The sequence below is a fragment of the Pristiophorus japonicus genome, chromosome 2 (assembly GCF_044704955.1).
Source record: "Pristiophorus japonicus isolate sPriJap1 chromosome 2, sPriJap1.hap1, whole genome shotgun sequence".
NCBI lineage: Eukaryota > Metazoa > Chordata > Chondrichthyes > Pristiophoridae > Pristiophorus > Pristiophorus japonicus.
In genome coordinates, this window is record NC_091978.1 from 75,018,380 (window position 1) to 75,162,558 (window position 144,179).

Consider the following 144,179-nt stretch of genomic DNA (forward strand, 5'->3'; position numbering starts at 1 on the left):
TTCTCATAATGTGTTATAAATCAAGATCTTCACGTTAGTGGAAGTGGAATCTTATGCACCTCAAACAGTCAGGGCAGAGTTTCATATTAGACTCACTGGGGACAACACAACTAGTGGCACAACACATTGGTACTCTAACTTGCTGCACCTCAGAGATGGAATGAAGATTTGTGTGCATAATTCCCTACTTAAATTGGTGGATAAGAGTTGCCTTTTCTGATAACTGTAAACTAACTAACAGAATGCAGATGTAGCATTGCTATATTTTACCAAGTACAAATCCAAAGATGAGATGTGATTTAGTTCTGAAATTTGTTTCACTCATGATGGAAATTCAACAGCTCCATCCATCATCGGCAGTCCCTCGGAATCGAGGAAGACTTGCTTCCACTCCTGAAGTGAGTTCTTTGGTGGCTGAACAGTCCAATACGAGAGCCACAGACTCGGTCACAAGTGGGACAGATAGTCGTTGAGGGAAGGGGTGGGTGGGACAGGTTTGCCGCACACTCTTTCCACTGCCTGCGCTTGATTTCTGCATGCTCTCGGCATTAAGACTCATGGAGCTCAGCGCCCTCTTGGATGCATTTCCTCCACTTAGGGCGATCTTGGGCTAGGGACTCCCAGGTGTCAGCGGGGATGTCGCACTTTATCAGGGAGGCTTTGAGGGTGTCCTTGTAGCGTTTCCGCTGCCCTCCTTTGGCCCACCAACAGCTACTTGCACTTTACAAAGACCATTCAATTATGATGGGGTATGATTGCTGAAGGTTCTGCTGCAAGCAATACACCAGAGTCAGCAGAACAAAGAATATTCGCTGAGATTGCAAAGGTAGGAAGGAGTAAGACCATTAGGGAAATTGAAAACAAGGATGAGGATTTAAAAAAATGATTAATGGAGAATGGAAATTATTGGGGGATAGGGTATAAACAGCAGAGTTCTAGACAAGTTCAAGTGAATGTCAGGTAAAATGTGGGAGGAAAACAAGAAAAGTGGGACCAGCTGAAGTGCTCAAGCAGAGAGCTGGCACAGACTCGACGGGCCAAAAGAGCCTTCTTGTAACCATTCTATGATTCTATGAAAGTGTTGCAGAGAAATCAAACCGTCTGGTGACAAAGATATGGATGAGGATTTTGGCAGTGGAGGGGTGATTTAGATGGGTGATGAACTGTCAAGACTCAGCCAAAGTGAGATCCATGATGGTAAAGTGCATGTATTGTACTGCTCAATGAGTTTTCTTCATTGTTCCTGAAAAGAGTGTAGTAATATTAACTAATTAAAAAAATTCACCTCACTAAGCCGTTTTTAGAAATAGCTGCTTGTCCTAAAATGGGTGGTGATGGGAATTATCATTCTAAGTCTATTTTCGCTCTTGGTGGACTTCAGAGTTAAGAAATCTAGGAATAGCTTTCAGTCGGCCTCAGCGCCGGCCCGGCCGCAGCCCATTTTCACCCGAACTTGAGGGAGGCGGGAGCGCACGCACGCACGCGTCTGCGCTTCCGCCGCGCTGATTGGTGCTCTTGTGGCCGAGGGCGGGACATATTGGAAAGACTTGAGCTCCGATAGGCGGGGTCGGGGTGTCAGTCAAGGGAGGGGCGTGGCCAGCAAACCGTTGGCGAAGGAGAAGTGGCAGCTGGTTAAATAGCGGCGACTGGCCGAACTGCGTGCTCAACGGACTCGCCGCTGTGTCCGAGCGTCTCCGTGTGGTGGTTCGCCGCTGTCAGGCTTGGAAATCGGGGTGTTGGTTGGCGGCCATGAAGCTGGCGCTGTGCAGCGCAGTCGTCCTGGTGACAGTGGCCGGGCTGGGGTTCTGGATGTTCGGCGCGTGGATGGCCGGCAAACAGCACGTGTTCGACCGCGAGGAGCTGGCCCAGCTGGCGCGCCAGTACTCGGGTATGTCACCAGGCTGCTGAGCTACACAGTATTTGTGTATGCAGTGTGCCACCGCAGCCTCTGCGGCAGCGCCGAGTGCCGTGTGCTTGCTGCAGTGTGTGTGTGTGGTGTGTGTGTGTGATGGTGGTGGTGGTGGTGACAGTGACAGAGTGCTGAAGAAAATAAATATTTGCATTTATATAGCGCATTTCACGACCACCGGACGTCCCAAAGCGCTTTACAGCCGATGAAGTACTTAAAAAAAAATGTAGTCACTGGTGAAATGCAGGAAACATGATCGCTAACTTGCGCACAGCAAGTTTCCACAAACAGCAATATGATCATGACCAGATAATCTGTTTCTTAAAATTATAGAAATTTACAGCACGAACCACCCTTTCAGGCAAACCCCCACCACCCTCTGGATGAAAACATTTCACCTCAAATCCCCTCTAAATCTCCTATCAATCACTTTAAATCTATGCCCCCTGGTTGTTGACCCCTCTGCTAAGGGGAATAGGTCCTTCCTATCCATTCTATCTCGGCCCCTCATAATTTTATACACCTCAATAAGGTTGACCCTCATCCTCCTCTGTTCTAAAAAAAACAACCCCAGCCTATCCAATCTTTCCTCATAGCTAGAATTCTCCAGTCCAGCCAACATCCTTGTAAGTCTCCTCAGTACCCTCTCTAGTGCAATCACATCTTCTCTGTAATATGACCAGAACTGCACACAGTACTCTAGCTGTGGCCCAATTAGTGTTATACAGTTCAAGCATAACTTCCCTGCTCTTGTATTCTATGCCTCAGCTAATAGGCAAGTATTCCATATGTCTTCTTAACCACCTTATCTACCTGGCCTACTACCTTCAGTGATCTATAGACATGCACTCCAAGGTCCCTTTGTTCCTCTACACTTCTCAGTGTCCTACCATTTATTGTGTATTCCTTTTGTCTTGTTAACCCTCCCCAAATGCATTACCTCACATTTCTCTGGATTGAATTCCATTTACCACTGTTCTGCCCACCTGACCAGTTCATTGATATCTTATTGCAGTTTACAGCTTTCTTCTTCTTTATCAACTACACAGCCAATTTTTCTATCACCTGCAAACTTCTTAATCATATCCCCTACATTCAAGTCTAAATAATTGATATACCACAAAAAGCAAGGGACCTAGTACTGAGCCCTGCAGAACCCCACTGGAAACAGCCTTCCAGTCACAAAAACACCTGTCGACCATTACCCTTTGCTTCCTGCCTCTGAACCAATTTTGGATCCAACTTGCCACTTTGCCTTGAATCCCATGGACTTTTACTTTCATGACCAATCTGCCATGTGGGACCTTATGCTAAAATCACTACACCAAACACATTACCCTCATCGACCCGCCTTGTTACCACCTCAAAAACTTCAATCAAGTTAGTCAGTCAGAAATTACCTTCCCTTAACAAATCGATGCCGACTGTCCTTGATTAATCCGTGTCTTTGTAAATGAAGATTTATCCTGTCCCTCAGACTTTTTTCCAATAATTTTCCACTGAGGTTAGGCTGACTGGCCTGTAATTACTCGGTCTATCCCTTTCTCCCTTTTTAAACAAAAGTACAATGTTAACAGTCCTTCAGCACCACACCTGTAGCCAGAGAGGATTGAAAAATGATGGTTAGAGCCTCTGCTATTTCCTCTCTTGCTTCTCAACTGCCTGGGATACATTTCATCTGGGCCTGGGGATTTATCCATTTTCAAAAATCCTAAACCCTTAATACTTCTCCTCTCATTCTGCTTATTTCACACTCTTCCTCCCTGATTGCAATGTCTGCATCACCCCCCTCTTTTGTGAAAACCAATGCAAAGTATTCATTAAGAACTGTACCCACGTCTTCTGCCTCCACACAGATTTCCTTTTATGGTCTTTAATAGGCCTTACTCTTTAGTTATCCTCTTGCTCTTAATGTATTTATAAAACATCTTTGGGTTTTCCTTGATTTTCCTCGCCAAAAATATTTCATGCTCTCTCTTGATGTTGATTAAGGGATAAACTTTGACCGAGACACCAGGGATATCGCTCCTCTTCTTTGAAATATTGGGGGTGCATTCCCGGTACAACCTTTGGTGTGAAGCTGATTCACTCCACAGACAGGAAGTGTAAATTCAAAAGGTTGGAACCAATCAGAAACCAGTGCAAAGGGCAGCCAGAGCAGTTTCCCACCCAAGAGAGTAAACGAGCATGGTGGATAGAGGTGTACCGATGGATGTGGTGTATTTAGATTTCCAAAAGGCATTCGATAAGGTGCCACACAAAAGGTTACTGCAGAAGATAAAGGTACGCGGAGTCAGAGAACATAAGAATTAGGAACAGGAGTAGACCATCTAGCCCCTCGAGCCTGCTCTGCCATTCAACACGATCATGGCTGATCTGGCCATGGACTCAGCTCCACTTACCCGCCCGCTCCCCATAACCCTTAATAACTCAGAGAATTGTGAACCTGTGGAATTCTCCACCACAAAGTTGTTGAGGCCAATTCGTTAGATATGTTCAAAAGGGAGTTAGATGTGGCCCTTTATGGCTAAAGGGATCAAGGGAATGGAGAGAAAGCAGGAATGGGGTACTAAAGTTACATGATCAGCCATGATCATATTGAATGGTTGTGCAGGCTCGAAGGGCCGAATGGCCTACTCCTGCACCTATTTTCTATGTTTCCATGTAGTGGATCTTGAGTCTGCATTTGGGACCAGACATGAGTCAGGAGTGAAGTGAGACTCGCTCCAGATCAGGAGCTAACTTTGTGTTTAAACCACAATTTTACTATCGGGTGTCAGCAGGGATGTTGTACTTTATCAAGGAGGCTTTGAGGGTGTCCTTGAAACATTTCCTCTGCTCACCTGGGGCTCGCTTGCCATGTAGGGGTTCAGAGCAGAGCGCTAGCTTTGGGAGTCTTGTGTCGGGCATGCGGACAATGTGACCCACCCAATGGAGCTCGTCGAGTGTGGTCAGTGTTTCGATGTTGGCCTGATTGAGAACACTGACGTTGGTGTGTCTATCCTCCCAGAGGATTTGCAGGATCTTGCTGAGACATCGTTGGTGGTATTTCTCCAGCGATTTGAGGTATTAGCGTACTGAAACGTGAGCAGTGCTGATGTGTAATGGATAGGTGTCCAGTGTCATTTACCAGCAAATGTTTATATCATAGCTTTAAGATAACTCATCCAAGATACTTTTTTAAAGGAGAAGAGATCAAAAATGCTCCTGGGAGGTTTTACTATGTTAAAGGCACTATAGAAATGCAAGTTGTTATTGTTTTGATAAACTTGAGTCGGACAGTTTCTCACATGGTTAAGTTTGAGTGAATCGCTGGGAGGAAACGGGAGTCTGTGGCAAGGAAACCTAGCGCTGGATTTTGCTGTGAAAATAATCGTGAAGCTAATAGTGCACACTTGTGCAGCAACTTCCAGCAAGTGCACTTGCATAGTTAAATGCAGAAGTTACTGTCCGATATTCACTCTCTGTTCCTGATTTAACATTGAATTCACTATTTTAACTTGCATTTCCTGGTTCAGACTCTGCTGTTCATTAACAATTCTTCAATCTAATTGGTTAAGGAAATGCACAGTTGCTTGCTCTATTCACACAGGTGCCGGGTGCCCTGTAGAGGTGCTGTACTGTTTGAATATTTGACTGACAGCAACTTGCTATGCAAAAGGCCATAGAAAGTCTATTGGCAAGTGCAAGTCTAGTGAATGGTCAAAACAAAGTTAAACCCAATGCTTTTACGGTGAGGACAGGAAAGCATAGTTTCAGTCTTCTAGATATGAAACTGCAAAAAAAGACTCTGCCACCAAGTCACTTACAACGGTTGACCGCACCGTCCTTCTCTGGTACCTCTTCTCCCTCGTCCAGCTGGTTGGGACTGCCCTTGTCTGGTTCCATTCCTATCTATTCATTATTAACAGTGGATTAATAGCAGAATTAATGCCTGCAATGCCTTCTCTTCCTGCCCAGTTGCCTCGGGAGTCCCACAAGGATCACTCCCTCCTATTTCTCATCTACATGTTGCCCCCTTGGCGATATCATCCGAAAGCCCAGCTTCCTCCAACTAAATATTGTGATGACTGAAGCCATTGTCTTCAGTCCCCATCACAAACTCCAATCCCTGGGTACCAACTACTCCTTGGTCACTGTCTTGAGGCTGAACCAGACCGTTCGCAACCTTGGCTTCCTAAATGACCCCGAGGTGAACTTCCACCACACATCCGCTCCATTACCATGACCGCCTGCTTCCACATCCATACCATCGCCCGAATCCACCCCTTCCTCAGCTCATCTGCTGTTGAAACTCTCATCCATGCCATTTTAGGGTTTAGACTTGACCATTTTAATGCTCTCCTGGCTGGCCATCATCTTCCACCCTCCATAAACTTGAACTGATCCGAAACTCTGCTGCCTGTATCCCAACTCGCACCAAGTCCCATCACATCCCTTCATGGCATATAAACATAATGGCATGGCAAGATAAATATAAAATATAAATTGTCTATCCTATTTTTAGTTGTCTCTCTGCAAATAGTATTTTATTCAAACCATCCTGATTTGTAAAGGATCTGAGGGACATGATTTGGGTTTGCAGTAATAAAACAACTGGGTAATACTGATTGTCTTAACTCGCACCAAATACTGGTCACCCATTATAACAACAACAACTTGTACTTATATAGTGCCTTTAACGTAGTGAAACATCCCAAGGCACTTCACAGGATAATTATGAGATATAAATTTGACACTGAGCCACATAAATAGAAATTAACGCAGGTGACCAAAAGCTTGGTAAAGAGGTATGTTTTAAGGAGCGTCTTGAAGGAAGAAAGAGAAGTGGAGAGGTTTAGGCAGGGAGTTCCAGAGCTTGGGGCCTAGGTAACAGAAGGCAGGGCCACTAATGGTTGAGCGATTTATAATCAGGGATGCTCAAGGGGGCAGAAATAGAGGAGCGCAGACATCTTGTGGGGGTGGGGGGGGTGGAAAAGAGATTAGAGATGGGGAGGGACGAGGCCACGGAGGGATTTGAAAATAAGGATGAGAATTTTGAAATCGAGGCGTTGCTTAACAGGAAGCCAATATAGGTCAGCGAGCACAGGGGTGAGCCCCTGCAAGTTAAGACACGGGCAGCTGAGTATTGGATCACCTCCTAGTTTACGTAGGGTAGAATGTGGGAGGCCAGCCAGGAGTGCATTGGACTAGTCAAGTCTAGAAGTAACAAAGGCATGGATGAGGGTTTCAGCAGCGGATGAGCTGAGGCAAGGGTGGAGATGGGCGATGTTACGGAGATGGAAATAGTCGGTCTTAGTTATGCTGCGGACATGTGGTCAAAAGCTCACTTCAGGGTCAAATATGACACCAAGGTTGCGAACCGTCTGGTTCAGCCTCAGACAGAAGTTGAGGAGAGGGATGGAGTCAGTAAATAGGGAACGGAGTTTGTGGGTGGAGACTGAAAACAATGGCTTCGGTCTTCCCAATATTCAATTGGAGAAAATTAGTATAGTATTAGGCAATCCATTGTATTGAGGATGACCTGCTTCCACACCAAAAATAGATGAGTTCACAGGTGTTTCAATGAGGGACCTGACATTTGAGGTCCCGAACTACATACGGAAGGGTGGAAGATGCCTGTGCATGGATTCTTTTAACGTGGGGTAGGCGTTGCACAGCAGCCACCACATGGGCTTGACAGAGCTAGGTCTTGATCCAGTGGCAACGGTTAACCAAGATGACTGGAGACCAAACTCTGCTGCATGGACCTAGTGCGCACGCATGCTCCTACTATCCACAGATCACAGTCTGGGTTGGCCCGTGCTGCCCCTGGGCCCTTGCCTCCTCTGGGCTCTGGGCCCCGGGCCCTCCCCACTCCTGGGACACCAACGAGTTCACAAGTGATTGCAGAGTTTGGATTCTGCTGTTATTGCTGCTGTTATTCACATCCTTCTGAACTGTTTGTTTCTGCTGATAACCCTTCAACTAGGCTGGAGTTTATTAATATTTTGGTATTTCAAATAACAGTGCTGATACTTGATGTCTCCAAGATAAGAGGAGACTAATTGATGTCCTGTTTCTGACTGCTCCATTTTTTATCGGGGCAGAGGAACGATGAGAGATCAGGGCCCAGGAGGAGAAAATTACCCCTGTGCATGTTGACCTATATTGGATCCCGGTGCTAAAGCACCTCCATTTTAAAATTCTCATCCTTGTTTTTAAATCCTTCTGTGGCCTTGCCTTACCTATCTCTATAACTGCCTACAACCCTCAGATCTCTGCTCCTCCAGTTCTGGCTTCTTGCGCATTCCCGATTTGAATTCCTTCATCATTGATTACTGAGCCTTCAGCTGCCTGGGCCTAAGGCTCTGGAATTCCCTCCCCAAATCTCTCTACCTCTCGCTCCTCCTTTTAAGACGCTCCTTAAAACTTGGCTCTTTGACCAAGTTTTTGGTCATCTTCTTTAATCTGCCTATTTCGTTTGGTGTCAAATTTTGTTAATGCTCCTTTGAAGCGCCTTGTGATGTTTTACTATATTTAAGGCGCTATATAAATGCCAGTTGTTTTGTTACTTCCAGTTCACCCTGACACTGTGTGACCTGCTTCCAAGTTTTTGGCACTCCTACTGTGCATCTCCTAAAGACAGCACAAGAAGATTGCTAATTCATTAAGGGACCAACATTCTAGTACTCTGTTGAATCGCACGTTTGATGCTGCCATCATGTCCAGCCCCTATATTGGTCTTACACATTTTCTATTTTGCATCAATTTGTATCTCTTAGCATTTTCCATAGGAACAACGCAAATAACCTTTTCAATAATAGTATGGTGTATGGCCAATGTTAAATCTATTTTATTTGTAGTGTATCAAGGGGTTTAATTTATGGCTGATGCAGTTTCTGTGTTGAGAACAAATATCAACTGATTAGAAATTTAAATAGTATTTTGGAAGTGAACATTGTCTACTTTATTCCCATTAAACAAAAGAATCACATTTAGTCTGTAGAGCATTGAAGAAATTGTACAAGTGATGTTGCATACCAAATGGCCAATTACAATCTAAATATTTGAGCCAACTATCAAGATGCAAATTAGTTTTCAATTCATTTTCTCTACTCGCTGTTAATTCATTCATTAGGACTGGACTGGAGTGGAGGTTTTGTTGGCTAAAGCACTGTTTTATACTGGAAATCTGGCATCCGAGAATATAAATGGTTGCCTTACTGTCTATCCTATTCTTAGTTGTCTCTCTGCAAATAGTATTTTATTCAAACCATCCTGATTTGCAAAGGATCTGAGGGACATGATTTAGGATTGCAGTAATAAAACAACTGGGTAACGCTGACTGTCTAATTCGCACTAAGACTCTTTCACCCATAGCCCTGTGCTTGATGATCTACAATGGCTCCCAGTTAAACAATGCCTGGATTTTAAAATTCTCACCCTTGTTTTCAAATCTCTCTTTGACCATGGACCTCCCTATCTCTAATCTCCTCGCCCGCCCCCCCCCAACCCCCCCGAGATATCTGCGTTCCTCTAATTCTGGCCTCTTGAGCATCTCTGATTATAATCCCTGTTGGTGGCTGTGCCTTCAGCTGCCTAGGCCCTAAGCTCTGGAATTCCCTCTCTAAACCTCTCCGCCCTTTAGCTCCTTTTCCTCCTTTAAAACGCACCTTAAAAACCTATCTCTTTGCCCAAGTTTTTGGTCATCTGCCCTAATTTCTCCTCATGTGCCTCAGTGTCAAACTTTGTCTGATAATTAGTCCTGTGACGTGCCTTGGGACATTTTACTATGTTTAAAGGCACTATATAAATACAGATTGTTATAAAGGTTGACTGCTCCATTTAGCTATATAGTATGTTTAATGTTCCCATTATGGTTCGTACTTTTCACAGCTATTCCAGTAGAAACCTTATGTGGAATATCATATGATTGGGGGCTGCTAGAAACAGACTACGAGACGTGGTCAATCTCTTACCTAACTTTTACATGGAGAATAAAATTAATGTGGAAATGCAGGTTCACAATTATAACCAATTTTTCATTGATAAGGCTAGAGTTTCTTATCAAGTTTCACAGACCACATCCTAAAGTGGTTCACATACAATAAATATAGTGACTTATGCAGGCAAATGAGCAGACAATTTATGCACAGCAAAACCCCACAAATAGCAATGAGATGAATAATCAATTAATTTATATTTGATTATGCTAGAAAGAATGAAAGCCAGGAACCAGCATTTCTTTGGATAGTGCCATGGGAGCTTTAAATGTCTACCAGAACCACGAACAGGCAGACAGGTTATAACTTTCATTTATATAGCACCTTTAATAAGTAAAATTTCCCAAAGTACGTAGCAGAGAGAATACAAATGCTGAGCCTTAAGAATTGGGGGAGGTTACCAAAGATACAGTAAGAGAGACTTAATATTTAGCATGTATAGTTAACATCTTCAACAACACAGCATCCCCCTCAGAATCTTGTGTTTCAATGAGATCATCTCTCATTCTTCTAAATTCCAGAGCATGTAGGCCCAATCTACTCAATCTCCCCTCATAGGATAATGAGTGTAGATGAGCATGCCAGGAGTACTTAAAAAATGATCCCACAATCAACGGATCAGATCAAAGCTCTGCAGTTCTGCCACATCTAGTCATGAATGGTGGTGGACCGTTAAATAATTGACGGGAGGAGGAGGCTCCAGGAATATCCCCATCCTCATGATGGCAGAGCCCAGCACGTGAGTGCAAAAGGCAAGGCTGCAGCATTTGCAACCATCTTCAGCCAGAAGTGCCAAGTGAATGATCCATATCGACCTCCTCATGAGGTCCCCACCATCACAGAAGCCAGCCTTCAGTCATTTGTTTCACTCCACATGATTTCAGGGCTGAGCGCACTGGATACAACAAAAGCTATGGGCCCTGACAACATCCCGGCTGTCGTGCTGAAGACTTGAGGTCCAGGACTAGCCATCCCCAGAGGCAAGCTGTTCCAGTACAGCTACAACACTGGCATTTACCCAACAATGTGGAAAAGTGCCCGGGTATGTCCTGTTCTCAAAAAGAAAGACAAATCCAAACCGGCCGACCGCCCCATCAGTCTACTCTCAATCATCAACAAAGTGATGGAAGGTGTCATCGACACTGCTGTCAAATGGCACTTACTCACCAATAGCCTGCTCACCAACACCCATTTTTTGTTCCGCCAGGACCACTCGGCTCCAGACCTCATTACAGCCTTGGTCCAAATTTGGACAAAAGAGCTGAATTCCAGAGGTGAGGTGAAGGTGACTGCCCCTGACAACATCAAGGCAGCATTTGACCGAGTGTGGCATCAAGGAGCCCTAGTTATACTGAAGTCAATGGGAATCAGGAGGGGGTTTAACCTCTCCACTGGCTGGAGTCACACCGGGACCAAAGGAAGGTCAATCATCACAGCCTCGGGACATCACTGCAGGGGTTCCTCAGGGCAGTGTCGTAAGCCCAACCATCTTCAGCTACTTCATCAATGACCTTCCCTCCATCATAAGGTCAGAAGTGGGGGATGTTCGCTGATGACTGCACAGTGTTCAGTGCAATTCACAACTCCTCAGATAATGAAGCAGTCCATGCCCGCATGCAGCAAGACTTGGACAACATTCAGGCTTGGGCTGGTAAGTGGCAGGTAACATTCATGCCACACAAGTGCCAGGCAATGACTATTTCCAAAAAGCGAAAAGTCTAACCACCGCCCCTTGACATTCAATGGCATTATCATCGCTGAAACCCCCACCATCAACATCCTGGGGGTCACCATTGACCAGAAACTTAACTGGACCATCCGTATAAATACTGTGGCAACAAGAGCAAGTCAGAGGCTGGGTATTCTGCGGTGAGTGTCTCACCTCCTAACTCCCCAAAGCCTTTCCATCATCTAAAGGCATAAGTCAGGAGTGTGATGGAATATTCTCCACTTGCCTGGATGAGTGCAGCTCCAACAACACTCAAGAAGCTCAACACCATCCAGGAGAAAGCAGCCCGCTTGATTGACACCCCATCCACTACCTTAAGCATTCACTCTCTCCACCACCGGAGCACCGTGGCTGCAGTGTGTACCATCTACAAGATGCACTGCAGCAACTCGCCAAGGCTTCTTCGGCAGCACTTCCCAAACCCGTGACCCCTACCATCTAGAAGGACTAGGGCAGCAGGCGCATGGGAACGCCATCACCTGCAAGTTCCTCTCCAAGTTACACCATCCTGAATTGGAAGTATATTGCCGTTCGTTCATCGTCGCTGGGTCAAAATCCTGGAACTCCCTCCGTAACAGCACTGTGGGAGTACCTTCACCACAAGGACTGCGGTGGTTCAAGAAGGTGGCTCACCACCACCTTCTCAAGGGCTCAATTAGGGACGGGTAATAAATGCTGGCCTTGCCAGTAACGCCCATATCCCATGAACAAATTTTTTCTTTTAACACTCATCCCAGGGATCAATCTAGTGAACCTTTGCTACATTGCCTCTAAGGCAAGTATATCCTTCCTTTCAATAAGGAAACCAAAACTGCACAGCACTCCAGGTGTGGTCTCACCAGAGCCCTGTACAATTGAAGCAAGACTTCCTTATTCTTGTACTCCAACCCTCTATCAATAAAGGTCAACATGCCATTTGCCTTCCTAATTGCTTGCAGTACCTGCATGCCAACTCCCTGTGTTTCTTGTACTAGAATACCCAAATCTTTCTGAATATCAACATTTAATGGTTTATCATTATTTAAAAGAGAAACTATTAAATGTTAGTGACCTTGGCCCCAAGTTTCGACATGATTTGCTCCTGATTTTTAGGAGCAACTGGTGTAGAACGGAGTATCTTAGAAATCGGAATTCTCCACATTTAGTTTTCTGCAGTTCTAGTCAGGTAGAGCAGTTTCACTTTGGAACTGAATTTTTTTTTCAAAAGGGGACGTGTCCGGCCACTGATGCCTGATTTGAAAGTTTCCACAGTGAAAACGTACTCCAAACTAACTTAGAATGGAGCAAGTGAAGATTTTTGTACGCTTGAAAAAACCTTGTCTACACTTTAAAAAATCAGGCGCAGGTTACAAATTAGGCGTCGGGAACGAGGTGGCGGGTGGTGGGGGGGGGGGAGGGAAGTCATTAAATTCTACAATCAATCCTTAGTTATACTTGTACAAATATTATACAAATAAATTCAACCTGAATAAAAATTTATAAGCAAAGCAAAGATTAAATAAACCATGTTCCTACCTGTGTGAAAGTGCTTCAGGCAGGCCTTTCAGGCAGCGGTGTGGCGTCGGTCTCGGGGACAGGCAGCAAGCAGCCTTGGTGCTGAGCTTCAGTGCTTGAGGCAGCGGTGTGGCGTCGGTCTCGACGGCAGGGGCAGGCAGCAAGCAGCCTTGGTGCTTGAGGCAGGCCTTCATTCCCCGCGAAGATGCAGCACCTGGACGGACTTGAGGCCATTCGGCCATGGGATTGCAGCGGCGTCCGTGGCTGGCCGGGAGCCGAAGAAAGAACAGCAGCAGCCTTCGAGCTGTGAGGGGGACTGACTGAGGCCATTTGGACAGGGAGAGGCAGCCACATCGACATCTTTATATTTAAATTTGCAGAATGGGTGCAGCACATATTATGCAATGGTTTGCTTCCTCATGCAAGAAATTCTTTGTTCTTGGTGGCAGTTGATCCATTGCAAAGTTGAATTGGCACTTTTATTTCTTCAAACACACAGTCCTTTATCTGCAGGCACCGGTTCTGCAAGTTTAGTAGTGAAAAGCTGAACTCACTGATTTCAGCAGGTGATTTATTCAGCAGTGCTGCTAAAAGCACTCCCTCACACACAGAAATATCAAGAAAATTAAAATGCAAGCCTTTGCAGGGGTCCAATAAACAAATCTTCACTTTTTCTGCAGCACTTTTAAAAATGGCCGAGTGCCAATGTTTACTTCAGACTGCGCGAACGCTCCAATGCGCACGCGCAGGGTTGCCGGCACCTAGAAGCCTCATTTAAATTGTACCCGCCCCCTCCTACTTACAAAATCGGCGCGAGTGGTAGGCTCCACCCCCTGTGCGCCGCGCCAAGCAGACATTGAGCTCGAGAATACCGCGTTTTTTTTTCAGGCGCTGTTTTCGGCACGAAAAACAGGCGCCCAGCTCTGAGGGGCGCCTTTTTCGCCACATGTGGAAACTTGGGGCCCTTGAAACTATCAGCTTGTCTTTAAAAACCTGACCACTTCACTAATGTCCTTTTGAAGGAAGGAAACCTGTTCTTAACCGGTTTGTGCTCGATTACTCCAGTCCCTCATCGTGGTTGACTGTTAACTACCCTCTGAAATGGTCCACTTAGTTGTATCAAACTGCTAGCTGTCCAGATGAAGATCGACCACCACTGTCTCAGCAGTCTAGAGAATCTGCATTGTACCCTCTGCAAAGTCTCAATATCTCTTCTATAGTGTGGAGCCCACTGCTGCACACAGTATTCTAACTGATGTATAATTCAGGTTTTATATAGGTTCAACATTACGTCTTGACTTTTATATTCTATACTTGTGATAAAACATAGAATTCTGTGAGCATTTCTTAGTGCTTTTTCACCCTGAGGTGTTGCTGGAATTTAACATGTTATGTGCACCTGGAATCCTATATCCCTCCGCTTACCCACAGCACCGAACCTCCTTCCATTCTGAGCATTTTTTTAAACTAAATTACATCATTCATGCTTACTGATATTGAATTCCATCTGGGCAATATTCCATAGCAATTTCATCTGGTTATTTAAAGAATTAAATGTACTTCCTATTTTGGAATAATCTGGAGATGTCAACACCACTCCCTTTAGGCCATCATCACTTGGACTGTAGCGGTTCAAGAAAGCAGTCTGCCATTACCATTTCTGCCCAACTCTCATTGTCCTGTCAGTCTGCCGTTGTCAACATTGCCCACATCCTGAGAGCAAATATTTTTTTAAATGCCCTCTTGAATTCAGAATTCAACTGTTACTTTTGTTATATATATTTTTTGTCTTGTGTTGTTCTGAGGCCTTTATTTTGTCTCTAGATCATCCCTATTGTGCCTTCTCCAACCAAGTAATCCTTAGTTTTTCATCTTAATGATTATCTGCATATTATTTCACTACCAGACCACACTGGCAACCTAACAATTGCTACTTAACAACTTTTACTACACTACACCATGGATTATAATAGAAAGTTACAACAATCAACAAAGGTACTTCACTGTGTGACCAATAATTGATCTCTGATTGGGTAGAACAAGTAATAAAAATTTGAATAACTAATCGCGTGAACATTTAAGCAGCACACAATTTGCTGCTTATGTACAATGTATTACATCGCCTGCACATATCCACCTTACGAGCTGTATTCACTGTTTACAATAGCATAATGTAAGTAACTGGAAGTGATAATTGCTTTACTGAAAGACATTTATTAAAGGCATTTAATATTTTGATTCCCAGTAATATAAAATGATGCTATATTTCAGGTCTTAATCACGAGCAGGCGTTCACAAAGGTTGTGGTTGAGTTGAGGAAAAAGTACCCCGGTCACATACTTCCAGATGAGGACCTAAAGTGGATCTTCGTGAACGCTGGTGGTTGGATGGGTTCCATGTGCCTTTTGCATGCATCCTTAACTGAATATGTGTTGCTTTTTGGAACAGCAATGGACACTGGAGGACACTCGGGTACAGTATAATTGTTCACTGCATCGCATTATATTAAACTTTTAAAGATTTGCAAGTTGACAATTCTACAATAAAGGGAAACTAATATTGGGTTTCTAGTTTGTGTTCCCCTGTTATGAGTATTTATTTTAAGGAAAATTCCCCGTATTAAAAAATCGTAAAACAAACTGAAAAACTGTTAAGCCGCAGTGAAATAAAAGATGCAAGAAATAAAATAGGTTTGTGTATAAACTGGGAATATAGAAGTTACAAATATTCTCTTGCTGCCAAACGACTCTGACAAAATAATGATTGCCTTCGAAACTGATTTTATGGTTTCAGTGGTTCTAATGAAGTAGCACTCGGTAAAATAATGGGACAAAAGGCGGACAAGTACCCTGGACCTGATGGCTTACATCCTAGGGCCTTAAAAAAAAGTGGCTGCAGAGATAGTGGATGCATTGGTTGTAATCTACCAAAATTCCCTGGATTCTGGGGAGGTCCCAGCAGATTGGAAAACTGCAAATGTAACTCCCCTATTTAAACAAAAAGGAGGTAGACAAAAAGCAGGAAACTATAGACCAATTAGCCTAACCTCTGTCGTTGGGAAAATGCTGGAGTCCACTATTAAGGAAGCAGTAGCGGGACATTTGGAAAAACATAATTCAATCAAGCAGAGTCAGCATGGTTTTATGAAAGGGAAATCACGTTTGACAAATTTGCTGGAGTTCACCTCAGTGATTTTTCCGGTGGTTCCCACTTCCAGCCAGCTGCTGCAGAACCCTCCTAAGTGTGTCATCAAAGTGCACACCACCGATCTCTCACCCCGAAGCAAAATTTACCTCAAAACTTTGTAGCCACTGCGAGGTGCCCCCAACTGTTTTTTCTGTCTGTGCACTGTGCTTAATAGAAACATAGAAAATAGGTGTAGGAGTAGGCCATTCAGCCCTTCTAGCCTGCACCGCCATTCAATGAGTTCATGGCTGAACATGCAACTTCAGTACCCCATTCCTGCTTTCTCGCCATACCCCTTGATCCCCCGAGTAGTAAGGACTTCATCTAACTCCCTTTTGAATATATTTAGTGAATTGGCCTCAACTACTTTCTGTGGTAGAGAATTCCACAGGTTCACCACTCTCTGGGTGAAGAAGTTTCTCCTCATCTCGGTCCTAAATGGCTTACCCCTTATCCTTAGACTGTGACCCCTGGTTCTGGACTTCCCCAACATTGGGAACATTCTTCCTGCATCGAACCTGTCTAAACCCGTCAGAATTTTAAACGTTTTCAATGAGGTCCCCTCTCATTCTTCTGAACTCCAGTGGATACAAGCCCAGTTGATCCAGTCTTTCTTGATAGGTCAGTCCCACCATCCCGGGAATCAGTCTGGTGAATCTTCGCTGCACTCCCTCAATAGCAAGAATGTCCTTCCTCAAGTTAGGAGACCAAAACTGTACACAATACTCCAGATGTGGCCTCACCAAGGCCCTGTACAACTGTAGCAACACCTCCCTGCCCCTGCACTCAAATCCCCTCGCTATGAAGGCCAACATGCCATTTGCTTTCTTAACCGCCTGCATGCCAACCTTCAATGACTGATGTACCATGACACCCAGGTCTCGTTGCACCTCCCCTTTTCCTAATCTGTCACCATTCAGATAATAGTCTGTCTCTCTGTTTTTACCACCAAAGTGGATAACCTCACATTTATCCACATTATACTTCATCTGCTATGCATTTGCCCACTCACCTAACCTATCCAAGTCACTCTGCAGCCTCATAGCATCCTCCTTGCAGCTCACACTGCCACCCAACTTAGTGTCATCCGCAAATTTGGAGATACTACATTTAATCCCCTCGTCTAAATCATTAATGTACAATGTAAACAGCTGGAGCCCCAGCACAGAACCTTGCGGTACCCCACTAGTCACTGCCTGCCATTCTGAAAAGTACCCATTTACTCCTACTCTTTGCTTCCTGTCTGACAACCAGTTCTCAATCCACGTCAGCACACTACCCCCAATCCCATGTGCTTTAACTTTGCACATTAATCTCTTGTGTGGGACCTTGTCGAAAACCTTCTGAAGGTCCAAATATACCACATCAACTGGTTCTCCTTTGTCCATTTTACAGGAAACATCCTCAAAGAATTCCAGAAGATTTGTCAAGCATGATTTCCCTTTCACAAATCCATGCTGACTTGGACCTATCATGTCACCATTTTCCAAATGCGCTGCTATGACATCCTTAATAATTGATTCCATCATTTTACCCACTACTGAGGTCAGGCTGACCGGTCTATAATTCTCTGTTTTCTCTCTCCCTCCTTTTTTTAAAAAGTGGGGTTACATTGGCTACCCTCCACTCGATAGGAACTGATCCAGAGTCAATGGAATGTTGGAAAATGACTGTCAATGCATCAGCTATTTCCAAGGCCACCTCCTTAAGTACTCTGGGATGCAGTCCATCAGGCCCTGGAGATTTATCGGCCTTCAATCCCATCAATTTCCCCAACACAATTTCCCGACTAATAAGGATTTCCCTCAGTTCCTCCTCCTTACTAGACCCTCTGACCCCTTTTATATCCAGAAGGTTGTTTGTGTCCTCCTTGGTGAATACCGAACCAAAGTACTTGTTCAATTGGTCTGCCATTTCTTTGTTCCCCGTTATGACTTCCCCTGATTCTGACTGCAGGGGACCTACCTTTGTCTTTACTAACCTTTTTCTCTTTACATACCTATAGAAACTTTTGCAATCCGCCTTAATGTTCCCTGCAAGCTTCTTCTCGTACTCCATTTTCCCTGCCCTAATCAAACCCTTTGTCCTCCTCTGCTGAGTTCTAAATTTCTCCCAGTCCCCGGGTTCGCTGCTATTTCTGACCAATTTGTATGCCACATCCTTGGCTTTAATACTATCCCTGATTTCCCTAGATAGCCACGGTTGAGCCACCTTCCCTTTTTTATTTTTACGCCAGACAGGAATGTACAATTGTTGTAGTTCATCCATGCGGTCTTTAAATGTCTGCCATTGCCCATCCACAGTCAACCCCTTAAGTATCATTCGCCAATCTATCCTAGCCAATTCACGCCTCATACCTTCAAAGTTACCCTTCTTTAAGTTCTGGACCATGGTCTCTGAATTAACTGTATCATTCTCCATCCTAATGCAGAATTCCACCATATTATGGTCACTCTTCCCCAAGGGGCCTCGCACAATGAGATTGCTAATTAATCCTCTCTCATTACACAACACCCAGTCTAAGATGGCCTCCCCCCGAGTTGGTTCCTCGACATATTGGTCGAGAAAACCATCCCTTATGCACTCCAGGAAATCCTCCTCCACCGTATTGCTTCCAGTTTGGCTAGCCCAATCTATGTGCATATTAAAGTCACCCATTATAACTGCTGCACCTTTATTGCATGCACTCCTAATTTCCTGTTTGATGCCCTCCCCAACATCACTACTACTGTTTGGAGGTCTGTACACAACTCCCACTAACGTTTTTTGCCCTTTGGTGTTCTGCAGCTCTACCCATATAGATTCCACATCATCCAAGCTAATGTCTTTCCTAACTATTGCATTAATCTCCTCTTTTTAACCAGCAATGCTACCCCACCTCCTTTTCCTTTTATTCTATCCTTCCTGAATGTTGAATACCCCTGGATGTTGAGTTCCCAGCCCTGATCATCCTGGAGCCATGTCTCCGTAATCCCAATCACATCATATTTGTTAACATCTATTTGCACAGTTAATTCATCCACCTTATTGCGGATACTCCTTGCATTAAGACACAAAGCCTTCAGGCTTGTTTTTTTAACACCCTTCGTCCTTTTAGAATTTTGCTGTACAGTGGCCCTTTTTGTTCTTTGCCTTGGGTTTCTCTGCCCTCTACTTTTCCTCATCTCCTTTCTGTCTTTTGCTTTTGCCTCCTTTTTGTCTCCCTCTGTCTCCCTGCATTGGTTCCCATTCCCCTGCCATATTAGTTTAACTCCTCCCCAACAGCACTAGCAAACACTCCCCCTAGGACATTGGTTCCGGTCCTGCCCAGGTGCAGACCGTCCGGTTTGTACTGGTCCCACCTCCCCCAGAACCGGTTCCAATGCCCCAGGAATTTGAATCCCTCCCTGCTGCACCACTGCTCAAGCCACGTATTCATCTGCGCTATCCTGCGATTCCTACTCTGACTAGCACGTGGCACTGGTAGCAATCCCGAGATTACTACTTTTGAGGTCCTACTTTTTAATTTAGCTCCTAGCTCCTTAAATTCGTTTTGTAGGACCTCATCCCTTTTTTTACCTATGTCATTGGTACCAATGTGCACCACAACAACTGGCTGTTCTCCCTCCCTTTTCAGAATGCCCTGCATCCGCTCCGAGACATCCTTGACCTTTGCACCAGGGAGGCAACATACCATCCTGGAGCCTCGGTTGCGGCCCCAGAAATGCCTATCAATTCCCCTTACAATTGAATCCCCTTTCACTATCGCTCTCCCACTCTTTTTCCTGCCCTCCTGTGCAGCAGAGCCAGCCATGGCGCCATGAACTTGGCTGCTGCTGCCCTCCCCTGATGAGTGATCCCCCCCCCAACAGTACTCAAAGCGGTGTATCTGTTTTGCAGGGGGATGACCACAGGGGACCCCTGCACTACCTTCCTTGCACTGCTCATCCTGCTGGTCTTCCATTCCCTATCTGGCTGTGGACCATTCTCCTGCGGTAAGAGCAACTCACTACACGTGCTACTGACGTAATTCTCAGCATCGTGGATGCTCCAGAGTGAATCCACCCTCAGCTCCAACTCCGCAATGCGGACCGTCAGTAGCTCGAGGCGGATACACTTCCCGTACACGTAGTCGTCAGGGACACCGGAAGTGTCCCTGAGTTCCCACATAGTACAGGAGGAGCATAACACCCGACCGAGCTCTCCTGCCATGACTTAACCCTTAGATACACTTAAATACACTTAAATTGGCAACACAATGTTAAAAGTTACTGACTAATATAAAAAAGAAAAAGAAAAACTACTCGCCAATCACTTACCCCCTAGGCTATGACGTCACCTTTCTGTTTCTTTCTACTTCTTTTTTGCTTTCTCCCTGTAGCTGCACCGGCACGCCTCTCGCGGCCTTTTGTCGGCCTCTGCTGATTCCCGGACTCACGGCTCAGCGACCACGAACTCCCGCTGCCTCTCGCGGCCTTTTGTAGGCCTCTGCTGATCCCCGGACTCACGGCTCAGCGACCACGAACTCCCGCTGCGCCTCGTGGCATTTTGTCGGCCTCTGCTGATCCCCGGACTCACGGCTCAGCGACCACGAACTCCCGCTGTCTCTCGCGGCCTTTCGTAGGCCTCTGTTGATCCCCGGTGTGGCTGCCATTAAAGTGGAGGGCACACTGCCGCGGCCACCGTCTTTTTGTCAGTCAACTGCCAGGTCGGTCTGCCAATTATGCCCCCGGGCTTGGCAGGGCTGTCAACAGGCTGGCTCGCACCCACTCTTGGGTGCCAGACTGCTGGCCTGGTGGCCCAGTGGACCTAGCTAAAAGACTCGCAGTGGCTCTCTCCTTTTCGTGAAGGGAAGATACGTGGTGACGTGCCAGCATGATGATGTCATTAGCTCTACGCTGATGACTGACAGTGGTAGACAGTGCACCTGCCCCACTTCCGTCCCTCTTATGACCGATCTTGTGCTCTCCGCCCCCATTATGACCGACTTCCAGCCTGCTTGGGGAAAAAAAAGACAGCTGAATTTTGTGCAAGAGGTCACCGCATCCACCGTGGTGGTGAGAACACATCAAACATGGTAGGAGCGCCCCATTTCCAGCGGGGGTGAATTTCGGCCCCTCTGTGTCTCAACTCGCACGTGAATAAGGCTCCATGGGCAAGATTCCAGAGGATGTCTGTATAACCATATTAGCAAGTGGCAATGCATTCAGGGACAAAATTGTCAAATAAAGGAAGGTATAGGGCAAAAAAAAAAGTGGTTAAAATTACACGAGCACAGTGACCTTCTGTGCTGTAAGTGCTATCTCTTCAACTGGAGCTGTCCACTCTAATCCTTTTTCTTGCCCTTTCTCTTCCAAATACTGTCTTTTTAACTGATAAATCTCTGCTTGCTTCATCACTGCTGATAAAGCATATCTGCACACTCAGTGTTCAAATTCTTGGAACATCTACATTAAATGTGCAATATAAATGCAAGTTGTATTTTCACACTAGATGTTGCTGTTCTCCACCCTTCACGGTTCTCTGCACTGAACTGCATCTGTATTGATCTCCCAGTCCCTGCCCTGCTAAGCTGTATTTCCTTCTGCAGTTTCTTGTGCCGATGTCCACATTTGTTGATGTGAATGGAAGCAGAGTTTCCAGTACAGATCCTTGAGGCACACAACTACTCACATTCCATTAATCTTAAAAATAATTTGCCTCTATTTCTTGCTTTCTGTCATTTAGCCATCTCTCTATGCAGCTACATTCCCTTTAATACTATGTGCCTTCATTTTCATTACAAGTTTCTTGTGTGACAACATTTATCAAACCTCTTCTGAAAATATATATATGTCTAACAGCTAATGCATTCCTGTCATCTATTGACTGCAATTTTTAGTACAATCCACCCTTTTTTCTAAATTCATTACTGAATGTTTCTGATTAGTTCATGCTTTCATAGAATCATCGAATGGTTACTGCACAGTAGGAGGCCATTTGGCACGTCAAGCCCGTGCCGGCTCTCTGCAAGAGCACTTCAGCTAGTCCTACTTCCCCACCCTTTCCCTGTAGCCCGGGGGAAAAAAAAACTTCCATCAGGTACTTGTTCAATTCTCTTTTGAAAGCCACAATTGAATATGCATTCACCATTCTTCAGGTTGTGCATTCCCGATCCTAACCACTTGCTTCATTTAATAAAAAAAAATTCCTCATGTCACCTTTGGTTCTTCTGCCAATCACCTTAAATCTGTGTTCACTGGTTCTCAATCCTTCTACCAATGGGAACAGTTTCTCTCTATCCACTTTGTCTGGACCCCTCATGATTTTGAACACCTATCAAATCTTCTCTGCTCTAAGGAGAACAACCCGAGCTTCTCCAGTCTATCCATTTAACCGAAGTCCCTCATCCCTAGAACCATCCTTGTAAATATTTTCTGCATCCTTCCTAAAATGCAGTGCCCAGAATTGGACACAATACTCCAGTTGAGGTCGGACCAGTGTTTTATAAAAGATCATAACAGCTTCCTTGCTTTTGTACTCTCTGCCTCTATTTATGAAGCCCACGATCCTGTATGCTTTTCTAACCACTTTCTCAACCTGTCCTGCCACCTTCAATGATTTGTGCACATATACCCCCAAGTTTCTCTCTTCATGCACCCCTTTAGAATTGTACCCTTTAGTTTATATTGCCTCTTTGTTCTTCCTACCAAAATGTATCACTTTGCACTTTCCTGCATTTAAATTTCATCTGCCATGTGTCTACCCATTTCATCAGCCTGTTTATGTCCTCTTGAAGTCTATACTATCCTCCTCACTGTTCACTATACTTCCAAGTTTTGTGCCCTGTATACCCAAGTCCAAGTCATTAATATACATCAAGAAAAGCAGTGATCCTAGTACCAACCCCTGGAGAACACCACTGTGTACCTTCCTCCAGTCCAAAAAACAACCGTTCACTGCTACTCTGTTTCCTGTCACTTAGCCAATTTCGTATCCATAATAGTAATAACTTATTTATATAGCGCCTTTAACATAGTCCCAAGGCACTGTACAACAGTGTTACAAGACAAAACAGATAAATTTGACACCGAGCCACAAAAGAAGAAATTAAGGCAGAGTACAGTGTACAGTTTTGGTCTCCGTATTTAAGGAAGGATATACTTGCATTGGAGACTGTTCAGAGAAGGTTCACTAGGTTGTTTCCAGAGATGAGGAGGTTGACTTATGAGGATAGGTTGAGTAGGTTGGGCCCATACACATTGGAGTTCAGAAGAATGAGAGGTGATCTTATTGAAACATAAAGATAATGAGGGGGCTCGACAAGGTGGATGCAGAGAGGATATTTCCACTCATGCGGGAAACTAAAACTAGGGGACATAGTCATAGAATAAGGGGCCACCCATTTAAAACTGAGATGAGGAGAAATTTCTTCTATTAGAGGGTTGTAAATCTATGGAATTCTCTGCCCCACAGAGCTGTGGAGGCTGGGTTATTGAATATATTTAAGGTGGAGATAGACAGATTTTTGAGTGATAAAGAAGTGGAGCTGAGACCATGATCAGATCAGCCATGATCTTATTGAATGGCGGAGCAGGCTCGAGGGGCCAAATGGCCTACTTCTGCTCCTATTTCTTATGTTCTTATGACCAAAAAGCTTGGTTAAAGAGGTAGGTTTTACGGAGCGTCTTAAAGGAGGTGGAGAGGTTGAGGGAGTGAGTTCCAGAGCTTTGGGCCCAAACAGCTGAAGGCACGGCCACCGATGGCTGAGCAGTTATAATGAGGGATGTTCATGCTGTATCCATGCTGCCGCTGTCCCTTTTATTCCATGGGCTTCAACTTTGCTGGCAAGCCTATTGCCTCATCAAAAAACTTTCTAAATATTCACTGATTTATTCCATATTATAGTCTAGGTGTTTGCCCAAACACACGAGGCGAATTGGTCTATAATTTCCTAGTTTATCCCTTTTGCCTTTTTTGAAAATTGGTATAATATTTGCGATGCTGCAGTCCTTTGGCATTATTCCCATTTTCTGAGATTTTTGGAAAATCAACATGTATCAACCCTCTCAGTATTCTGGAATGCAAATGATCACGGTCTGATGACCATTTAATTCTATTAACTTGTTAATGCAGTGAACTTTTGAATATTTCTACATTCTCCAAGTGGTTTAGTCTCTTCCTTGGCTGTCCTTTTACTTATGTGCTTATAAAAGCCCATTGCTCTGTTACATCAGGATTCACTCTCCGTTGCCAAAACCACCCATTACTCTAGCATCATCTGGAGAGCAAAGATAACCCCTAGCTTTTTTTCCACTACCAATCCTCTACTTAAACCCCTGTCCTCTATCACCTCCGACCATCATCTCTAGCAACAAGTGCGAGAAGCTCATGGACCTCTTCGTCACCAACTTGGAGGCCATTCACTCAGCTGCTTCTGCTATTTACCACTCCTGTGCCCTAGCCTCCTCCAAGCTCATCTCATCCACAAGATCCACCTCCTCCTTCCTTGACCTCATTCCCACTAAACTACTGACACCCAATTTCTGTATCTATCTCCACACATTAGCTGATATTGTAAATCATTGCTTCTTCTTGGGGACTGTCCTTTTTATAAACCACCATCATAAACCCACTCCTCAAAAAAGATTACTTTCAACCTCTCTGCTAGCAAACTATCTCCCCATCTCCAACTCCTTACTCTCAAGTTCTTGAATGTGCTTTTCACATTCACATCCATGGCCATTTCAACAACAACAGTTTGCCTTTTATCTAGCACCTTTTAACATAGCAGAATGTCCCAAGGCACTTCACAAGCATAATCAAACAAAAAATGGAGACCGAGCCAAAGAATAAGATAGTGGGAGAGGTGACCAAAAGTTTGGTCAAAGAAATTAGTTTTAACAAGGGTCTCCATGGTCAGCCGAAGGGGAGGGAGGTTTGCAAAACCGGCCAGAGTCAGGGAGTTGGAGTTTTAGGGCTGGAGAATGTTAGTTGAGGAGATGCGAAGCCATGGAGGGACTTAAACTCGATGATGGGAATTGTAAATTGGAGTTGCTGGGGGACAGGAACAGTTTAAGTCAGCAAGGACAGGGAGATAAGTGAATGGGACCGATGCGGGATAGGATTCTCCCTCTCCCACCCATCATCACACCATACAAGTTTTTGAATCCTTCCCCACTGCTTTTGGCATGGACTTTAGTACCAGCTCAGTTTAGGTGAAACCCATCCAGTGTGTCGAGCTTCCCTGCCCCAAAGCTAATCCTAATGTCGTTGCAATCCAACTGCCTCTCTTGTACACCACCTGTCTAGCCACAGATTGAAATGTCTAATCTATACCGTGCCCTAGTACATGGCACTGGGACCAATCCTGAGTTTCCTGGCAATCCATTTCCAATTACATAATTACTGTTGATGTAAGGAAACATTTTGTGGCATCTGATGTAAAATATATTCATATCTTTGAATCTGTTATATAATCGTGCATTTGAATGAACACTGGTGTAAAGCTAACCTTTGAGCTGAATCTTGTATACCTGGACACCAGTTCAGAGCTCCTCAAATTAGCTTGAATATACTTTGCTTTCAGAATTATGATTCAATTTGCCCTCTGAAGCTTTGTGTAACCACAGTATGAGGCTTTTTCCTGTTGGATATTTATTATATTTCACCTGAAGAAAGGGGTCAAGCACACACATGTGACATGTGAATTATTAAGGAAAGGAAAAGTCCTTTAAGCCCAGAAAACCCTTTTCCATAATAGTCTCATGGTCTGTTATTTGGGATCGTTGAGAAGAATTGCTCGCTGAAACCAATTGCACAACTATCCATCCCAATCCTCTGTTTAAGTTAATTTTATTTTCATACAACTCCACATGCAAAGCTAACTTAGAAGCCTAGATAGTCCCTGAAAATTGAGTATCGCCTAGTTCGAGGAGTTAACCTGTGGAATTCCCTACCGCAGAGAGTTGTTGAGGCCAGTTCATTGAATATATTCAAGAGGGAGTTAGATATGGCCCTTGCGGCTAAAGGGATCAAGGGGTATGGCGAGAAAGCAGGAAAGGGGTACTGAGGGAATGATCAGCCATGATCCTATTGAATGGTGGTGCAGACTCGAATGGCCTACTCCTGCACCTATTTTCTATGTTTCTATGTTAATACAGTTCAGTAATATTATGCAACCAGCTAGTTCCCCTCCATTGCCTTTATGATTAGGGATAATGAATCAAATAGAGAGAATCTATGAAGAACATTTGTAAAATTCATGATTAGTTTTGTGGTGCTGGATAGTTCTCAGAACTTTTATATATTTGTATTTATATACAAGATTTTTTAAATGTTGCATTTCATGTGGTTTTCAAATTTTAAATGGAGATGAGACTGCTTGTTTCATGCAGAGTTTTGCTTACACATGTATGCTAAATGGATTAAGATTATTTTTACCTGAAATTCTAGGTCGATACTGGGCTGAAGTGTCCGACACTATTATCTCAGGAACTTTTCAACAGTGGAAAGAAGGGACAACTAAAAGTGAAATATTTTATCCAGGTAGGTTTGTGTATTTGTATTTCAAGATATAGGGAAGTTCTTGTCTCCTTGCCACCATTCTACTTGCCCTGTCAGTACCCTGGTAATCCTTTCCTAACTGCAGATGTATTTTGCCTATGTCCAACATAAATTTTACTTTTTCTTCCAGCAGAGGTATGATGGGCTATATGGCCCCCTTTTGTGCTGTATCATTCTATGATTCTATATTCATTTGTAATAGGTCTAGAATCATAAAATAATACAGCACAAAAGGGGGCTATTTAGCCCATCGTTCCTGAGCCTACACTTTGAAAGAGCTATCCAATTAGTCCCACTCCCCTACTCTTCCCCACAGCTGTACAATTTTTTCCTTTTCAAGTACATATCCAATTCCTTTTTGAAAGTTGCAATTGAATCTGCTTCCACCATCCTTTCAGGCAGTGCATTCCAGATCGTGACAACTTGTGTTTTTAAAAAAAAAAAATTATTCTCTCATTCTCCTGATACTTTTGACAATTATCTTAACCAGGACAACAACAACTTGCATTTATATAGTTCCTTTTAATATAGTCAAACATCCCAAGGCGCTTCACGTGAGCTTATCGGACAAAATTTGACATTGAGCCAAGTAAAAAGATACTGGGACATGTGTTTGGTCAAACAGGTAGGATTTACAGCCGTCAATTGTAGAGCTATGAAAACGGGATGCACAAGAGTCCAGAATTGGAGAAGCGCAGATCTTGAGAGTTGTAGAACTGGAGGAGGTTGCAGAGAGGGAGGAAACAGATAGCGAAATGTATTTGTAGATTAGGGAGGTATCAAAAAGGCCAGAATATTAATCATGGGGATTTTAATTGTCCAGAATTTGTCAGAAAGTAGCAAGGAGGAATGTATTTTCTAAAGGCAGTAAAGGATTGTATTCTTAGTTATTAGTATTATTAGTTATTCTTAGTATCCCCTTGGAGATATCGTCAGAAAACATGGAGTCAGTTTCCACACGTACGCTGACAACACCAGCTCTACCTCTCCACCACTTCTCTCGACCCCTACCTTGTATCTAAATTGTCAGATTGCTTGTCTGACATCCAGTACTGGATGAGCAGAAATGTTATCCAATTAAATATTTGGAAGACCGAAGCCATTATCTTTGATCCCCAGTACAAACTGCGTTCCCGAACCACTGACTCCATCCCTCTCTCTAACATGAATCTGAGGGTGAACACGACTGTTTGCAACCTAGGTGTCATATTTGACCCTGAAATGAGTTTCCAGCCCCATATCTGCGGCATAACCAAAACCACCTTTTTCCCCCTCCATAACATTGCCAGCCTTCGTCCCTGCCTCAGCTCTTCTGCTGCTGAAACCCTCATTCATAGAAACATGGAAAATAGGTCCAGGAGTAGGCCATTCGGCCCTTCGAGCCTGCATCACCATTCAATAAGATCTGGCTGATCATTCACCTCAGTACCCCTTTCCTGCTTTCTCTCCATACCCCTTGATCCCTTGATTCATGCCTTTGTTACCTCTAGACTTGACCACTCCAACTCACTCCTGGCTGGCCTCCCACATTTTACATTACATAAACTTTGAGGTCATCTAAAACTCAGCAACCCATGTACTAATTCGCACCAAGTCATGATCACCCATCACACCTGCGTTTTCTGACCTACATTGGCTCCCGGTTAAACAATGCCTCGATTTCAAAATTCTCATCCTTGTTTACAAGTCACTCCATGGCCTTGTCCCTCCCTATCTCTAATCTTTTTCGGCCTCAACCCCACAAGGATGTCTGCGCTCCTCAAATTCTGCCCTCTTGAACATCCCTCATTATAACTGCTCAGACATCGGTGGCTGTGCCTTCAGGTATTTGGAAGCTCTGGAACTCCCTCTCTAAACCTCTCTGCCTCTCTACCTCTCTTTCCTTCTTTAAGACGCTGCTTAAAACCTACCTCTTTAAACAAGATTTTGGTGATCTACATTAATTTCTTCTTTTGTGGCTCAGTGTCAAATGTATCTGTTTTGTCTTGTAACACTATTGTGAAGCGCCTTGGGATGTTTTACTATGTTAAAGGTGCTTTATAAATAAAAGTTATTATTAGTTGCCAGGTGGTCTTCAACACTCCATTACAGTTAAAGGTTTTACTATTACACTCGGCATTGTACAACAGGAAGAATCACTTCCGCCAACAAATCCCCTCTCTCCAACTCAAAATGAATTTATTGGGAAAGGAACCTCCTGCAGTATTTCTGCAATATTCCTTGTGTACCATTTCTTATACTGTAATGTTGTTCCAGTTCTGGTTTGTAAAATACTGTAACTGGTTGAACACAGCTTTTTTTTAAAAACTTATTCCAATATTGTTAGCTCACTGATTCACCTGAAATTATTGGTTTTAACCAAAATGTAAATAAGTATCCCAACTTTGAGAAGAAAAATGTGGGTGGAAGAATGTGCTCCTAACAGGCACCAGCAGGGTGTTTAAACTATTAAACATTCCTCTACATCATACAGGAGATTTACTAGGATGCTGCCTGGAATGGAGAATCTTAGTTATGAGGACAGATTGGATAGGCTGGGTTTGTTCTCATTGGGTCAGAGGAGGTTGAGAGGAGACCTTATTGAGGTTTACAAAATATTGAGGGACCTGGATATAGTGGATAGTAAGAGCCTATTTCTATTGGTCTATTACAAAGGGGTATAGTTTTAAGGTGGTTGGTGGAAGATTTATAGGGGATTTGAGGGGGGGCTTCTTTACGCAGAGGGTTGTGAGGATCTGGAATTTGCTGCCTGGAAGAGTGGTGGATGCAGAAACCCTCACCACTTTTAAGAGATGGTTGGATGGGCACTTAAAGTGCAGTAACCTGCAGGACCTAGTGCTGGTAATTTGGGTTATACTGGATGATCTTTTGTTGGACGGCACAAATATAACGGTAAGTACTGCAGGGAATCGAATACGGCCAGGGTGATCTCCTGGACTAGTTTAGATTGCGTGGATGGGTCGGAGAGAACTTTTACCAGATATTTTTCTCCCTAAATTGGCCTGGGTTTTTAATCTGTTTTTGCCTCTCCCAGGAGATCACATGGCTCCGGTTGGGGTGAAGTGTAGAATGTTTCAGTAAAAGGGATGTCGTAGTTGTGTGAGGCAGACTGGTTTGGGATGGGTGCTCTTTGTCTTTCTGTCATTGCTCATAGGTTTATATGTAACCTTTAGGACTGCTGACCAAAGGCCAAAATGGCCTCCTGCGCTGTAAATTTCTATGTTTCTATAACCCTGACATGCATCCTAGGGTTTTAAAAGAAGTGGCTGCAGAGATAGTGGATGCATTGGTTGTAATCTACCAAAATTCCCTGGATTCTGAAGCGGTCCCAGCGGATTGGAAAACCGCAAATGTAACTCCCCTATTTTTTTAAAAAAAGGAGGCAGGCAGAAAGCAGGAAACTATAGACCAGTTAGCTTAACATCTGTCTTTGTGAAAATGCTGGAGTCCATTATTAAGGAAGAAGTAGCAGGGCATTTGGAAAAGTATAATAGTCAAGCAGAGTCCGCATGGTTTTATGAAAGGGAAATCATGTTTGACAAATTTACTGGAGATCTTTGAGGATGTAATGAGCAGGGTGGATAAGGGGGAACCAGTGGATGTGGTGTATTTGGATTTCCAGAAGGCATTCGATAAGGTGCCACATAAAAGGTTGACTGCACAAAATAAAAGTTCATGGGGTTGGGGGTAATATATTGGCATGGATAGAGGATTGGCTAACTAACAGAAAACAGAGAGTTGGGATAAATGGGTCATTTTCCGGTTGTCAAACAGTGACTAGTGGGGTGCTTATATTACAATCTATATTAATGATTTGGATGAAGGGACCAAGTGTAATGTAGCCAAGTTTGCTGATGATACAAAGATGGATGGGAAAGCAAGTTGTGAGGAGGACACAAAAAATCTGCAAAGGGATATAGGCAGGCTAAGTGGGCAAAATTTTGGCAGATGGAGTATAATGTGGGAAAGTGTGAGGTTATCCACTTTGCCAGAAAAAATAAAAAAGCAAATTATTATTTAAATGAAGAAAAATTACAAAATGCTGCAGTACAAAGGGACCTGGGGATCTTGTGCATGAAAAACAAAAAGTTAGTATGCAGGTACAGCAAGTAATCAGGAAGGCAAATGGAATCTTGGCCTTTATTACAAGGGGTATGGAGTATAAAAGCAGAGAAGTCCTGCTACAACTGTACAGGGTATTGGTGAGGCCACACCTAGACTACTGCATACAGTTTTGGTCTCCTTATGACGACATGCAGGCCGTGATGCTTACCAACGGATCCATCACAGACGAAATCCACGTCCAGACCGGGGTCCAACAGGGTGGTGTCATCGCCCAACCCCCTCTTCATTCTTCCTCGCTGCCATGCTCCACCTTACAGTCAACCAGCTCCCTGCTAGAGTGGAACTAAACTACAGAACCAATGGGAAGCTGTTCAACCTTTGCCGTCTCAGGTCCAGGACCATCCACCTCTTGTCGAGCTACAGTACGCGGACGCCGCCTGCGTCTGTGTACATAAAGGCTGAACTCCAGGACATAGTCGACGTATTTACGGAGGCGTACGAAAGCATGGGCCTTGCGCTAAACATCAGTAAGACAAAGGTCCTCACCGCACAGCACGGCCCCCCCAGTCATCAAGATTCATGGACCACTTCTCATTATCTCGGGAGCCTCCTATCAACAAGAGCAGGCATTGACGACGAGATCCAACACCGCCTCCAGTGCGCCAGTGCAGCCTTCAGCCGCCCGAGGAAAAGAGTGAAGACCAGGCCCTCAAAACTGCCACTAAGCTCATGGTCTACAGGGCTGTAATAATAACTGCCCTCCTGTATGGCTCAGAGACATGGATCATGTACAGTAGACACCTCAAGTCGCTGGAGAAATACCACCAACGGTGTCTCCGCAAGATCCTACAAATCTTCTGGGAGGACAGACACACGAACTTTGGCGTCCTCGACCAGGCCAACATCTCTAACATTGAAGCACTGACCACACTTGATCAACTCCGCTGGGCAGGCCACATAGTTCGCATGCCAGACACGAGACTCCCAAAGCAAGCTCTCTACTCGGAACTCCTTCATGGCAAATGAGCCAAAGGTGGGCAGCGGAAACGTTACAAGGACACCCTCAAAGCCTCCCTGATAAAGTGGGACATCCCCACTGACACCTGGGAGTCCCTGGCCATAGACTGCCCTAAGTGGAGGAAGTGCATCCGGGAGGACGCTGAGCAGCTCGAGTTTCGTCGCCGAGAGCATGCAGAAATCAAGTGCAGGCAGCGGAGAGAGCGTGCGGCAAACCACTCCTTCCCTCAACGACTATCTGTCCCACCTGTGATCGAGACTGGTTCTCATATTGGACTGTACAACCACCTAAGAACTCATGTTAAGAGTGGAAGCAAATCTTCCTCGATTCAGAGGGACTGCCTATGATGATGATGATGATTTAAGGAGGGATATACTTGCATTGGAGGCAGTTCAGAGTAGGTTCTCTCGGTTGATTCCTGAGATGAAGGGGTTGACTTATGAAGAAAGGTTGAGCTTATACTCATTGGAGTTCAGAAAAATGTGAGGTGATCTTATTGAGACATATAAGATAATGACAGGGCTTGACAAGGTAGATGCAGAGAGGATGTTTCCACTCATGGGGGAATCTGGAACTAGGGGGCATAGTTTTAGAATAAGGGGTCGTCCATTTAAAACTGAGGAGGAATTTCTTCTCAGTGGGCTGTAAATCTGTGGAATTCTCTGCCCCGGAGAGCTGTGGAGGCTGGGTCATTGAATATATTTAAGGTGGAGATGGACAGATTTTTGAGCAATTTAGGGAGTAAATGGTTACGGGGAGCGGGCAGGGATGAGTAGCTGAGTCCATGATCAGATCAGCCATGATCTTCTTGAATGGCTGCACAGGATCGAGGGGCGAAATAGCCTACTCCTGCTCCTATTTCTTATGTTCATAAGCAGAGGTGTCAATTTTTTAGATGTGGCGGCGTTATCCACAGCTCGGGCATTCGCAGGATTTCGGCTCCTTCCAGCTAAGTTGTCTACCTCTTAAAGTAGCTTACAAACATTTGAAACGGATGCTCTATGGGGTACCATAGTGTAGTGGTTATGTTACAGGCCTGGTAATACAGAAGCTGAGATTAATAATCCAGAGAACATGAGTTCAAATCCCACCGTGGCAGTTTGGGAATTTGAATTCCTCTTTTTAAAAAAGAAAATCTGAAAATTAAACAAAACTAGCATAAGTAAAAGTGACTCTGAAGCCGTTCGAATTGTCGTAAAAATCCAAGTGGTTCACTAATGTGCTTTTTATGGCAGGAAACTGCCAACTTTACCAATCTGACCTATATCCAACACAGACATGATGAGCTGAATGGTCTCTTTCTGTGCCATAAATTTCTACGATTCTGCGATTCCAGTCCCGCACCCACTTGGTTAACTCTTAACTGCCCTTTTATCGGCTACACGCAGTGGTTCAGGAAGACAGCCCATCACCACCTTCTCAGGACAGCTAGAGATGGGCAATAAATGGCAGGGATGCCTACAATAAATCATAAAGAAGGCATATCTACCAAGCACGCTTCATGTCCTCTGGATATTCCAAATCAGATCATCAAGTTCAGTTAATGTCAGTAATTAACTGTTATAAACAAATTTAATAGGAATATGGATTTAAACTTGGTAATTTTCACTTTCACCTTCTGGGCATAATCTGGCGGAACGGATCGCCCGCTCCTTGTAGTCAATGGGGTGAAAATCAGGCAGGTTGTACAATGGATGGGCAATCTGCCCATTGTAGCCCACAGACAAAAAACTTGGACACCCCTGATTTGGGGCATGATCAGTGTTAATTATACCAGCCAATTCATAAATTCCCCAATCTCTTGTTTCAAATGAAGAGACACACCAGAATTCCAAATGGGTTGAATGTTCACTTTTTGGATACCAGTTAAAGAACTCTGCTCAATCACGGTAAAATATGACCTGTTTTTTATTTCCACAGGTGACACTATAGTCCATTCTATAGGCGAGGCCACATCCATTCACTGGAGCGCCGGGACGTGGATGGTTGAATATGGTCGAGGCTTTATTCCATCCATGTTGGGGTTTGCACTGTCCGATACAATCTTCAGTACACAGGATTTTCTTACTCTTTACTATTCGATGTCCGTCTACGCAAAAGCACTGATTCTGGAAGCCAATACATACCTCGCAGGAGCTGGGTTCTTTTGAAGCTGGATGGGAGACCCTTTTGTAGTTTAACATTTTTATTGGTGTCTATTTGACATCAGTTTATATCACCTAACGGGGTTGAAAATGGTGTTCATGCTCATCAGTCCTGGAAATTTTATTTATTTCTTGTATGCTACAACAATTTTTCAGAAGTCCAATCTTTTCTGTACTCTAAATTGAGCATCACTTCAAGTATTGCATAAAAGACAAAATCAGAAGTACAGAATAATAGATCTTCGACTGTTTACATAATCTTACTTGTGGTATGGTGTCAATTTAGACATCAATGTATTGCTGAATCTCTTAGAATTAGTTTGGATGGTAAATTGAGAAGTCCAGGACTATGAACATGGGTTATTTTTCAACCCCTGTAGATTAGTCTTCAGCATGTTATTACTTTAATCTAAACCTATTGGTAAAAGACCTTCCTTTTTAGATTCAATCAGTCAACTAGATGTTTAATTCTGCAAATCCAAACCATTGAATCAGACAGATTTACACACATTTATTTCCAGCTTAGATTGTTAATGGGGTTTAATGTAATTTTGTGTGCTCATAACAGTGTACACAAACTCATTGCCGCAGTCATCAATTTTCCTAATCTGATTTGAATGTCCAGTTTTAATATTTTTATAAACTGAACAGTGTGACAGCTCGAGCGGTGATGAGGTGCATAATGTGAATGTCTTTGGGTGCGAATTTGATCAAAGCCACTTACTGTCGAAAAGACCACTAAGATCCGGACGATACTTTGGGCGGAAGTTTGGTGAAAAAAATAGGGGAAGAAATATCCAGCGAAAAGATTGGGCATTACACGGGGATTCTGGGCGGCAAATGCAATCCTTGACAAAGTAATGCCGAGACTGGAGTCGAGCCCAGGGAGGGGGGGGAACGCAAAAAAAATGTTCAACAAATAAAAAAACAAACCTTTCAAAGGATCCTTTCAAACAAAATTGCTGCAAAAGAATTTGCAGGTCTTCATACCTACCATCCAGGTAAGACCTGCTTCCATGCGCCGATCTTTTCTCCTGCAGGAGCGGAGGACCACTCGGATGAATCTTGGGCGGGAGAACTTTTTTCGACGTTGCACACCAGCGGATGCTCCCCAGCCATCCTTTCAAACTGCTGGCGTGAGGGCCTCCCCAATCTTGCACGGAGGGAGAGCGCCATTTCACTCCAACCTCTCGCCCATTTTGGTCGGCAAGTGGCATGCAAATGTGGCCCATCAGTTAAATCGGCCAGTTCCATGTAACTCCATGTTACTGTTCCCAGCTGGGCTGACCACTCACTAGGCCATGTTCCCATCTGGGAGTGAAAATCGACCCCTCGTATTTCTCCTCGTGTCAGTAAGAAAGCTGTTAAGGTGCAGGTTGGCAATGGTGCTAATTCGTCTCTTTTTTTATTTAGGTAGAGTTACATAAGAACATAAGAAATAGGAACAGGAGTAGGCCATACGGCCCCTCGAGCCTGCTCCGCTATTCAATAAGATCATGGCTGATTTGATCATGGACTCAGCTCCATTTCCCCGCCCATTCCCCATAACCCCTTATCCCCTTATCGTTTAAGAAACTGTCTATTTCTGTTTTAAATTTATTCAATGTCCCAGCTTCCACAGCTCTCTGAGGCAGCAAATTCCACAGATTTACAACCCTCCTGAGAAGAAATTTCTCCTCATCTCTGTTTTAAATGTGCGGCCCCTTATTCTAAGGTCGTGCCCTCTAATTCTAGTCTCCCCCATCAGTGAAAACATCCTCTCTGCATCCACCTTGTCAAGCCCCCTCATAATCTTATACGTTTTGATAAGATCACCTCATTCTTCTGAATTCCAATGAGTAGAGGCCCAACCTACGCAACCTTTCCTCATACGTCAACCCCCTCATCCCTGGAATCAACCTAGTGAACCGCCTCCAAAGCGAGTATATCCTATCCTTTCGTAAATATGGAAACCAAAACTGCACGCAGTGTTCCAGGCATGGCCTCACCAATACCTTATATAGCTGTAGCAAGCCTCCCCTGCTTTTATACTCCATCCCCTTTGCAATAAAGGCCAAGATACCCTTGGCCTTCCTGATCACTTGCTGTACCTGCATACTATCCTTTTGTTTTTCATGCACCAGTACCCCCAGGTCCTGCTGTACTGTGGCACTTTGCAATCTTTCTCCATTTTAAATAATAACTTGCTCTTTGATTTTTTTTTTCTGCCAAAGTGCATAACCGTACATTTTCCAACATTATGGGCCCAAGTTTCCACATGATTCGCGCCTGATTTTTAGGAGCAACTGGTGGAGAACGGACTATTTTAGAAATCGCAATTCTCCACATTTTTTTTCTGCAGTTCTAGTCAGGTAGAACAGTTCTAGTTTAGAACAGAATTTTTTCTTCAAAAGGGGGCGTGTCCGGCCACTGACGCCTGATTTGAAAGTTTCCACAGTGAAAATGTACTCCAAACTAAAGTAGAATGGCGCCAGTGAAGATTTTTGTAGAACTGAAAAAACCTGTTCTACACATTAAAAAATCAGGCGCAGGTTACAAATTAGGCGTCCAGAACGAGGTGGGGGGAAGGGAACTCATTAAATTCGACAATAAATCCTTATTTATACTTCTACAAATATTATACAAATAAATCCAACCTGAATAAACATTTATAAGCCACGAAAAGATTAAATAAACCATCTTCCTACCTGTGTGAAAGTGCTTCAGCCAGGGAGAATTCTGCAGCTGTTCATGCCGCTGAGAGAGGGGGGGAGAGAGAGAAGGGGAGAGGGAGGGGAGGGAGGGGAACAGGAGCGGGTGGGGGGGGGGGAGATCGGGTCTCGGGCGGGGGGGAGTGGGTCTCGGTCGGGGCGGGGTGGAGCGGGTCTCGGGGGTCGGGGCGGGGTGGGGAGAGCGGGTGGGGGGGGAGCGGGTTTCGGTCGGGGCGGGGGGGGAGCGGGTGTCGGGGGGGGGGAGCGGGGGTCGGGTCTGGTCGGCGGGGGGTGGGGGAGCAGGAGCTGGCCGTGGGAGGAGCCTCATTCACGCAGCCCCAGTGAGGCCATTCAGCCAGGGATAGGGGCTGCGTGCTTCGGGCCCCTCCCACACAGTTCGGTGCCTGGAGCTACTGCACTTGCGTGCCGACTGTAGCGCGCATGTGCAGAGGTCCCGGCACTGTTTTCAGCGCAGGGACCTGGCTCCGCCCCCCCCCACAGCTCGTGCCGGCTGCGCCGAGTGCCACAGGACCTGTAAGTCGGTGGAGAATACCGAAGATTTTTTTAGGCGCGAAAAACGGGCGCCCAGCTTGGAGGGGCGCCCGTTTTTTTTCTTGTGGAAACTTGGGCCCTATATTCCATCTGTCAAATTTTTGCCCACTCACTTAGCCTGTCTGTCTTTTTGCAGATTTTTTGTGCCCTTCTCACACATTGCTTTTCCTTCCATCTTTGTATCGTCAGCAAACTTGGCTACGTTACGCTCAATCCCTTTTTCCAAGTCATTAATATAGATTGTAAATAGTTGGCGTCCCAACACTGATCCCTGCGGCATCCCACTAGTTACTGGTTGCCAACCAGAGAATGAACCATTTATCCTGAATCTCTGTTCTCTGTTAGTTAGCCAATCCTCTATCCATGCTAATATATTACCCCCACCCAGTGAACTTTTATCTTGTGCAGTAACCTTTTATGTGGCACCTTGTCAAATGCTTTCTGGAAGTCCAAATACACCACATCCACTGGTTCCTCTTTATCCACCTTGTTCGTTACCTCCTCAAAGAACTCCAGAAAAATTTTCAAACATGACTTCCCCTTCATAAATCCATGCTGACTCTGCCTGACCCTGCTTTTTGTCTGCCTCCAATTAGTTGTTCTCTCAGCATTTTTTCTGCCAATAGCGAAAGAAAAGGATGGGCAAGCCATTCAGTAGATGAACATTTTGCATCGGATAATTGAGGAAATTGGTTGGTTAGTGGTATTACTACCAGCAAGAACAGTAGTAAATCTTTTATAACCCAGCCTGTGGAAAACTTGTAATGATCATGGTCTCTTACATGGATAAATGCAGGTTTTGCAGATGATGCGCTTATTTTTGCAAACTAAAATTCTTGTTTGTCCTGTGATATGTTGTGTTCCTGGTACAAACAGAGAAACCCTTTTGAGGGGATTCTCCATTTCTGTAAACCTGTTCACAATCTGTTTCTTAGCTTTAGGATAATTTCAGAATTTCACACAACTATCACAAACTTGAACTATTTTGTTTAGAAGGTAATATTGATCCCTTTTATATTTTGAGGTCAGCTTGGGAAAAAAGCCACTCTTGCAAGTTTGAATGTAAATATGCAAGTCTATTTCAAAAGTCATAGTATAAAATAATTCAATTTAAAAAAAAAAAAAACACATTTTACAGCCACAATGATGCTATACATCCGTCCACACACATTAGATCACATTTGATGGGATCGGCACTTGAAAACTACATGAAAAAACAAGCTAGCCCAAATGTGAACTTTATTGAGTGCTTATACTTTTCACCAAAAAAATGTTTGCTATCTCATTGAATAAGATAATACATTTGATTTCCTTTTGTTTCCTTTTTGCTTTTCAAGGGCATTCTTTCAGGCATTAAATTCACAAGTTAACTGAAAATTTGCCATCATTTACAAATATTATTGTGCTACTGGAGCCAATATGCATTTTGCAGTACAGTGGTTAGTATGAAAAGAAACAGCTAACTGTATTGTCCTTGAGCTCCTTTTAAGATTTGTAGTGTGATGTCCAGTCAGCATATTTGGATGCAAAGTATCTATGCTGATGTAGCTCCTTTAGTCATCAAAATTTAAAATATTTGCCAAGAAAATCTCTAACCAAATTATTTTTTCTAAAGTTAATTATCAACAGAGGTTATTGTTCCTTATTTGTCCTATTAGCTCCATCTTTGCCCCAGTTCAACTAGTAGATGGGAAAGCTTTTAAAAAATCCTTAAGATATATCTTCTGTTTTTTGGGATCAGTGTGTTCAAATTCATCTTCATGTAAACACACAAACTTGTGTCTAAAATATGCTGCTTCTGGTTTGGGGACAATTTAAAATAAAACTTCTCTTTATAGAATCCTCAGTACTGCATGCATGAACTTGGGATAAATATGTAAATTCAAATGTATATTTTGTTTTAATGAATGTGTTTTAAGTACAATATTATCTATTGATATACATTTGGACAAACACGGTGCATGGGTTGTGATGGTACGTGAGCATTTTTTTCAAGCACTGACTATTTTAGTTAACAAAAAATCATGGCTTAAACTGTTTGTATGAAATTAACTAATTTCACATGAAATTTATAACTGATCTCTGAAAAATTCTGGGCAAAGTGTTAATGTACACTTGACCTGCCGGCTGTCTTTTCTTTATCTGGTTTTTCTGTTTTGGTCAGCTTCACAAAGAAGCCCTCCTGCCTTCCTTTATTAATTCTACAAAAGGGTCACCACCCACAACCTGTTTCTGCTCTAAAAGATGCTGATTGGCGTGTTGCAGATTTCCTGCATTTTCTGTTTTTATTTTACTTTTGGATTAATTTTGACTGCTTTGCTGACACATTAGCTTAGATTTTTAGGTGGAGGTGGGATTGGTGCATGTGGGTGGTTCTGGGCGAGTGACAAACTCGCGTACCAAGGCACGGAGAGATTTTGACTCCCTGTGTCTCATTTACATGTGGCTCAGACCCCCGGCCAAACCTGTTAGGAATTACTACCAGGTGGGCAGGAACAGAAACCAGCCTACAGGGATCTGCTGTGATCCACAGGACGGCCCTTGGCAGTCGAGTAGGTGGTGAGAGGGAAGATCCAATGGTGATCACGGTCGGGGGAGAAGTGGAAGCCAGGGGAAAGGGAGACCCAAGGTTTGCTGGATCCTGGCCCACAAGGAAACTTAATTTTATAAGAGAAATTATATTACTTCTGGCCCTTGATCCCGTCCCTGGCAGAATTGGCCTGGTGAGAAGCCATCACTGCTGCCCCCCTCAGGCCGCTGGCTTAAATGGCAGATCCGGCCCCAATGACTTCCTCGGAATCCAACCTGCATATTTAAAGAGGTCCCCGCTGGTATAAATTTGCAATCAGTCAGATCAGGGCGAAGATAGTTTTGGTAAGCCCGTTTCCCCTCCCCCCCCCCCCCCCCCCCCCCTCTATTTTAACTAGTTTCCACCAGGCGTGGAGTTAAAGTCAAAGCTTTTGTGTCTTTGATAGTAAACCAATCTTGTAGTTGGTTTAAATGGTCTGCTGTTTGGCAGTACAGAGTGCTGCTGCTAAAAGTAAATTCAAAAATGTGTTGCATATAGGATAAAGCTAAGTTCCCCAAATTATGGAATAAAATTATTGCACTAATTGTATATAAAATAAAGCTCTGAGGAATTTCACTAAGTCAGCTAAATGGCTTAAAGATAAGTGCTTTTTTTTGGGGTGGGGGGTGTGACCTACAGAATTTTGTGTATTTTTCTTTTCCCTTATTTGTTGGGACAGGTAGTGGGAGAAAGGCAACTAAAATATAATCTGTCTTGATGTCTTCTGATATGGCAATGACATTTGCTGCTTAATCTAGCTTTTCCTCTTTTGGAAACAGTCCTCAAATAGTGAGAGGATTATTTTAGTTCCAGTCTACTGCCCTTATTTGTATTTGAAGAAAACTGATATATTACTGCCAGACATGAATAACTAAGTGATGGGAGTAAGTGTCCTTTCACTGAGCTGTGGTTTTTAGATTGCCATTGCCTTGTAGTCCTACCCTTTTGATAACAAGAACACAACATAAGAAATAGGAACAGGAGTAGGCCATTTGACTCCTTGAGTCTGCTCCGCCATTTAATAAGATCATGGCTGATCTGATCATGGACTCAGCTCCAGTTCCCTACCTGCTCCCCATAACCCTTTATTCCCTTATCGCTCAAAAATCTGTGTCTCTCCACCTTTAAATATATTCAAAGATCCAGCCTTCACAGCTTTCTTGGGCAGTGAATTCCACAGATTTACAACCCACTGAGAAGAAATTCCTCCTCATCTCAGTTTTAAATAGGCGGCCCCTTATTCTGAGACTATGTCCCCTAGTTTTAATTTCCCCTATGATTTTGTGAGAGAGGTTAGATTGCTGCCTTGCTCTGTCTGCAAAATGTATTGAAAGTACTGCATATTAGAAGTTGTGTTGTAAATGTTGCTTTCTCTTTCATTACAATCAACATTTTAGTGTACAGAAAACCACTTATGGAAAACAAGGGATATCCTAAGGGGGCCAATCCTTTGCTATATAGTGATATTTATTTGCAACAGAACTATTACAATGATTCTATCAATAAGAGTTCAAAAGAATAAGTCACCTTTTCCCCTCTTCACATTGAATACTATCTTGGAACACTAATCCTGGGAACTGGAGCTGTACGTTTCTCATTCCTATAATCCTCACCATCTTTCTGTGACCGAGTCCCATCCAAGGACAAGTGGAAGATTGTTGGCACATCTGCGACTGGGGACATATGGAGGAGGCATTTTGAAGCTCTACAGCAAAGTACATGTGTTACTCAGATGTCAGATTTTATTATACTGTGAGTGCAGGAACTATACAGTCAAATAGTGTTCCATTTAGTATTCAATTTGTCTTGGAAAGATCTTTATTTGTGCCCCAGTTAAATCATTCAGCTTTTTTTTTAAATGCTGCTAAAGGAATTTATTACTAAGATGGTTATACAAGCCCCTAACTTGAACTTGGAACAAGATTACATTCAATATTTGAATTTTCAATATAAATTTGTGAATTTTATCCACCCCCCAAACAATTTGTATTCTAAAATTTGCTTATGGGAGGTTGATTTTTTTTGAAGCAAAAATGCCTTAACATTAAAAACATGACTAATTGTTTAAACTTACCTTTTGTAACACCCTGTGAGAGATGTTTGCAATATGACATCCTTCTGTACAGTAGAGGGAAGGTAAAGGTATTCAAATATCATTGGCTCTGACTTGAAGCTTTTAAAGTGCTGTCTGTAAAACTTATTTTGTAACTTTAAAAATTGTGTTGAAAAGTAGGAAAAATATCGTTGCTAATTATGTAAAGTGCCACCAAGAGCCTTACACAATTATTCACTACAATATATTCTAGTCTCTTTGAAATTGTCAGATTTTAGCATACTGTAAATCAGTGTCTTAAAATATATCATCTTGAAAAATTGAATTAAAAGTATTTATGTATTTGACGGGACAAGCATTGAAAATAAAAATATAATCTGCTTTAATAAATGGTGCATTTTAATGACAAAGGCATTAAATATGTGGAATATTGTCAGCTAAATCCATGGTAAATGAGGACAATGCTTGCTAATGGTTATGGTGTCTCCTCGGGCCTGGGTTGCATAATTGATGCAACCACCGACTAGAAGCTTAACTGGATGAGCTCTACCAACATTGGTTAAAACAAGGCAGGGGCTTGGTGATCTGTAATGAGTGGCTTACATAGTGATGCCTCAAAACCTATTGCCATTGACGGTGTTGTGAGCATGGTGGAGCCATGGCACCAATAAGCTCTACACCATCCAGGATCGAGCAGTTCACTTGATCGATGCTGCTTCTACTGTACTTTAATATCCACCCCTTCCACCACTGGTGCACTGTGGCTACAGTACCTATGATCTGTAGGATGCACTTCAGCAACTCACCAAGGGTACTTTGATAGAGCTTTCCCCTCCGTGACTTCTAGCAGCGAGCACGACGAGAGCAATGATGTGAGGACACTTATTACCTTCAAGTTGCATGTCATCCTGATTTGGACATGTATATATCGCCATTCCTTTATTGTTGCTGGGTCAATACACTTGGAACCTAACACCATTTGTGTGTGTGGGCAGGGCTGGGGTGGGGGGGTGGATAGGGCACCAAAGACTGCAGTGATTCAAAGAAAAGCCCACCAACTTTTCAGGGCTACTAGGGATGATTAAAAAAGTATGGTCACTTATCAGTTCAATTAGAACATAGCTTGGGGCTCTTTTTTAATGTTCATATACATGTAGTTGCAGTGTTTGGTGACTTGTAGAGTGTCAGACGAAATACCTTTTTGTATTCTTGGAGATTAAATTTTTGGCTTGCTTATTTTTGATCACTCGCATGCCTCCGATGGTTACCACACAATCGCATGCATCTCTTTAAACTTGCAAGTCCTGCATCCATTTCATTTGACCTTCAACTTTTTATCTAGGTGATGCTAAGTGGGCTGTTGTACTACAAATACTGACGTCTGATTGGTACCTTCAGGCAAAATTGAAAATGCTTTATTCATCATGATACAGGTGCTCCCTACCTACCTGGAGCTATGTAATCTCCAGGGAGAGACGAAAAATTGGTTAACATTAGGAAGAAGGGTTGTGGGAGGACTGAAAATTCTTCTCCGACCCCTTTTTAGGTTGATCAAAACTAGTCCCGGAGACCACATTGCCCCTCACTTATATTACAGGGTACCTACCTCTTGTAGGATGTGATCTGTGCCCCAGCCAAGTACAGCACAAACTTGAAGGTATACAGTGAAACAGCATTCACCATACTAGCCTATAAACTTTTTCTCTGGGAAAAGAACTGCAAACTGGCAGGTGGAGTTCAACATGGGGCTATATGAGATCATCCACTTTGGGCCTCAGAAAGATAGATCAGAGTATTTTCTAAATGGTAAGCTTGGAACTGTGGAAGAACAGATAGATTTAGGGGTCCATGTACAAAAATCTCAGCTAGTGGATAGGTACAAAAAATCAGTTAAAAGGCTGATGGAATGTTAGCCATTCTCTCAAAGGGGCTGGAATACAAAGTTATGCTACGATTGTATAAAGCTCTGGTTAGACTGTATCTGGAGTATTAGGTTCAGTTCTGGGCACCATACCTTGGGAATGGATATATTGGCCTTGGAGGAGGTGCAATGCAAATTCACCAGAATGATACTGGGGCTAATAGGGTTAAAATTATGAGGACAGGTGGCAAAGACTAGGCTTATATTCTCTTGAGTATAGAAGATTAAGGGGTGATCTAATTGTGCTGTTCATGATTAAACAAGTTTAACTTTAAAATTAGAGCTAGGCTGTTCAGGAGTGATGTCAGGAAGCACTTCTTTGTACATAGGGTAGTGGAAATCTGGAACTCTCTGCCAAAAAGCTGTTGAGGCTAGGTTAATTGAAAATGTAAAAACTGACATTGATAGATTTTTGTTAGATAACATAAAAAATAGGCGCAGGAGTAGGCCATTTAGACCCTCGGGACAGCTCTGCCATTGAATATGACCATGGCTGATCTGATCTTGGCCTTAACTCCATTTCCCTGTCTGCTTCCCATAACCCTTGACTCCCTTTTCATTACAAAATCTGTCTATCTACACCTTAAATATATTCAATGACTCAAACTCCACCGCTCTCTGGGGAAGGGAATTCCAAAGATTCACGAGCCTTTGAGAGAAGAAATTCCTCCTGCATTTCTGTTTTAAATGGGCGACACCTTATTCTGAAATTATGCCCCTTATTTTTAGATTCCCCTACGAGGGGAAACATCCTCTCTGCATCCATCCTGTCAAGCCCCCTGAGAATCTTATACATTTCAAAAAGATGACCTCTCATTCTTCTAAACTCCAATGAATATAGGTGCAACCTGCTCAACCTTTCTTCATAAAGCAACCCTATCATCTCAGGAATCAACCTCGTAAACCTTTTCTGAACTGCCTCTAATGCAAATATATCTCTCCTTTAAATAAGGAGACCAAAACTGTACACCGTACTCCAGATGTGGTTTCACCAACGCCCTGTACAGTTGTAGCAGGACTTCCCTACTTTTATGCTTAATCCCCCTTGCAATAAAGGCCAACATTCCATTTGCCTTCCTTATTACTTGCTGTACCTGCAAACTAACTTTTTGTGTTTCATGTACAAGGACCCCCAGATCCCATTGTACCTCAGCATTTAGTAATCTCTTCCCCATTTAAATACTAATTTGCTTTTTTTATTTTGCCTCCCAAAGTGGATAACCTCAAATTTTCCCACATTATACTTCATCTGCCACATTTTTGCCCACTCACTTAACCTCTACATCCCTTTGCAGACTGTGTCCTCCTCACAACTTGCTTTCCTACCTATCTTTGTATTATCAGCAAAGTTGGTTACAATACACTCGGTCCCTTCATCCAAGTCATTAATTATAGATTGCAAATAGTTGAGGCACCAGCACTGACCCCTGTGGCTCCCCACGAATTACAGTTTGCCAACCTGAAAATGAACCATTTATCCCGACTCTATTTTCTGTTAGTTATCCAATCCAATCTCCATGTTAATATATTACCCCCAACCCTGTGAGCTCTTGTGCAGTAACCTTTTATGTGGCACCTTATCGAATGTCTTCTGGAAATCCAAATACATGACCTCTATTGGTTCCCCTTTAAAAAACCCTGCTTGTTACATCCTCAAAGAACTCCAGCAAATTTGTCAAACATGATTTCCCTTTCACATAACCATGCTGACTCTGCTTGACTGTAATGATTTTCTAAATGTCCTGCTATCACTTCCTTAATAATGGACTCCAGCATTTTCCCAATGGCACATGTTGGGCTAACTGGTCTATAGTTGCCTGCTTTCTAGCTCCCTCCTTTCTTAAAAAGGGGCATTACATTTGTGGTTTTCCAATCCACTGGGACCTCTCCAGAATCCATGAAATTTTGGTAGATTACAACCAATGCATCCACAATCTATGCAGCCACTTTTAAGTCCCTAGGATGCAGGCCATCAAGTCCAGGTGACTTGTCGACCTTTAGTCCCATTAGTTTGCCTGGTACATTTTCTCTAGTTATAGTGATTGTTTTTAGCTCCCCTCAACCCCCCTCCCAATAGACCTTTCAGGGTAATGGAACTAAGGCGGGTAAATGGAGTTAAGATACAGATCAGCCATGATCTAATTGAATGGCGGAGCAGGCCAAGGGGCTGTATGGCCTACTCCTACTCCGAATTCTTATGTAACTTGTTTGAGGGGCTGAATGGCGGCCTCCTGTTCCTATGTTCCTATAAAACGTATTGGTTCAGAAATTGAGTCTTGAAATGATCCCGTAAGGGAGTTTATGCAGTCTGCTTTCGAAGAGAGGAGAATTCAGTCCAGCGCCTGACACTTTCCTACAGACAGTGTATAGAGTAAGGGTTCTCTTGTGATCTTTGGGTCACTATCATTTACCTAGATTTGGGGCAGTAAAAGGTGCATTGCAAAACATAGGCACATACGGTATACTTGTGAGACTGACCAATGTCACTAAATCTGAGAAAATTCATTAACTTTTGCTCTACTGACTCGCCCCAAATTGAGCAAGAAAACAGCAGAAATAATTAAGAAACTAGGGTGGTGAGGCCTATCGTGCTTCCAGCCAGACTTCAATTTTCTAAACCTCAAGCATGCAGGCCAGATACTTGCAACACCTCCCAACATCGAGAGGGATGAAACTCCCTTGCTCCTACAAGGACACACCAACCTCCAAGTCCTACCAGCTGATCTCAGTATCGTAGGCAGCAGGCTAGGAAAAAGATATCTGACACAATCCCTCTTCCCTCTCCACATTTTGTATGTGGGGTGGCTTCTCTATTCATATACCCTGTATCTGGAAAGCTTATTTAACCCATCTCTCACACTTCTGTATCTGAGAAGAACATAAGAACCAGGAGTAGGAGTAGGCCAGTTGGCCCCGTGAGCCTGCTCCGTCATTTAATAAGATCATGGCTGATCTGATCATGGACTCTGCTCCGCTTCCCTGCCCGCTCCCCATAACCCTCTATTCCCTTATCGCTCAAAAATCTGTCTATCTCTGCCTTAAATATATTCAATGACCCAGCCTTCACAGCTCCCTGGGTGAGAGAATTCCATAGATTTACGACCCTCAGAGAAGAAATTCCTCCTCATCTCAGTTTTAAATGGGTGGCCCCTTATTCTGTGAGAATTTCCCCTAGTTTTTGTTTCCCCTATGAGCGGGAATATCCTCTCTGCATCCACCTTGTCGAGCCCCTTCATTATTTTATATGTTTCAATAAGATAACCTCTCATTCTTCTGAACACCAATGTGTATAGACCCAACTTATTCAACCGATCTTCATAAGTCAACCCCTGTATCTCAGGAATCAACCGAGAGAACTTTCTCTGAACTGCCTCCAATGCAAGTATATCCCTCCTTAAATAAGACGAAAACTGTAGCAGTACTCTACATAGAAACATAGAAAATAGTTGCAGGAGTAGACCATTCGGCCCTTCGAGCCTGCACCATCATTTAATATGATCATGGCTGATCATGCAACTTCAGTACCCCATTCCTGCTTTCTCACCATACCCCTTGATCCCTTTAGCCGTAAGGACCACATCTAACTCCCTTTTGAAAATATCTAACGAACTGGTTATGGTAGAGAATTACACAGGTTCACAATTCTCTGAGTCAAGAAGTTTCTCCTCATCTCAGTCCGAAATGGCTTACCCCTTATCCTTAGACTGTGTCCCCTGGTTCTGGACTTCCCCAACATCGGGAACATTCTTCCTGCATCTAACCTGTCCAATCAGAATTTTATATGTTTCTATGAGATCCCCTCTCATTCTTCTAAATTCCAGTGAATATAAGCCTAGTCGATCCAGTCTTTCTTCATATGTCAGTCCTGCCATCCCAGGAATCAGTCTGGTGAACCTTCGCTGCACTCCCTCAATAGCAAGAATGTCCTTCCTCAGATTAGGAGACCAAAACTGTACACAATATTCAAGGTGTGGCCTCACCAAGGCCCTGTACAGCTGCAGGAAGACCTCCCTGCTCCTATACTCAAATCCTCTTGCTATGAAGGCCAGCATGCCATTTACCTTCTTCACCGCCTGCTGTACCTGCATGCCAACTTTCAATGACTGATGTACCCAGGTCTCGTTGCACCTCCCCTTTTCCTAATCTGCCGTCATTCAGAAAATGTTCTGCCTTCGTGTTTTTGCCCCCAAAGTGGATAACCTCACATTTATCCACAATATACTGCACCTGCCACTCATTTGCCCACTCACCTAACCAAGTCACCCTGCAGCCTCTTAGCGTCCTCCTCACAGCTCACGCCGCCACCCAGCTTAGTGTCATCTGCAAACTTGGAGATATTACACTCAATTCCTTTCTCTAAATCATTAATGAATATTGTAAATAGCTGGGGTCCCAGCACTGACCCCTGCGGCACCCCACTAGTCACTGCCTGCCATTCTGAAAAGGACCCGTTTATCCTGACTCTCTGTTTCCTGTCTGCCAACCAGTTCTCTATCCACGTCAGTACATTACCCCCAATATCATGTGCTTTAATTTTGCACACCAATCTCTTGTGTGGGACCTTGTCAAAAGCCTTTTGAAAGTCCAAATACACCACATCCACTGGTTCTCCCTTGTCCACTCCACTAGTTACATCCTCAAAAAATTCTAGAAGATTTGTCAAGCATGATTTCCCTTTCATAAATCCATGCTGACTTGGACCGATCCTGTCACTGCTTTCCAAATGCGCTGCTATTACGTCTTTAATAACTGATTCCAGCATTTTCCCCACTACCGATGTCAGGCTAACTGGTCTATAATTCCCTGTTTTCTCTCTCCCTCCTTTTTTAAAAAGTGGTGTTAGATTAGCTACCCTCCAATCCATAGGAACTGTTCCAGAGTCTATAGAATGTTGGAAAATAACCACCAATGCTTCCACTATTTTTAGGGCCACTTCCTTCAGTACTCTAGGATGTAGACTATCAGGCCCTGGGGATTTATCGGCCTTCAAACCCATCAATTTCCCTAACACAATTTCCTGACTAATAAGGATTTCCTTCAGTTCCTCCTTGCTAGATCCTCGGTCCCCTAGTATTTCCAGAAGGTTATTTGTGTCTTCCTTAGTGAAGACAGAACCAAAGTATTTGTTCAATTGGTCTGCCCTTTCTTTGTTCCCCATTATAAATTAGCCTGATTCTGACTGCAAGGTACCTACATTTGTCTTCACTAATCGTTTTCTCTTCACATTACACTAGGTGTGGTCTCACCTTGTACAGTTGTAGCAGGACTTCTCTGCTTTTATACTCTAGCCCCCTTGCAATAAAGGTCAACATTCCATTTGCCTCCCTGATCACTTGCTGTACCTGCATATTAACTTTTTGTGTTTCATGCACAAGGACCCCCAGGTCCCTCTGTACTGCAGTATTTTGCAATTTTTCTCCATTTGAATTATAATTTACTTTTCTTTTTTTTTGTTGAAGTGGACAATCTCACATTTACCCACATTATTCTCCATCTGCCAAATTCTTGCCCACTCACTTAGCATTTCTATATCCCTTTGCAGATTTTTTGTGTCCTCACAATTTGCTTTCCCACCCATCTTTGTATCATCAGCAAATTTGGCTACATTACACTCAGTCCCTTCATCCAAGTCATTAATATAAGATTGTAAATAGTTGAGGCCCCAGCAGCAATCCCTGTGGTACCCCACTAGTTACTGTTTGCCAAGTGGAAAATGACCCATTTATCCTGACTCTCTGTTTTCTGTTTGTTAGCCAATACTCTATCCATGCTAATATATTACCCCCAACCCTCTGAACTTTTATCTTGTGCAACAATCTTTTATGTGCTGCATTATCGAATGCCTTCTGGAAATCCAAATACACCACATCCACTGGTTCTCCCTTATCCACCCTGCTTGTTACATCCTCAAAGAACTCCAGCAAATTTGTCAAACATGATTTCCCTTTCATAAAACCATGTTGGTTCTGCTTGACTGTATTATGCTTTTCATATGTCCTGTCACTGCTTCCTTAATAATGGAGCTCAGCATTTTCTTAACGACCAATGTTTGGCTAACTGGTCTATAGTTTCCTGCTTTCTGTCTACCTCCTTTTTTAAATAGGGGCATTATATTTGCAGTGTTCCAATCCACTGGGATCTCCCCAGAATCCAGGGAATTTTGGTAGATTACAACGAATGCATCCACCTCAATGCGAGAAGTATTCGCAATAAGGTGGACGAATTAATTGCGCAGACAGCAGTTAATGGATATGATGTAATTGGCATCATGGAGACATGGTTCCAGGGAACTCAACATCCAGGGGTATTCAAAATTTAGGAAAGATAGACAGAAAGGAAAAGGAGGTGGGGTGGCATTGCTGGTTAAAGAGGAAATTAATGCAATAGCAAGGAAGGACATTAGCTTGGATGATGTGGAATCGGTATGGGTGGAGCTACGGAATACCAAAAGGCAGAAAACGCTAGTGGGAATTATGTACAGATCACCAAACAATAGTAGTAAGGTTGGGGACAGCATCAAACAAGAAATTAGGGATGTGTGCAATAAAGGTACAGCAGTTATCATGGGTGACTTTAACCTACATATTGATTGGGCTAACCAAACTGGTAGCAATGCGGTGGAGGAGGATTTCCTGGAGTGTATTAGGGATGGTTTACTAGACCAATATGTCGAGGAGCCAACTAGAGGGCTGGCCATCCAAAACTGGGTGATGTGTAATGAGAAGGGACTAATTAGCAATCTTGTTGTGCGAGGCCCCTTGGGGAAGAGTGACCATAATATGGTAGAATTCTTTATTAAGATGGAGAGTGACACGGTTAATTCAGAGACTAGGGTCCTGAACTTAAGGGAAGGTAACTTCGATGGTATGAGACGTGAATTGGCTAGAATAGACTGGCGAGTGATACTTAAAGGGTTGACGGTGGATAGGTAATGGCAAACATTTAAAGATCACATGGATGAACTTCAACATTTGTGCTTCCCTGTCTGGAGTAAAAATAAAATGGGGAAGGTGGCTCAACCGTGGCTAACAAGGGAAGTTAAGGATAGTGTTAAATCCAAGGAAGAGGCATATAAATTGGCCAGAAAAAGCAGCAAACCTGAGGACTGGGAGAATTTTATAATGCAGCAGAGGAGGACAAAGGGTTTAATTAGGAGGGGGGGAAAAGAGTATGAGAGGAAACTTGCTGGGATCATAAAAACTGACTGCAAAAGCTTCTATAGATATGTGAAGAGAAAAAGATTAGTGAAGACAAACGTAGGTCCCTTGCAGTCAGATTCAGGTGAATTTATAATGGGGAACAAAGACATGGCGGACCAGTTAAAGAAATACTTTGGTTTTGTCTTCAAAAAGGAAGATACAAATAACCTTCCGGAAATACTAAGGGACCAAGGGTCTAGTGAGAAGGAGGAACTGAAGGAAATCCTTATTAGGCGGGAAATTAATGGGATTGAAGGCCGATAACTCCTCGTGGCCTGGTAGTCTGCATCCCAGAGTACTTAAGGATGTAGCCCTAGATAGTGGATGCATTAGTGATCAATTTCCAACAGTCTATCGGCTCTGGATCGGTTCCTATGGACTGGAGGGTAGCTACTGTAACACCACTTTTTAAGAAGGGTTGGAGAGAGAAGGCAGGTAATTATAGACTGGTTAGCCTGACATCAGTAGTGGGGAAAATGTTGGAATCAATTATTAAAGATGAAATAGCAGCACATTTGGAAAGCAGTGATGGGATCGGTCCAACTCAGCATGGATTTATGAAAGGGAAATCCTGCTTGACAAATCTTCTAGAATTTTTTGGGGATGTAACTAGTAGAGTGGACAGGGTAGAACCGGTGGATGTGGTGTATTTGGACTTTCAAAAGGCTTTTGACAAGGTCCCGCACAAGAGATTGGTGTGCAAAATTAAAGCACATGGTATCGGGGGTAATGTACTGACGTGGATAGAGAACTGGTTGGCAGACAGGAAGCAAAGAGTCGGGATAAACGGGTCCTTTTCACAATGGCAGGCAGTGACTAGTGGGGTGCCTCAGGGCTCAGTGCTGGGACCCCAGCTTTTTACAATATACATTAATGATTTGGATGAGGGAATTGAGTGTAATATCTCCAAGTTTGCAGATGACACTAAGCTGGGGGGCGGTGTGAGCTGTGAGGAGGACGCTAAAAGGCTGCAGGGTGACTTGGACAGGTTAGGTGAGTAGGCAAACGAGTGGCAGATGCAGTATAATGTGGATAAATGTGAGGTTATCCACTTTGGTGGCAAAAACACGAGGGCAGAATATTATCTGAATGGCGGTAGATTAGGAAAAGGGGAGGTTCAATGAGACCTGGGTGTCATGGTACATTAGTCATGAAAGTTGGCATACAGGTACAGCAGGCGGTGAAGAAGGCAAATGGTATGTTGGCCTTCTTAGCTAGGGGATTTGAGTATAGGAGCAGGGAGGTCTTACTGCAGTTGTACAGGGCCTTGGTGAGGCCTTACCTGGAATATTGTGTTCAGTTTTGGTCTCCTAATCTACGGAAGGACGTTCTTGCTATTGAGGGAGTGCAGCGAAGGTTCACCAGACAGATTCCCGGGATGGCAAGACTGACATATGAGGAGAGGCTGGATCGACTGGGCCTGTATTCACTGGAGTTTAGAAGGATGAGAGGGGATATCATAGGAACATATAAAATTCTGACGGGACTGGACAGGTTAGATGCAGGAAGAATGTTCCTGATGTTGGGGAAGTCCAGAACCAGGGGACACAGTCTAAGGATAAGGGGTAAGCCATTTAGGACTGAGATGAGGAGAAACTTCTTCACTCAGAAAGTTGTTAATCTGTGGAATTCCCTACCACAGAGAGTTGTTGATACCAGTTCATTGGATATATTCAAGAGGGAGTTAGGTATGGCCCTTATGGCTAAAGGGATCAAGGGGTATGGAGAGAAAGCAGGAAAGGGCTACTGAGGTGAATGATCAGCCATGATCTTATTGAATAGTAGTGCAGGCTCGAAGGGCCGAATGACCTACTCCTGCACCTATTTTCTATGTTTCTATGTTTCTATCTCTGCAGCCACTTCTTTTAAGACCCTAGAATGCAAGCCACCAGGTCCAGTGGACTGGTCCGCCTTTAGTCCCATTATTTTACCGAGTACTATTTCTTTAGTGATAGTGATTGTATCCTCCCTCCTTATAGCCCCTTGATTAGTGGGATGTTTTTAGTGTCTTCTACCGTGAAGACCAATAAAAAATATTTGTTCAATGTCTCTGCCATTTCCCTGTTCTCCATTATTAGGTCCCCAGTCTCATCCTTTTTATGTACCTGTCGAAACTCCTACGGTCAGTTTTTATATTTTACGCTAGTTTACTTTCATATCTATCTTCCCTCTCTTTATTATTTTTTAGTCGTTCTTTGCTGGCTTTTAAAAGTTTCCCAATCCTCTGGCCTCCCACTAGCCTTGGCCACATTGTATGCCCTTGTTTTCAATTTGATATCATCCCTTTTTTCCTTAGATAGCCACAGATGGTTATCCCTTCTCTTTCCTTCTCATTGGGATATATTTTTGTTGCGAGTTACGAAATATCTCCTTAAATGTCTGCCACTGCTCATCAACCATTCCACACTTCAATCTATTTTCCCAGTCCATTTTAGCCAACTCTGCCTTCATGCCTTTGTAGTCTCCTTTAATTAACCTTAGGACACTGGTTTGAGATCCAACTTTCTTATTCCAAAGGGATCCTTTACTCGGAGATCATTTATTAAACCTGTCTCATTTCACAGTGCCAGATCTAAGATAGCCTGCTCCCTGGTTGGTTCCGCAACGTGGTGTGCAACATGTTTAAAAAAAAATCAACGCACAGGCATCTTCCACCCTTAACGATGTAGTTCGGGACCTGGAATATTAGGTCCTTCGTTGAAACACCTGTGAACTCATCCCTTTTTGGCGTGGAAGCAAGTCATCATCGCTTCGAGGGACTGCCTATGATGATGATGATGATGTACTGTTCAAGGAAACTATCCCGGATATACTTCCTCAAGGCTATCCTGGCCAATTTTTTTGTCCAATCAATATGAAGGTTAAAATTGCCCATGAATATTGCTGTTCCTTTTTTACAAGCCTCCATTATTTCTTGAATTATACTCCGTCCAACAGTGTAGCTACTGATAGGGGGCCTGTAGCCTACGCCCACTATTGACTTTTTCCCATTATTTCTTATCTCCACCCAAACTGATTCAACATCTTGATCTTCTGAGCCAATATCGTTTCTCACTAACGCACTGATCTCATCCTTTATTAACAGTGCTACTGCACCTCCTTTTCCTTTCTGTCTGCCCTTCCGAATTGTCAAATACCTCTGAATATTTAGTTCCCAGTCCTGGTCACCTTGCAACCACGTCTCTATAATGGCTATCAGATCATACCCATTTGTATCTATTTGTGCCATCAACTCATCTATTTTGTTACGAATGCTGCATGCATTCAGATAAAGAAGTTTTAAATTTGTTTTTTTTACCATTTTTTCCTGTTTTGACCCCACTTTCTGATTCACTGTTATGTTTATACATTCTGTCCCTTCCTGGCATGCTCTGGCTTTCATTTCCCCCAGTGCCACCCTGCTTTATTGCCTTCTCCTTATTTTTTGACTTTTTACATTTTTGCTCACCTGAACCTTCCCCCCACCCACTAATTAGTTTAAAGCCCTCTCTACAGCCTTAGTTATTTGATTCGCCGGGACCCTAGTCCCAGCATGGTCTAAGTGGAGCCCATCCCAATGGAACAGCTCTCTTACCCCAGTACTGGTGCCAGTGTCCCACAAACCAAAACCCATTTTTCCCACACCAGTCTTTGAGCCACGTGTTCAACTATCTGATCTTATTTACCCTATGCAAATTTGCTCGTGGCTCAGGTAGCAATCCAGAGATTATTACCTTTGTGATTTTGCTTTTTAATTTGGCCCCTAGCTGCTCATAATCTCTCAGCAGAACCTTTTTGTTTGTCCTAGCTATGTCGTTGGCACCCACGTGGACCACGACAACTGGATCTTCCCCCTCCCACTCCAAGGGCTAGACCTTTGGCACACCATTGCCCATTTAGCGCCTATTTAGCGCCCATATAAGCGCTGAGATTCAGGCGATCGCCCATTTTTGATGAAAAATAGAAACTAGTGCCTGATTATAGTCCATTTATCGCCAGTGTAACTTTCGGCTCACATGAATGAGCTGCATTGCCCGTTCTATTTAAAAAATATATATATGATGCTATCCTCGTGCAAGGCCGAGAATACTGGTTATAATGGAAACTAGCGCCCCATTATTGCCCAAATGATCGCTGAGCGCTACTTTCGAGATTTCGCCCAAACGATAGTTGACCCAAAAAGACGCTGAAGAAAAGCTGCAATCACCTGACCTTAACTCAGCACTACGGACACCATATCCTAACTCGGAGGATCTTTAATAAAAGGCTGCTTGAAGTGGTTGTCAGGAGAAACAATTTGTGAGTGATTTTAAAGGTCTTTTTGACTCTTGCCAATCTAATCACATTTATATTTCTTGAGGACAACTTAAGGGCATTTATAGTGATTTATAGTGATGTGGCCTGTAATTTCTCACCCAGTTTTGATGACTAATCAAATGTTGCAGAATAGAGATAGGAAAAGGTTTATTGAAGAGCATTATGTGCCCAATCAAAGAGATGGCACACTGCCCACACGGAGGAGACATTACACCCAACATATTTACAGGGATAAGCGATCATACTTGGACTTATCTGATAACACATGCGTTAGAAGGCTGCGATTCCGAAAGGAGGTCATCAGTGAGATATGCCAGCTAATTATGGGTGATCTGCAGCCTACCAGCACCATCAGGACTGCACTGCCTGTTGAGGTTAAGGTTACTGCGGCACTTTCCGTCTACATATCAGACTCCTTTCAGGCCTCAGCTGGTGACATTTGCAGTATCTCTCAGCACACCACACATTGCTGCATTCGACAGGTGGTTGAAACCCTTTACACAGGCAGGATGAACTTTATAAACTTCCCTATGACCAGGGAGGCACAGACTGAGAGGGATTTGGGTTTCTCGAGAATAGCAAACTGCCCCAAGGTGCAGGGAGCAATAGACTGTACGCACATCGCCCTGCGAGCACCTTTACAGGATGCAGAGGTGTTTTGGAACTGAAAGTGATTCCACTCCCTGAATGTGCAGCTCATTGTCGACCACAAGCAAATAATCATGGCAGTAAATGCAAATTTTCCAGGGAGCATCCATGATGCGCACATCTTGCGTGAGAGCACTGTCTCTGACCTGTTTAAGAGTCAGTCACAAGGTCACGGTTGGATGCTGGGGGATAAAGGATATGGCCTTGCCAGCTGGCTCATGACCCCCCCGCGTAAGCCCCAGACAGAAGCCGAGGAGCGCTACAATGAAAGCCATATAGCTGCATGCAATATTAGCGAAAAGATAATTGGAGTGCTGAAGCAGCGCTTCAGATGCCTGGGCCACTCAGAAGGCAACCTACAGAACCACCCTGAGCAGGTCGCTGAGTTTATTGTGGTGTGGTGCATGTTGCATTACCTAGCTATCAGGAGAGGACAATTGCCAGATGGGACTGCCGGTCCACCCCAGGAGAGAGGGCAGGCGGAAGAGGAGGACGAGGAGGAGGACGATCAGTCTAGCGATGAACCCATGCCCCCATGCCCCCCCCCAACACTGTAAAAGCCCTGTGGTAGTTACACAGCTGCAAAACTCTTGCGTCAGCAGCTCATAAATGAATGCGTGAAGTTACGTTGGTGACAGTTGCGTTATGTTTCATCCTTGCCTGGCCATGGCCATTGTTTCCAACCATTGTATTGATGTTTCACCTTACATTATTAGAAGACCCTTCACAACAATTATAAACTTAAATAACATGTTTAAATAATTTATCAGCTAATTTTACATTGTTTTTAACAAACATGTATAAAACCCCACCTTCCCCCACCCACAACCCCCAACAGTGAACAAAATTTTTAACAAAATAATATAACAGCACCCTCCCACCAAGCAATCAACCTTCCTTTACTTCAGATGTTGAATAGCAAAATCCAACAGCAGATTTTTCTCCTGTCAGGCAGTCCTCGAAGGAGTGTTCAATCAAATCAGTATGGCTTCAAGTTGCATAAATAATGTGCAAGAAAGTCCACTTCACCGCTTGTTCTACCCGTGCAACCAGATCGACAATGATGAAAATGTGCCATTAGCTTCTTATAGCAAACAGCCTTCCTTTACTTCAGGTGTTGAATAGCAAAATCCCACAGCAGATTTTTCTACTGTCAGATAGTCCTCGAAGGAGTGGTCAATCAAATCAGTATGGCTTCAAGTTACATGTAATGCCTTTTTTCTCACCTGACATGAAATGCACAGTAAGATGTAGAGGGACGTGTTCGGGGCCCAGAAGAGGCGAGAGTTTGGGGCCCAGAAGAGGCAAGGGCCCAGGGGCAGCACGGGCCAGCCCATGCTGCGATATGTGTGCGCACTAGGTCCGTGCAGCAGAGCAGGTCTCCAGTCGTCTTGGCTAATCCTTGCTACTGGACCAAGACCTAGCTCTGTCAAGCCCGTGTGGTGGCTGGTGTGCAACAGTCACCACACGTTAAAAAAAATCCAAACACAGGCATCTTCCACCCTTCAAGATTTAGTTTGGACCAGGAATTTTAGGTCCATCATTGAAACACCTGTGAACTTTTCGACAAGGAAGCAAGTCATCCTCGATTCGAGGAACTGCCTATGAAAAGATGAAAGATGATTCCGAACAGTGAACATTCAACAATTTCTTTTTATAACAACAATAATATACGGCTCCCCCCCACCTGCAGCCACGCTTCCCTCCTGTACCTTGACGCCCTCTTTTCATAACCCCCCATTTGCCACGTATTCCACGAGTAATGGGACCAAGACATCTTGTAGCAGAGCACCTCAAGGGCTGCTGCTGTGGGGGGGGGGGGGGGGATGGGGGTGACGACGGCAGAATGACCTCAGTGGATGAAGGAGAAGATGTTTGCGAAGAATCGTCTTCTGAGTCAGAAGGAAGTTCTTCCTCCTGTCTCGCATCTGTCGTGGTAGTTGGTGGTATGGCACTTTGGGGTGCAGTGCCGTATCCTAAAACTATTGCATGCCTCAAGGCATCGACAGAGTCGTTCGTTCGCCCCATTGCCCCAACTATCTGCTCCGTGCCCTCCGTTATTCTCACAGACAGTGTGGCAATGTTACTGATCAACCCACCAAGTGCCTGGAGGAGTTTTCGACCTATGTCAACACTCACCCTTGACAGTGACACCATTTCCTCATTGACATCTGCCCGTCGCAGGACATGCCTGCCTCTCCGACTCAACCTCTGTGGGGTCGGCGTGGGCACTGGATGCCTTGGAGCGGCCAGCTGCAAGCTGCTTGGCCCCGCTACTTCATCCGTTGAGGATGACATGGCCGCAGGTACCACAGATGAAAAATCAGGCTCTGTTTTGTCCTCCTCACTCGTGGTGATGACGACCTGCAACGATAAAGGTGTTGGTGCAGGGGCCTCCCTTAGTGCCTGGGGAGCTGGAAAATATAACTGAGGTTATTAGAAGAGAAGAGGAGACATGAGAATGCTTGCGCTGCGCTGGCATATGTACGAGGAGCAACACTACTGCAATAAATGTGAACGAGAGATGTTACATATGATTAACATGAGTACAGAAGAGTACAGAAACTGCATGCATAACATTACATTATTCATATATTACAATGAAATGCCATTAAATGACTTTAAATTACCACTGGTTTACCACTGCTTTACACATTACTCACGTGGCGCAACAACGGGATCTGCACCACCACGGATGGCAGAACGATTGTGGGTACCCAGTAGTGTTGTAGCACGTTCCTCCACGTCAGTGAGCGGGTTCAGCTCAGCTGGCCCTCCTCCCTGGTCAGCCTCTGCTCCGCATGATTCTTAATTATTTTCCTCTGCAAACGTGACAAGAGCATGGCATAAACTAATTGACTAGATACTATTACGGAAACACAACAGATATTGTAATCCACAATTAGTCACCCCACATGTTACTCATTGTTAACGTTAAGGTTATATGCTAATACGGTTGGTATCCACAATGGATGCATGTTTATGACATCTACGTTCAGAGAAAATATTTAATAAGATCGTGTTTATGAATGCTTGACACCAAACATCTTGCGTACAATTTCCAGGAAAGGCCCTATCCACGGGCCATGCCATTCGGCGCCTGAGGGGAGGGAGGCGGTTTATTTGAATCGATGGAGGTCCCCCGGGGCGGTGGGGGGAAGGAATCAGGACCATTGGTGAGCTTGGCAATTACAGGACTGTAATGGGAAGGGGTACCGTGTTCATGGGCTGTGCTCGAAGTCCCAGGGCAGACAGTGAGCCAGGGCAGCTCTCCCCCAGTCCAGGCTGGGTCATTGTGTGAGTGACAGCAGCTGGAGAGACTCACACAGTCTGGGTAAAGGTGACCAGACCCCTCAGTGCTCAGTCGTGCCCTATCCACCAACGTAACCAAAAAAGAGACGGTGCCCAAGTTAAAGACTTGCTCACAGCACACAAGAATTCTCCTTCTAAACTAAAGTGGTAAAAATGCCTAATGCTTGCGGTCTGTCTGTTTCCAGTCATTCCTTTCAATAATAATAATTAATACAGTTGATTAAACGTAAGGCATCTCAGCAAAATTAGACTTAAAGGGCACAGGTTCCGAGCCCAGTCCAAATCTTAGCAGGGAAGCTACCCAAGATTACCCAGCTTAATTACAATCTGGCAGATTTACATTCGAATTAATGAGTCAGTGCATCATTACAATTTAAAATGTAATAATTTAATACTTACCCTTGTCGAAGCAACCAGGCTGTTCCACTGCTTGCGGCACTGGTCTGCCTCACGCCTATCGTGGGCCACCAATGAGACTATGGCGGCGATATCGCCCCATATTTTTTGATATGTGCGGGGGGAGGGGGAAGGGGAGGTTTCCCACACCCACGCCGAGTTAATTGGTCCTACCGATTTTCGATCTCATTAACCAGGTCCTCATTGGTCTCATCAGAGAATGCTTTCACCCTCCTTCTCCCTGACAGCTCCTGCTGCGTACTACTATCACTCGATTGGTTTGACATTTTTCACACTCCATACACTTGATTTCAGCTTCCTTCTCTCTCCTTCTCTCTCTCCCTCTCTTTCAGTCTTCTGAGCATGCGAATATGATCCCTGAACTCCCGAATCGTGGGAAAAGTTCTTTACTGAAAAAAAACCACGCATGCGCAGAATGGCCGTTGCTATGGACACCAGCCTTGCACAACTGAATACAGCGCTATCGCCTATTTCACATCACTAAAGCTATCGCCCAAATTAAAAAGGAGAAACTAGCGGTTTTCAAATTGGGCGATATTCCAGCGATCCTGAAAAATAAAAAAAGCACTAAGACTGGAAATATCATCCATTTTTTGGCGATAGAGATCATAGTGGAAAGTCTAGCCCCAAGTTCCTCTCCAGCCCAGAGGAGATAAGAACATAAAAACATAAGAAATAGGAACAGGAGTAGGCCATACGGCCCCTCGAGCCTGCTCCGCCATTCAATAAGATCATGGCTGATCTGATCATTGACTCAGCTCCACTTCCCTGCCCACTCCCCATAACCCCTTATCCCCTTATCGTTTAAGAAACTGTCTATTTCTGTCTTAAATTTATTCAATGTCCCAGCTTCCACAGCTCTCTGAGGCAGCGAATTCCACAGATTTACAATCCTCTGAGAGAAGAAATTTCTCCTCATCTCAGTTTTAAATGGGCGGCTCCTTATTCTAAGATCATGCCCTCTAGTTCTAGTCTCCCTCATCAGTGGAAACATCCTCTCTGCATCCACCCTGTCAAGCCCCCTCATAATCTTATACGTTTCGATAAGATCACCTCTCATTCTTCTGAATTCCAATGAGTAGAGGCCCAACCTACTCAACCTTTCCTCATAAGACAACCCCCTCATCCCCGGAATCAACCTAGTGAACCTTCTCTGAACTGCCTCCAAAGCAAATATATTCTTTCGTAAATATGGAAACCAAAACTGCACGCAGTATTCCAGGTGCGGGTTCACCAATGCCCTGTACAGCTGAAGCAAGACTTCCCTGCTTTTATACTCCATCCCCTTTGCAATAAAGGATAAGATTCCATTGGTCTTCCTGATCACTTGTTGTACCTGCATACTATCCTTTTGTGTTTCATGCACAAGTACCCCCAGGTCCTGCTGTACTGCAGCACTTTACAATCTTTCTCCATTTAAATAATAACTTGCTCTTCGATTTTTTCTGCTAAAGTGCATGACCTCACACTTTCCAGCATTATACTCCATCTGCCAAATTTTTGCCTTAACCCTGGCACCGGGTAAACAACAGTCTTTGGAACCCGCGCTCTCGACGGCAGAGAACTGTATGTATCCCCTAATGATACTGTTCCCTACCACTACAATGGTTGTTTTTACTCCCCCCACTTGAATGGCCCCCTGTACCATGGTGCTGTGGTCAGTTTGCTCATCCTCCCTGCAGTCCCTGCTCCCGTACACACAGGGAGTAAGAGCCTCAAACCTATTGGACAAGAGCAAGTGCCCGTGCTCCTCTAGCACTACATTCTGAGTTCCCATACCTTCCTCACTTGTAGTCACACCCTCCTGTCCCTGACCAGGATCGAATTTGAATTAATTAATCTAATTGGTGTGACTAGCTCCTGGATCACGGCATTCAGGTAACTCTCCCACTTCCTGATGTGTCGTAGTGTTTGCAGCTCAAATCCAGCTCATCAACGCGGAACCGAAGTTCCTCGAGCTGCAGGTCCACCTCGCCGTGGACCTCAATGGTGTCCACCAGCTTCCATATACTGCAGCAGTGACGCATTGCCTGCCCTGCTATCTATAATGTATTTAATTAATTAAATATAATTAGATATAGTTTTTAATCCCGGCCCCTAATTTAAGGCCCTTAATTTAAGCAAGAAAAGAGAGAAAAACTCACCAACCAATCACTTCCTTGCTTTTCTGTGACGCCCTGTTCTCCTTTGTCTCCCTCTCTTACTGGCTTGCGCTGCCCCCCTGTGGTGGCTGGGCTGCCACCTGTGTTGTTCCTTCACAGGTCCGGGGTCCCTTTAACACCTCGCCACACCTCTGTATCTGGGGAAGATCCCCTATCACTTCTCTCACACATCTATATCCAGGGAGGCTTCTGTAAACTCTCTGTTTCACACTCCTGTATCTGGGGAGGCTCCAATAACCTATCTCTCAGACTTCCATGGTTGGAGAAGGTCCTCTAACCCTCCTGGACGAGACACAAATCATTTAGAAACACAGAAACATAGAAAATAGGTGCAGGAGTAGGCCATTCGGCCCTTCGAGCCTGCACCACCATTCAATATGATCATGGCTGATCATTCTCTCAGTACCCCTTTCCCGCTTTCTCTCCATACCCCTTGATCCCTTTAGCCGTAAGGACCATGTCTAATTCGCTCTTGAATATATCTTTATCTCTGCCTCTATTTTGAATGAATACAGTCTACTGCTCTTGATTCAAAGTTGCTGAATCAATTTTCTACCACGTAATTCTCACATGCTGTTGTTTAATTCAAATCAGCGGATAATTCAATATTTTTAGTACAAAAAGTGATTTTGATTTATCAGGAGTGCACTGTGCTAAACTGTTGGCTGCATTATTCCGATTATTGGCAGCGAGAAGTGACCTAACTTTAAGATGTAGCCCAGATGTTTGAAGAAGACTCTCCTGCTGCAATATTATTGACTGCTCTCGGTGTCCATCACACTGTTCACTTCCCTTATCGGGCAAAGTCCCTTCTGGTTGAATAACTGTGTTGTCAATCAGACAATAGACCGGGACTTTCCTTAAAATATGCCGCTTCCGTATTGAGGCACCAAAGGCTTGACTTAATTTTTGTAAACGGATGTATACAAGTTTTTAAAAGGGACTTGTGTCTGGCAGAAGTTTGAGACGGAGCTGAAAGATGGAGCAGGAAGGAGCCCATGGGGAGGTCGGGCGGTGTGCCGAGCACGGCAAGAAGCTGGTGTATTTCTGCAGGGTGGAGAAGCTGAGAGTCTGCAGCAAGTGTGCGATTGTGGGGTCCCACCGAGGGCACACGGTGGTGGCAGTGGAAGAGGCGTTACGTGAGCTGAAAGTAGGTCACTGCACATACACAGCTTAAGGTTATTTGATGCTATAAGCACATGAATCGGAGAGGTCCGAAAGTGCTTCACGTACAATGAGTAAGATCAAGCTGAAAGTATAGACAAGCTGGCAGTAGCTGTCAACTCTGTCCTGAGGGTAGATTGTCTCAGGAGACAGGGGCAGTGCAATTGGCTTCAATGGCTTGGGTTAGGGTGGGTGAAATCATTGTCTGTCTCTCCTTTCTCCGTCTGTTTTCCACTGTTCCCCTCTCTGTAAAGGAGACAATCCAATACAATATGGAAATTGACCAGGGGGAATAACTTTGCACATTGACAACTGCTAACTCCGTTTGTTCTGTGCCACAAGGCAAGACCGTACTCCACCTTAGCAAAGCTGTGTACAGTAATTAGTGTAGCAGGGGAGTATTTGTTGGGGCAGTGTAGAGGGAGCTTAAATGTTAATCCTATGTTACACTCTCCACAGTTGCTGGCTGACCTGTTGTTTCCAACATTTTCTGTTTTTACTGTATTGTACCATATCTAGGAGTGTTTGATGGGACAATGTAAGGGGGGATTTATAGAATCATAGAATACTACAGCATGTGTGATCATGGGGTCCCACCAAGGGCACACGGTGGCAGTGGAAGAGGCATTACGTGAGCTGAAAATAGGTCACTGCACACACACAACTTAAGGTTATTTGGTGCTATAAGCAAAAGGTTAGTATGCAGGTACAGCAAGTGATCAGGAAGGCCAATGGTATCATAGCCTTTATTGCAAAGGGGATGGAGTATAAAAGCAGGGAAGTGTTGCTACAGCTATATAAGGTATTGATGAGGCCACACCTTGAATACTGCGTGCAGTTTTGGTTTCCATATTTACAAAAGGATATACTTGTTTTGGAGGCAGTTCAGAGAAGTTTCGCTAGGCTGATTCTGGTGATGAGAGGGTTGACTTATGAGGAAAATTTGAGTAGGTTGGGCCTCTACTTGGGCAGTTCGAGAGGCGGAGCAGCAGTGTGGGCGAGGCCTATAAAGGCCCAGCGGGAGTCCGGGGATCGGCGGCAGTTCAAGAGGCAGTGCAGCAGCATTGGTGAGGCCTATAAAGGCCCAGCGGGAGTCCGGGAATCGGCGGCAGTTCGAGAGGCAGTGCAGCAGCATTGGTGAGGCCTATAAAGACCCAGCGAGAGTCTGGGGATCGGCAGCAGTCGGAGAGGTGGAGCAGCAGAGTTGGTGAGGCCCAAAAAGGCCCAGCGGGAGTCCGGGGATTGGCGACAGTTGGAGAGGTGGAGCGGCAGTGTTGGTGAGGCCTATAAAGGCCCAGCGGGAGTCCGGTGCAGCTGCAGCAGGGAGGCAAAAAAGAAGTAGAAAGAAATCGAAAGCTGACGTCACAGCAAAGGGGGTAAGTGATTGGTTGGTGATGGGTAAGTAGTTTTACTTCTTTTCCAGATCAGTAAGTAACCTTTAGCATTGTTGTTGCCAACTTAAGTTTATCTAAGGGTTAAGTCATGGCAGGACAGCTCGGACACGTGTTATGCTCCTCCTGTACTATGTGGGAAGTCAGGGACGCTTCCGGTGTCCCTGACAACTACGTGTGCGGGAAGTGAATCCGCCTGCAGCTCCTGATGGACCACATTGCGGCACTGGAGCTGCAGGTGGATTCACTCTGGAGCATGCACGATGCTGAGAATGAAGTGAATAGCACGTTTAGTGAGTTGGTTTTACCGCAGGTAAAGGGTACACAGCCAGATAGGGAATGGATGACCAACAGGAAGAGCAGTGCAGAGGTCCCCTGCGGTCATCCCCCTGCAAAACAAATACACCGCCTTGGGTACTGTTGAGGGGGATGACTCATCAGGGGAGGGCAGCAGCAGCCAAGTTCATGGCACCGTGGGTGGCTCTGCTGCACAGAATGGCAGGAAAAAGAGTGGGAGAGCTATAACGATAGGGAATTTAATTGTAAGGGGAATAGATAGACGTTTCTGCGGCTGCAACCGAGACTCCATGATGGTATGTTGCCTCCCTGGTGCAAGGGTCAAGGATGTCCCGGAGCAGCTGCAAGGCACTCTGAAAAGGGAGGGTGAACAGCCAGTTGTTGTGATATATATAGGTACCAATGATATAGGTAAAAAACGGAATGAGGATCTACGAGACGAATTTAGGGAGCTAGAAGCTAGATTAAAAAGTAGGACCTCAAAAGTAGTAATCTCAGGATTGCTACCAGTGCCACGTGCTAGTCAGAGTAGGAATTGCAGGATAGCTCAGATGAATACGTGGCTTGAGGAGTGGTGCACAAGGGAGGGAATCAAATTCCTGGGACTTTGGAACCGGTTCTGGGGGAGGTGGGACCAGTGCAAACAGGACGGTCTGTACCTGGGCAGGACTGGAACCAATGTCCTAGGGGGTGTGTTTGCTAGTGCTGTTGGGGAGGAGTTAAACTAATATGGCAGGGGGATGGGAAACTATGCAGGGAGACAGAGGGAAGTAGAATGGGGGCAGAAGCAAAAGATAGAAAGAAGAAAAGTAAAAGTGGAGGGCAGAGAAACGTAAGGCAAAAAGGGCCACATTACACCAAAATTTTAAAGGGACAAAGTGTGTTTGAAAGACAAACCTGAAGGCTCTGTGCCTCAATGCGAGGAGTATTCGGAATAAGGTGGACGAATTAACTGCGCAGATAGCAGTTAACGGGTATGATGTAATTGGCATCACGGAGACATGGCTCCAGGGCTGGGAACTTAACATCCAGGGTATTCAACATTTAGGAAGGATAGACAGAAAGTAAAAGGAGGCGGGGTGGCGTTGCTGGTTAAAGAGGAAATTAATGCAATAGTAAGAAAGGACATTAGCTTGGATGATGTGGAATCGATATGGGTGGAGCTACAGAATACCAAGGGGCAGAAACACTAGTGGGAGTTGTGTACAGACCACCAAACAGTCGTAGTAAGGTTGGGGACAGCATCAAACAAGAAATTAGGGATGCATGCAATAAAGGTACAGCAGTTATCATGGGTGACTTTAATCTACATATTGATTGGGCTAACCAAACTGGTAGCAATACAGTGGAGGAGGATTTCCTGGAGTGTATTAGGGATGGTTTTCTTGACCAATATGTCGAGGAACCAACTAGGGAGCTGGCCATCCTAGACTGGGCGATGTGTAATGAGAAAGGACTAATTAGCAATCTTGTTGTGTGAGGCCCCTTGGGAAGAGTGACCAAAATATGGTAGAATTCTTTATTAAGATGGAGAGTGACACAGTTAATTCAGAAACTAGGGTCCTGAACTTAAGGAAAGATAACTTCAATGGTTTGAGGTGTGAATTGGCTAGAATAGACTGGCAAATGATACTGAAAGGGTTGACGGTGGATCGGCAATGGCAAACATTTAAAGATCATATGGATGAACTTCAGCAATTGTCCATCCCTGTCTGGAGTAAAAATAAAATGGGGAAGGTGGCTCAACCATGGCTTATAAGGGAAATTAAGGATAGTGTTACATCCAAGGAAGAGGCATATAAATTGGCCAGAAAAAGCAACAAACCTGAGGACTGGGAAAAATTTAGAATTCAGCAGAGGAGGACAAAGGTTTTAATTAAGAGGGGGAAAATAGAGTACGAGAAGAGGCTTGCCGGGAACATAAAAACTGACTGCAAAAGCTTCTATAGATATGTGAAGAGAAAAAGATTAGTGAAGACAAACGTAAGTCCCTTCCAGTCAGATACAGGTGAATTTATAATGGGAAACAAAGACATGGCAGACCAATTGAACAAATACTTTGGTTCTGTCTTCACGAAGGAAGATACAAATAACCTTCTGGAAATACTAGGGGACCGAGGGTCAAGTAAGAAGGAGGAACTGAAGGGTATCCTTATTAGGCAGGAAATTGTGTGAGGGAAATTGATGGGATTGAAGGCCGATAAATCCCCGGGGCCTGATAGTCTGCATCCCAGAGTACTTAAGGAAGTGGCCCTAGAAATAGTGGATGCATTGGTGATCATTTTCCAACAGTCTATCGACTCTGGATCAGTTCCTGAGGACTGGAGGGTAGCTAATGTAACACCACTTTTTAAAAGGGGAGGGAGAGAGAAAGCGGGTAATTATAGACCAGTTAGCCTGACATCAGTAGTGGGGAAAATGTTGGAATCAATTATAAAGGATGAAATAGCAGCGCATTTGGAAAGCAGTAACAGGATCGGTCCAAGTCAGCATGGATTTATGAAGGGGAAATCATGCTTGACAAATCTTCTGGAATTTTTTGAGAATGTAACTAGTAGAGTGGACAAGGGAGAACCAGTGGATGTGTGTTTGGACTTTCAAAAGGCTTTTGACTAGGTCCCACACAAGAGATTTGTGTGCAAAATCAAAGCACATGGTATTGGGGGTAATATACTGATGTGGATAGAGTACTGGTTGGCAAACAGGAAGCAGAGAGTCGGGATAAACGGGTCCTTTTCAGAATGGCAGGCAGTGACTAGTGAAGTCCCACAGGGCTCAGTGCTGGGACCCCAGCTCTTTACAATATACATCAATGATTTGGATGAAGGAATTGAGTGTAATATCTCCAAGTTTGCAGATGACACTAAACTGGGTGGCGGTGTGAGCTATGAGGGGGATGCTAGGAGGCTGCAGGGTTACTTGGACAGGTTAGGTGAGTGGGCAAATGCATGTCAGATGCAGTATAATGTGGATAAATGTGAGGTTATCCACTTTGAGGGCAAAAACACGAAGACAGAATATTATCTGAACGGTGGCAGATTAGGAAAAGGGGAGGCGCAACGAGACCTGTATGTCATGTTTCATCAGTCATTGAAAGTTGGCATACAGGTACAGCAGGCGGTGAAGAAGGCAAATGGTATGTTGGCCTTCATAGCTAGGGGATTTGAGTATAGGAGCAGGGAGGTCTTACTGCAGTTGTACAGGGCCTTGGTGAGGCCTCACCTGGAATATTGTGTTCAGTTTTGGTCTCCTAATCTGAGGAAGGACGTTCTTGCTATTGAGGGAGTGCAGTGAAGGTTCACCAGACTGATTCCCGGGGTGGCAGAACTGACATAAGAGGAGAGACTGGATCAACTGTATCAATAGAAACATATAAGATTCTGACGGGATGGGACAGGTTAGATGCGGGTAGAATGTTCCCGATGTTGGGGAAGTCCAGAACCAGGGGACACAGTCTTAGGATAAGGGGTAGGCCATTTAGGACATAAAAACATAGAAACATAGAAAATAGGTGCAGGAGTAGGCCATTTGGCTCTTTGAGCCTGCACCGCCATTCACTAAGATCATGGCTGATCATTCCCTCAGTACCCCTTTCCTGCTTTCTCTCCATACCCCATGATCCCCTTAGCCATAAGGGCCATATCTAACTCCCTCTTGAATATATCCAATGAACTGGCATCAACAACTCTCTGCGGCAGGGAATTCCACAGGTTAACAACTCTCTGAGTGAAGAAGTTTCTCCTCATCTCAGTCCTAAATGGCCTCCCCTCTCATCCTTCTAAACTCCAGTGAATAAAGGCCCAGTTGATCCAGTCTCTCTACATATGACAGTCCAGCCATCCCTGGAATCAGTCTGGTGAACCTTTGCTGCACTCCCTCAATAGCAAGAACGTCCTTCCTCAGATTAGGAGACCAAAACTGAACACAATATTCCAGATGAAGCCTCACCAAGGCCCTGCATAACTGCAGTAAGACCTCCCTGCTCCTATACTCAAATCCCCTAGCTATGAAGGCCAACATACCATTTGCCTTCTTCACCGCCTGCTGTACCTGGATGCCAATTTTCAATGACTGATGAACCATGACACCCAGGTCTCACTGCACCTCCCCTTTTCCTAATCTGCCTTCGTGTTTTTGCCTGCAAAATGGATAACCTCAGATTTATCCACATTATACTGCATCTGCCATGCATTTGCCCACTCACCTAACCTGTCCAAGTCACTCTGCAGCCTCTTAGCATCTTCCTCACAGCTCACACCGCCATCCAGTTTAGTGTTATCTGCAAACTTGGAGATATTACACTCAATTCCTTCATCTAAATCGTTAATGTATATTGTAAAGAGCTGGGGTCCCAGCACTGAGCCCTGCGGCACTCCACTAGTCACTGCCTGCCATTTTGAAAAGGGTCTCTGCTTCTTGTCTGCCAACCAGTTCTCTATCCACGTCAGTACATTACCCCCAATACCATGCGCTTTGATTTTGCACACCAATCTCTTGTGCGGGACCTTGTCAAAAGCCTTTTGAAAGTCCAAATACACCACATCCACTGGTCCTCCCTTGTCCACTCCACTAGTTACATCCTCAAAAAACTCTAGAAGATTTGTCAAGCATGATTTCCCTTTCATAAATCCATGCTGACTTGGACCGATCCTGTCACTGCTTTCCAAATGCGCTGTTATTTCATCCTTAATGATTGATTCCAACATTTTCCCCACTACTGATGTCAGGCTAACCGGTCTATAATTACCCGTTTTCTCTCTTCTTTTTTAAAAAGAGGTGTTACATTAGCTACTCTCCAGTCTGAGATGAGGAGAAACTTCTTCACTCAGAGAGTTGTTAACCTGTGGAATTCCCTGCCGCAGAGTGTTGTTGATGCCAGTTCATTGGATATATTCAAGAGGGAGTTAAATATGGCCCTTACGGCTAAAGGGATCAAGGGGTATGGAGAGAAAGCAGGAAAGGGGTACTGAGGGAATGATCAGCCATGATCTTAGTGAATGGCGGAGCAGGCTCGAGGGGCCGTATGGCCTACTCATGTTCCTATTTCTTATGTTCTTATGTACAGAAGGAGTCCATTCAACCCATCAAGTTGCGTGACTCTTTCAAAGAGCAATCTAGTTAGTCCTACTCCCTCGCTCTTTCCCCATATGCCTACAATTTTTTCTCCTTCGAGTAGTTATCCGATTCCCTTTTGAAAGCTACCATTGAATCTGTTTCCACCACCCTAACAGGCAGCGCATTCCAAATCCTAATCATTCGTTGCTTTTAAAAATAATTTTTCCTCATCTCACCTTTGGTTCTTTTGCCAGTCATCTTAAATCTGTGCCCTCTTGTGCGACCCTTCACCCATTGGAAACAGTTTATCTTTGTTTCTGACGAAGGGTCATCGACCTGAAATGTTAACTCTATTTCTCTCTCCACAGATACTGCCTAACCTGCTGAGTATTTCCAGCATTTTCTGTTTTTATTTCAGTTTTCTAGCATCTGCGGTATTTTGCTTTTGTATCTTTATCTATGCTATCTAAACCCTTCATGATTTTAAATATCCCTATCAAATCTTCCCTTAGCACTCTTTCCTCTAAGGAGAACTCCAAGTTACATACCACCCTGACTTGGAAATATATCGCCGTTCGTTCCTCGTCACTGGGCCAAAATCCTGAAACTCCCTCCATAACAGCACTGTGGGACTGCCTTCAACACACGGGCTGCAGCGGTTCAAGAAGGCGGCTCACCACCACCTTCTCAAGGGCAATTAGCGATGGGCAATAAATGCTGGCCTTAACAGCAATGCCCACATCCCATGAACGAATAATTTAAATAAACAACCCCAGCGTCTCAAGTCTATCCATGTAACTGTAATCCCTCATTCCTGAAACCAGTCCAGTAAATCTTTTCTGTACACTCCCCAAAGCCTTCACTCCCTTTCTAAAGTATGGTGCCAGAATTAGAGATTGTAAACCAGCTGGGGCCAAACTAGTGCTTTACATAGGTTTAGTATAACTTCCTGGCTTTTGTACTCTATGCATTTATTTATCAATCCTAGGATCCCTTTATACTTTATTAAGAACATAAGAACTTAAGAAATAGGAGCAAGAGTAAGTCATTTGGCCCCTCGAGCCTGCTCCACCATTCAATAAGATCATGGCTGATCTGATCACAGACTCAGTTCCACTTCCCTGCCCGCTCCCCATAACCCTTTACTCCCTTATTGCTCAAAAATCTGTCTATCTCCACCTTAAATATATTCAATGACCCAGCTTCCACAGCTCTCTGGGGCAGAGAAATCCACAGATTTACAAACCTCTGAGGGAAGAAATTTCTCCTCATCTCAGTTATTCTAAGACTATGCCCCCTAGTTTTAGTTTCCCCTATGAGTGGAATTATCCTCTCTGCATCCACCATGTCGAGCCCCCTCATTATCATAAGTTTCAATAAGATCACCTCTCATTTTTCTGAAATCCAATGCGTAAAGGCAAAATCTACTCAACCGATCCTCATAAGTCAATCCCCTCATCTCCGGAATCAACCTGGTGAACCTTCTCTGAACAGCCTCCAATGCAAGTATATCCTTCCTTAAATATAGAGACCAAAACTGTATGCATTACTCCAGGTATGGCCTTACCGATACCCTGTAAAGTTGTAGCAGGACTTCTCTGCTTTTATACTCTATCCCCCTTGCAATAAAGGCCAACATTCCATTTCCCTTCCTGATTACTTACTGTACCTGCATACTAACTTTTTGTGTTTCATGCACAAGGACCCCCAGGTGTTTCTGTACTGCAGCACTTTACAATGTTTCTCCATTTAAATTATAATTTGCTTTACTATTATTTCTGCCAAAGTGGATAACCTCACATTTTCCCACATCATACTCCATCTGCCGATTTTTTGCCCACTCACTTAGCCTGTCTATATCCCTTTGCAGATTTATTGTGTCCTCCTCACAATTTGCTTTCCCACCCATCTTTGTATCATCAGCAAACTTGGCTGCATTACACTCGGTCCCTTCACCCAAGTCATTAATATAGATTGTAAATAGTTGAGGACCCAGCACCGATCTCTGCGGCACCCCACTAGTCACTGCTTGCCAACCGGAAAATGACTCTCTGTTTTCTGTGAGTTAGCCAATCCTCTATGTATGCTAATATATTACCCCCAACCCTGTGAGCTTTTATCTTGTGCAGTAACATCTTATGTGGCACCTTATCGAATACCTTCTGGAAATCCAAATCCACCACATCCACTGGTTCCCCCCTATCCACCCTGCTCGTTACATCCTCAAAGAACTCCAGCAAATTTGTCAAACATGATTTCCCTTTCATAAAACCATGCTGACTGCTTGATTGAATCATACTTTTCCAAATGTTCCGCTACTGCTTCCTTAATAATGGACTCCAGCATTGTCCCAACTAGGATAACTGGTCTATAGTTTCCTGCTTTTTGTCTGCCTCCTTTTTTAAATAGGGGCGTTACATTTGCAGTTTTCCAATCTGCTGGGACTGCCCCAGAATCCAGGGAATTTTGGTAGATTACAACCAATGCATCCACCATCTCTGCAGACACTTCTCTTAAGATCCTAGGATGTAAGCCATCGGGTCCAGGGGACTTGTCCGCCTTTAGTCCCATTATTTTACCTAGTACTACTTCATTAGGAATCGTGATTGTATTAAGTTCCTTCCTACCTATAGCCCCTTGATTACCACTGTTGGGATATTTTTAGTGTCTTCTACCTTGAAGACCGATAGAAAATATTTGTTCACCGTCTCTACCATTTCCCTGTTCTTCATTATTAATTCCCCAGTCTCATCCTCCAGGGGACCAACATTTACTTCAGCCATTCTTTTTTGCTTTTTATTTACCTGTAGAAACTCTTAGTATCTGTTTTTATATGTTGTGCTAGCTTACTTTCAGAATCTATCTTCCCTCTCTTAATCATTGTTCTCAGCTGGCTTAAAAAAATTTCCCAATCCTCTGGCCTCCCACTAGTCTTGGCCACATTGTATGCCTTTATTTTCAGTTTGATACACTCCCGTATTTCCTTAGTTAGCCATCTTACAATCTTTCCTTCTCATTGGGATATATTTTTGTTGCGAGTTATGAAATATCTCAAATGTCTGCCACTGCTCTATTTTCCTAGTCCACTTGAGCCAACTCAGCCCTCATACCTTTGTAGTCTCCTTTATTTAAGCTTAGGACCTTGGTTTGAAAACCAACTATCTCACCCTCCGACGGAATTTGAAATTCAATCATATTCATTGCTTTGCTAACCTGTCTTGCCACCTTCAAAGATTTGTGCACAAATACACCCAGGTCTCTCTGTTTTTGCACCCACTTTAAAAATACGCCATTTCGTCTTTTTTTTATTCATTCACGGGATGTGGGCGTTGCTGGCGAGGCCAGCATTTACTGCACAATCCCTAATTGCCCTTGAGAAGGTGGTGGTGAGCCACCTTCTTAAATCACTGCATGCAGTTCGTGTGGTGAATGTACTCCCACAGTGCTGTTGGGTAGGGTCTTCCAGGATTTTGACCCAGCGCGATAAAGGATGGTATGTGACATAGAGGGGAATTTGGAGGTGGTGGTGTTCCCATGCGTCTGCTGCCATTGTCCTTCCAGGTGATAGAGGTCGGGGGGTTGGAGTTGCTGTTGAAGAAGTCTTGGCGAAGTGCTGCAGTGCATCTTATAGATGATACAGGCTGTGGACACAGTGCACTGGTGGTAGAGGGAGTGAATATTTAAAATGCTGGATGGGATGCCAGTCAAGCAGGCTGCTTTGTCCTGGATAATGTTGAGCTTCTTAAGTGTTGTTGGAGCTGCACTCAGCCAGGCAAGTGGAGAGTATTCCATCACACTCCTGGCTTGTGCCTTGTAGATGGTGGAAAAGCTTTGGGGAGTCAAGAGGTGAGTCAATCACCGCAGAATACCTATTTTCTGACCTACACTTTTGGCTACAGTATTTATGTGGCTGGTCCAGTTAAGTTTCTGGTCAATGGTGACCCCACCCAGAATATTGGTGGTGGGGGATTCAACGATGGTAATGCCATTGAATGTCAAGGGGCAGTGGTTAGACTTTCTGTTGTTGGAGATGGTCATTGCCTGGCAATTACGTGCCACGAATGTTACTTGCCACTTTTCACGCTAATTCTATCCCAGTTAATATTAGGGTAGTTGAAATCCCCTACTATTACTGCCCTATCATTTTTACACTTCTCAGAAATGTGCCTACATATTTGCTCTTCTGTCTCCCTCTGATAGTTTGGGGGCCTATACTGCACTCCCAGCAATGTAATTGCCCATTTTTTTTGTTCTTCAGTTCAACCCATATGGCTTCTAATATGTCCTTACTATACAGTGTAAATGCACGCGAGGCCCATACTTGAGAGAAGGTCACTCTGTGATCAGTAACCTTTATTAGCCAGCACTGAAGTGATGAAGGTGGGTGGAGCTTCCCCTTTTATACCTGAAATTCCAGGTTAGGAGTGTCTCCCACAAGTTCACAAACTAGTGGTCAATGTTCTCACAGTGTACAACTTAGGTCAATTTATACGTGGGTTACAATGACAGTTGAATACATGACATCACCTGTGCCCCCCCCCCCACCGCCCTCCAAAGTCTTATTTGGATCACAGGTTAATTCTCTCTGGTGGTTTACACTCCCTTGTAGAGCACCTGAGTCGGGGCTCCGGTTGTTGGGCGCTGGCCTGAGTGTCTGCTGTTTGCAGTGTCTCTGGCCTGTCCGGACTGCCCACAGTGACCGGGCTGTCCTCCGCTTGGTTCCGGTGTTCGGTCACCTGTGGAGGAGTGCACTCTACATCGTACTCTTCCTCTGCTTCTTCTATGGGATTGCTGAACCTCCTTTTTGTTTGATTCACGTGTTTGCGGCAGATTTGTCCATTGGTAAGTTTAACTACCAGAATCCTATTCCGCTCTTTGGCAATCACAGTGCCTGCGAGCTATTTAGGCCCTGCAGCGTAGTTGAGGACAAAGACAGGGTCATTGACATAAATATATCGCACCCTCGCATTCCCGTCATGGTAGTCACATTGTGACTGGCGCCTGCTCTCAACAGTTTCTTTCATGGTGGGTGTATAAGGGATAACCTGGTTTTGAGCATCCTTTTCATTAGCAGCTCTACGCCAGGACCCCTGTGAGCGAGTGTGGTCGGGGTCTTTTGGCCAACAGGAAATGTGATAAGCGGGTTTGTAGGGAACCCCCTTGGATTCTGAGCATCCCCTGTTTGATTATCTGCACTGCTCGTTCCGCCTGGCCGTTTGAGGCCGGCTTGAACGGTGCCGTTCTGACATGATTGATACCATTTCCTGCCATGAAGTCTTGTAAAGCACGGGCCATTGTCGCTGACCAAGACGTCTGGTAGACCATGGGCGGCGAACATTGCCCGTAGACGTTCTACTGTGGCAGAGGATGTGCTTGAATTGAGAATGTCACACTCGATCCACTTGGAGCAGGCGTCTACTACAACCAAAAACATTTTTCCCATGAAAGGACCTGCGTAGTCCACATGGATGCGTGACCATGGCTTGGCGGGCCAGGACCAGGGGCTCAGGGGGGCTTCGCTGGGCGCATTGCCCAGCTGGGCACACATGTTGCACCTGTGAACACAAAGTTCCAAGTCTGCATCTATCCCTGGCCACCAAACGTGTGACCTGGCAATTGCCTTCATCATGACAATGCCCGGGTGCTCATTGTGGAGTTCTCTGATGAACATCTCTCTGCCCATCTGGGGCATGACTACTCGGTTTCCCCACAATAGGCAATCGGCCTGAATCGAGAGTTCACCCTTGCGCCTGTGAAATGGTTTGAATTCCTCAGGGCATGCCCCGTACGTGGCTGCCCAGTCCCCATTCAGGACATATTTCTTGACTAGAGACAGTAGCACGTCTCTATTTGTCCAGACTATAATTTGATGGGTTGTCACAGGTGAGCCTTCACTTTCGAAAGCTTCAACAGCCATGACCATCTCAGCAGCATGCTCGGTTGCCCCCTCGGTGGTGGCTAGTGGGAGCCTGCTGAGTGCATCGGCGCAGTTTTCAGTGTCCCGGTCTGTGCCGAATTATATAGTCATGGGCGGCTAACCTCTGTATGCGGGCCGATGCATTTGCATTTATGGCCTTGTTGTCGGCCAAAAGGGACGTTCGCGTTTTGTGATCTATCTCCAGCTCAAATTTCCTGCCAAACAGGTACTGGTGCATTTTTTTTAACAGCATATACACATGCAAGCGCTTCCTTTTCTACCATCCCGTAGCCCCGTTCTGCCTAGGACAGACTTCTGGAGGCATACGCTACCGGCTGTAACTGACCCTTGGCATTAACATGTTGCAACACACACCCGATCCCATAGAATGACGCATCGCACGTTAAAACAAGTTTCTTACATGGGTCATATAGCGTTAACAGATTGTTGGGGCATAACAAATTGCGAGCTCTATCAAAAGCCCTTTCCTGGCTGTCCCCCCAGACCCATTCACGACCTTTGCGTAGGAGCATGTGTAGCGGCTCTAACAGCATGCTCAATTAGGGAAGAAAGTTACCAAAATAGTTAAGGAGCCCCAGGAACGAACGCAGCTCCGTTGTGTTATGGGGTCTGGATGCTCTCTGGATCGCTTCTATTTTGGACGCAGCAGGTCTGATCCCGTTTGCTGCTACCCTCATCCCCAGGAATTCTACCTCTAAAGCTGGGAAAACACACTTCGCCTTTTTCAGTCGTAGACCTACCCGGTCCAGTCTGCGTAGCACCTCCTCCAGGTTGCGGAGGTGTTCTTCAGTATCACAACCCGTGATGAGGATGTCGTCTTGAAAAACTACTGTCCTTGAAATCGACTTGAGGAGGCTTTCCATATTTCACTCAAAGATCGCGGCAGCCGAACGAATCCCAAACGGACATCTGTTGTACTCAAACAACCCCTTGTGTGTCGTGATGGTGGTCAGCTTCTTTGACTCACTCGCCAGCTCCTGGGTCATGTAAGCTGAGGTCAGGTCCAATTTTGAAAAAAGTTTGCCACCGGATAGCGTCGCAAAGAGGTCCTCCGCTCTCGGTAGCGGGTACTGGTCTTGGAGTGACACCCGATTGATGATGGCCTTGTAATCACCACATATCCTGACCGACCCATCCGCCTTGAGCACCGGCACAATCGGGCTCGTCCAGTCTCTGAATTCGACTGGCGAGATGATGCCTTCCTTTAGCAGGTGGTCCAATTCGCCCTCTATCTTTTCCCGCATCACGTACGGCACCGCTCTGGCCTTATGGTGTACTGGCCTGGCGTCCAGGTTTATGTGAATCACTACCTTGGTCCCATGAAAGTGCCAATGCCGGGTTGAAATAGTGAGTCAAATTTGTCCAGGATCTGTGAGCATGATAGTCGCTCCACAGAAGAAATTGCATTGACATTGCCCCATTTCCAGTTCATGACAGCCAGCCAACTCCTCCCCAGCAGTGCGGGACTGTCTCCTGGGACAATCCAGAGTGGCAACCTGTTCTCCGAATCTTAGTGGGTCACGACTACCGTGGCGCTGCCTAGCACCGGAATGATCTCCTTTGTATATGTCCGTAACTGTGCGTCAATTGGCAATAATTTTGGCCTCCTGGCCTTGGACGCCCACAACTTGTCGAACTGTTTGATACTCATCAGGGACTGGCTGGCCTCTGTGTCGAGCTCCATTGATACTGATATGCCATTGAGGAGCACTTTCATCATTATCGGTAGCGTCCTGGTGTATGAACTGTATATGTGCTCCACATGAACTCGCTGAAGTTCAGCTTCCAGCGATTTTCCCCAGTATCCATTTGGCCTCGTAGGGCTTACATCGTCCCCGTCCTCCTCGTACATCAACCTGGCTGCAGCCTTCCTGCACATACGCGCCAAGTGACCGCTGACATTGCAGTTTCTGCAGGTATATTGCTGATACCTGCAAGCTCTGGCTGTGTGTTTGCCTCCACACCGCCATCATGAGCCGTTGTTGGAAACAAAAGGTCCATTACCAGTGGATCGTCTCTGACTGTCTCTGTAACTGTCTTTAAGCGCACCATTGACAGGTGTTGAAGGCCCCATTACTGGCCGCATTGTCCCTTGCGATGACATGAATCGCTGTTCAGCTAGCCATTGTCTCTGTTGAATTTCCCCTTTGGGTTCGACTACATGCTCGGGCATGTCCGATTGCCCTTGTCTGCCTGGAGAACTGTGTGCCGCGTTAACAATGTTGACTTCTTGTCCATTTGCTGCATTTAAACCAAGATTTTTGTTAAACATCATTCTGGTCTCTTCCTCTCCTGAGATAAATGTCTGGGCCATCAAAGCCGCCGCTTCCAAGGTCAAGTCTTTGGTCTCAATCAGTTTCCTGAAAACCCCAACGTGCCCGATGCCCTCAATAAAAAAAGTCTCGCAGCATCTCCACTCTGCATGCACCTGGGAACTTACATAGGCTCGCCAGTCGCCGGAGGTCTGCCATGAAGTCTGGAACGCTTTGCCCTTCTCGCCGCCGGTGCGTGTAAAACTGGTGTCTCGCCGTGTGCATGCTGCTCGCCGGTTTAAAGTGTTCCCCGATTAACTTACTGAGCTCTTCAAAAGTCTTGTCCACCGGCTTCTCTGGCGCTAGAAGGTCCTTCATCAGGGAGTACGTCCTGGATCCACAAGCCGTCAGGAGATGAGCCCTGCGTTTGTCGGCTGAATCCTGTCCCAGCCATTCCTTAGTGATGAAACTTTGCTGTAGTCTCTCAATAAAATCGTCCCAATCATCACTAGCACAATACCTCTCGTCTGTGCTGCTAGTGGCCATGCTCGCGTGGTTTAAATACCAGTTTCTCTTCGCCAATAATATGTTCTTACTATACAGTATAAATGCACACAGGCCCATGCTTGAGAGAAGGTCACTCTGACCAGTAAACTTTATTAGCCAGCACTGAAGTGATGAAGGTGGGTGGAGCTTCCCCTTTTATACCTGAAAGTCCAGGTTAGGAATGTCTCCCACAAGTTCACCATCTAGTGATCAATGTTCTCACGGTGTACAACTTAGGTCAGTTTATACATGGGTTACAATGACAGTTGAATACATGACAGCTTAATTTGACGATCCTTCCAACATATCATCCCTCCTCACAGCTGTAATTGTTTTTTTAACCAATATTGCGGCCTTCCCTCCTTTTTTATCCCCCTCTCTATCTCGTCTGAAAGCCCAGTAACCAGGAATGTTGAGCTGCCATTCCTGATCTTTCAGCCATGTTTCACTAATAACTATATCATACTCCCACATGTCTGTCTGTGCCCTCAGCTCATCTGCCTTATTCACTAGACTCGCGTTGAAGTATATACCAGTCCGCACTGCCATACCCCTTTGTTGTCTATTTTCTAGCCTTTGTTTCCTCTGCCTTCCAAACTCACTTACTAATTTACTGCCTTCCATTTCCAACTTTGCTTCTCTACCTCCTGAATCTACGCTCAGATTCCCATCCCCCTATTTTAAACATTCCCTAACAGAAATCTATACTTGTTAATAAGTTCTATTAACCGCCCCACAAGGATATTGGTCCTGGCCCTGTCGAGGTGCATCCTGTCCGGCTTGTACAAGTTCCACCTCTCCCAGAACTGGTCCCAATGCCACAGAAATCTAATGCCCTCACTCCTGCACCATCTCCCCAGCCACACGTTCATCTGCATTACCCCCCTAATTCTGTATTCAGTAGCATGAGACACCAGGAGTAATCCGGAGATTACTATCTTTTGAGGTTGCGCTTATTAATCTCTTACCATCTCCCTAATATCTGCCTGCAGGACCTCATCCCTCTTTCTGCCTATGTCATTGATACCGATATGGACCACGACCTCTGGCTGTTGACCCTACTCCTCCCATCCACACCCCCCCCCCCCATCCCCCCTCACAATGTCCTGCAGCCAGTCAGCAACATCCTTGACCCTAGCACCAAGGAGGCAACATATCATCCTGGAGTCCAGTGTTCAGCCGCAGAAATTCCTGTCTGTTTCCCTAACTATTGAATCTCCTATTACTATTGCTTTTCTGACCTTCCTCCTCCCCCATCCCCCCCACCCCCGCCCTGTACAGATAAGCCACCCATGGTGCCGTGGACTTGGCTCTGGCTGTACTCGCCAGAGGAATCATCACCCTCACCAGTATTCAGAACAAAATATCTATTGGAGAGCAAGATGCACTCAGGGGACTCCTACACTACCTGCCTGGTCCTGCTTTTTCATCTGGCAGTCACTCATTCCCTCTCTGCTTGCAAACTCTTAAACTGCAGAGTGGGCACCACCTGAAACATGTTATCCACAAAGCTCTCAGCCTCGCAGATGCACTGCAGTGATGCTAGCTGCTGCTCAAGCTCCGAAACCTGGAGCTCTCGCTCCTCCAGCTGCCGACACTTCCTGCACATGTGGTTGTCCAGGACACGGGAAGTATCCTAGACTTCCTATGTAGCCCAGGATGTGCATCCGACGGGACTGAGATACCCTGCCATGCCTCTATCGAGACTACTATCTAAACTTTAGTTTAACTCACTGACCTAACTTTAGAGAGAAAAAAGACAAAAATTCAATCAAGTTTAACAAGAACCAAAAACTATATATTGGGTATCTAGATATGTAACTTAGAGTCCTCGTTTTGAGTTGGACGTGAGAAACCATCTACCTCCTCCACCGATTCCTATCAGCAAATTCTTCCACTCCGCTTGTGATCCACTTCCGATTGCGATTTACCTAGCTCTGTCTCCAACCTCATGCAGCCTCCTCTTTCTGTTGGTTGTTTAAGTGTCCACCACCATTCACCACTGGATGTGGCAGGTCTGCAGAGCTTTGATCTGATCCGTTGGTTGTGGGATCGCTTAGCTCTGTCTATAGCATGCTGTTTCCATTGTTTAGCATGCAGTCCTGTGTTGTAGCTTCAGCAGCTTGGCACCTCATTTTTAGGTTTGCCTGGTGCTGCTCCTGGCATGCTCTTCTATACTCCTCATTGAACTCCTGGCTTGATGGTAATGGTAGAGTGAGAAATATGAGTGAGGTTACAGATTGTGGTGAAATACAATTCTGCTGCTGCTGATGGCCCACAGCACCTCATGGATGCCCAGTTTTCAGTTGCTAAATCTATTCTGAATCTGCCCCCTTAAACACGGTGGTAGTGCCACACAACATGATGGAGGATGTCCTCATTCTTCGTACCAAAATGTATTACCTCACACTTTTCCGAGTTAAATTTCATCGGCCATGTGTCCCATTCCACCAGCCTGCCTATGTCTTCTTGAAGTCTGTTACTATCTTCCTCACTGTTTACTATACTTCCAAGTTTCGTGTCATCTGCAAATTTCAAAATTGTGCCCTGTACTCCCAAGTCCAAGTCATTAATGTATGTCAAAAACAGCAGTGGTCCGAGTACTGAACCTTGGGGAACTCTAATATATACCTTCCTCCAATCCAAAATACAGCCACTCACCACAATGCTCTGTTTTTTATTCCCTTAGCCAAGTTTGTATCCATGCTGCTACTTCCCTTTTTATCCCATGGGCTTCAGTTTCGCTAACAAATCTAGTATGTGGTACTTTATCAAACGCCTTTTGAAAGTCCATATACACAACATCAACTGCACTGCCCTCATCCACGCTCTCTGTTACTTGATCAAAAAACCCAATCAAGTTAGTCAAACATGATATGCCCTTAACAAACCTGTGCTGGCCCCCCTTTATTAGTCCATGCTTGTCCAAGTGGCTGTTAATCTTCTCCCAGATTATTGTTTGTAAAAACTTGTCCATCACTGACGTTATGGCATGTTGGCCTTCATAGCGAGGGGATTTGAGTACAGGGGCAGGGAGGTGTTGCTACAGTTGTACAGGGCCTTGGTGAGGCCACGCCTGGAGTATTGTGTACAGTTTTGGTCTCCTAACCTGAGGAAGGACATTCTTGCTATTGAGGGAGTGCAGCGAAGGTTCACCAGACTGATTCCCGGGATGGTGGGACTGACCTATCAAGAAAGACTGGATCAACTGGGCTTGTATTCACTGGAGTTCAGAAGAATGAGAGGGGAACTCATAGAAACGTTTAAAATTCTGACGGGTTTAGACAGGTTAGATGCAGGAAGAATGTTCCCAATGTTGGGGAAGTCCAGAACCAGGGGTCACAGTCTAAGGATAAGGGGTAAGCCATTTAGGACTGAGATGAGGAGAAACTTCTTCACCCTGAGAGTGGTGAACCTGTGGAATTCTCTACCACAGAAAGTAGTTGAGGCCAATTCACTAAATATATTCAAAAGGGAGTTAGATGAAGTCCTTACTACTAGGGGGATCAAGGGGTATGGCGAGAAAGCAGGAAGTGGGTACTGAAGTTGCATGTTCAGCCATGAACTCATTGAATGGCGGTGCAGGCTAGAAGGCTGAATGGCCTACTCCTGCACCTATTTTCTATGTTTCTATGTTAAACTGACTAGCCTGTAATTGCCAGGTTTATCCTCTTTTTGTGAACAAGAGTGTAACATTTGCAATCCTCCAGTCTGTAAGTGGTTTTGCCCCTGGTGGTTTCGAATCACCCCTCTTACAATAGTTCTAGACACTGGAATTATAGTTGTGAACAGTAATATACAGTCATAGACAGATCTTTTTGGTCTCCACCGTCACAATGCTTTTATTCAAGTTAAAACACACCTGCACTCAGTAAAAACACACCCTGGCAGTGTAATACAAACAAACACAGTACAACACACAGTCTCGCCTGTCAAAATAGGCCCCTAACACGAAGTACCCACATCTAAAACACCCCTGCTCGGATACAAAATTGCGCCACGGGATCTGTCCAACAGAATGTGCATACACTTACGACCCTTGCAAAAACCTCCCCACTTAAACCCCTAAGGCTTGGTTGGGACACATGACACCCTTTCACACTATGCAGTGGTCTTAAAGATGCGTGGGCTGGGATAAATGCTCACCAATTACCCCTTTGGCTTACTCGTTGCTTCTCCCGATGAGGCGTATCTTCTGGGTCTTCAAGTCCAGTCTCAAGGTCAGCTTCCCAGTCGAAGTAGCAAGGCTCTACGGTGTTTCTTCTCTCCGTCCCAGATGGAGTGCTCAATTCTTGTGCATTGCAAGCAGGCGTAGAAGAGGGGAGAGAGATGACATCCAAAACTGCCTCTCTTATATTTGCAAAAATGCTCCTTTTCATGCCAAAAATCCAACTGTACTGTCCCTGAGTCTGTCTAACTGAAAAGCAAAATCAAGTCTGGCTCCGATGGGTCTGTGGTCGAATGTCTCACTGATGGGTTCCTATTCCATGACAAAAGGCGCCCATCAACCATGATGTTCCTGCTTTCAGCCATTCTCATTCCCACCCAGCTGACGTGTATTCAAGTTAAACATGTTTGGACCTGCCCCAGGTCAGTGCTGTCTGCTCTCTGCAGTAACAGAAGATTTTGCTCTCGAGTTTTCGCCAAATCTTACAAGTCCTCTGGCACCACCCATAAGAAGAATTGGAAGATTGTGGCCAGCACCTCTGCAATTTCTACCCTTACTTCCCTTTATCTTTTGTATAATCTTCTTGTATATGTTGGAGCTAAAATTCTAGCGTCCTTGCTCCACCACCAGAAGAGTGGATATGTTGGGATCCTGGCAGCCTGCAACCATGTGCTTTGGCTCTGTACTAAATCCGGGAAACTCAGTTATTAGCATGTGCAGGACAGGCACATCACACCTGTAAGGGCATACGAAGAGCACCTGTCCTGATCCACTTGCACAAAGAGGAGTGACATAAAGCCGCTCCACTCGGGGCACCCGGAGGCTCTTCTCAAGCCAATGAAAAAGTGGTTCGAAGGGATCCACAGTGAGCTTTCCAGATTTAATTACCTTACTTCTGGCCAGGTTCAGGTCCTTTTCTGAGGCCTCAGTTGGTGTGTCCCACTGAAACTTTTTAAGGGTGGAATTACTTGGGTAGCCCAGGAATTCACTCTGAACTCCCATGACTGCAAGGGAGGCAGGCAGAAGATCCGACCATGGTCTCCCTTCAAACGGGGTGGAATCAATGAGCAACATGGTTCAGCCCCATTTTCTGGGCCTTTGCCTGGAGATGCACTACAGTTGCGCTATGGCCTAGACTAGAATTTGAGGTCTGTTGTTTTTAACCTTTTTGAGGTGTTTAGCTAATGACATGTAATGCCCTATAGTGGACAATTTAATGGCATTGAGTTCGCTGACACACAATGATCTCAAACTCCGCTAATCATGTTTTCAGTTAACACAATTAAGTCAGAGATGCCAGACCCCTTCAAAAAATTAACCTTGCGCCTTTACCTCCCTCTAGAAGTCCACCATTGCTATAGGCTGTGTTTTTGGGGAACTATCTTGTAGCACGCATTCCAAAATTACCCCTTACACTCTCACTTCATTCCCCCCCCCAAAAAAAATAGGCGGCACCAGCTTCCAGTCTGACAACAAGCTCCACTTGCCCACTGCCTTAAACTATACAACCCCCTCCTGCTGCCTATTACCCAATGGATGTGGGCAATTCTAGAAAAGCCGCATTAATGTCCTCTCCCCAGATGCCCTGAGCAGGTTGTGGTAGAACCGCTGTCTGAAGGAGTTAGATGAAGTCCTTACTACTAGGGGAATCAAGGGGTATGGTGAGAAAGCAGGAATGGGGTACTGAAGTTGCATGTTCAGCCATGAACTCATTGAATGGCGGTGCAGGCTAGAAGGGCCGAATGGCCTACTCCTGCACCTATTTTCTATGTTTCTATGTTTCTATGAATCATTAGTCATTATGGCATGGCAATGGTGCTCCCATGATGATGTGTGTATATATATGTATGTATATATGGCACCATACCACCAGAGTGAATTCAGCACAGATCTGCTCTGTGATGCTCAGTACAATCCCGGGTGAATTCAGATGGCTCAGCGCAGACTGGGGACTGAATCTAGGCCTTCTGTGCTCTTTTGGCTCAGTACCACATTAGGTGAGATCTGGTAACTCAGCACAGCCTAGGGATAGAACGGGGCCTGGTTTTCAGGAACTGTATGTGGGGCCTCCCTGATGTTTGTGGGTAATGTTCTTCTTCATCAACAAAATTTTCAAGTCAATTTTTGTTTTAAACAGGAATTGCTGTCTGCACGCTCGGTGAAGTTGGGGGCAGAGAGTTCAGAGCAGGCTTTAAGATTGGAGGAGATTGAGCAAAACACAACAACAGCCAAGGTGAGGAATTCTGGGAACATATAAATAAATTGTCTCTTTCCCCGTCCAGACCCAAAGTGATACTACGTGTGCAGGCCAACCTTCAATACCTCACTCAAGCGTCCATTCTTCACATGTGAGCCCAGACAACAAATGGTAGCAGGATATTTGACTGCAGGAGGGGACATTACAGCCGAATTTCACACGCAGTTTCCTGCAGTGATTAGGAACATGAATCCTGGCTGACTTTCCTCATCCTTCTCTAATACCTAGGGGCACTTAGGACAATTATAGTGCCTCAGCTAAGATCAGCTAAATCAGCAGAGATTAAGATGGCACCTGGGCCCTTCCAGGTCTTTTGGCTCTCGGTGGGGTGTTCATCCACTGTGGCATTGTGGGGGAGGGATTATCACATTATTTTCACCTGAGGGGAGGGGGGCCCAGGAGATTATGACTGGGGCAACAGTGGGTTGCTGAGGCAGTGGGACATCAGATCCCTCGGTGCATTTGAATACCTGCCGCTCGGATCGAACCTAAATTCTAACTTTTCCCATTCCTTTTCTAGGAGGAAGCTGAGGCGCTCCAGCGCCAGGTGCAAGATGATTTTTCTGCTTTGCGGAACGTCCTGGACTCGGAGGAGAAGGCTTTGAGGGAGTCGATAGCTGCCGAGGCACAGCATGCCCTGCAGGAGTTGGGCAGGCTGAAGGCGGAATGTTTGCGGAGGGCTGAACATCTGAGGACGCTGGTGGATCCCCTCCACGTGGCACTGAATTCCACCGACCTGAGTGACATCTTGAAGGTAACCAATTTATGGGCCTGAGGGCGGATGCCCATTTTCTTTCTGCTCCCTTTCACCCATTCATAAAAGAAATGAAACAAAATATTTTAACATCTTTTTTACACCTATCATTTTGTTTAGCATCATATTTTGCATCTGCATGAGCTACCCTGGGAATGGTGGGGCCACAAAAGCAGAGGAAGAGCCCTGTAGCGCCTCTGATATCAGAATTTGGCTTGAATCATGTCCCCCATTCAAGAGGTGAAAGGTCAGCATCTGACTCCCTGCACCATCAGAGAAAGGAAACCCTCGCCCTCTTTGCCTCGGTTAGATTTGAGCCCAAGTATCGGGTGTTGTGGGAACACTATCCTCGCCAAGTCACACAGCATTCTGACTTTTACATTTATCTCCATTCCTTCATCCTCGCTGGGTTAATAACCTGAAATACCCTATCTAATGCCATTGGGCAACTAGGGATGGGCAATAAATGCAGCCTTGCCAGAATTGTCCACATTTATAAAACAATATATATAACCGAACAGGTTCGGACTGTCCCCACCTAGTCCCCCAACAGCGAGGTGATTTTGATCTACTCTGAGCTGGATTTGCGCCCAGGGGTGATGTTCTGATATAATTCAGTGGCAGTGTCAATGTGTTTGCAGCACTTTTTTTTTCTTTGTCAGGCAGCATTATGCTATGTTTCAGTCAGTTGCTCCTCCCAGATGGGCATGTCTGAGAAGGCTCAGTCAGGAGATGGTGCATTCACCAAGGCTTATTCAACATTTCACTCCCACTGTTTTCTCAATTTGTTATTTTTCTGTTTCAGGTGCTGCACATTTCCTCTGATGGGTGAGATTACAGTATAACCTCCGCATTTTGTTTCATTTCAATTTCACGCCTTTCTCTTTGTGTCTTTCCCTCTTTTTTCCATCTCTGTCTTTCTGTCTCTGTATTTTCTGCCCCCTCTCTGTGTTCTCATGCCTCAGTATGTTTCCCTGTCTCTGTCTATTTTGGTCTCCTTCTCTCGGTCATTCTCTCTGACTCCCTCTATCTCTCTCATTCTCTCTTTCTCGCTTCCCTGATTTCTCCATATGTCTCTCGTGAAGCTATTCCCATGCTTTCTGTAGTGTGAATCCAGCTGATTGTTTTATTGCAGACCCAGTTGTCCATGTGAAACTGTGAATGACCCCATTGTACGTTTTGAGGCTGAGAAATTTTATGGCCCGCTGCAGTACAGAGTTTGGAAGAAGATGTTTCAAGTCATTCAGACAGGTAATTGATTTTTAATCCCAGCTTCTTCTGGTGGGAATTCGAACTCTTCAGGTCACCCTCGACACTCGCTCTGGGAGAGCTGCAGTAGTTCAATACTGAAAAACATTCAACAAACATTCTCTATTGGGGTCTACAGACTGCAGTGTAACACCCACAGCACTCCAGGTCCAGCACAAATTAGGCCAAATGGAAGTCAATGGAAAAGAAAATTGGGCAGAGTATAACTCGGGCTGCCGCTGCGCTATCTCCCATTTTGCATTACAACACCCCCCACCCCACCCCAAGATAGATTTTACCCACATGGAATGCATTGGAACTCTCATCACCACACACTAGGGAATATAGACTTTACTGTAACTCCTATCATCTCAAATTCCAATAGGGAATATAGACTACTGTGAAGGCGGCCTTTGACAAGATCCCCATTTTTGCTGTCTTAAATTTGCTGACCAATTTCTGGTGTGTTTTCCCTTCAGTGCCTGAGGCTTACACCCTTGACCCTTCAACCTCTCACCCTCATCTTGAGATCTCGATGAACCGGCGGTCAGTGATTCCTTGTCGTGAAGCTTTGCAAGTTGCTTACACAGATGGTCGATTCAGCAGCTGCCTTTGTGTTCTCGGCGCTGAGGCATTTTCCACAGGGAAACATTACTGGGAAGTGACCGTCAGCAAGAAGGCCAAGTGGGATCTGGGGGTTGCTTACAGCTCTGTACCCCGTCATGGGGCTATCATCTACAGGCCCAGCAGTGGCATCTGGTGTTTGACATTGCGAGATGGCTGCTGCTATGAGGCCTGCGACGAGCCTGACATCCAGCTCATGGTCCAGCGCAAACCAGGTCGAATCGGTATATACGTGGACTACGAGGGTGGCGTGGTGTCGTTCTTGGATGCTGAGACCATGCAAATGCTCCACATCTTCCGAGCCCATTTCACAGATCAGCTTCTACCTCTGTACAGCCCATGTGCAAGGGAGGAGGAGGGTGACCAGCGACTCACTGTTTTCAAATTGAATATGTAATGTCACAATTGGAAACGGAATAAAGCTTTGTTTTGATGCATGTCTCTGTTTCTTTGTTCCTGCTTGATGCTGTTACTATTATTATGTGATCAGGACTGTAATACTTGCCCTCCGACCACCCCCCCCCCCCCCCCAGTTAGCCTACTTGGAGTTGTCACCCTTTACATTCCATTACTTCACCCAAGCAGCCCATTCTACGTGTGAGCCTAGCCGGTAATTTTTTTTTAATTCATGGGTGTCACTGGCAAGACCAGCTTTTATTGCACATCCCTAATTGCCCTTGGGAAGGTGGTGGTGAGTTGCCTTCTTGAACCACTGCAGTCCTTGTGGTGAGGGTACTCCCACAGTGCTGTTAGGGAGGGAGTTCCAGGATTTTGACCCAGCAACGATGAAGGAACGGCGATATATTTCCAAGTCAGGATGGTGTGTAACTTGGAGGGGAACTTGCAGGTGATGGTGTTCCCATGCGCCTGCTCCCTTGTACTTTTGGTGGTAGAAGTTGCGGCAGGACAATCAACCATGGAGGGGACATCAAGCCAAGCACAATCCTGTCCTCATGCACGTGCTGATTTTTCACTTTTTAACCCAGGAGAGCTGCGCACAATTGTGCCACTACCCCATGGAGATTGGTTAACTCAGCATAAACTAGGGATGGAACCTGGTCCATGCCTGATTTGTGATGCTCACAGCCACACAGGCTGGGGGCATTACCAACTGAGAGAGATTGGGGAGAGCGAGTCTGGAAAAATACAGTCTCAAATTCAAAGCACAGCCACTCTGACAGTACAGCAGGTCAAGTAGCCGCTGGAAAGCAAGAACCCTGTGCCTTGGACTGTGAACATGGGAAAAACTGTTTCTGTGCGACTGAATAATGCACTCAGGGTATGAGATGGAGGCGGGGTGGGTCATGTGCATGGGCTGCGTGACAGAAATTAAAGGACAAATAGAAACTGCAATTTCCCCTCCCCATCGCACGGGATGATGAACTGGCAGTCAGCACTGGGCTTTCTTCACCACTTATATATATTTTATTGTTCACCACTGCTGGTTAAATTCAACGTCTCCAAAACGTGAACTTGGGGGCTTTGTGAACGACAGAGATTCTTCCTCACCAATCGCCCCCTTCCCCCAGATGAACTGACGCTCGCAGGAGTAAAGTGCCACTGCTGAAATCCGCTAACTTAGCAAAGACACACTGTGGTTACTAACCATCTGTAACTGGCTGACCAAACTCCGTGTCAGCAATAATTCACGAGGCACATTTAAAGACAATGTGATTTATTAATCGGAGTAACTATTTGTACTAAGTCTCCCCATTGAAGCAAGAGTTCAGACAAATATCATCGACTCCCCCCCCGCCCCCCCATCACCAGCAATTCCCACTGACCCTTTCCTGCGCACAGGTCCTCCTCTCCCATCCCCCGCCCACCCCCCAAATGCCCGAGCCGGAAACGGCCCCAATCCAACAACACGTTGCCTCCGATCCATCCAGCAGCAGCCCCGAGGCCCGAGCAGTCGAACACATCCTCCACGCATTCCCCGAGCCCCTCGCAGGGAGAGAAGCCGGGTGGCCAGGAGCAGTTAATTCCTCAGGGGGGAGATTTGATGCATCCCATCGGAAGCAGTTTTCACTCCAATTACATAGTCTGAGCTCTCCATAGTTCATCACAAGCAGTCCCTTGAAATCGAGGAAGACTTGCTTCCACTCTAAAAGTGAGTTCTCAGGTGACTGAACAGTCCAATACAGGAATTACAGTCTCTGTCATAGGTGGGACAGCCCGTCGTTGACAGACAGTGGTTGAAGGAAAGGGTGGGTGGGGAGTCTGGTTTGCTGCACGCTCCTTCCGCTGCCTGCGCTTGTTACCCGTTATCTCAGTAGCTGTTCACTGTACGTGAAGAGTCAAGCGGCACCGTAAAGAGCTCTGTGAGGAGAGAGACACGGGGTGGAGAGAAAGAGAGAGCCGGGTTGGTGGGGGGAGGAGAGAGAGATAGCCGGGGGGAGGGAAGAGAGAGACTCGGGGTGAGAGAGAGGGGAGGGGGGGAATCGGAGGGGAGGGAGGGAACTCAGGGAAGACGGATCACATTTTTCCAACCCCCTTGTGCGTGCAAGCTCAGTGCATGTGTTACAAGGGACATCATTGGAGTGGATGAAATCCAGAAATCATGACACTGTCACTATTCACTTCATATCCAATAAACCTGTTAACAATCCGCACACAATGCCCCATCTATGGCAGGGGGTTGGGGGTGGTAAGGTCATTCACTTGCGCTTGGGTAAGGGTCTTCAGCTGGCGGAGGCAGCACTTGCACTGGTGTAAGGGATTTTGGCTGGGGGAGGGATGCACGTATGCCAGGGTAAGGGACTTCGGCTGGAACTTGATGGCTTTTGGGAAGACCAATCCTCTGGCTTCTGAAGTCAAAATGGATCGAATTACAAATTGGAAATTCACTCAGAACTTGGGCTGGGTGTTTCCAGTTACACAGTCCAGAGGAACTTCAGGGTGTGGCTTTTCCTCCAAGGGGACCAATTAGCAATAGATCATGTGATAATGGAGAGCCAATCAGAGAAACGGCTGCCTTTCAGTTAGTACAAATAAACGCATCCTTTATTAATGCAGCTACAATTTAAATGTTTACAAAAATAATTCACTCAAAGAATAAACACATAGTTCAGTCAGATGATTACAAATAATCTTTTCAAACTGATTTTTTACAGTAAGCCTATTTAGAAAGATTGGGAGCTCTGCATGGTAAATGGTTCTGAGGAGCTGGTGACACCAGTGGGAAACGGTTGGACCTGCAATTCCACGGGCTGGTAGCTGTGGTGATTGGTGGGACTGGTGTTTGAAAGGGCCGATAGTTCGAGTGGGAGATGGCCGGACTGGTATTTGGAGAGGACGGTAGCTCTGGTGGGAGATGATGTTTGGAGAGATCAGCAGCTCTGGTGGTTGGTAGTGGGACTGGTATTTGGACGGGTTGTTAGTTTTGGTGGGAGATGGTGAGATTGGTATTTAGAGGGGCTGGTGGGAGATGGTGGGACTGGTGTTTGGAGGGGTTATTAGTTCCGGTGGTTGATAATGGGACTGATGTTTGGAGGGACCTGGTGGTTGGTGGTCAGACTTAAGGCATCCTCAACTACAGGTACAGTGTTGAACTTCTTCCTGCTCCATAGATGATCCCACTGCCTTCTACAACCCTGCCCCACACTTCAACTCTCTTGTCAGTGTGTCTGAGGTCCCAAGGTAGGACAAGAGAGGTGTGGTCAGACTAGGCTAGACCGTTTTAGCTGGGTGGCTCTCTTGAGAGTCAGATGGGACACATCCAGTTGAGCGACTGACTTACTGAGTCCAACACCGTTATGTAAATGAGACGGAACATGAGCGTACAGGACTGATGGTTAGATAACAACGATAAAGATTTATACCATATCTTACGCATGGAGCTCGTTCTTTATGTGGAGCCTAGGCGGTGACTGTCAGAGGATATTTAACTATGGAGCGACATCACAGTCGGCCCGATCCTGAATTCAAACAATCTTGCTGTGTGTAAAACTTCTGCTCCTTTTTACCTTCATTGCCATCCATTTCCCTCCCCTTCTTTCCCCCCTCAGCACCACGTCTGACCACTGCATACTGTCGCTCCTGCAAGGACTTTCGTGTACAGTATGCAGTGGTTGAGATAACTTCCATTAGCACTTAGGTAGAGCTGAGGGGAGAGGAGGCCAAGTCCATGTTGATTTTTAGAGGAAATATTGACACATACACCAAACCCTGAAAACATCTGTAGTTGGTATGTATTCCTAGTCTATGCTGTGTTAGCTAAAACTGGCGACCGCTGGGAGGGGAAATCAGTCAGGGAAAACAATACTGATCAATATCCAGTGATCGCTGCCATAAAATGTGCTTGTGTGTACATTGACTGCTGAAAGCTTTGGAGTCAGCTGTGATATACCCCACCCCCCCTAATATGTCCTTACTATACAGTACAAATGCACACAAGGCCCATACTTAAGAGAAGGTCATTCTGTGACCAGTAAACTTTATTAGCCAGCACTGAAGTGAAGAAGGTAGGGCGAGCTACCCCTTTTATACCAGAAAGTCCAGGTTAGAAGTGTCTCCCACAAGTTCACCACCTAGTGGTCAGTGTTCTCACGGTGTACAACTTAGGTCAGTTTATACATGGGTTACAATGACAGTTGAATACATGACATCACCTCCCCCCCAAAGTCTTATTGGGATCACAGATAAAGTCTCTCTGGTGGCTTACGCTCCCTTGTAGAGCGCCTGAGTTGGGGCTCCGGTTGTTGGGTGCTGGCCTGAGTGTCTGCTGTTTGCAGTGCCTCAGGCCTGTTCGGACTGCCCATGGTTCCGGTGTTGGGTCACCTGTGGTGGAGTGAACTCTACATCGTGTTCTTCCTCTGCTTCTTCTATGGGGTTGCTGAACCTCCTTTTTGCTTGATCCACGTGTTTGCGGCAGATTTGTCCATTGGTAAGTTTAACTACCAGAATCCTATTCTCCTCTTTGGCAATCACAGTGCCTGCGAGCTATTTAGGCCCTGCAGCGTAGTTGAGGACAAAGACAGGGTCACTGATATCAATACATTGCGCTCTCGCATTCCCGTCATGGTAGTCACATTGTGACTGGCGCCTGCTCGCAACAATTTCTTTCATGGTGGGGTGTATAAGGGATAACCTGGTTTTGAGCGTCTTTTTAATTAGCAGCTCTGCGGGTGGGACCCCTGTCAGCGAATGCGGTCGGGATCTGTAGGCCAACAGGAGACGTGATAAGCGGCTTTGTAGGGAACTCCCTTGGATTCTGAGCATCCCCTGTTTGATTATCTGCACTGCTCGTTCCGCCTGGCCGTTTGAGGCCGACTTGAACGGTGCCGTTCTAACATGGTTGATTCCATTGCCTGCCATGAAGTCCTGGAATTTAGTGCTTGTGAAGCACGGGCCATTGTCGCTGACCAAGACATCCGGTACACCATGGGCGGCAAACATTGCCCGTAGACTTTCTACCATGGCAGAGGATGTGCTTGAATTGAGAATGTCACACTCGATCCATTTGGTGTAGGCGTCTACTACAACCAAAAACATTTTTCCCATGAAAGGACCAGCGTAGTCCACATGGATGTCCACATGGATGCGTGACCATGGCTTGGCGGGCCAGGACGATGGACTAATGGGGGCTTCCCTGGGCGCATTGACCAGCTGGGCACATGTGTTGCACCTGCGAACACAAAGTTCCAGGTCTGCATCTATCCCTGGCCACCAAACGTGTGACCTGGCAATTGCCTTCATCATGACAATGTCTGAGTGCTCATTGTGCAGTTCTCAGAGGAACACCTCTCTACCTATCTGGGGCATGACTACTCGGCTTCCCCATAGTTGGCAATCAGCCTGAATCGAGAGTTAATCCTTGCGCATGTGAAATGGTTTAAATTCCTCAGGGCATGCCCCGTACGTGGCTGCCCAGTTCCCATTCAGGACACATTTCTTGACTAAAGACAGTAGCGGGTCTCTATTTGTCCAGACTTTGATGTGACAGGCTGTCACGGGTGAGCCTTCGCTTTCGAAAGCTTCAACAGCCATGACCATCTCAGCAGCATGCTCAGTTGCCCCCTCGGTGGTGGCTAGTGGGAGTCTGCTGAGTGCATCGGTGCAGTTTTCAGTGCCCGGTCTGTGCCGAATTGTGTAGTCATAGGCGGCTAATGTGAGTGCCCACCTCTGTATGCGGGCCGACGCATTTGCATTTATGGCCTGTTGTCGGCCAAAAGGGACGTTAGGATTTGTGATCTGTCTCCAGCTCAAATTTCCTGACAAACAGGTACTGGTGAATTTTTTTTACTGCATAGACACAGGCAAGCGCTTCCTTTTCTACCATCCCGTAGCCCCTTTCTGCCTGGGACAGACTTCTGGAGGCATAAACTACCGGCTGTAACTGACCCTTGGCAATAACAAGCTGCAACACACACCTGACCCCATAGGACGACGCGTCGCACATTAAAACAAGTTTCTTACATGGGTCATATAGCGTTAACAGATTGTTGGAGCATAACAAATTGTGTGCTCTATCAAAAGCCCTTTCTTGGCTGTCCCCCCAGACCCATTCGCGACCTTTGCGTAGGAGCATGTGTAGTGGCTCTAACAGCGTGCTCAATTTGGGAAGAAAATTACCAAAATAATTCAGGAGCCCCAGGAACGAACGCAGCTCCGTCGTGTTACGGGGTCTGGGTGCTCTCTGGATCGCTTCCGTTTTGGACACAGTAGGTCTGATCCCATCTGCTGCTACCCTCATCCCCAGGAATTCTACCCCTGCAGCTAGGAAGACGCACTTCGCCTTTTTCAGTCGCAGACCTACCGGTCCAGTCTGCGTAGCACCTCCTCCAGGTTGTGGAGCTGTTCTTCGGTATCGCAACCCATGATGAGAATGTCGTCTTGAAAAACCACCGTCCCTGGAATCGACTTGAGGAGGCTTTCCATATTTCGCTGAAAGATTGCGGCGGCCGAACGAATCCCGAACGGACATCTGTTATACTCAAACAACCCCTTATGTGTCGTGGTGGTGGTCAGCTTCTTCGACTCACTCGCCAGCTCCTGGGTCATGTAAGCTGAGGTCAGGTCCAATTTTGAAAAAAGTTTGCCACCGGATAGCGTCGCAAAGAGGTCCTCCGCTCTCGGTAGCGGGTACTGGTCTTGGAGTGACACCCGATTGATGATGGTCTTGTAATCGCCACATATCCTGACCGACCCATCCGCCTTGAGCACCGGCACGATCGGGCTCGCCCAGTCACTGAAATCGACTGGTGAGATGATGCCTTCCCTCAGCAGGCAGTCCAATTCGCCTTCTATCTTTTCCCGCATCACGTACGGCATCGCTCTGGCCTTGTGGTATACTGGCCTGGCGTCCGGGTTTATATGAATCACTACCTTGGTCCCCATGAAAGTGCCAATGCCGGGTTGAAATAGTGAGTCAAATTTGTCCAGGACCTGTGAGCATGATAGTCGCTCCACAGAAGAAATTGCATTGTCATCGCCCCATTTCCAGTTCATAACAGCAAGCCAACTCCTCCCCAGCAGTGCGGGTTCATCCTCCGGGACAATCCAGAGTGGCAACCTGTTCTCCGAATCTTTGTGGGTCACGACTACCGTGGCGCTGCCTAGCATTGGAATGATCTCCGTTATATATGTCCGTAACTGTGCGTCAATCAGCAATAATTTTGGCCTCCTGGCCTTAGACGCCCACAACTTGTTGAACTGTTTGATACTCATCAGGGACTAGCTGGCCCCCGTGTCTAGCTCCATTGATACTGGGATGCTATTAGAAACATAGAAACATAGAAAATAGGTGCAGGAGTAGGCCATTCGGCCCTTCTAGCCTGCACCGCCATTCAATGAGTTCATGGCTGAACATTCAACTTCAGTACCCCATTCCTGCTTTCTCGCCATACCCCTTGATCCCCCTAGCAGTAAGGACCTCATCTAACTCCTTTTTGAATATATTTAGTGAATTGGCCTCAACAACTTTCTGTGGTAGAGAATTCCACAGGTTCACCACTCTCTGGGTGAAGAAGTTCCTCCGCATCTCGGTCCTAAATGGCTTACCCCTTATCCTTAGACTGTGACCCCTGGTTCTGGACTTCCCCAACATTGGGAACATTCTTCCTGCATCTAACCTGTCTAACCCCGTCAGAATTTTATATGTTTCTATGAGGTCCCCTCTCATTCTTCTGAACTCCAGTGAATACAAGCCCAGTTGATCCAGTCTTTCTTGATAGGTCAGTCCCGCCATCCCGGGAATCAGTCTGGTGAACCTTCGCTGCACTCCCTCAATAGCAAGAATGTCCTTCCTCAGGTTAGGAGACCAAAACTGTACACAATACTCCAGGTGTGGCCTCACCAATGCCCTGTACAACTGTAGCAACACCTCCCTGCCCCTGTACTCAAATCCCCTTGCTATGAAGGCCAACATGCCATTTGCTTTCTTAACCGCCTGCTGCACCTGCATGCCAACCTTCAATGACTGATGTACCATGACACCCAGGTCTCTTTGCACCTCCCCTTTTCCTAATCTGTCACCATTCAGATAATAGTCTGTCTCTCTGTTTTTACCACCAAAGTGGATAACCTCACATTTATCCACATTATACTTCATCTGCCATGCATTTGCCCACTCACCTAACCTATCCAAGTCGCTCTGCAGCCTCACAGCATCCTCCTCGCAGCTCACACTGCCACCCAACTTAGTGTCATCCGCAAATTTGGAGATACTACATTTAATCCCCTCATCTAAATCATTAATGTACAGTGTAAACAGCTGGGGCCCCAGCACAGAACCTTGCGGTACCCCACTAGTCACTGCCTGCCATTCTGAAAAGTACCCATTTACTCCTACTCTTTGCTTCCTGTCTGACAACCAGTTCTCAATCCATGTCAGTACACTACCCCCAATCCCATGTGCTCTAACTTTGCACATCAATCTCTTGTGTGGGACCTTGTCGAACGCCTTCTGAAAGTCCAAATATACCACATCAACTGGTTCTCCCTTATCCACTCCACTGGAAACATCCTCAAAAAATTCCAGAAGATTTGTCAAGCATGATTTCCCTTTCACAAATCCATGCTGACTTGGACCTATCATGTCACCTCTTTCCAAATGCACTGCTATGACATCCTTAATAATTGATTCCATCATTTTACCCACTACCGATGTCAGGCTGACCGGTCTATAATTCCCTGTTTTCTCTCTCCCTCCTTTTTTAAAAAGTGGGGTTACATTGGCTACCCTCCACTCCATAGGAACTGATCCAGAGTCAATGGAATGTTGGAAAATGACTGTCAACGCATCCACTATTTCCAAGGCCACCTCCTTAAGTACTCTGGGATGCAGTCCATCAGGCCCTGGGGATTTATCGGCCTTCAATCCCATCAATTTCCCCAACACAATTTCCCGGCTAATAAGGATTTCCCTCAGTTCCTCCTCCTTACTAGACCCCCCGACCCCTTTTATAACCGGAAGGTTGTTCGTGTCCTCCTTCGTGAATACCGAACCAAAGTACTTGTTCAATTGGTCCGCCATTTCTTTGTTCCCCGTTATGACTTCCCCTGATTCTGACTGCAGGGGACCTACATTTGTCTTTACTAACCTTTTTCTCTTTACATATCTATAGAAACTTTTGCAATCCGTCTTAATGTTCCCTGCAAGCTTCTTCTCATACTCCATTTTCCCTGCCCTAATCAAACCCTTTGTCCTCCTCTGCTGAGTTCTAAATTTCTCCCAGTCCCCAGGTTCGCTGCTATTTCTGGCCAATTTGTATGCCACTTCCTTGGCTTTAATACTATCCCTTTTTTATTTCTATGCCAGACAGGAATGTACAATTGTTGTAGTTCATCCATGCGGTCTCTAAATGTCTGCCATTGCCCATCCACAGTCAACCCCTTAAGTATCATTCGCCAATCCATCTCAGCCAATTCACGCCTCATACCTTCAAAGTTAGCCTTCTTTAAGTTCTGGACCATGGTCTCTGAATTAACTGTTTCATTCTCCATCCTAATGCAGAATTCCACCATATTATGGTCACTCTTCCCCAAGGGGCCTCGCACAACGAGATTGCTAATTAATCCTTTCTCATTACATAACACCCAGTCTAAGATGGCCTCCCCCCTAGTTGGTTCCTCGACATATTGGTCTAAAAAACCATCCCTTATGCACTCCAGAAAATCCTCCTCCACCGTATTGCTTCCAGTTTGGTTAGCCCAATCTATGTGCATATTAAAGTCACCCATTATAACTGCTGCACCTTTATTGCACGCACCCCTAATTTCCTGTTTGATGCCCTCCCCAACATCACTACTACTGTTTGGAGGTCTGTACACAACTCCCACTAACGTTTTTTGCCCTTTGGTGTTCTGCAGCTCTACCCATATAGATTCCACATCATCCAAGCTAATGTCCTTCCTAACTATTGCCTTAATCTCCTCCTTAACCAGCAATGCTACCCCACCTCCTTTTCCTTTTATTCTATCCTTCCTGAATGTTGAATACCCCTGGATGTTGAGTTCCCAGCCCTGCTCATCCTGGAGCCACGTCTCCGTAATCCCAATCACATCATATTTGTTAACATCTATTTGCACAGTTAATTCATCCACCTTATTGCGGATACTCCTTGCATTAAGACACAAAGCCTTTAGGCTTGTTTTTTTAACACCCTCTGTCCTTTTAGAATTTTGCTGTACAATGGCCCTTTTTGTTCTTTGCCTTGGGTTTCTCTGCCCTCCACTTTTCCTCATCTCCTTTCTGTCTTTTGTTTTTGCCTCCTTTTTGTTTCCCTCTATCTCCCTGCATTGGTTCCCATCCCCCTGCCATATTAGTTTAACTCCTCCCCAACAGCACTAGCAAACACTCCCCCGAGGACATTGGTTCCGATTCTGCCCAGGTGCAGACCGTCCGGATTGTACTGGTCCCACCTTCCCCAGAACCGGTTCCAATGCCCCAGGAATTTGAATCCCTCCCTGCTGCACCATTGCTCAAGCCACGTATTCATCTGAGCTATCCTGCGATTCCTACTCTGACTAGCACGTGGCACTGGTAGCAATCCCGAGATTACTACTTTTGAGGTCCTACTTTTTAATTTAGCTCCTAGCTCCTTAAATTCATTTCGTAGGAACTCATCCCTTTTTTTACCTATGTCATTGGTACCAACGTGCACCACGACAACTGGCTGTTCTCCCTCCCTTTTTAGAATGTCCTCCACCCGCTCCGAGACATCCTTGACCCTTGCACCAGGGAGGCAACATACCATCCTGGAGTCTCGGTTGCGGCCGCAGAAACGCCTATCTATTCCCCTTACAATTGAATCCCCTATCACTATCGCTCGCCCACTCTTTTTCCTGCCCTCCTGTGCAACAGAGCCAGCCACGGTGCCATGAACTTGGCTGCTGCTGCCCTCCCCTGATGAGTCATCCCCCTCAACAGTACTCAAAGCGGTGTATCTGTTTTGCAGGGGGATGACCACAGGGGACCCCTGCACTACCTTCCTTGCACTACTCTTCCTGCTGGTCTTCCATTCCCTCGCTGGCTGTGGACCCTTCTCCTGCAGTAAGACCAACTCGCTACACGTGATACTCACGTCATTCTCAGCATCGTGGATGCTCCAGAGTGAATCCACCTTCAGCTCCAACTCCGCAACGCGGACCGTCAGTAGCCGGAGGTGGACACACTTCCCGCACATGTAGTCGTCAGGGACACTGGTGTTGTCCCTGTGTTCCCACATGGTACAGGAGGAGCATATCACGTGACCGAGCTGTCCTGCCATGACTTAACCCTTAGATACACTTAAATTGCCGACAACAATGTTAAAAGTTACTGACTAATAAAGAAAAAGAAAAACTACTCACCAATCAGCAGCCAATCACTTACCACGTTGGCTGTGACGTCACCTTTTGATTTCTTTCTACTTCTTTTTTGCCTTCTCTCCCAGCTGGAGCTGCACCGGTACGCCTCTCTCGACTCCCGCCTCTCTCGACGCTCCCCGGACTGCTGAGCCTTTTATAGGCCGCTGCCTCTCTCGACTCCCGCCTCTCTCGACGCTCCCCGGACTGCTGAGCCTTTTATAGGCCGCTGCCTCTCTCGACTCCCGCCTCTCTCGACGCTCCCCGGACTGCTGAGCCTTTTATAGGCCGCTGCCTCTCTCGACTCCCGCCTCTCTCGACGCTCCCCGGACTGCTGAGCCTTTTAAAGGCCGCTGCCTCTCTCGACTCCCGCCTCTCTCGACGCTCCCCGGACTGCTGAGGAGCACTTTCATCATTATCGGTGGCATCCTGGTGTATGAACTGTATATGTGCTCCACATGAATTCACTGAACTTCAGCTTCCAGCGATTTCCCCCAGTGTCCATTTGGCCTCGTAGGGCTTACATCGGGCCCGTCCTCCTCGTACATCAACCAGGGTGATCGCTGATGTTGCAGTTTCTGCAGGTATATTACTGATACCTGCAAGATCTGGCTGCATGTTTGCCTCCACACCTCCAACATGAGCCGTTGTTGGAAACAAAAGGTCCATTACCAGTCGATCGTCTCTGACTGTCTCTGTAACTGTCCTTAAGTGCACTATTGACGGTGTTGATGGCCCCATTATTGGCCGCATTGTCCCTTGCGATGGCATGAATCGCCGTTCAGCTAGCCATTGTCTCTGTTGAATTCCCCCTTTGGGTTTGACTACATGCTCGGGCATGTCCGATTGCCCCTGTGTACCTGGAGAACTGTGTGTCACGTTAACAATGTTGACTCCCTGTCCATTTGCTGCATTTAAACCAAGATTTTTGTCAAACATCATTCTGGTCTCTTCCTCCCCTGAGATAAATGTCTGGGCCATCAAAGCCACCGTTTCTAGGGTCAAGTCTTTGGTCTCAATCAGTTTCCTGAAAACCCCAGTGTGCCCGATGCTCTCAATAAAAAAGTCTCGCAGCATCTCCGCTCTGCATGCACCTGGGAACTTACATAGGCTCGCTAGTCGCCAGAGGTCTGCCACGAAGTCTGGAATGCTTTTCCCTTCTCGTCGCCGGTGCGTGTAAAACCGGTGTCTCGCCGTGTGCATGCTGCTCGCCGGCTTAAAGTGTTTCCCAATCAATTTACTGAGCTCTTCAAAAGTCTTGTCCACCGGCTTCTCTGGCGCTAGAAGGTCCTTCATCAGGGAGTACGTCCTGGATCCACAAACCGTCAGGAGATGAGCCCTGCGTTTGTCGGCCGAATCCTGTCCCAGCTATTCCTTAGTGACGAAACTTTGCTGTAGTCTATCAGTAAAATCGGCCCAATCATCACCAACACAGTACCTCTCGTCTGTGCTGCTAGTGGCCATGCTCGCGTGGTTTAAATCCCAGTTTCTCGTCGCCAATAATATGTCCTTACTGTACAGTACAAATGCACATAAGGCCCATACTTGAGAGAACGTCACTCTGTGACCAGTAACCTTTATTAGCCAGCACTGATGTGAAGAAGGTGGGTGGAGATACCCCTTTTATACCTGAAAGTCCAGGTTAGAAGTGTCTCCCACAAGTTCACCACCTAGTGGTCAGTGTTCTCATGGTGAACAACTTAAGTCAGTTTCTACATGGGTTACAATGGCAGTTGAATACATGACACCCCCAACCTTTAGTCAAATACCTTGCTGATATTAATTGTTAGGCTTACTTGGTGAGTACCTATGGGACCATATCCCAACAAAGCCCAGCGCCTAAAGGAGAGGAGAGAAGAAAACTTGCAATGGCCTAATCCAAATGAATGGATCAAGATACTACTTTAAACTACAAAATACATTTTCCATGTGCAATGTTTTAAATGCTGGTCACGGAACCTTATTTGTATATTGAAGTTTGCATTACAGATCAATATTATCAAACAACCCACCTTTAATGGAAATTGCCATGGCCTCGCCCCACCCTATCTCTGTAATCTCCTCCAGCTGCACAAACCCCCGAGATGTCTGCGCTCAATGTTCCCTCTAATTTTCTTTTTGTTGCGTGGTCCCTTTAAATTTGCTGCATGACTGTGCATGTATGTCATCTTTTCCAGTGGCAGCAGTTGGTGAGCTGCCTGCACAGAACCTCCCAATTGGTGCACGGCCCCCAGACCTTAGGGGGAAGCATTGTCTGCGCTCCTCCAATTCTGCCCTCTTGAGCATCTCCAATTTTATTCGCTCTACCATTAGTGGCCATGTCTTCACCTGCCTAGCCCTTAAGCTCTGGAACTCCCTCCCTAAATCTCTCTGCCTCTCTGCCTCCCTTTCCTCCTTAAAACCTACCTCTTTGACCAAGTTTTGATCACCTGCCCTGATATCTCCTTATCCGCCACAGTGTCAAATTCTTTATCTCATAATACTCCTGTGAAGCACCTTGGGACATTTCACTACATTAAAGGCACTATATAAATACAAGTTGTTGTAAAAAAAACTACCTCTATGACTAAGCTTTTGGCCATCTGCCCTAATAACTCCTTATGTGGCTCAGTCTCAAATTTTGTTTTAATACGCTGTTGTGAAGCACCTTGGACCATTTCACTACGTTAAAGGCGCTGTGTAAATACGTTGTTATTGTGGTTGCTATTGTTGTTGAAGTGCTCCATCTAGTGGCCGAGGTGAACACTTGCAAATTCTGCCCATTGAGTGGCACTTTGCACCTGGCTGTTAAAAAGTAGACCCCGCGCTGGAAGTTTCTTCTCCATCGCCATAACTTCAGCAGAAGCCCGCGTGTAAAGGGAGTTTCTGTTAAACTTCTGCCAAGTTTGCGGTGGCAGAGCAGGAGAAATTCTCAGCACGAGGCTGTACACAAACAGCCACAGAGTCAATTTCTGATGTTATCCACAACCACATCCAATACAAAAAGCGAAATGTAAAAAACATATACCATAGGATAAATTTTCTGATGGAATGCACGTTGCATGGACCCTCACTATCAGCTCGCACAGGTGTGAAAATTGGGTCTCTGATGTGCTTTCAGTTGTTACCCAGGACTTACACCTGGGCCTGAACTTTTTTGAGGAGACCTACATAGAATATACAGCACAGAACCAGGCCATTCTCCCCAACCAGTCCATACCAGTGTTTATGCTCCACTCAAGCCTCCTCCCAACTTTCCTCATCTAACTCTATCAGCATAACCATTTATTTCAAAATTCTCATCCTTGTTTACAAATCCTTCCATGGCCTTGCCCCTCCCTATCTCTGTAATCTCCTCCAGCCTCACAACCCCCCGAGATGTCTGCGCTCCTCAAATTTTGCCCTCTTGAGCATCCTTGATTATAATTGTTCAACCATCGGTGGCAGTGCCTTCAGCTGCCTGGACCCTAAGCTCTGGAACTCCCTTCCTAAACCTCTCCGCCTTTCCTCCTTTAAGACACTCCTTAAAATCTACCTCTTTAACCAAGCTTTTTGTCATCTGCCGTAATTTTCTCTTATGTGGCTTGGTGTCAATTTTTTAAAAATCTTATTAATTCTCCGTGGGCCACAGTTTTCTTGGCTCCATAAGGAGAAGGTTAGGGAATCCATTGGTGGCCGGGGGTGTGTGGGGGGCGGGGGGGTTGGGAAAGAGAGAGGGAATCGGAGGGGGAAGAGAGAGGGAATTGGAGGGGGGAGAAAGAGAGGAGATTGGAGAGGGAAGAGATTGGAGAAGGAAGAGATTGGGGGGGGGGAGAAAGAGAGGAGATCTGAGGGGGAGAGAGGATTAAAAGGATAGAGAGGATTGAAGGGGAAAGAGAGAGGATCAGAGGGATTGGTGGAGGAGGTCAGGAACTCGGGGGGGGGGGTGCAGGGTGAGGGGAGAGGAGGTCAAGAACTCGGGGCAGAGGGAGTAAAGAGCACAGTGGGGATTGGGGAAGAATATGATCTAGGTCTAAGGGGGGGGGACGGAAATGAGAGCGAGACGGTAATCCAGATGGTAAGACGGATCACATTCATCCAACCCCACCCCCTTTACACCTGCACCACATTCTCCCCCTCCTCCCCATAGACTTGGTTGATTTTTCGGAAAGCTCGGTGCGAGTCTGACAAGTGATATTATTAGACTGGACAAAATCCAAAAGTCGTGACACTGTCACGATTCAATTCAAACCCAATAAATCTCCTGTTAACCCACATCCGATACCTCATCTAGGGGCGGGGGAGGTCATAAACTTGGACAGGGAGAGAATGTCAGGAACCTGGGGGAGGGAGGTCAGGAACTTGGCGGGGGGGTTGTAGTCAGGAACTTGGAGGGGGGGAAGGTCAGGGTCAGGAACTTCTTGGGAGGGAAAGGGTCAGAAACCCAGGGGGTGGGAGGAAGGTTAGGAACTTGTTGGCGGGAGGGACAGGAATTTGTTTGTATGGTGGGAGAAGGTCTTAACCCGCGAGGGTGAGCCCTGACTTTTCTGTGTGAGCTCTGTTATTTCTGGAACCTGGCAGTCAGAATGGATCGAATTACACTTTGCAAAGTACTTGATTATCCAGGCAGGCAGGATCTAATTACACATTTCTAGTGATCTCCAACTTCACAGGAATTTCACCATCATCTTCCTGCACTGAAACTGACTCTCATTACCACGGCAATAACCTCCACCCTTCAATTTTCTACCCTTCAAATAGTGTCTGGACTTCTCTCGCCCGCTACTCCCGTCACCCAACTTGGACCACAGTTCGTTGATGCTCCAAACCAATTCCATCCTTACAGATATCAACTTTTGCTCTCCACAGGACTTCCAACTTTAACTCTGGACTCCTTACTTTTGTCACCAACTTATTCCCTGTTACTACCAGGAAATATGCATTCCTATAACTGCTACTTAACCAGGCCTATGTAACTTGAGTTTTTCCCTATGTCCATTTGCATGCGCATTTTGACTGCCACTTCAGACCTGAGCCATTCACTTCCATTTCAACTTCTTTCTCCCGCTTTTTCTTTTCTCTCTATCCCTCCCTAACCAGTCTCTCCTGTCATCATGCCGCCTTTCATCTCTTGGATACTCTGTCCTCCCAAATCCCTACCCTAACCCTTCATTACTCTTCAACCTTCCTACTCTCCAGCCGCTGTCCCAGGCTCGACTCCCTTTTTAGACAAGCCTGCAGCTTCCCGCTGTGCCTCTCTTAGCATCCTCCGAAGGGCCCACCATGGCACTCGTCACTTTCTCCTCACGAGTAGCAACCCCAACTGTCCCATCCGACTCTTTCACTGAGTTTGCCACCCAGCTTGCCCGTGGGGGGGGGGGGGGGCGGCTAACCTTGCCAATCTCCTCCTCGTCCAACTCATCCCTTCATTTGCTGACTCTGTAGATTCTGGCAATGGATTAGCCATCACCAATCCTCTCCACATCTCCTTGCAGAATGTCCATTCACTTGCAAACAAGGCCCTTGCCATCTATAAGCTTATTGTGGATGATTGCATCGACATCACAGCCCTGACAGAAACTTGGCTGAGGGGTGATGACACTTTACCTTTAAACGAAGCCTCCCCGCCCGGCTGTACCTTCCACCACTTGCCCCGCTCAGACTGCTGTGGTGGCAGTGTGGCTCTCATCACCAAATCATACCTTGGTTTGTCCCCCTACTCCTCCAGCACTTTCTCCTCCTTTGAACATCTCACCTATTCCACCCCTCTCACCTCTCATTTAAAATTCACATTCTCTACCGCCCACCCAAGTATGATTAATAAATGTTATCACGGAAATATCTTCACTGGTTTCCTCCCTCAGCCTCTGCACCAAGCGACTTCTCATCCTCAGAGATTTCAACCTCCAACTCAATTCATCATGCTCTCCTCTAAGTTCACTACCGTACTGTCCTCCCTTAATCTTTCACTCCATGTGAACACCCCAACCCATATTCACCCCCTTGACCTTGCTATCTCCCGTGGCCTCGCTATTCCTACCGTGTCAATTGCAGATAAGGCCATCTCTGATCATTTCCATGTATCGCTCCCCACCCACAACCCCCTTCCCCCACCCGACCCTAATCCCTTCTGCATCCGCCCCTGGAAAAAACTATCTTTAAACACTCTTACAACTGCACTTATCGGGGCCAAAATTGCCCACCACTCAAAACGAGGCGCACCTACCGGTTTCGATGTGTTCTGACCGCCCCAATGCAGCCTAACATTCATCACTTCGGGGACTACTTTGGAGCGAGGTGGAAGTGGCCTCATCATGGGGGCGGAAGTGGGGATGGGGCAGAAGTGGGACAAGGCGGAGTAGCCGAGGTAGTCAGACATCAGTGCTAGGCTGATGACGTCATAGCACTGGTGCGTCACACCATCTCTCCCCTTCAGTTAAAGGGGAGTGCCTCTGGGAACTCTGCAGCCACTTCAGTGGCAAACAATGGGCCACCAGGGAGGGTACGGCCAGGTCAGTGGCCTGGCACCCAAGAGGGGGTGCCAGGCTGCTTGTTGGCGGCCTGGCTGAACCCACGGCCATAATTGTTGGTCCGACCTGGCAGTCGGCCGACAAAACAAAATAACATGGCGGCCACAGGAGTGCGCCCTCCCTTTTAAGGGGGGCCGGGCCGCCATGCCACAGAGAGTGTACCGACAGCAAAAGCTATCAGGGGCACCGATCGGTGGCGGGGATCTCCCACGGGGCAATTTTTGAAAGGGGCAATTTCCCAAGAAGCATTGTTGGGAAGGGGTCCCCGCCAGTCGGTAAGGGGTTGGCGCATGCATGCCGCTGTGGGAAAACCGGCAGAGCAGTCTCGGACACCGTTCCAAAACTGAGGAAGGGCAATTTCCAAAATGGCTGCCCCTCCGAGGCCTTATCGGAAGGGGCAATTTCAGCCTCATCAACTGCAAACTGTCCAGCCTTTGGCCCTCCATTCACCATGACATTTTTGGAGCCACTGATCTGCTCAACCACACCCTCACCACAACTTTTGATGCCCAATTCCTATTAAAACCATTACTCTCTCCCACCCTGGCCATATCCCCTGGCATAGCTCTCATCTTCGCTCCCTCAAGTCTAAAGGGCTCAGATTTGAATGGATATGGCGGACAACTGGTTTAGCCATTCACTGCCAGATCTGGCTGGACCACATAAAGCATTATTTGGGTCCAACGCTCTGCCAAAACTGTTCACTATTCCAGGATCATTCTGGAATGCAAAGATAACTGCCGGCGACTATTCTCTCATGTTAACTGTTTTTTTTAAAACCCTCTCTCCTGTCGCCACCACACTCACCTCCAACAACAAATGTGAGGAGCTGTTGGACTTCTTTGTCTCAAAGACTGAGACCATCCGATCAGCTGCCTCTGCCACTTCCCTTCCTTCCCCTAGCCCAACGGGCCAAACTTCCTCTGAGGTTTCCCCCTGCCCTAGCTCTTTCTCTAGTTTCTCTCTGATCTCCCCTCTTGACCGCTCCAAGCTCATCTTGTCCATGAGACCCACATCCTGCTCCCTTGACCCTATTCTCACGAAACTAGTGACCACCCAACTTCCTTTTCTGACTTCCATGTTAGCTGACATTGTTAACGGCGCTCCTCGGGTACTGTCTCCCTCTCCTTCAAATCTGCCATCATCACCCCTCTCCTCAAAAGACCAACCCTTGACCCCACTGTGCTTGCTAGCTACCGCCCCATCTCCAACCTCCCTTTCCTCTCCAAAGTCCTTGAACGTTTGTCGCCTCCCAAATCTGTGCCCATCTTTCCCAGAATTCCGTTTGAATCCCTTCAATCTGGTTTCCGCCTCTGTCACAGTACCAAAACGGCTCTCATCAAAGTCACAAATGACATCCTTTGTGACTATGACAAAGGTAAACTATCCCTCCTCGTCCTTCTCGACCTGTCTGCAGCCTTTGACACAGTTGACCACTCCATCTTCCTCCAGTGCCTCTAAAACATTGTCCAGCTGGGTGGGACTGCACTCGCCTGGTTCCATTCTTATCTATCTAATCGTAGCCAGAAAATCACCTGTAATGGCTTCTTTTTCCACTCCTGCATCATTACCTCTGGTGTCCTCCAAGGATCTATCCTTGGCCCCCTCCTATTTCTCATCGATATGCTGCCCTTTGGTGACATTATCTGAAAACATAGCATCAGTTTTCACATGTATGCTGATGACATCCATCACTTCTTTCAACCTCTCCACAGTCTCTAAACTGTCAGACTGCTTGTCTGACAATTTTTTCCAATTAAATATTAGGAATACCGAAGCCATTGGGACTAAAATTCACTTTCGCCGGAAACTGGGCGCACCTACCGTTTTTGATGTGTTTTGGTCGCCGCGATGGAAGCGGCGGCCTATCTTGCGAAATTCAGTTCTTTGTCGTTTTTTTTTGAGCAGGGTGGAAGTCGGTGATCAGCGAGGCGGAAGTGGGGGCGGGGCAGAGTCTCCGCCCCCGTCAGTCATCAGCGCCGGGCCGCTGCAAACTCTACGTTTATTTTAGTGAGGTCCACTGGGCTACCAGGGAGGGTTTTGGCTGGGTCAGCGACTTGGCACCCAAGACAAAAAAATCTAAAATGGCAGCCGCGGCAGTGCGCCTCCCCTTTAATGGCGGCCACACCGCCATTTCAAACACAGTGCACTGACTCAAAAAGCTGTCGGGGCACCGGACAGTGGCCGGAAGACTACTGGGGTGTGAGACATCGGCAGTGCGCGTTCTGATGATGCACTTAGGAGGCTTTGGCAGCAGCTGGGCAGAACTGGGGAGAGCGGGGCGGATATAGTCACCGCCGGAAAACGCTTGAGGGCAATTAAGCGAACGACGGCCATTCCATGAAAAATTGCCGCATTCCGCAACGAACCCTTAATGAAAGGGACAATTTCGGCCCCCTTGTCTTTGGTCCCCGCCACAAATTGCGTTCCCGACAGCTGACTCCATCCCTCTCCCTAATATCTGTCTGAGACTGAACCAGACTATTCGCAACCTAGGTGTCATATTTGAACCTGAAATGAGCTTCTGACTACATATCTGCGGCATAACTAAAACCGCTTATTTCCACCTCCGTAACATTGCCAATCTCCGCCCCTGCCTCAGCTCATCTGCTGCTGAAACCCTCATCCATGCCTTTGTTACCTCTAGACTTCACTACTCCAACGCACTCCTGGCCGGCTTCCCACATTCTATCCTACGTAAACTTAATATCATCCGAAACTCGGAAGCCTGTGTCCTAAGTTGCACCAAGTTCCACTCACCCATCACCCCTGAGCTCGCTGACCCACATTGGCTCCCAGTTAAGCAATGCCTCGATTTCAAAATCTCATCCTTGTTACAAATCCTTCCATGGCCTCGCCCTTCCCTATCTCGGTAATCTCCTTCAGCCTCACAAGCCCCTGAGATGTCTGCGCTCCTCAAATTCTACCCTATTGAGCATCCCTGATTATAACTGCTCAACCATTGGTGGCTGTGTCTTCAGCTGCCTGGATCCTAAGCTCTGGGACTCCCTCCTTAAACCTCTCCGCCTCTATATCTGTCTTTTCTCCTTTAAGACGCTCCTTAAAACCTTCATCTTTGACCAAGCTTTCGGTCATCTGCCGTAATTTCTTTTTATGTCACTCGGTGTCAAATGTATTTGTTTTGTCTTATTACACTCCTGTGAAGCACCTCGGGACTTTTAATATGTTAAAGGCGCTATATAAATACATGTTGTTGTTGTTGTTGTTCAGATAAACTGCTGGGTGTGTCTTGTCCTCCAAGGGGACCAATCAGAAAACTGGTGTTGGAAATAAACGCAACCTTAAAGAAGAGGCTTTCAGTCTCATTGTAATATTTATAATTATAATATGCTCCCGTCCGGCCTCCATTAAAACTGGAAGTGGATGGGTTGGACGTGGGTTCAGGTCGGGATTCCAATTTTTAACACTTTAACTACCACCCCACCCTGCTCCTAACCCAGGGTAAATTTCCCCTAAATCTGTAAAATATCTGCATTTCCCATGAGGCTATTGGAGAGTTATGCCACCTACTGGCTGTAAATTGTAACCCACCTCAACAAGGAGCACAGCCTTCTCAGTAGTTGTCAATGTGATTACACTAGTGAAATTTTATGCCACTGAGTATTTCAGGCAGTCTCAGGTGACCTCAGTTACGTCATTCAATTCACTGCGCTCCACTATGTCGAGAGGTTCACAGAAGTGCTTTGTTCAGGCAGATGTCTCAATTTATTATCTACGCTATGAACCCTGCCAAGTGACAAATACTTTTAACAAAATACTTGGTACAGCGTGTCATTGATGGTGCTCATGTGGCATTGAAGAATAAATGTTGTGAGAATCCCCTCAATTTTATCAACAGGAAGGGGTATTATTCTATTAACTTGCAACTATTCTCAGATGCCAATGATTTAATTTTGATTGTGAATGAGAAGCTTCCATGATTCGTTTATACTTTGTCAATCATTGATAAAAACGGAAAATGCTCAGCAGGTCAGGCAGCGTTTGTTGAGCAAGAAACAGAGTTAATGTTTCAGGTTGATGACCTTTTGTCAGAACTCTGTTTCTCTCTCCACAGATGCTGCCTGACCTGCTGAGCATTTCCAACATTTTCTGTTTTTATTTCAGATTTCCAGCATCTACAGCATTTTACTTGTGTTAACCATTGATATCTGCATTGTTAAACCGTCATACTGTGTTTGGTTGGTTGTTAGGATATTCTCTGCAATGCTTCCTAATGACACATCTGTGACATCCAAGCGAAGCAGTGGAGAGCAGGTATAATGAAGCCCTTGAAACAACTCAAATTGTAATAGATTGGCCAATCAACATGTTAAATTCTCATTTCAGTAGCCTTGATGGGTCTGCAGTCCAGTCCAGGAAAAGTCTCAAGGATAGGGCTCGATGAAGAAGGTTGGTAGAAGGTTTGTGTCAGTTGTGGTAGGAGGAGCATGGGTCTGTTGGGGCAAATGGCCTGCAGGGTCGAATGGCCTGTTTCTGGGTTATGGGGGAAAAATTTGGTGGCGTTGCTGGAGGCATCCGAGATGACGTTCCTGTACAGATGCAGCGTTGCAGCTTCCCACAACTTCTATGGGTGAAGCTGTGGAGCCCACAAGGAATTGTGGGCAATGAAGAGGTCAGGGAATTAAAGGGGCCATGGACACTGAAGCAATACAAAATAAAACTGAAGTGAAACAATGCAGTTTTCAGCCCTTTCTATTTTTAAAATATATTTAACTTTAAAAAGAAGTCCCAAATGTGAATATTAAGCTCTTAAAACAGAATTAGAAATATAGAAATTTACAGCACAGAAGGAGGCCATTTCGGCCCATGATGTCCAAGCCGGCCGACAAAGAGCCGCACGGCTATTGGTCAGCAGCCCTAAAGGTTACATATAAACCTATGAACAATTAACTTCCTAACCTCAACAAATTGTAAAACTGCCTCAGCACTAACACAAATGGCTCAGTAAGGCAGTGAGGGGTACACAGGGTCTCGTACGCAGCACCCCAGCTTTGTGCAGGGGGTCAACTCTGCAAGACAGGCCATCTACCCACAGGGGCCAGGAGGCCCTCCAGAAAGAAGGATGTGGGAGTATATCACCAAGGTCATCACTGCCAGCAGTGTCATCCCCCACCTCCCCCCACAACCATTTGGTTCCAGTGCCCAAAGAAGCTTCATGACCTCAGACCACTGGTCAAGGTTGGTCAATGCATCTTCAAAAGTTGTCTCCTACCAACTGCACCACTGGCGTCACACACTGCTCAATGCACAACCCCCAATCACTCACCTACCAACAATCTGCACCAATCACGAGGCCCATCACCCATTCCTAGCCTCACCACAGCCCCTTGGTGCTGGCCATTCTTGCCAGGGGCATGGCTGAGTCCTTGACCAGTGGCAGGACTGAAAGGATACAAGATGCTAGTATTGTAAGAACATAAAAACATAAGAATTAGGAGCAGGAGTAGGCCAATTGGCCCCTTGAGCCTGCTCCGCCATTCAATAAGATCATGGCTGTTCATCGTCCTCAACTCCACTTTCCTGCCCAATTTCCACATCCCTCGATTCCCCGATCTCAGCCTTGAATATATTCAATGACTCAGCATCGACAGCCTCTGTGGCAGAGAATTCCAAAGATTCACAACCCTCTGAGTGAAGAAATTCCTCCTCATCTCAGTCTTAAATGACCTACCCCTTATCCTGAGACAATGCCCCCTAGTTCTACACTCTCCAGCAAGGGAAACAACCTCTCAGCATAGAAACATAGAAATATAGAAACATAGAAAATAGGTGCAGGAGTAGGCCATTCGGCCCTTCAAGCCTGCACCACCATTCAATAAGATCATGGCTGATCATTCACCTCAGTACCCCTTTCCTGCTTTCTCTCCATACCCCTTGATCCCTTTAGTCATAAGGGCCACATCTAACTCCCTCTTGCATATATCCAACGAACCGGCATCAACATAGAAACATAGAAACATAGAAAATAGGTGCAGGAGCAGGCCATTCAGCACCTCCAGCCTGCACCACCATTCAATGAGTTCATGGTTGAACATGAAACTTCAGTATCCCCTTCCTGCTTTCTCGCCATACCCCTTGATCCCCCGAGTAGAATGGACTTCATCTAACTCCCTTTTGAATATATTTAGTGAATTGGCCTCAACTACTTTCTGTGGTAGAGAATTCCACAGGTTCACCACTCTCTGGGTGAAGAAGTTTCTCCTCATCTCGGTCCTAAATGGCTTACCCCTTATCCTTAGACTGTGACCCCTGGTTCTGGACTTCCCCAACATTGGGAACAATTTTCCTGCATCTAACCTGTCTAAACCCGTCAGAATTTTAAATGTTTCTATGAGGTCCCCTCTCATTCTTCTGAACTCCAGTGAATACAAGCCCAGTTGATCCAGTCTTTCTTGATATGTCAGTCCCGCCATCCCAGGAATCAGTCTGGTGAACCTTTGCTGCACTCCCTCAATAGCAAGACTATCCTTCCTCAAGTAAGGAGACCAAAACTGTACACAATACTCCAGGTGTGGCCTCACCAAGCCCTGTACAACTGTAGCAACACCTCCCTGCCCCTGTACTCAAATCCCCTCGCTATGAAGGCCAACATGCCATTTGCTTTCTTAAGTGCCTGCTGTACCTGCATGCCAACCTTCAATGACTGATGTACCATGACAACCAGGTCTCGTTGCACTTTCCCTTTTCCTAATCTGTCACCATTCAGATAATAGTCTGTCTCTCTGTTTTTACCACCAAAGTGGATAACCTCACATTTATCCACATTATACTTCATCTGCCATGCATTTGCCCACTCACCTAACCTATCCAAGTCACTCTGCAGCATCATAGCATCCTCCTCGCAGCTCACACTGCCACCCAACTTAGTGTCATCCGCAAATTTGGAGATACTACATTTAATCCCCTCGTCTAAATCATTAATGTACAATGTAAACAGCTGGGGCCCCAGCACAGAACCTTGCGGTACCCCACTAGTCACTGCCTGCCATTCTGAAAAGTACCCATTTACTCCTACTCTTTGCTTCCTGTCTGACAACCAGTTCTCAATCCACGTCAACACACTACCCCCAATCCCATGTGCTTTAACTTTGCACATTAATCTCTTGTGTGGGACCTTGTCGAAAGCATTCTGAAAGTCCAAATATACCACATCAACTGGTTCTCCTTTGTCCACTTTACTGGAAACATCCTCAAAAAATTCCAGAAGATTCGTCAAGCATGATTTCCCTTTCACAAATCCATGCTGACTTGGACCTATCATGTCACCATTTTCCAAATGCGCTGCTATGACATCCTTAATAATTGATTCCATCATTTTACCCACTACTGAGGTCAGGCTGACCGGTCTATAATTCCCTGTTTTCTCTCCCCCTCCTTTTTTAAAAAGTGGGGTTACATTGGCTACCCTCCACTCGATAGGAACTGATCCAGAGTCACTCTGCGGTAGGGAATTCCACAGGTTAACAACTCTCTGAGTGATCTACTCTGTCAATCCACTTCAGAATCTTGTATGTTTCAATGAGACCACCTCTCATTCTTCTAAACTCCAGAGAGTATAGGCCCACTCGACACAACCTTTCATCATAGGATAGCCCTCTCATCCCAGGAATCAATCTAGTGAACCTTCGTTGCACCGCATCCAGGGCAAGTATATCCTTCCTTGGATAAGGAGACCAAAACTGTGCACAGTACTCCAGGTATGGTCTCACCAAGGCCCTGTACAATTCTAGAAAGATTTCCTTACTCTTATACTCCAAACCCCTTGCAATAAAGGACAACATGCCATTTGCCTTCCTTATTGCTTGCTGTATCTGCATACTAGCTTTCTATATTTCTTGCACAAGGACACGCAAATCTCTCTGAACACCAACACTGAAAAGTTTCTCACCATTTAAAAAATATTCTGATTTTCTATTTGTCCTACCAAAGTGAATAACCTCACATTTCCCTACATTTTGCTCCAACTGCCATCTTACTGCCCACTCACTTAGTCTATCTATATCCCTTTGTAGACTCTTTGTGTTCTCCTCACAGCTTATTGTCCCACCTAGTTTGTATCATCAGCAAACTTGGATGCATTGCACTCGATCTCTTCATCTAGGTCATTAATATAGATTGTAAATAACTGAGGCCCCAGCACTGATCTTTGTGGCACCCCACTAGTTACAGCCTGCCAACCTGAAAATGCCCTGTTTATCCCTACTCTCTGTTTTCTGTCCATTAACCAATCCTCTATCCATGCTAGTATATTACCTCCAATCCCATGAGCCCCTATCTTGTGTAGTAACCTTTTACGTGGCACCTTATCAAATGCCTTTTGGAAATCCAAATATACTACATCCACTACTTCCCTCTTATCTACCCTGCTAGTTACATCCTCAAAAAATGCTAATAAATTTGTCAAACATGATTTCCATTTCATAAAACCATGTTGACTCTGCCTAATCATGTTATGATTTTCTAAGTGCCCTGATACCACTTCCTTAACAATGGATTCCAGTATTTTCCCGATGACTGATATCTGGCTAACTGACCTATAGTTCCCTGATTTCTCTCTCCCTCCTTTCTTGAATAGCGGTGTTACATTTGCTACCTTCCAATCCGCTGGGACCGTTCTAGAATCTAGGGAATTTTAGAAGATCAAAACCAATTCATCCACTATTTCTGCAGCCACCTCTTTTAGAACCCTAGGATACAGGCTGTCAGGTCCAGGGGATTTGTCAGCTTTTACTCCCATTAGTTTCTCTAGTACTTTTTCTCTACTTATATTAATTACGTTAAGTTTCTCACCCTCATTAGACACTTAGCTCCCCACCATTTTTGGTATCCTCATACATTATCCTCCTTCTGACATACACCTCATGCTTTCTCACCCTCCCATCATCATAACTCCAACCTCATGCCTTCCTCATTTCACTCATCCAAGAAATGCAGCCTCCCCAGCCAGTGTTGACCAAGAAGAGGGAGAGGAGAGTGAAGAAGAACAAGGACAGAAAAAGATTGATTTGACACTCCCAGCCACCAGATCTGTGAGGTCAACCAGCAAGGACATTTGCAGTGTCCCCCACTGAAAGTCAGCAGCCTTCCACTAGCCATGCTGCAGTCAAATGGCGGAACAGGCTTGAGGGGCCGTATGGCCTAATCCTGCTCCTATTTCTTATGTTCTTATATTCTTATAAACAATAAATATCAGTTGTAACAATCATCTAAGAACATGTTCCACTGAATAAGACCCACAATTGCCCAACACTGACCAATATTCTCCAAAGCAATACATCTTTGGCCCTTTCAAGGAGAAATCCTTCTCTTACAGAGAGCCACATACTGCAACAAAATAATGCACTGACAGATAAATAAGAACATAAGAACATAAGAAATAAGAGCAGGAGCAGGCCATACAGCCCCTCAATCCTGCTCCGCCATTCAATAAGATCATGGCTGATCTGATCATGGCTGATCTGATCATGGACTCAGGTCCACTTCCCCGCTCGCTCCCCATAACCCCTTATTCCCTTATCATTTAAGAAACTGTCTATCTCTGTCTTAAATTTATTCAATGATCCAGCTTCCACAGCCTTCTGAGGCAGTGAGTTCCACAGATTTACAACCCTCTGAGAGAAGACATTCCTTCTCATCTCAGTTTTAAATGGGCGGCCTCTTATTCTAAGGTCGTGCCCTCTAGTTCTAGTCTTTCCCATCAGTGGAAACATCCTCTCTGCATCCACCTTGTCAAGCCCCTCATAATCTTATATGTTTCGATAAGATCACCTCTCATTCTTCTGAATTCCAATGAGTAAAGGCCCAACCTACTCAACCTTTCCTCATAAGTTAATTCCCTCATCTCCAGAATCAACCTAGTGAACCTTCTCTGAACAACCTCCAAAGCAAGTATATCCTTACTGAAATATGGAAACCAAAACTGAACGCAGTATTCCAGGTGTGGCCTCACCAATACTCTGCAACTGTAGCAAGATTTCCCTGCTTTTATACTCCATCCCCTCTGCGATAAAGGCCAAGATTCCATTGCCTTCCTGATCACTTGCTGTACCTGCAAACGAACCTTTTGTGTTTCATGCACCAGGACCCCCAGGTCCCGCTATATTGCAGCACTATGCAATTTTTCTCCATTTAAATAATAACTTGCTCTTCGATTTTTTTTCTGCCAAAGTGCATAACCTCACACTTTCCAACATTATACTCCATCTGCCAAATTTTTGCCCACTCACTTAGCCTATGTCATTTTGCAGTATATTTTAATAAGAACATATGAACATAAGAAATAGGAACAGGAGTAGGCCACACGGCCCCTCGAGCCTGCTCCACCATTCAATAAGATCATGGCTGATCTGATCATGGACTCAGGTCCACTTCCCGCCCGCTCCCCATAACGCCTTATTCCCTTATCGTTTAAGAAACTGTCTATTTGTGCCTTAAATTTATTCAATGTCCCAGCTTCTACAGCTCTCTGAGGCAGTGAGTTCCACAGATTTACAATCCTCTGAGAGAAGAAATTTCTCCTCATCTCTGTTTGAAATGGGCGGCCTCTTATTCTAAGGTCGTGCCCTCTAGTTCTAGTCTCCCCTATCAGTGGAAACATCCTGACTGCATCCACCTTGTCAAGCCCCTTCTTAATCTTATATGTTTCGATAAGATCACCTCTCATTCTTCTGAATTCCAAGAGTAGAGGCGCAACCTACTCAACCTTTCCTCATAAGACAACCCCCTCTTCTCTGGAATCAACCTTGTGAACCTTCTCTGAACTGCCTCCAAAGCAAGTATATCCTTTTGTAAATATGGAAACCAAAACTGCACACAATATCCTGTACACTGTAGCAAGACTTCCCTGCTTTTATACTCCATCCCCTTTGCGATAAAGGCCAAGATTCCATTTGCCTTCCTGATCACTTGCTGTACCTGCATACTAACCTTTTGTGTTTCTTGCACAAATACCCCCAGGTCCCGCTGTACTACAGCATCCTCCTCACACATTGCTTTTCCTCCCATCTTTGTATCATCAGCAAATTTGGCTACATTACACTCGGTCCCTTCATCCAAGTCGTTAATATAGATTCTAAATAGTTGGTGTCCCAGCACTGATCCCTGCGGTACCCCACTAGTTACTGATTGCCAACCCGAGAATGAACCATTTATCCTGACTTTCTGTTTTCTGTTCGTTAGCCAATCCTCTATCCATGCTAATATATTATCCCCAACCCCGTGAACTTTTATCTTGTGCAGTAACCTTTTATGTGGCACCTAGTCAAATGCCTTCTGGAAGTCCAAATACACCACATCCACTGGTTTCCCTTTATCCAACCTGTTTGTTACATCCTCAAAGAATTCTAGAAAATTTGTCAAACATGACTTCCCCTTCATAAATCCATGCTGACTCTGCCTGACTGAATTTTGCTTTTCCAAATGTCCTGCTACTGCTTCTTTAATATGGACTCCAATATTTTCCCAACTACAGATGTTATGCTAACTGGTCTATAGTTTCCTGTTTTTAGTCTGCCTCCTTTTTTAAATAGGGGCATTGCATTTGCAGTTTTCCAATCTGCTGGGACCTCCCCAGAATCGAGAGAATTTTGATAAATTACAACCAATGCATCCACTATCCCTGCCGCGACTGCTCAAGACCCTAGGATGCAAGCATCAGGTCCAGGTGATTTATCCACATTTAGTCCCATTATCTTACTGAGTACCACCTCCTTAGTGATTGTTCCTCCCCCGCTATACATAAGAACATAAGAACATAAGAATTAGTAACAGGAGTAGGCCATCTAGCCCCTCGGGCCTGCTCCGCCATGCAACAAGATCATGGCTGATCTGGCCGTGGACTCAACTCCACTTACCCGCCCGCTCCCCAGAACACTTAATTCCCTTATTGGTTAAAAATCTATCTATCTGTGATTTGAATACATTCAATGAGCTAGCCTCAACTGCTTCCTTGGGCAGAGAATTCCACAGATTTACAACCCTCTGGGAGAAGAAATTCCTTCTCAACTCAGTTTTAAATTGGCTCCCCCATATTTTGAGGCTGTGCCCCCTAGTTCTAGTCTCCCCGACCAGTGGAAACAACCTCTCTGCCTCGATCTTGTCTATCCCTTTCATTATTTTAAATGTTTCTATAAGATCACCCCTCATCCTTCTGAACTCCAACGAGTAAAGACCCAGTCTACTCAATCTATCATCATAAGGTAACCCCCTCATCTCCGGAATCAGCCGAGTGAATCATCTCTGTACCCCCTCCAAAGCTAGTATATCCTTCCTTAAGTAAGGTGACCAAAACTGCACGCAGTACTCCAGGTGCGGCCTCACCAATACCCTGTACAGTTGCAGCAGGACCTCCCTGCTTTTGTACTCCTTCCCTCTCGCAATGAAGGTCAACATTGCATTCGCCTTCCTGATTACCTGCTGCACCTGGGCCAATTGTGGAGCAGTGGAGGCGTGGCCTAAACAGTTAGAGCTGTGAGCAGTGAGAGAAGGAGCTGCTGCTTTTGCTCCTGGCTGGGCCTGTGAATCAGCCCCGGAAGAGAAGGAAGGAAGGAAGGAAGGAAGGGGCTTCACCACCAACTTTCACCTAGAGGGAGAGGAGGAAAAAGCAGAAAACTTGAACAACTTCACCATTTCTACAAAGAGTTGGAGAGAGGGAGAAAGACCAACAACAACATCCAGTGTGGAAGGAGGGAGACTCTACCATTCTACAGGTGGGTGTATTGGTGCAGTCCCTAAAAGACTTTGCTGTATCGGTGGGGGGAGGAAAGAAGACCAGTCAGGGGCCGGAACATCGCGGGGGGTGTGTGTGTGTGGAAGTGTGTGTGGGGGCCTTGCTTACAACTAGGCCCCACACACCTTTGAAGCACCCCTCCCCCATTGCCTAGCCTGGGATAGCTGGAGCTACCAGGCTGAAGAAACAATTAATCCACCCTAATTAAACATCGTTGGGAGTGTGTGCCTGTGTGGCTCCAGGTGCACCAGGTGAAGACATCTTCTCCCCTCACCCGAAGACCACCCCAAAGACTATTTTTGTTTGCCATCTGGGGATTGCACCCACCCACAGCTGCGAGGGGAGACCTGCCCTCGCAGTTTCCCCCCCTTCCCACCCCCCTCTCTCTTTCTCTGTTACTCTCTGTCTCTCCCCTCTCTCTCTGAGAGCCCTTTTCCTCCAAAATTGATTGGAAAAATATAAAACAATTAAGACAACTGAGCAGAGAGAGCAAGGCCCTCCCCAATTGTCAACTAGGGGAGAGGTGTGCCTCGTTAAGAGCTCCTCTGCTCAGTCTATTAAACTAGGCCATTTAAAGACCATTAAGGCCTGTGACTTTGGGGTGGGTGTAGCCCTTAAAGGGACCCCGTGATGGCGACCCCATCTACGCCGGTGGCAGGGCCAGCTAGGACTTATGCGCAGGCGGCATCCACATCCACGGCACCTCCTGCGCCACCTGCTGCCCTGCCACCATTCAGACTTATAACTACGAAACACGGGGTCAAGAGCTACACTCACCCCACAATGAGCATTGAGGAGTGCGTGCGGGCGATGGCTGGGGTAGTCGGCCCCTCGGCCATTGTCGCAGCCTCCAAGATGTCTGGGAAGGCCGTGTTCTTCCTGGGGTCGGAGCGGGCGGTGTCCCTGGCCATTGAAAAGGGGCTCACGGTGGGCGGGGCGTTCCTGTCGGTGGACCCTCTCGAGGCCACCGCGCAGAGGGTCATTCTATCAAACGTCCCGCCCTTTGTTCCCGCTGAGCTCCTCCTCCCTCACCTTCACCAACTGGGGGAGGTAAGGTCGGGGATCAACCCCATACCGCTTGGCCTCAGGGAGAACAGCCTGCGCCATGTGTTCTCCTTCCGCCGCCGCGGGAAGAGACGACAGAGGGCAATTTTAATGTGGTGCACGAGGGGACTGCCTACCGCGTCTTTTGGACGTCGGACGGCGTGCGGTGCCATGCCTGCAGGGAGGTGGGGCACGTTCGCAAGAACTGCCCCGCCTCCAAAGCCGCCAAACCACCGAGGGCGGACAAGGCTGGCGCCGCCGCCACCCCTCCCCCTAGTAGCGTCCGCGTGCCGGGAGCTGTGGGTGCGCGGGCATCGTCGGGGGCCTTTGTTTTCACGGCCTCCGGCGGGGGGAAGGGAGAGCGTCCGGCCGGAAAGAAGGCGCAGAAGAAGGCGAAACACCTAGAGGCGGGTCCCCTTAGTGCGCCAGACAAGCTGTTCACCGCGCTCGGCCCAACCCCGTCACCGGCGAGCGCGGGGTGCCCTGAGCCCGTGCTCGAGCCCTTGACCAATACCGCAGAGGGGTTCGGGCGCGGGCAAGATAAGAAAAAGGGGGCAGTGGAGCGGGAGGCCTCGGCAGACACGGGTGTCTCCCTGTCTCCGTGCCCCCCCAGGAAAAAAAGGAGGCGCCGCTCCAATGAGGCGGGGGGGGAACAACATCCCTCCGCGGAGGAGTCGGTGCCCGCCGCGTGTCCCGCGTCCCCCACCGGCGCCCCCAAACTGCGCCGTAGGCACGAGGAATCTGTCCCCGGGGAGGGTGAGGCAGTTGAGGCTGCCCAGCCGCTGCCTCCCGGGGATGGTGTGAAAGATCTGCCTGTCGTGGGGGGCGTGGGGCCAGTGGAAGAATGCGTAGCAGCCGGGTCGAGCGTCCCGGGGACTGAGGCGGGCGGGGCCGAAAAGGCCGAACCTGAGCCCGCCCAGCCAATATCCAACTTCCCCCGGGATTTGCTCGACTCGGCAGAAATACAAAGTATTAACACTTTTAATGAATCTGTACACGCTGGGCCGGAGGGTGGCGGCGGGGAGAGGGAGGAATACCCACCCTCGCCCCCTACTTTGGAGCTGAAGCGCTTGGAGGGCCTGGGGATTTTCTATGGCCGGGTCTCTCCTTGTTCCCCGGTTCCTGGGGCGGAGGAGGAACCCCTTCCGCTGTCGCTTCCCGACCCAGCACCAATTCTAAAACAGCCCAGTGGGGACTCCTCTGCCGACGATCCTGGGGGTGGGATCGGGGCAGAGCCAGGGCCGGATGGAGCGGCCGGGCCGTTTGCCGTACCTCGTGCGGTCGACGGGCCGGCTGCTAGCGGCGACCTCCCGGAGGAGGACGGGGACTCGGTGGAGGACGCGGGTGAAGATCTCGAGTCCATCGCCTGTGAGGCGGTGGATCTCCTCGTGCCCGCCGCTGAGTCCCCCCTCATTCCCGTAGAGGATCTCCGGGACGTTTTGGTTGAGAGCCAGGGTCGCCGCAACCGAGCCCATCTGGCCCGGGAAAGATGGTCCGAGCCGGGGCTGCTCATCGCTTCCGTCCGCGTCGCCGCTAAAACCATGGCCGCGGGCGGGCCCTTATCAAGGGCGCAAGGCCCTGAGCTGCGCCGGCTCAAAAAGTTCCTCGCTGGGCTGCTGAAGGAGTGGAGGTCAACAAAAGACTCCGCTCCCTCCCCCGCAATAGGTTAAGGTAGAGGTTGCACTATGCTTTTGCCATGAAGATAACCATAGCCAGCCTCAACATCAACGGCGGCAGAGGGGCACGGCGTAGATTTGACAATTTTTCGCTCCTGCGGGAGGGGAAATATGCGGTGTGCTTCCTGCAAGAAACCCACACCGTTCCGGGAGACGAAGCCACGTGGCTCCTGGAATGGCAAGGAGAGGTCCGCATGAGCCAACTCACCGCCACTTCTAGTGGGGTGGCCATCTTGCTGGGCCCGCATTTTCAGCCGGAGATCTTGGGGGTCGAGGAGCCCGTGCCAGGCCGCTTGCTGCACGTAACGGTTCACCTGGGGGACGTGCCGCTCCATCTCGTGAACGTGTACGCCCCTCAGCCCGGCCCGCAGCAAGCGCGCTTCTTCGAAGAAGTCTCCGCTCTTTTTGGCTCCGTCGACGTCGGCGACTGCATTGTCCTCGGGGGGGATTTTAACTGCACCCTCGAGGCGAGGGACCGCTCCGGTGCCCCGCAGTGCATGACGGCGATGGAGAAGTTGAGGGACCTGGTCGGGTCCTTCGACTTGGTGGAAGTCTGGCGAAATCTCCACCCCGACTCCAGCGCCTTTACTTGGTTGAGGCCTGGAGTAGGATGGTCCAGAGTCGACCGCCTTTACGTGTCTCGGGCATACGTTTCCTGCGTCCCGGCGGCCTCCATGCGGCCGGTGCCGTGTTCGGACCACCACCTGGTGTGGGCGGAGCTCGCTTCGCTCCGCGCGAGGACGGGGTCCGCGTACTGGCACTTTAACAACCGGCTGCTGGAGGACGTGCGGTTCCAGGACTCGTTCCGTCGATTCTGGGCCGACTGGAGAAGGAAGCATGGGGGCTTCCCCTCCTTGAGGCTATGGTGGGACGTGGGCAAGGCTCACGTCCGCGTCTTCTGTCAAGAGTACGCGAGGGGGTCGACCAAGAGGCGGGCGGCCGGAGTCGGGCGCCTAGAAAAAGAGGTGCTCGACCTGGAAGCCCGTCTCGGTCAAGTCGTCCAGGACCCGGCCCTGCGGACGGTGTACGAAGCGAAGAAGGCCGCGCTGAAGGACCTGCAGCTCGTCGGGTCCAGAGGCGCGTTCGTGAGGTCGCGGATCCGGTTCCTGCGGGATCTGGACAGCGGCTCCCCCTTCTTCTACTCGCTGGAAAAAAGGCAGAGTGTCCGTAAGCAGCTCTTGACGCTGCTGGCCGACGACGGCTCTCTCGTCTCGGATCCGGAGGGCGTCAACAACAGGGCCCGTGAATATTACGGGGCTCTGTTCTCTCCGGATCCGTCCAGCGAGGAAGCGCGTAGCGTTTTGTGGGAGGACCTGCCGAAAGTCAGCCCAGAGGGCGGTGAAAATCTGGAAGCTCCGCTAAGCCTGGCGGAGCTGACCGGTGCCCTCGACCGGCTCTCGAGGGGAAAATCCCCGGGGCTGGACGGGCTGACCGTGGAGTTCCACAGGGCGTTCTGGGATGTCCTGGGGAGCGACTACGCGCGGGTCCTGGGGGAAAGTCTGGCAACCGGTGAGATGCCCCTCTCTTGGCGCAGGGCAGTCATCGTCCTGCTGCCTAAGAAGGGCGATCTCCGCCTCCTTAAGAACTGGCGCCCGGTCTCCCTCCTCAGCACGGACTACAAAATCTTCGCCAGGGCGATGTCTGCTCGCCTTGGCGCCGTGCTGGACCACATGATCCACCCCGACCAGTCCTACATGGTCCCGGGCCGGACAATCCACGATAACATCCATCTGGTCCGGGACCTCATCCATTGTTCCCAGGAGGCTGGTCTGTCGGTCGCCTTCCTATTTTTCGACCAAGAGAAGGCGTTCGACAGGGTGGATCACTATCTGCTCGGAACTCTGCGCGCTTTCAGGTTCGGGACGCATTTCGTCGCCCGGATCCGACTTTTGTACACCGCCGCGGAGTGTCTGATTAAGGTTAACGAGTCCTTGATGGCGCCCCTTCACTTTAGGAGAGGGGTGCGCCAGGGATGCCCCATGTCCGGCCAGTTATATGCCATCTGCGTGGAGCCTTTCCTGCGCCTCCTGCAGATGAGGTTGACGGGACTGGCTCTGCAAGGGCCGGGCGTGGAGGTCGTCCTCTCGGCTTATGCCGATGATGTGCTCCTCGCGGTAGAGGATCCCGCTGACCTGCGGAGGATGCGTGAGTGCCAGGAGATTTACTCGGCCGCATCCTCCGCCAGAATCAACTGGGAAAAATGTTCCGGACTACTGGTGGGTCAGTGGCGGGTGGACTCCCTGCCAGAGGAGCTCAGGCCTTTTGCCTGGAGCACGACCCATCTCCTCTATCTGGGAGTCTACCTTAGCCCCGACGAGGAAGCCTGGCCGGCGAACTGGCAGGAGCTGGAGGCCAAGGTCGCCGCTCGCCTAGGGCGCTGGACAGGACTGCTCCGAGTGCTGTCCTACAGGGGTCGAGCGCTAGTCATAAACCAGCTGGTGGCCGCAATGTTGTGGTACCGGCTGGTCACTTTGACCCCTCCCCCTGCGTTTGTCGCCAAGATACAGAAGAAGCTGGTGGACTTCTTCTGGAACAACAGGAAGCACTGGGTCTCTGCCGCGGTCTTGAGTCTCCCGCTTGAGGAGGGCGGTCAGTCGTTGGTGTGCGTCAGCGCCCAGCTCGCGACTTTCCGTCTTCAGACCCTGCAGAGATACCTTTAAGTCGAGCCCCCTCCTAGGTGGTGTGCTCTGGCGACGTATTTCTTCCGCCAGAAGCGCGACCTCAATTACGACACGCAGCTCCTGTTTGTGAACTTGGGGGGTGTCAGGACCGCCCTCCAGGAGCTGCCTGTCTTTTACAAGGAACTCATCAGGGTCTGGAACAAAGTCTCCACCAAGCGCAGCTCTCCGCTGGCTGGAGTGGCGGCTGTCCTGCAGGAGCCGCTGCTCGGGAATCCGTACCTCCACGACCGAGGTTTTATGTGGCGGTCGGAAGAGAGGGCTGTGGCTGGTGAGGTGACCAGGGTCAGGGACCTGCTCGATGGCGGAGGAGCGGGCTGGATGGCGCCAGGCACGCTGGCGCGGCGCCTAAATTCAGCCAACGTCAGCCGCACGGCCGAAGCCATATAGTCGCTAAAAAGAGCTCTGGGCCCTGACCCCGTTAGGTGCATCGAGGAGGCTCAAGCACATGGGGAGATCCCGTCCGAACTGACCCCCATCCGGACGGAATTCCTCATCGGCGCCAAACCCCGGAACCTCCCTCGGGAGCCGGCACCTCACAACTTGAGCCGCCTCGAGGAAATCCCCTCCGTGCCTTTCAGTTCCGCGCGGGGGGGTTTCCTGTACGGGCTGCTCCTGCACACTCTCAACTTTGCCATCCTCGCCGGCCGTCCGGACACGCCATGGCGTATCATCTTGCCGTCCGGAGGAGGCGGGGGTCCCCGATGGGGGGCACTCTATGCGGGAGTCCTCCCATTATTCATCGGGGACTTGGCCTGGAGGGTGGTGCACGGAGCAGTGCCGTGCAACAAATTTTTAAGCCGGTTCACGGACTCCCAGGCCGCCTGCAATTTCTGCGGTCTGGAAGAGTCCATGTTCCATGTTTTTATGGAATGTACGAGGTTGCAGCCCGTTTTATTATTTAAAGGGGCTGCTCCTGAAATTCTGGCTGCACTTCAGTCCCACTCTCCTGATCTTTGGGCACCCTGTGCGGAGGGGAGCGGGTAGGTCCGAGGGCCTCCTCGTAGGACTGCTCCTGGGCACGGCCAAGGGTGCCATCAGCCGGTCCAGGCAGCGGGCGGTCGAGGGGGTCGTTCAACCTGACTGCCTGCCTCTCTTCCGCGCGTACATCCGCGCCAGGGTATCCTTGGAGATGGAGCACGCGGTGTCCACCAGTACGCTCGCGGCCTTCCGCGAGAGGTGGGCACCGGAGGGACTGGAGTGCATCATCACGCCCGGCAACCAAATTTTAATTTGATTTTATGTTTTAAAGTTTAATTTGTTTTAATTGCCAGTGCTTTTAGTGTCCCCCTCCTCTTTTATAGGGGGCACTGGAGGAAAAAATTTGATTTTAGTGCCCAAAAAAAAAAACAAAAAAAAAAGAAAAACACAAAAAAAAAACCACAAAAAAGAAAAAAAGGGCCTTGTAAATGTCTGGTGTGTCATCCAGGGTGGGTGGCACGGTTTAATGTTTATGTTTTTTCAGGTAAACTCCAAAAGAGTTTCATACACAAGGACCCCCAGGTCCCTCTGCACCGCAGCATGTTGTAATTTCTCCCCATTCAAATAATATTCCCTTTTACTGTTTTTTTTCCCAAGGTGGATGGCCTCACATTTTCCGACATTGTATTCCATCTGCCAAACCTTAGCCCATTCGCTTAACCTATCTAAATCTCTTTGCAGCTTCTCTGTGTTCTCTGCACAACCCGCTTTCCCACTAATCTTTTTGTCATCTGCAAATTTTGTTACACTACACTCTGTCCCCTCTTCCAGGTCATCTATGTATATTGTAAACAGTTGTGGCCCCAGCACCGATCCCTGTGGCACACTTGACCCCTATAGCCCCTTGACTATCCACTGTTGGAATATTTTTAATGTCCTCTACCATAAAAAATGATACAAAATATTTGTTCAGAGTTTCTGCCATCTCCATGTACCCCATCACTAATTCCCCTGTCTCGTCCTCGAAGGGACCAACATTTACTTTAGCCACTCTTTTCCTTATTATATACCGATAGAAACTCTTGCAGTAAATGCCAAGTTTACTAATAGAAATTCTACTGTCTCTATCTCTTGTGCCTAAAATCTTGCATTTGTACTCCTAACTCCTTACTTTTACCTGATGCTACCTGAGTGACAGAAGATTGATAGATGGGTGGCTGGTACATTTCCATTGGAACCTTTGGGAACTGAGATGATATTCATCTCTGTGATGCATATGTCCTTAAAGGGCCCACTTTCAACTTCTTTTCTGCTGTGATCACAAAGGATGCTGGGCCCAAGCATGAAGCTCCCTGACATAGAAGAGGACTGGATGGGTGTAGGCTCATTATCACTATTCTGAGAGACGGAGATATTCGGTGCCATTTCTTCCAACCCACTGGTGCTGGGCATGGGCTCAGTGGTCTAATGGTCATGAGACTGTAAAGTTCCAATTAAGTCCCAGAATGGTATTGTTAAGGCAAGTGGGCCAGTAACCAGAGGTCACAGATTTAAAAATAATTGGCAAAAGAACTAGAGCGGAAATGAGGAGATTTTTTTCACACAGAGGGATGTTAAGGTTGTTAGGAGGAATCCAAAGGGAATTCATTTAGGAAGGTGGACACTCACATGTGACTTGAAAGAAGAAACTAAGCAATGGCAGGAGAAGTTGGGCCTGAAAATCTGTGACCATTTCCCACCATAATTTCAATGGGAGACCACCAGCATGGTCAGAAGCTAGGTCAGGATCCGGATATGATGGGTCCCAATATTGCATTAAAGAATCCAGATGACTTTATAGGGGTGGAGCCTCTGGCCACATCTTACAAGGCCATTTTCATAAGGGGATGGAGCCAGGACTGGGGACTCCCTATATGGGAAGTTCCTGCCCCATGGATCTTAAAAAGATCTGGTGTATGGTTGACAAAGGTACAAATGAAATAGGGATTGCCTGGGTCTCCAGATCAAGAAAGGGGCCTGCACTACATATTTGTACAGTAGCCCCCTTCCAAAGAGGCCATGAGAACCAGCTAAATCAGCTTTCTGGAGAGGGTGTCCATGATACCTTCCTAGCCAGCCCACCTCTGCCACATTTTCCATTATGTTCACAATGGCAAGCACCCTAGATGTGTCTTTAGTGACTGGGCATCTGTCTTTTGCAGACTAATTAGGAAGGCTAGACAGAAATGAAAAGGAGGCGGGGTGGCATTGCTGGTTAAAAAGGGAATTAATGCAATTATAAGGAAAGACATTAGCTTGGATGATGTGGAATCGGTATGGGTGGAGCTACGGAACACCAAAGGGCAGAAAACGCTAGTGGGAGTTGTGTACAGACCTCCAAATAGTAGTAGTGATGTTGGGGAGGGCATCAAACAGGAAATTAGGGGTGTGTGCAATAAAGGTGCAGCAGTTATCATGGGTGACTTTAATATGCATATAGATTGGGCTAACCGAACTGGAAACAATACGGTGGAGGAGAATTTCCTGGAGTGCATAAGAGATGATTTTCTAGACCAATATGTCGAGAACCAACTAGGGGGGAGGCCATCTTAGACTGGGTGTTGTGTAATGAGAGAGGATTAATTAGTAATCTCGTTGTGCGAGGCCCCTTCGGGAAGAGTGACCATAATATGGTGGAATTCTACATTAGGATGGAGAATGAAACAGTTAATTCAGAGACCATGGTCCAGAACTTAAAGAAGAGTAACTTTGAAGGTATGAGGTGTGAATTGGCTAGGATAAATTGGTGAATGATACTTAAGGGGTTGACAGTGGATGGGCAATGGCAGACATTTAGAGACCGCATGGATGAACTACAACAATTGTACATCTCTGTCTGGCGTAAAAATAAAAAAGGGAAGGTGGCTCAACCGTGGCTATCAAGGGAAATCAGGAATAGTATTAAAGCCAAGGAAGTGGCATACAAATTGGCCAGAAATAACAGCGAACCCGGGGACTGGGAGAAATTTAGGACTCAGCAGAGGAGGACAAAGGGTTTGATTAGGGCAGGGAAAATAGAGTATGAGAGGGAGCTTGCAGGGAACATTAAAATGGACTGCAAAAGCTTCTATAGATATGTCAAGAGAAAAAGGTTAGTAAAGACAAACGTAGGTCCCCTGCAGTCAGAATCAGGGGAAGTCATAACAAGGAACAAAGAAATGGCAGACCAATTGAACAAGTACTTTGGTTCGGTATTCACTAAGGAGGACACAAACAACCTTCCGGATATAAAAGGGGTCAGAGGGTCAAGTAAGAAGGAGGAACTGAGGGAAATCCTTATTAGTCAGGAAATTGTGTTGGGGAAATTGATGGGTTTGAAGGCCGATAAATCCCCTGGGCCTGATGGTCTGCATCCCAGAGTACTTAAGGAGGTGGCCTTGGAAATAGCGGATGCATTGACAGTCATTTTCCAACATTCCATAGACTCTAGATCAGTTCCTATGGAGTGGGGGTTAGCCAATGTAACCCCACTTTTTAAAAAAGAAGGGAGAGAGAAAACATGGAATTATAGACTGGTCAGCCTGACATCAGTAGTGGGTAAAATGATGGAATCAATTATTAAGGATGTCATAGCAGCGCATTTGGAAAGAGGTGACATGATAGGTCCAAGTCAGCATGAATTTGTGAAAGGGAAATCATGCTTGACAAATCTTCTGTAATTTTTTGAGGATGTTTCCAGTAGAGTGGACAAGGGGGATTTGGACCTTCAGAAGGCTTTTGACAAGGTCACACACAAGAGATTAATGTGCAAAGTTAAAGCACATGGGATTGGGGGTAGTGTGCTGACGTGGATTGAGAACTGGTTGTCAGACAGGAAGCAAAGAGTAGGAGTAAACGGGTACTTTTCAGAATGGCAGGCAGTGACTAGTGGGGTGCTGCAAGGTTCTGTGCTGGGGCCCCAGCTGTTTACACTGTACATTAATGATTTAGACGAGGAGATTAAATGTAGTATCTCCAAATTTGCGGATGACACTAAGTTGGGTGGCAGTGTGAGTCGCGACGAGGATGCTATGAGGCTGCAGAGTGACTTGGATAGGTTAGGTGAGTGGGCAAATGCATGGCAGATGAAGTATAATGTGGATAAATGTGAGGTTATCCAATTTGGTTGTAAAAACAGAGAGACAGACTATTATCTGAATGGTGACAGATTAGGAAAAGGGGAGGTGCAACGAGGCCTGGGTTTCATGCTACATCAGTCATTGAAGGTTGGCATGCAGGTACAGCAGGCGGTTAAGAAAGCAAATGGCATGTTGGCCGTCATAGCGAGGGAATTTGAGTACAGGGGCAGGAAGGTGTTACTACAGTTGTACAGGGCTTGGTGAGGCCACACCTGGAGTATTGTGTACAGTTTTGGTCTCTTTACTTGAGGAAGGATAGTCTTGCTATTGAGGGAGTGCAGCAAAGGTTCACCAGACTGATTCCTGGGATGGCGGGACTGACATATCAAGAAAGACTGGATCAACTGGGCTTGTATTCACTGGAGTTCAGAAGAATGAGAGGGGATCTCATAGAAACGTTTAAAATTCTGACGGGTTTAGACAGGTTCGATGCAGGAAGTATGTTCCCAATGTTGGGGAAGTCCAGAACCAGGGGTCACAGTCTAAGGATAAGGGGTAAGCCATTTAGGACTGAGATGAGGAGAAACTTCTTCACCCAGAGAGTGGTGAACCTGTGGAATTCTCTACCACAGAAAGTTGTTGAGGCCAATTCACTAAATATATTCAAAAAGGAGTTAGATGAAGTCCTTACTACTCGGGGGATCAAGGGGTATGGCGAGAAAGCAGGAATGGGGTACTGAAGTTGCATGTTCAGCCATAAACTCATTGTATGGCGATGCAGGCTCGAAGGGCCGAATGGCCTACACCTGCACCTATTTTCTATGTTTCTATGTAATTCAGGAATCTCCCCCTGGTGGCCGTGATCCCAGTGTAATTGCTAGGAGTCCTTACTGTACTTAATCTCTTAATCCCGTCCTATTCCTAGCAGCTTGCCTCCAACTTTTCCATCTCTGACAGCCTCTACTGTATGGCTTCCCGTGAGTTGGAGCACTTCCTCCTTGTGCACACTAACAGGTCGGACGGTTGCAGTTCCGACTTTTAGAAAAGAAATGCAAAATGGCAAAGGAGGTGGGGTAGCCTTGATAATAAGGGATGAGATAAAGGCATTAGTGAAAAAGGATCTTATCCCAGAAAAACATGATATAGAATCAGTATGGGTGGAGTATGTGTCATTTATATCCACCTGAGGGGGCCAAGCTCCTGTTGTTCCTGGCCCCACAAGGAAAGTTAAAAAAAACATACATGTTTGGGCCCTTTCTGGCCCCAGCTCCTCTTATCGATGGCTTCACCTGGTGGGAAATCGAAAACTAAATCTCCGCTCCGGCCACTAGTTAAGATTGCAATTGAGTCCCAATGGTGCCATCGGGACCATCCATGCATATGTAATGAAGGAGACCACCAGCTTTGGGTTGGTGCCTTTGTTGCCTGCTCAGAAGAAAAGGCTAAAATTTAGAACAGTGGGTTCCTGGTGGCTTTTGAGCAGGTATGCAATCTGTGATGTTAACTGCCCACCTGCCCAGTTTCCACCGGGTGGGTAGGATTACAATCGCCCCATTTGTTTTTGCATTGTCTGCTGTCCTTGTATTTGTTTAGCTGGCATTCCACCAGCAGATGGCATCCTTGTTCTGTTCGAAGCCTTAAACCCATCAATTGAAACAGCAGCATTCAGGAGTTTGGGTAAGAAATTATGAAAAAAAGCACCAGGTATTTTCTCAGGGATTCTCTCGGCAGCTGTAACTTTGGCAGAAGATTGATGGAAACCCAGGGTAAACCGTGTAAATGGGATTTCTGCTGATCTTCAGCCAAAGTTAAAGCAGCTGATGAGAAGAAACCCCCCTTGAGGAAATCCCCACCGACGGTATTTTGTTCTGCCAGATTGTGAATACCCTGAATTATGAACCTCAATTTTTCAAATCCTGTCAATACTGACTAACATATTTAATTTGTCATGCTAGTTTATTTTGTTTAATTGCTGTATGAAGTATGCCAAAAAAGGGATTTTTTAATCATTATTTCTCACAACTTATTTTTTTTTTGCCCCCAAGATTACAGGCTTCACTGTGACATGCACTAGTTCCTGACTAGAAGTACCAGCAGCCAGACCTTTGCTAACTTTCTGTTTGGGGGTTGCCTTGGGCTTTCTCCCCCGGGGTAAAAATCTCACCTTTTTTTGGTGGCTGATGAGCTGGCTAAAATTCAAGAATTCACTTTGTGCGCAACTAAGGGGTGGATCCTGCACCCATCACTCAATGGGCACACAGTGTCAGTGCACTAATCTGTGGCACCACAGGCTGAACCAGCAATGTTTAAAGATTTAGATGCGTAATCCATACAGCTGGTAAGAGAACTGCTTGTGCACTTATAGCCTTTCCCATTAAATGGGAGGACAGTCCGTTGTACATGCCACCTGCATAAGTACAACCTGAAAGTCACAGCCCTCAGAACTCCAGCCAGTTCAGGGAAATAGAAACATAGAAACATAGAAAATAGGTGCAGGAGTAGGCCAATCAGCTCTTTGAGCCTGCACCACCATTCAATAAAATCATGGCTGATCATTCACCTCAGTACCCCTTTCCTGCTTTCTCTCCATACTCCTTGATCCCTTTACCGTAAGGGCCATATCTAACTCCCTCTTGAATATAATCTAATGAACTGGCATCAACAACTCTCTGCAGTAGAGAATTCCACAGGTTAACAACTCTCTGAGTGAAGAAGTTTCTCCTCATCTCGGTCCTAACCCCTTATCCTTAGACTGTGACCCCTGGTTCTGGACTACCCCAACATCGGGAACAGTCTTCCTGCGGCTAACCTGTCCAGTCCCGTCAGAATTGTATATGTTTCTATGAGATCCCCTCTCATTCTTCTAAACTCCAGTGAATACAGGCCCAGTCAATCCAGTTTCTCCTCATATGTCAGTCCTGTTCAATTGGTCTGCCATTTCTTTGTTCCCCATTATAAATTCACCTGATTCTGACTGCAAGGGACCTACGTTTGTCTTCACTAATCTTTTTCTCTTCACATATCTATAGAAGCTTTTGCAGACAGTTTTTATCTTCCCAGCAAGCTTCCTCTCATACTCTATTTCCCCCCTCCTAATTAAACCATTTGTCCTCCTCTTCTGAATTCGAAATTTCTCCCAGTCCTCAGGTTTGCTGCCTTTTCTGGCCAATATATATGCCTCTTCTTTGGATTTAACACTATCCTTAATTTCCCTTGTTAGCCACAGTTGAGCCACCTTCCCCATTTTATTTTTACTCCCGACAGGGAAGTACAAATGTTGAAGTTCATCCATGTGATCTTTAAATATTTGCCATTGCCTATCCACCGTCAACCCTTTAAGTATCATTCGCCAGTCTATTCTAGCCAATTCACGTCTCATATCATTGAAGTTACCTTTCCTTAAGTTCAGTACCCTAGTCTATGAATTAACTATGTCACTCTCCATCTTAATAAAGAATTCTACCATATTATGGTCACTTTTCCCCCAAGGGGCCTCGCACAACAAGATTGCTAATTAGTCCTTTCTCATTACACATCACCCAATATAGAATGGCCAGCCCTCTAGTTGGTTCCTCGATGTATTGGTCGAGTAAACCATCCCTAATACACTCCAGGAAATCTTCCTCCACCGTATTGCTACCAGTTTGGTTAGCCCAATCTATATGGAGATTAAAGTCGCCCATGATAACTGTTGTACCTTTATTGCACGCATCCCTAATTTCTTGTTTGATGCTGTCCCCAACCTCACTACTACTGTTTGGTGGTCTGTACACAACTCCCACTAGCGTTTTCTGCCCTTTGGTATTCCACAGCTCTACCCATACAGATTCCACATCATCCAGGCTAATGTCCTTCCTTAGAGTTGCCTTAATTTCCTCTTTAACCAGCAATGCTACCCCACCTGCTTTTCCTTTCTGTCTATCCTTCCTGAATGTTGAATACCCCTGAATGTTGAGATCCCAACCTTGGTCACCTTGGAGCCATGTCTCCGTAATCCCAATGATATCATATTCGTTAATAGCTGCCTGTGCAGTTAATTCGTCCACCTTATTACGAATACTCCTCGCATTGAGGCACAGTGCCTTCAGGCTTGTCTTTTTAACATACTTTGTCCCTTTAGAATTTTGCTGTAATGTGGCCTTGTTTGATTTTTGCCTTGGGTTTCTCTGCCCTCCACTTTTACTTTTCTTTTTTCTATCTTTTGCTTCTGGGTTTCTCTGCCCCCATTTTACTTCCCTCTGTCTCCCTGCCTAGGTTCCCATCCCCGTGCCATATTAATTTAACCGCTCCCCAACAGCACTAGCAAACACTCCCTCTGTATATCATTTTGTGTCATAAGCTGCATGTTTTTTTTAAACTATTCATAAGCTTTAACAAAGTATTTGTAGCAGTATCTTGTGTTTTTGTTCCTTAAAGAAAATTTAACATTTGCTATATCTAAAGCATGTTTTACAAATGAAAAAAATGTAAATTCTGAAAATCTGCAATGAAAATGGAGTTGATACCTGGTCAGTCAGTATCTGAAAGTGAAAAGAAACGTTACCATTTCAGATTGGATCAGTTCTGTTGAAGGTTTCCTTCAAATTGTTAACCTATCTTCTCTGTCAGATTTGGACACGGTATGTAGTGAATATGTCATTGGACTAGTACACCAGAGGCCTGGACTAATAATCCAGAGAATGTGCAGTTTGAGAATTTGAATTCAGTTTATATAAAAACACTGGTATCATAAAAGTGACTATGAAGCTGTTGGATTGTCCTTAAAACTTAACTAGTTCACTAACGTCCTTTATAGAAGGAAATCTGCTGTCCTCACCTGGTCTGGCCTATATGTGACTCCAGTCCTACACCAATGTGGTTGACTCTTAACTGCCCTCTAAAGTGGCCGAGCAAGCCACTCAGTTTTATCAAACCATTACGTCACCAGCTTCTCAGGGCAACTAGAGACGTGCAATAAATTCTGGCCTTACCAGTGATGCCCAAATCCGAAGAATACATTTTTTTTAAATTTCAGATTGACTTGCTGGACATTTTCAATTAAAAAAAAATCTTTGTTACTTAATCCACACATCAGAGTTAGGACCATTTCAGAGATATGGGCATCTCCTCTCATTCCAAGGTGTCCACATATCTGAAGCACCATTGCATTTTATGACAAAAATTTGCTGCATAGAAAAACATAGAAACATAGAAAATAGGTGCAGGAGCAGGCCATTCAGCCCTTCTAGCCTGCACCGCCATTCAATGAGTTCATGGCTGAACATGAAACTTCAGTACCCCCTTCCTGCTTTCTCGCCATAACCCTTGATCCCCCGAGTAGTAAGGACTTCATCTAACTCCCTTTTGAATATATTTAGTGAATTGGCCTCAACTACTTTCTGTGGTAGAGAATTCCACAGGTTCACCACTCTCTGGGTGAAGAAGTTTCTCCTCATCTCGGTCCTAAATGGCTTACCACTTATCCTCAGACTGTGACCCCTGGTTCTGGACTTCCCCAACATTGGGAACATTCTTTCTGCATCTAACCTGTCTAAACCCGTCAGAATTTTAAACGTTTCTATGAGGTCCCCTCTCATTCTTCTGAACTCCAGTGAATACAATCCCAATTGATCCAATCTTTCTTGATAGGTCAGTCCCGCCATCCCGGGAATCAGTCTGGTGAACCTTCGCTGCACTCCCTCAATAGCAAGAATGTCCTTCCTCAAGTTAGGAGACCAAAACTGTACACAATACTCCAGGTGTGGCCTCACCAAGGCCCTGTACAACTGTAGCAACACCTCCCTGCCCCTGTATTCAAATCCCCTCGCTATGAAGGCCAACATGCCATTTGCTTTCTTAACCGCCTGCTGTACCTGCATGCCAACCTTCAATGACTGATGTACCATGACACCCAGGTCTCGTTGCACCTTCCCTTTTCCTAATCTGTCACCATTCAGATAATAGTCTGTCTCTCTGTTTTTACCACCAAAGTGGATAACCTCACATTTATCCACATTATACTTCATCTGCCATGCATTTGCCCACTCACCTAACCTATCCAAGTCACTCTGCAGCATCATAGCATCCTCCTCGCAGCTCACACTGCCACCCAACTTAGTATCATCCGCAAATTTGGAGATACTGCATTTAATCCCCTCGTCTAAATCATTAATGTACAATGTAAACAGCTGGGGCCCCAGCACAGAACCTTGCGGCACTCCACTAGTCACTGCCTGCCATTCTGAAAAGTACCCGTTTACTCCTACTCTTTGCTTCCTGTCTGACAACCAGTTCTCAATCCACGTCAGCACACTACCCCCAATCCCATGTGCTTTAACTTTGCACATTAATCTCTTGTGTGGGACCTTGTCGAAAGCCTTCTGAAAGTCCAAATATACCACATCAACTGGTTCTCCCTTGTCCACTTTACTGGAAACATCCTCAAAAAATTCCAGAAGATTTGTCAAGCATGATTTCCCTTTCACAAATCCATGCTGACTTGGACCTATCATGTCACCATTTTCCAGATGCACTGCTATGACATCCTTAATAATTGATTCCATCACTTTACCCACTACTGAGGTCAGGCTGACCGGTCTATAATTCCCTGTTTTCTCTCTCCCTCCTTTTTTAAAAAGTGGGGTTACATTGGCTACCCTCCACTCCATAGGAACTGATCCAGAGTCAATGGAATGTTGGAAAATGACTGTCAATGCATCCGCTATTTCCAAGGCCACCTCCTTAAGTACTCTAGGATGCAGTCCATCAGGCCCTGGGGATTTATCGGCCTTCAATCCCATCAATTTCCCCAACACAATTTCCCGACTAATAAAGATTTCCCTCAGTTCCTCTTCCTTACTAGACCCTCTGACCCCTTTTATATCCGGAAGGTTGTTTGTATCCTCCTTAGTGAATACCGAACCAAAGTACTTGTTCAATTGATCCGCCATTTCTTTGCTCCCCGTTATGACTTCCCCTGATTCTGACTGCAGGGGACCTACGTTTGTCTTCACCAACCTTTTTCTCTTTACATACCTATAGAAACTTTTGCAATCCGCCTTAATGTTCCCTGCAAGCTTCTTCTCGTACTCCATTTTCCCTGTCCTAATCAAACCCTTTGTCCTCCTCTGCTGAGTTCTAAATTTCTCCCAGTCCCCAGGTTCGCTGCTATTTCTGGCCAATTTGTATGCCACTTCCTTGGCTTTAATACTATCCCTGATTTCCCTAGATAGCCACGGTTGAGCCACCTTCCCCTTTTTATTTTTACGCCAGACAGGAATGTACAATTGTTGTACTTCATCCATGCGGTCTCTAAATGTCTGCCATTGCCCATCCACAGTCAACCCCCTAAGTATCATTCGCCAATCTATCCTAGCCAATTCACGCCTCATACCTTCAAAGTTACCCTTCTTTAAGTTCTGGACCATGGTCTCTGAAATTACTGTTTCATTCTCCATCCTAATGCAGAATTCCACCATATTATGGTCACTCTTCCCCAAGGGGCCTCGCACAATGAGATTGCTAATTAATCCTCTCTCATTACACAACACCCAGTCTAAGATGGCCTCCCCCCTAGTTGGTTCCTCAACATATTGGTCTAGAAAACCATCCCTTATGCACTCCAGGAAATCCTCCTCCACCGTATTGCTTCCAGTTTGGCTAGCCCAATCTATGTGCATATTAAAGTCACCCATTATAACTGCTGCACCTTTATTGCATGCACCCCTAATTTCCTGTTTGATGCCCTCCCCAACATCCCTATTACTGTTTGGAGGTCTGTACACAACTCCTACTAACGTTTTTTGCCCTTTGGTGTTCTGCAGCTCTACCCATATAGATTCCACATCATCCAAGCTAATGTCTTTCCTAACTATTGCATTAATCTCCTCTTTAACCAGCAATGCTACCCCACCTCCTTTTCCTTTTATTCTATCCTTCCTGAATGTTGAATACCCCTGAATGTTGAGTTCCCAGCCCTGATCATCCTGGAGCCACGTCTCCGTAATCCCAATCACATCATATTTGTTAACATCTATTTGCACAATTAATTCATCCACCTTATTGCGGATACTCCTTGCATTAAGACACAAAGCCTTCAGGCTTGTTTTATTAACACCCTTTGTCCTTTTAGAATTTTGCTGTACAGTGGCCCTTTTTGTTCTTTGCCTTGGGTTTCTCTGCCCTCCACTTTTCCTCATCTCCTTTCTGTCTTTTGCTTTTGGCTCCTTTTTGTTTCCCTGCAAAATTTCTGTGGATTTTTAATATGTATTACTCTGAAATAAATACAGAAGAGCTTCATTAAAATCTTGCCAATTTTCTCCTCTCCCCTCCCTTCCCCTTTCCTCTTCTCCTGAAAGCATTTGACACCAGTATATTGTATGATTACATCGGTGCCAATCACCCTCATATATCTTGTGCAAGTGGCCATTATTCATGCGTGAGCTTTGACAATGATTGTCAGTGGGTTAGTAAATCAATATGGCAGACATTACAGCTGAGTCCCCATCCTCTCCTCAGTCAACAACCACAAATATGCCCTTCCAACATGGGTGGCTGGACAGCGATTTGGAGTGAAGATTCTGAGCCAGTTTACTTTCCCTAACCTAGAGTTGCTGCTTGTAGCACCCCCCACCCATCCCCTCCATCCATGACCCAGCCCCAGATAAGATAGAATAACAACCCCAATTGGGAATCGAACCTGGGACCTTTCTAAGTCTGTACACCTCAGTTACTCACTGGATAAACGCGCCGAGTCATCGAGGGAGCCACAATATTTTTTACATTTTAATCTTCCGCTGTAAACTACGAAAACTATTCTTTTGGTTTGAAACTATTACTGCAACCCGAGATGCTTGTAAATGCCAGTGTAGCCTGGAGCCAGGCCTATAATAGTCACTGCAGATCTGTTAAAGCTGTAGAGAAAGAAATGTGACAGCCCCATAAGTGCTGAGTATTACAGTTTCTATTCAAATATATTTCTCTTTTAGTGCTTAGTGTGTAATTTTTCTTTGTAAAATAAATTGCCATTTTACAACCAAAAAAAGGGCAGCGATAACCAGCGTCAGTATCACAGTACCACACATGGCAGGAACCTAAATCATCTGGGTCTGGAGTCTGCTCTTTCTAAATCTTCATCTTTTTTTTAACCTCTGGGGGTTTTTTCCAAGTATCGTTACAATAAAGTCCTCTTTGACAATACAAATTTAATTTTTATTTCTATTTATGTAGCACCTTATCATATTTTCAGGATGTCCCAGAGTGCTTCACGATGAATTACTTTTGAAGTGTAGTCACTGTTATGTAGGCAAGTACAGTAGCCAATCCATGCACAGCAAGGTACCAGAAACAGCAACAGCAAATGAAAAGAATGATCAATTAATTTTTTGAGGGAGGTATGATGAGAGATACATCAGTAGAACTCTCTGTTCTTTTTTAAATAGTGTCACTGGATCATTTATGACCATCTGAACTGGCAGACTGGACTTTGGTTTAACATTACATCCAAAAGACGGCAGCTCCAATAGTGCAGCACTCCCTCAGTACTGTATTGATGTGTTAACCTAGATTATGTTCTCAAGTCCTGGAGAGTGTTGAGAACTCATAATCTTCTGACTTTGCTGGAAATGTAATTAAGAATCCCACTCAAAAATATAACCTGCCTTTCTCTTTCAGGTGCCAACTGACCCATTGTATATTATTTTTAATGTTTGCATCCAAACAGCAGCATATTAGTTAATTTAAATGCTATATTCATTGTATTCAGATGTAGAAGTACAACAAATCCTTAAGATTGATTTGGTGCTTTATAAGTATATATTTTTATCTCTCGACCCTCTTGCTTAGTTTCAGTTCCAGAATTTTACTCTACCATTCATCAGCGGAGATCAATGTAACTTTAGACAGTCGGTAAATACTTCAATATGTTCCTGGAAATAGTTTTTACAACACACACGCAAAATTGAAACTATCGTAATAAAAGGGAACAATACTAAATGAGTAGTGAAGTGAACAAGAAATTCAAGCATCATAAGGCATGAAAGCAAAGCTCACGTAGTTTATAACTGTTGTCTGCTATACAAGGTATATTTTTATGTGGCTCTGTCAATAAGAAGGGATTCTATTTTGATCTGTTTCCACCTATTTGGGGCTGGAGCTGATTGCAGAGGTAAGATGGGCAAAGCAATGAAGGGATTTATAGACAAGGACAAAGATTTTAATTTGATGAGTTGGGGAACTAGGAGTCAGCATTGGTCAATGAGGATGGGAGTGATGATCATGTGGGATATAGTGCGGGACAGGATATACAGGGCAGGGTTTTGGATGAGTTGGAGTTTATGGAGGATGGGGCTGAGCATGGGGAATCTAGGGGTGATGAAGACATGTATAATGGCTTCAGCATCAGAGTGGCAGAGGTAGAGGCAGAGGTAGGCAAGGTTGCTGAGGTGCAAGTAAGCGGTTTTGGAGGAGGAGAGGATGTGGAGATCAAATTTCTGCTCAAGATGGATCAAGATTATGAATGGGCAGGTTCAGCCTGAGAGAGTGACAGAGGAGGGTTATAGAATCATTATCAAGAGTGTTTGGGGGAGAAATTCAGTATTGCTCAGTTTGGGGCATTAACTTTTGAAAGCTGGGAAACATGGCGATAATGATTCCCAGCTTTTTCTAAATTCAATGTTTGCGCTCCTGGAAGGAAGGGGAGCGTTAAATCATACGCTCCACTTCCTTCCTGGAGCACTAAAGGATGGAGGCGGGGTGGTGTCCCGTGCAGCACTGCCGCGATACGAGGCTGCTTCCCTCCCTTAAAGGGAAGGGCCATCACTGCAGGCTCTGCATTGGGACCAGTTAGGTGGTCCCCGACAGCAGCCGCGATCCAGCCCGATCAGCCCCATGCACTCCAGCAGAGTGCTGGGCTGAGTGATCGCGGTCCAGGAAAAATTGGAAAAAAAATCACTTCATGCGTTGTTAAAATTTTTCTCTTACCTGCATCAACCAGGCGGAACCAAAGTTCGGGTCCGTGATGCGACCGGAGCAATGCGTACAGCAATGACATCATGATCTCTGGGCACAGGAGATCATGGTGCAAAGTGTTAGTGCCACCACAAACCTCTCAGCCAAGTTAGCGAGAGTCGTTCATCTCGTCGCGCCTAGTCGGTAAGTTGTTATCGATCCCCAGAGGAGATAAAAGGAGACACTAAGGAGGCCAGTTTCTAGGCCTTCTAGCATGGCCAAAGATAACTGCTTAGGGTTTCCAGTGTTGAGCTGGAGGAAGTTGTTACTCATCCAAAACAATGTTGGACAATCAATCTGACTGGATGAAGGTAGTCAAGCGTTAACCACAGTGATGGAGAGGTAGAGCGGGATATCATTAGGGAAAATGTGAAAACTGAGCTCATGCCTACAGATAGTATATCTGACGAGCAACATGTAGATAAGGAAGAGGGCTGAAGATAGAAATTGTAGGGGACCAAAAAAAAAATCTGGATTTGATTATCAGGGAATCCTGTGAGCAACCAATATTATAATAACCCAGCAATCTGGTCTACTGAAGGTTAAAGCCTGGAAATCACTGCAAGCGATGCTTGCGTATGAGTGCTTAAGTCACTAATGTCACCCTCTCTACTTTTTTAATGGAGGCATTATCCTGTTTATTCCAAATGGGTTAATGCCTCGATTAAAATAATGGAGAGTGAAATTTGTTAAGAATTTGTACCATAACATCAACCACAGTAATTCTCAGGCCTATATTACTGCAAGCTGTTACCCATGTTGTTGTTTTTTTAATGTGTGGAGCTGGATATATAGTGCTGTAAAGTGAATGAGCAGTTTACTGCACAATAAATTAATAGACTGTATGATAATTAAATGCCTGTACATCTTCAGTGGATAATCAACACTTACACAGTGACCAATTCAAATCAGCCAGTGGCTGGGCCCCACACTGAACTTGTTTCACTGCTTATTTGAGCTTATTTTCACAAACAAAAAGCCTACAGATCAAAAAGGAAACCACAAGCTATCTTGGGATTAATCAACATTCATTACACGTTGGAATGTTACAACGAGATAATGAAATAACTCCCAGCCCTTTACACGCAACATCTGTAACATGTAACATCTGCAAAACTGACTTTGTAAAACTTTTTTTGTTTTATAAAACAGATGTTTTTTTTCCTGCCTCTGTCTCTTCTCAAGGCTGTAGTATGGTTCAGTGGGCGCAAGTCAGCCCCTGGTACCGTGCCCAAATGGCCGTTCTTCATGTCTGAGCCTCCGAGGGCACTGTGTTTGTTGGCATCATTTTCAACAGTGGGTGCATCAAGGGTGAGCCCAGACCTGTCCTCGTCCAATGTTTACAAACACAAACATATACACAAATACACACACACATACACATACAAATACACACAAAAACATACAAATACACACACACATACAAATACACACAAATACATACAAATATACATACTCACATACACATTCAAATACAGATACAAATACAACGCACACACAGATGCAAACACACAGACACCCTTTCCAACAGCAAGCAAACTCTGCCTTTGCTAGCGAAGCCACTAAACAATCCCCCTCCTGCAACTTTCTAAAGATGACTCAGAAAAATGTTGAAACTTTTGATGAAACTGCTCAAACTTAAAAAAACATTATGCTATAAACCACCAAAATTGTAATGTTGCAAGAATTAGTTCATTATTATTATGGTGCAATGATGATAGTCCAGTATCCAAAAAAGTAATAGAAAAGTATTCTGCAACTCTCCTCTGTCAGGATTTAAAATATTATAATATTGAGTAATATTATTTTGGGGGTATTCTCAATCCAGAACCTTATGCAGCATATTACAAGTTTTGCTTTTCTAAATGGTGAGTCAAATGAACTCTTATCTGTATCTCATACCTCTCTTTTATTGTAGACCCATACTGGCCTCGGTATTTATCGGGAGGCGGGGAAGGGAGTGTGCAGGCAAGATCAGAGACGGCAGGGGTCCTGCCAGACTTAACAGCTGGGCCTCTTTAACAATTATTAATTCTGTTTCCCGCCCAGTAGAGGCCATATGGACAGCCAGGAGAGAGGCAGGAGGGTACAGTCGGGGACCCTTGGAGATGGTTGCCGGCAATCGGGAGTGGGGGGTTGGAGGGAGAGATTGGCAACTGGTCAGAAAGGTGGAGAGATATCATAAAGCTATCAGGAGCGGGGAGAGAGGTCGGCAATCGGGAGGGCTGGAGGGGTTTGGGGGGGGGGGGGGAGAAACATAGAAACATAGAAAATAGGTGCAGAGCAGGCCATTCAGCCCTTCGAGTCTGCACCACCATTCAATATGATCATGGCTGATCATGCAACTTCAGTACCCCATTTTTGCTTTCTCTCCAAACCCCTTGATCACTTTAGCCGTAAGGGCCACATCTAACTCCCTTTTGAATATATCTAACGAACTGGCCTCAACAACTTTCCACAGGTTCACAATTTTCTGAGTGAAGAAGTTTCTCCTCATCTCGGTCCTAAATGGCTTACCCCCTATCGTTAGACTGTGATCCCTGGTTCTGGACTTCCCCAACATCGGGAACATTCTTCCTGCATCTAACCTGTCCAGCCCTGTCAGAATTTTATATGTTTCTATGAGATCCTCTCTCATTCTTCTAAATTCCAGTGAATATAAGCCTAGTCGATCCAGTCTTTCTTCATATGTCAGTCCTGCCATCCCAGGAATCAGTCTGGTGAACCTTTACTGCACTCCCTCAATAGCAAGAACGTCCTTCCTCAGATTAGGAGACCAAAACTGTACACAATATTCAAGGTGTGGCCTCATCAAAGCCCTGTACAACTGCAGTAAGACCTCCCTGCTCCTATACTCAATTCCTCTCGCTTTGAAGGCCAACATGCCATTTGCATTTTTCACCGCCTGCTGAACCTGCATGCCAACTTTCAATGACTGATGTACCATGACACCAAGGTCTCATTACACCTCCCTTTTCCTAATCTGTCACCATTCAGATAATATTCTGCCTTCCTGTTTTTGCCACCAAAGTGGATAACCTTACATTTATCTACATTATATTGCATCTGCCATGCATTTGCCCATTCACCTAGCCTGTCCAAGTCACCCTGCAGCCTCTTAGCATCCTCCTCACAGCTTACACTGCCACCCAGCTTAGTGCCATCTGCAAACTTGGAGATATTACATTCAATTCCTTCATCTAAATAATTAATGTATATTGTAAATAGCTGGGGTCCCAGCACTGAGCCCTGCGGCACCCCACAAGTCACTGCCTGCCATTCTGAAAAGGACCCGTTTATTCCTACTCTTTGCTTCCTATCTGCCAACTAGTTCTCTATCCACGTCAAAACATTACCCCCAATACCATGTGCCTTAATTTTGCACACTAATCTCTTGTGTGGGACCTTATCAAAAGTATTTTGAAAGTCCAAATACACCACATTCACTGGTTCTCCCTTGTCCACTCTGCTAGTTACATCCTCAAAAAATTCTAGAAGATTTGTCAAGCATGATTTCCCTTTCAGAAATCCATGCTGATTTGGACTGATCCTGTCACTGCTTTCCAAATGCGCTGCTATTACATCTTTGATAATTGATTCCAACATTTTCCCCACTACTGATGTCAGGCTAACCAGTCTATAATTCCCTGTTTTCTCTCTCCCTCCTTTTTTAAAAAGTGGGCTTACATTAGCTTCCCTCCAATCTATAGGAACTGATCCAGAGTCTATAGAATGCTGGAAAATGACCACCAATGCATCCACTATTTCTAGGGCCACTTCCTTAAGTACTCTGGAATGCAGACTGTCAGTCCCTGGGGATTTATTGGCCTTCAATCGCAACAATTTCCCTAACACAATTTCCTGACTAATAAGGATTTCCTTCAGTTCCTCCTTCTCGCTAGACCCTCGGTCCCCTAGTATTTCCGGAAGGTTTTTTGTGTCTTCCTTAGTGAAGACATAACCAAAGTATTTGTTCAATTGGCCTGCCATTTCTTTGTTCCCCATTATAAATTCACCCGATTCTGACTGCAAAGGACCTACATTTGTTTTCACTAATCTTTTTCTCTTCACATATCTATAGAAGCTTTTGCAGTCAGTTTTTATGTTCCCTGCAAGCTTACTCTTGCAGGGAACTCTTGCAGAGGCTGCCAATCATGTCTGGTGAAGGCCAAAGTCCTTCCCCAGAC

At 46.0% G+C, this 144,179-nt stretch overlaps 2 protein-coding genes and 1 long non-coding RNA gene across 3 annotated transcripts; 2 read left to right on the forward strand and 1 right to left on the reverse strand.

Moving 5' to 3' along the window:
• The first annotated feature begins 1,603 nt into the window (after nt 1–1,603).
• sigmar1 (sigma non-opioid intracellular receptor 1) lies at nt 1,604–34,995 on the forward strand. The gene is made up of 4 exons (XM_070862393.1): nt 1,604–1,888; nt 15,389–15,589; nt 26,717–26,809; nt 33,831–34,995. The coding sequence occupies exons 1-4, from the start codon at nt 1,750–1,752 to the stop codon at nt 34,058–34,060; spliced, it is 663 nt and encodes a 220-aa protein (XP_070718494.1). The 5' UTR covers nt 1,604–1,749; the 3' UTR covers nt 34,061–34,995.
• A 21,824-nt stretch (nt 34,996–56,819) lies between these two features.
• On the reverse strand, nt 56,820–62,609 carry LOC139230574 (uncharacterized). Its single transcript, XR_011587955.1, has 4 exons — nt 61,856–62,609; nt 58,646–58,804; nt 58,122–58,396; nt 56,820–57,584 (listed from the first exon to the last, which is right to left on the reverse strand). It is a non-coding gene; the product is annotated as an uncharacterized lncRNA (long non-coding RNA).
• Nucleotides 62,610–62,759: 150 nt separating this feature from the next.
• LOC139230582 (zinc-binding protein A33-like) lies at nt 62,760–88,004 on the forward strand. The gene is made up of 6 exons (XM_070862410.1): nt 62,760–63,023; nt 84,822–84,917; nt 85,462–85,695; nt 86,501–86,523; nt 86,831–86,946; nt 87,423–88,004. Exons 1-6 carry the CDS (start codon nt 62,853–62,855, stop codon nt 87,962–87,964), a joined length of 1,182 nt encoding a protein of 393 aa, XP_070718511.1. The 5' UTR covers nt 62,760–62,852; the 3' UTR covers nt 87,965–88,004.
• The last annotated feature ends 56,175 nt before the right edge of the window (nt 88,005–144,179 follow it).

Coding starts and splice junctions, on each gene's coding strand:
- LOC139230582 (XM_070862410.1), top strand. CDS start 62,853: ATGGAGCAGGAAGGAGCCCATGGGGAGGTCGGGCGGTGTGCCGAGCAC. Junction 63,024..84,821: donor AGGCGTTACGTGAGCTGAAA/GTAGGTCACTGC, acceptor TGTTTTAAACAG/GAATTGCTGTCTGCACGCTC. Junction 84,918..85,461: donor AAAACACAACAACAGCCAAG/GTGAGGAATTCT, acceptor TTCCTTTTCTAG/GAGGAAGCTGAGGCGCTCCA.
- sigmar1 (XM_070862393.1), top strand. CDS start 1,750: ATGAAGCTGGCGCTGTGCAGCGCAGTCGTCCTGGTGACAGTGGCCGGG. Junction 1,889..15,388: donor GCTGGCGCGCCAGTACTCGG/GTATGTCACCAG, acceptor GCTATATTTCAG/GTCTTAATCACGAGCAGGCG. Junction 15,590..26,716: donor GGACACTGGAGGACACTCGG/GTACAGTATAAT, acceptor CTGAAATTCTAG/GTCGATACTGGGCTGAAGTG.